The sequence below is a fragment of the Pinus tabuliformis genome, chromosome 2_1, assembly GCF_031772625.1.
Source record: "Pinus tabuliformis cultivar Carrire ecotype Pingquan chromosome 2_1, CPIR1, whole genome shotgun sequence".
NCBI lineage: Eukaryota > Viridiplantae > Streptophyta > Pinopsida > Pinales > Pinaceae > Pinus > Pinus tabuliformis.
Window position 1 is genome coordinate 611474848 of NC_142299.1, and position 144179 is coordinate 611619026.

A 144179-nucleotide genomic window follows, 5' to 3' on the forward strand; every position below is an offset into this window, starting at 1 on the left:
GATAGGGATGTAAAATTTACATCCGCATTCTGGAAGACCCTTTTCTCTGGATTGGGCACACATATCTAATTCGATACTGGTTATCATCCTTAGACAAATGATCAGACTGAATGGGTTAATCAAGTTTTAGAGGATATGTTAAGAATGTTTGTGATGCAGCAACCACATAAGTGGGAAGATTACCTCCACTTAGTAGAGTTTTCTTATAATAACAAACACCACGAGTCATTGGGAATGAGTCTCTTCGAAGCATTGTATGGAAGAAGGTGTAGAGTACCCATAGATTGGAACAGTCTTGTCAATAAATTAACATTGGGTCCTGATATGCTAGCCGAAATGGAACAAAAGATTAAAAGGTTTCATCACAACTTAAAGGTCGCTCAAGGTAGACAGAAAGATTATGGGGACAAAAAGAGGACCTATATAGAATTCCAGGTAGGAGATCATGTGTATTTATGGTTCAAGCTGAAGAAGAGTACCTTGCAGTGGAGAGGGTGTGCTAAATTAGCACCCCAATATTGTGGTCCTTTTCAAGTATTGGAACGAATTGAACATGTAGCATATCAGCTTGCATTACCAAGCCATATCCGGGTTCATAATGTTTTCCATTTGTCCTTGTTAAAAAAATATGTGTATAATCCTCATCATATAATTAACTGGGAAAATATGCAAGTCGAACCGAAAGGAGAATTTTTGGCAGAACCTCTTCGTATTCTAGAATGGAGTGAAACAACCTTGTGGAAACGAGACATCACCTAGGCTAAAGTGCAGTGGAAGCACTTTAGCCCAGAAGAAGTCACCCGAGAAGAAGAGGATTTCATGCAGAAAGCTTATTGGAGAGAGGAAATTATACATTGGGGCTAATGGAAAAATGCTGCCAAGAGAAACTCTTTGAGCTGGGTGAGATAAACTAGTGGGAGACCCGACAAGGGTATGTGACTTGAGGTTGGACTATTAGTCTTGATGTCTCAAGATGCCCCAAATTGAACACAGGGTTCATAAATACTACTTGGAGGGGAAGAGCTTGGGGGAGAGTCTGGACGTCATTTCCAGACTCAAGGTCAGGTGGAGAGATCTTTCAATAACAACACAAGATTGCATGAGGAAAAAAAGAGGCTAACAAAGCTAAAAAACAACACAGATAAGTCTCTTATGCACTCAGATGAAAACTCCTTGTTTTCTTTCTGTATAGAATTAACTACAGAAAAAATGAAAAGAATTGAATGGCACTGTAGTAAAGAACTATATATTTCATTCAAAGAGTAACATTTTATTTTTATTCTGTATAAACCTGAGCACATTAACTTTGAATAAAACAAACCTGAGTATTACAGTAAAAGGAAAAAAAATAACTATAGCGTTATACAACTGTTTACTCAAGAAATTAACTTAAGGAAGATACAAAAAAACAATTCTATATGTTATACCTAATAAACATTAAAATAAATAATGATATCTGTCACACTAGAATCCATGCTCAAATATATATATTTAGTTATGAAAACATCTCACAACATATACAATGAATCTGGAAAATCTAAAGGTGTGAATCACATTGAAACGACAACATCTACTTTAAATAAAATTTATAGACATAGAAACTGGAGGAAATGACAACATTTCTCTTTGAATAAGTTGAATAGTTAACTACAACGAAAATGCGTAGTAAAGTTGAGACCGAGCGCAACCCACATCCAAATCACAGGTCTCAAGAAAATAATAATAATATCCAACCATTTTCAAAGCAAAATTCATAAACAGTTCTATACACATCACAAACATAACAATCATGGTTTGATTCTGAACCTCATAAAATCAAAAGAAGCCGAAAATTAAACAATGATAACAAATCCATAATAGGTTCAAAGGGGAATTTAATCCTAAAATCAAATAGTACAATTCAACTATCGTTTGGGATTTTACAGGAGGACAAAACCCTATAGGAAAAGAACTTGTAGAGCGACCTATTCGAATGCAACCAGACTGAGGAAAGACTCGAGCAACAAGAGTGGACCAACTTGTCATCAAAGCACAAAATTGAGTATTAGGATCACCCTAACGTCAAGTTTGCGAAGAGAATCAATGAAATTTCTTCGTTTACATATGGAGAAATAACATTGAGGGTTAGACAAGCTCGAAAGATAAACCTCCCTCTTCAGGTGGATTGCGACAGAAGTAATGAAGAAAATTAAAAAGGATTGAAGTACTGAAATGTATTTTAAAATAGAAGTCATGACAATTTTACCTTTTGTCAAAGCCTAGGCCATAGAAACCATAAGAACCTCTACTAATCAAAATAATAAGGGTAAGTGAATTTATAAAAATCGATTTTGTTTAAGAGGGTAAATCAAGCTGAGAAAAATTAAAAACAAAAGCTTAACTGTAAAAACACCTCTTTGGAGTCACCATCGAGCAACATTGTTGGTCTAAGCCTGTACAATGAAAGGGTGAAGCTTTATGTAACAAGGTTCCATCTGAAGAATGAAGCATGATAGGGAGAGGAACCAAACCCTTCTCTTGACTATAAGGATGGAAATGCAACGTTAATGGAAGCAGGGAACCCGGTTTCAGTGAGCGATTTAGCCATTTAGAACCTGCAAAACTTTAAACCTTACCTTGTCAAATTCTCAACACTACAAAGCTATCCACACAGTAACCAGTGATCAAATGTCAAGAGCATCCAGATGGGGAAGGGAAGACGATTACCTCATTAACACTAGTTTCCTCCCAACCGTTGGATCAGATTCACTAGGACCAATGATGGACAAACCTCCACCTGCAAAAGAATGATCTGGAAGGAGTACTTGGCATAAATGCATGAATTGAGCGATATATGACACCTCTGATGGAAATGAATGAGTTAAATGACCTTGTGAGGGGGGGCCATTAAACATTAAAAACCATTAACTTTAACCATTTAAATTATGTCTATGGTAAGGATATGTTATCAATCAATGTGGTAAGTGATGTGAATTATTCCACTACTATACTAAAAGGCTTTGTGAAAGAATCCTTAACAAGGATAGAAGATGTTGAAAGAAAAGTAGAACTGGGAAAACAATCTACTCAGGAATCTATTGAAGAACTACCTGAAAGATTTGATAAACTGCATGTAGCTCCTAGAGACAAACTGATTCTTGTTTATTCTCTATTCAAGATATCTCTAAATATCAAGCATCCCGTTAAGCCCATTGATAGGATTCCTTCTCTCTTTCCTAAAGAAATGGCCAAAGAAAAATCTGAGCCAATGACTATCTCATCACTATTTAAAGAACCAAAGCAACCTGAAAGCTCAGAGCCACATCTGTTCCTTATCTATGAGCCTCTCTAAAGCCAATATACCAGCTATCCAGCACCTGATCTTAGTGGAAAATGGAAACTCCCAGAAACACATAACTTCCATATTGAATCACACAAAGAATGGAATATTTACAATCTGAGTGTTGCTTAGATTCAGAAAATGATAGATCTTATGTTTACAGAGTACAAGCTTATGTGCCTAAGAGGAAAAAATGAAATAGAAGCTTGTAAATCCATAGTTCAGTGTTTCACTGGAACTTTGTTAAGATGGTGGGAAACAGAGTCGTCACCAGCATTAGTGATAAAAATGGAAAATGAGATCCTGAAGGACGAAGCGGGAGATATCATTCATAATTTTGATGGAGCTCCATAAAGCAATATGATTGGGGCACTAACTTCATTTATTTTAGAACATTGGTGTGGAGGAGAACTTGAACTTGATAATAATCATGAGATAATTCTCATGAATATTAAATGCAATAAAATGTCCCATTATGAATATTTTCATAGGGACTAGATTCAAAGAATATATGAGGTTAAAGATAGCAAAAATCTCTTGTGGAAGAAAATCTACTTAGCAGCATTGCCTTCAAAATTCATAGATTATCTAAGACAACAAGATGCTTTTCAATTGCCTTTTGAATCATTTACATGGGGGGGAGGGAATTTATAGCATCATAACAAAGGTTCTGGTAAATTTATTCACTATTATGAAAGTTAATAAATCTCTGCAGAAAATGTCAAGACTACTAGATAGTAAATCCATCTGTAGCAAGTATGGCCTCGCTATAGATGACCCCATAGTAAAAATAAGAAAAGATAAAAAGAAGGCCAAGAAAAAAAAAAGACAAGAGTACAGAGAACATCCACAGAGGAAGAGAAAAAGGGCCAAGAAAGGATACTATAAATATGTGCCAAAAACACATTATTATGAACCTAAGGATATTCATCTACAGACACAGAAGAAATATCAATGGAATCAATTTATTTGTTGGCTCTGTGGACAGCCTGGACATACCTCTAATCATTGTCCTTTAGCAGAAGATTCTAAGAGAAATAGAGGGAAGAAATCCTTTGAAGCTACAAAGAAGAAAAGAACAGTAAAAATAGAAGGTATGGTGTCAATTCTGTGCTATAAATGTGGTTCTAAAAATTGCAAATCTGAAAATTGTCCCAACATCTCATTTAAAGAACAGATACACCAATGAAAAATCTATTCAACATCTGTACCATCTGAAAGTTCTTCTTCAGAATGCTTTGATGAAGAATTAAACATGCACATGAATGAATGTGACTATACTGATTCAGACAACTGCCAATGTGAATCAAGCACTGAATCAAAAATCTCATCTGATGAAGACTTTGTGTCTGAGCCAAAGGAGAAAATCCTCATGGTACAAACCATGGATGATGCAAAAACAAAGATACTGGCCCAGATCATAACATTAGGAGAAGGGGAGATGAAAGAAAAGCTATTAGAAACTTTCCTAAAGACCATGCACAAAGATCATGGAAGCAGTGGCAACACTGCCCCTAAAACTGGACCAAAGGCATTATTCATTGATGACTCATTTGAAAGAAATACAAGATATTTTTAGAGAATCCAACATCAATGTAAGAAAAAATCCCTCACATTAGGAGAAGTCAACCAAGAGATTCATCATCTCAAAGAAGAAATTGTCTCCCTAAAAGCACAGGTATCTGAGTTAGAAAAAGGGAAGAAACTTGAGGATGCATATGATGAATACTTCACTAACCCAAATATTGAAATATTTGAAGGAAAACAGAATGATAATATAGGTTTCACTGACATGAGAGTAATGGTTATCTAGTATCAGAAACATCATGTTAGGCTAGATATTTGTATAAATGGTGAAAAGTTTTCCCTAAGAACACTTATTGACTCCAGAGCAGATGTCAATATTCTGAATTAAAAAATAATACCTGCAAAGTACTAGGTAGAATCCTTTAGACAAGTGATTGGGTTAGGAAACAAAGATTTACTTTACGAAGTCCCTCAGGCTTCTATTTGCTTTAAAGAACATTGTATCAAATTAAAATTCATTGTTGAAGACATTCACATTGACTACATTTTGGGGAATGTACTTTTGGCTGCTATAGAGCCACATGGATTAGTCAGATTGAAAAATGGCAAGGCTGGTTATTTCATATCTGTACCAAGCTTAGATGGGAAATTACAAATAATCAAGTTACCATTTGTCTTTACTCCCAGAGTGTCTACCATGGTACAAGCAATGCAGAATATCGAAAAAGCCAAGAACAAAATTGAAGAGCTCAAAGACATAAAGACCACCATAAATATAGGAGATTATCTTCAGACTCCTATAATTAAAGAGAGGATATCAAGTATGAGATCACAAATAGAGAAATAATGTTGTGCTAAAGAACCAAATGCATTTTGGCAGAGAAAACAGCACTCCGTAGAATTTCCCTACAAATATGACTATGAAGGAAAACCATGCAAGATTATAACAATCCCTATGAACAAAGAATATATAGATCTCTATCAAAAAGAGACAGAAAACCTAATGGAAAGGAGACTAATCATAGAATCTAGTAGTCCTTGGAACTGCTATGGTTTTTATGTTAATAAACATTCAGAACAATTAAGAGGAATCCCAAGATTGGTCATAAACTATAAACCTTTGAATATTGTCCTCTTAGATGATACATACCCCATTCCTCATAAAGGAAATATTGTAGCAAGAATAGCAGGGGCCAAAGTATTTTCTAAATTTGATATGAAATTAGGATTTTGGCAGGTGCAATCAATGAAGATGACAAATTTAAGACAACTTCCAGTGTCCGAATAGGACACTATGAATGTAACATCATGCCTTTCGGATTAAAGCATGCTCCCTCCAAATTATATAAGGTTATGGATAATATTTTCAAGCCATATTTTGATTGGTTACTAGTATACATTGATGATATACTTATATTTTATAAAAACATCCATGATCACTTTAAGCATATCTAGAAATTTGTACAACTTTTCAAAACCAATGTATTGGTTCTTAGTAAGAAAAAGATTGAGTTATTTCATACCAATATCAAGTTTCTTGGCCATACAATTAAAGATGGATAGATCACTCTGCAAAAACATGCTCTCAAATTTGTTGATAAATTTCCAGATATTATCACTAACAAAACTCAATTATAGAGATTCTTGGGATGTTTAAACTATGTGAGCAACTTTTACAAATATTGTGCTAAAGATAGATCATTACTCAACAAAAGACTGCAAAAACATACATAACCCTGGTCTCAGGCCCACATCAAAGTTGTCAGAAGAATTAAAATAAAGGTAAAAACTCTTCCTATTCTTCATATCGCTGATGAAGATTCTTTCAAAATTTTTGAAACATATGCCAACAACGAAGGATGGGGAGGAATCCTAAAGAAAAAGAAAGAAGGAGAAGAACAAATAGTTTAGTTTGTCTTAGGGACTTGGAGACCACCTGAGAAAAGCTATTCTACTATAGAAAAAGAGGTTAAAGCAGCATGGAATTGCATTGATAAATTTTATATCCACATGATACACAAAAAGCTTCTCTTAATAATTGATGCCTCTACACTAAAGAGAGTCCTTTGTAAAGCTATAAAGAAAGCCGAAGAATCTAAGTTAGCAAGGTGGCAGCCTCTATTTGAAAATTTCGACTTCGAAGTCAAACACATCAGAGGTGAAAAGAATTGTCTACCTAGCTTCCTAAGCAGAGAATATTTAAGTAAAAAAGACATTTCCATGGTGATAGTAACAGAATGGGACCCTTCCCAACAACAGAGACTCTGAGAATTATTTCTAAAATGCATAACTGGGAAGAATATTGTTCCAAATGGAAACCAACATGGCAGCTAAGAAACACAAAAGTGCTCGATGCAAACTTGCAACCCCATTCAGATATTCAGAACTTAGTACCTAAAAGGAAATTCTACCCCAAAGGTAGAAAATGGATACACGACATGGTGTATCAAAGGAGTATGTTGGCTGCACATTTGGCTAAAGAATCCCTAAGAAAATATTTTAGAGATATCAATATGATCTGGATAGAAGGAAGCAACCATAGGAGAATCTTCAACAAATATCTTGCCATAAATCGGACCAGATGGCCGAGATGGTATGACATGACAAAAATGTGGCCACAGGGTGATCCAAGCATTATCTTCCCGGACACCATTTACAACTTTTCAGACTACAAAAAATTGTGGTGGGACATCATGAATGTAGATGGACAAAATGAAACTCACTACACAAGAGTAAAATTCGGGGCCACATGGACCACACAAAGACAATGGCAATGTGAATGGCTTCAACAATGGTGGAATGATTTCGGCATCAATAAGACTGCTATGGACCCTCTCTTCTTCCAGCATGACTTCCAACTGGAATGCAACACTTGTGGATTCCTAACTGAATGTTGGCATTCTCCATGTAAAACTGTTGGAGATATCAATAATTATCCAGACAGTCAAATTCTTGGTTACTTTATGAAAAGACACCATGAGTGGTTAGTCATGACCAAGATTAAACACCAAATTGTCCTAAGAAAGCCTATGATTGTACGAAGAATTTATACAAAGGCTTGGGATTCTTGTAGATATTCTCAGATAAGATTTCCAGGGGCCACACCCTTGGGGAACTAATGGTTCTCGTGGGCTTGTCCTTAAAAGCTTCCACAATGTAATAATGATGTCTAGTCATAAGATTGAATGTGACAAGTTTTCTCGTGGGATTTTTTGGTTAAAAGCATCCACTATGTAAAAATTATTTAGAGTACAAAAATTTTCCGTGGGATTTGTTCAAATCATCCACAGTGTAATCTAGTACGAAGATTCTTCAGTCATGAGACTTGGAGCACTTCTCTGACTTTTGGTGAGCTTTGAGCCACATCTCTTCGACTAAGGAAAAATAGTACTAAATCTGTTGGTTCCACTGTCGGATGATTTTCCCCTCATTTTCTTATATAAGTAAGTAGTATGGCTCATTCAAGGCATTCGAAGTGTGAGTGTGATTTTGGTTATTTTTTTTATTTTTTGAGTCCGAGAATGAAGTTTTTGCTTCCATCTCCTTAGAGTCTGAACCTAAGAAGCCTGCACATCAAAGTCAAAGCTCTGGTGAGAACCTAAAGTGGTTAGATTCTTAGGATTGAAGTTTGTCATGTGTGTTTTAGAGATTGAAGTTCTGAGACAGAGTCTGTAAAAGGTTAGGAAGCCTTCAGATAGCTTCTTGCTTGTCAAGTCACAACATCTGATAAAATTCTAAGCAGTCTATCTCTCGAAAAGGGCTATAAAATCTCTCTCTGAAAATTTGTAAAAATCTTCAAAATAATATGAGTATCCATTTCTGAGTTGAATTCTCATCGGAGTACTTTCCTATTTTCGGCCTATGTTATATTGTCTGTTGAGGTAGTATCTTTGAGATAAGAGGTTCACTCAAGGTTCACCGAGGTCTGACGAACACCAGTCTGTTAAAGGCAGGAGGTCGTGTGAAGGACGCTAGGGTGTGAAAGCCCAAAGTTTCGTGTACGGGTTCGTGTAGAGGTTCGTGTATTGATCACAAAGAAGAGACTCAACAAGAGAAAGCTTCATGTTTGAAGCCACTACAACAAATTGGTATCAGAGCCAGTAACGTCTAGTTCATTACAGTTAGTACTCAAAACTCTATATAAATGGATAATTCTAGAAGATCAGTCTCTTTCAGAGAGCTTGAAGCTGAAGAACATGCTGAAGAAAACCCATTAAAAGATATGTTTGCATCATCATCTAAAAGGGTTATAAATTCTGTAGAACTTGAATATTTTGAGAGTCAGCCTACACCTAAGTGGTGTTTTCCCAGTATCTCCTCATCAGAAGTATATGTTGACCTATCTATGTTTCACCTTAAAGTTGTAACTAGAATCTCTATTAAAGAAAGTATTAGCCAAATACAAGAGAACTTTGATTCTGTACAAACAATTTCTCTTCTTGATACTAAGAAACTTCAGGTTGAAGCCAAAAGACTGGGAACCAAATATTTGCATCTAGGATGCATAAGGATAGGGATCAATCCCTTAGTCCACAGAGGACTGAATACTTTTTTTCTTGCCATAGTCAGAGATTTGACACATAACAAGTATTCAGATTCATTGATAGGAGGGATGGCTGCTCCATTATCAAATGGACCTGTATACTTTGATTGCTATCCAAACTTTTTTGTATATACATTTGATGAGCACATCAGAGATATCTTGCAGCTACAAATTCAAACAATGGGGTTTGATATGAAGAAAAAGAGAAATAATATTTCCATTCAAACTCGCGGTTGTTTCAGACAAACAAATACCCTCTATCCTCTAGTCCTCGATGCTCCTAGCAAAGAATCCAAATCCAACGTGGTTGTTCTAACAGATACCTAGAATCAAAAGTTAAAACATTAGATTATTAAATGGGAAGACTTAAGTTTCCCATAACATTGGGTTTTTGATAACTCAAAACCTCCAACAATGTAAAAGATTACTTCTGTCGATATACAAGAAGGACCATCATCTATTGTAGTGTTCTTTCCTAGAAGCTCTACAATAGACTGCAGAAGAATCAATTTTCCTTGCAAATCATCGTCTATGTATATTGATGCACAAATACTATATAGTGCCATTTCTTTTACACCATCTGCAAATTGCCTGCATATACACTAGTAGAAAATGATGAAATTAGTGACTAGGTGGCTAGAAAAGTTAGTCACCGTGATTATTTCAATTGAATTACTACTAAATTTGAGCAATTTTAAGTGACCAAACTAAAAATGACTAACTTAGACGACTAATTTCGTTTAGGGATAAAATATATGACTAGATAATAAGTGACCAAACTAAAAGCGACTAACTAAAATGACTAATTTAGTCCAAGACTAAAATATATGACTAGATAATAAGTGACAAAATTAATAATGATTAATGTAAATGACTACTATAGTCAAATAATAAAAATATGACCAAATAATAAGTACAACAAGTATATGAATTAGTAATTTATGTTCGTAATTTTTAATTGTGTCACTCCGGAAATGGAAAATTGTAATTTTGATATTGAAGTGTTTCATTTCACTACTGGGGTCTCTGAATCCATCTGTAGTGTTAAAATTTAGAGACAAAGGGGTCTTTGAATCCATTTATAGTGTTAAAATTATAAATACCCTTTTGTCTCTAAATTTTAACACTATAAATGGATTCAGATATTCTCAACATCAGTTTGACCTTCCTTCACCATCGGGGCAAGGCTCTCCTTCACCAGTTCGTCTAAGGAGGGTGAGGCCAATGAAACTTGAGATGAAGGACAAGAAAAAAAACAAATTATAGAAAGTCGTAACTTCTAAAACTTCTAAAAACCCTAAGAAAGTCATAATACATTGCATGTCTTTCTCCAATCTCTAGGATGAAAGGGAAACCAAAATCAAAGCTAGACAACCCCAAGAACAATGTTGCATCCCCTCAAAAATGGCCTCAAGCCCTGGGCTGGCCGAAACTAGAGGACTTGAAAAATGCACAATTGGAGCAGGGGTTAGGGCCTTTGAATCGCTAGAAGACTGCCCTATGAAATTATTAAATTTTCTTTCTAAAGATCTGGTAGGCCCGAAATCTGAGGCATGGTGACTTTTCTATCTAACTTCCAAATGCGAATGGATAAAATCCTTGCGCTAGCCCAAATTTGTTGAAAACCCCCTCCTCCAATGCATAATCCACCAACTCCTCCTCCTTCATGTGGGTCTGATAGTAAGAAACCAACATCTCATCTGAAAAAACATATTTGATGAGTAGTTGTGTGTCTTCAAAGGGTTTATCATGACGACGATCTTTGTACTTAAAAAATATACTTCATGTGAACAAAAATCTCATGGTTATCATTTAATATTATTTTTCATTTTAACAAGGATATCAGAGCCTGACATTGTCCAGAGCCCATTCACTCTTCATCAAAACTACGCCTCGCTCTAGTCAAAAACTCCACACCCCTTTCTTTGCTTGCAATTTTTCCATGGTCCTATAGGGTTTCTCCATAATTATTGAATTCCTCTCCCATGGTAGAGATGTTGTCATGTCCTCTTTAACATTTTGACTCTGTAATATATATATATATATATATATATATATATATATTATATATATATATTATATATATATATATATAAACCGATCTAGATCCATCTTAACTCTGGATCTACCAAGTGCCAAGAGGGAGGAATCAAATCTTTCATAAGGTGCAAAAATGAAAAATTAAAAAATTAAATAACTTGCAAATTCGCCTACCTTTCTTTTTGAAAATTATTAAAACATTTATAACATTCGATAACTTTTTAAACAGTTAAAATATTTATTATATTTGAATAATATTTTTTTTACATTATAGTAGAAATATTGGGGCTTTTCATTTGGAATTTCATTTTCCCACTCATCAAATTTAAGATTTAAGAGGGTAAGGCAAAATATTATTGGTGGGCTATGGACAAGGAAGATTGGCGAGCAAATTGGCAGATAACATTTTGTTAACAACATGCAGGACGGGAGCCTTAACACTCTCTAGATAATGCATTGGATAGTTGATAAAATTGAATCTGGGATTAGAGAAAGGCATACTGATAGTGTTTACGCAAATAAATAACTTTTGCAAATTGCCAAAGTAGTGGGAGTTTCCACTCATACATTGACTTTGAAACACAAAGATGAAGAGTTTAAAAGGGATATGGCAGATACCATATTGAGGAAAATAAAATAAGCAGAGGCTTTGCAAATGGAAGAAATCATTGGAATGCTTCGTTGTGAAGATGTGGCGTCTTCTGCAAAAGAGAGGGATAAGATATATTATGAGAAAATGATCTTTTTTGGAAGTGATTCTTTGCCTCCCTTATGATCCCACTGTAATGCGACAACATTCGATGAAGACTCTGCAATTTATTCTTCCTGTGGACTAGTAGTGGTGTCGCAGTCCAGTTAGTAATGGATATGGACTGACATAGACCAAAATGCAAATAGGGAGCCGCATCTTAGTAATGGACATGGATTGGCACAAACCAAAATCTCAACAGGAAGCCACAACTAATGCAAAGATTATCAAAGCCAATTTATTCTTCTTGTGGACTGGCAGTGGTGTCGTAGTCCAGTTAGTAATATTATGAGAAAAGGCTCCTTTTGGGAAGTCATTATTTTCCTCCCTTACAATCCTTTTACTATCCAATTTCTCAAGAGGTAATGGGAGATCCTGTTGAGATTTCTTCTTGTCAAACATTTGATAGAAGTTCTATTGAAATATGGTTTGCAGAGGGGCACACTACTTGTCCCATGACTAATAAGGTGTTAATCAGTAAAGAACTCAGATCGAACATCATGCTCCGAAGGTGTAAATAAGAGTGGAAGGATAGAAATAAAATTGTCACAATAGATTCATTGAAACCTAATTCTGGATTTTGATGAGGAGCAAAGTGTGTTGTATGCTCTTAATGAATTACTAAGGTTAAGCGAGGAGAAAGAAAAGCATAGACAATGGATAGGAGTAGAAGGTTACATTCATATTTTAGTTGGCCTTCTTGGACGAAATAAGCCATTTATTAGGAACAAATTGTTAGCATTACTTTGTAGCTTGATAAAGGACAAAAATCATAATAAGGTGAAAATAGCTAAGGTGGATCATGTTATTGATTTTATTGTTCATTCACTTTCACGTCATATTGGAGAGGGTATGAAATCTGTGGAATTTATTTTAGATATTTCAAAGGATATGGTTGTGAAGGATATGGTTGTGCGTGAAGATATTGGAAAGGTAAAAGGTTGTATCCTCCTCCTTGTTACAATGTCAAATAGATAGTTCTGATTAGGAAAAGATGATGAAGCGATGAGATTTGGTTGGGGTAAACGAACAAGAGAGGTGATGTGAGCAACTCAAGAAGACCCGAGTTTGTACTTCTCATAGCGCTATCAAGGAATGGGCACATAACCATGGAGAGGCATATAAGAAGGCAAGTGAATGGATGGAGAATGACAACAAGTTTTGAAGTTCAATCAACAAGTGAGAGCTTAAGTGAAAGGGCGAGATAAGGGTTAAGCGAATGAGTTAAGGTGAGGTGCAGATAGTTCTTAGCTGCAACACCAAGTTGGGGAGTCGGACGCATGGAGGCTCAGGTGGACAGACCACAGGTTGGAAAGGCAGCCGCATCGCAGTGGGTGGGCGAACCACAGGTTGGTGTGCGGGTGAGTTTAGGTAGGCGGGCGAGTTTGGTGGCAGGTCTGCGTATCGGTCGGTCGGTGGGATGGGCAGGTGACCCGCAAAGGGCGCCGCTACACAAAAACTGAACGACGGGTTGGGTTGTGATTGCGGTGAAGGCACATGAAGTGTTGGAGGGTTGGGTGAGATGTGGGTGGGCATCGGGCAGGGAGACACGCCGTAGGCATGAACTGAATGACACTTTTCTGAATGAGTTGCGACGGGAAGAAGAGATGGTGGGCACGGCGAGTTGATGCGGAGGGTGACCCAAGGGTGGTTGCCTCTGCTCGACGAGCTGGGAAACCCAACCCGGCAAGGGCAGGTGCTCCAAACGGTGGTTCGAGTGGACTGAACGATGCAAGCCGAGTTGCATGATATTGACCTAAATTGTAAAGAGGAAACTTGGGGTTTCCTTACAAAGACTGTAACTTGTATATTTTATGAAATATTGTTATTATCATTGTGGTCAGACTCATATTCAGGGAGTTTCCCTCCCCTTAATTATCCACTGTGCATATGTGTAAATGGTAATAATCATGAAGATGACTAATTGAATGTTTCCACTGTGTATATGAATGTAATACTTAGAAAGTGAAAAAAAAACTAAGTATGGAATGTTAGGCATAGTCCACACTTGTAAGTATTGTTAAAAAGAAAACGGGTGGTGGTGTCGCACCCCCCTTCGTGCGGTTGGAAGACTACCGCCAGGGTAGGGGCATGAAATATTGGGTTGCGATGCGATTGCACATCGCATATCGCATGACACTATAGAATCGGCCCTGACAGGTTTGGGTTGCGATGCAATATCACAATTGCAAATCACAACAGGGCAGAGTCTCGTAGACCTTTGGACCACCAGAACTCCGCCGATTGCAAGATCCTGGATGCAATAAAGTTATGAGCCGTAGTTTAATTTCCCGTTGGGTCGGCTGATATCACAATCACACATAGCCCATTTTGTTCATAGACCGTAAGCCTGATGGACTCCGCTGATTGAGAATTGTGATAAGACTCAACCGACAGATTATGGCCCACTGCGCGGTGAAATTTTCGCCCATTTAGTGCATTTTTGGGTCTAATTTGTAGGATCATGCTAGTAATGGGGCAATTTGTGGAGCAAATAGTGGGAAAACTAGGAGAAATCATAGCTTCTCCAATTTTCCACCAAATTGGATGCAAAAAGAGGCTAGATAGCCATTTTTGAGTATTCTAGAATGATGGGAGTAGGTTTCAGAAGCATTTGAGCATTACAAGCACAATATTTTACACTTTTTAGCATAATAGAGAGGCCCAAGCCATTGGAAGCTAGACCAAGGAGACGTAGCCCAGGAGGGGTGAACTCCTTCATCATGTGCTTGTTGTAATGTGTTTTTGATGATGTTCTATACATGTTTATGCTACTGTTCAGTTTTTGATTTATGTTAAATTGCTCATAAAATTAACATAAAAACTCTTCATTTTACTTGCAAAAATTGATGAATCCTTAAGCACAATGAAAGAATTTTGTTTATAATATGAGGAAGATATTAGCACTGTAAACTAATATTCTAAATTAGATGAATTTGGTATTAGAGCACTAGGTTTTTCTTTGTGAAAGAAGGATTTAATTGTTTGCAAGTTTATGTCATGTTTACAAGCTTAAAACTCAAAATAGGTGAAGGAAAGCTGGTTGGAAGCCTTGAAGTTGGATCAAGGGGAAGAAGAAAAACGTTGCCACAATCTCCAATACTAGTTCAGCCTCAAGTTGTAGTTAACACTCTAGAGATCATGTCTCATGAAGGAGAACCTACAAACATGACAGAAGATGAGAAGACATTCAGAAAGGATTTCTTTGATATGACAGAGATGGTAAAGGTCCTCAATGAAGAGAGGAATAATAGGTTGCAAGGAGAAAGTTCCAAACCTCCCAAAGAAGAAGGCTCTTCAGGAGTAGGTATTGGGAATGGAGACAAACCTCCACCGTCTCCATGATCTTCTTCATTTTCTTCTTCACACTCTTCCACTAATACAACCCTTGCTCATACTCATCATCATTCTTCAAAAGGAATTGGTAAATCACCTTTTTTAAAACTTGATGTTAAATTCGAATTGTCGATGTATAATGGTGAAGTGAATGCAGAGAAGCTTGATAATTGCATTCATTAGTTGGAGGTCTAGTGCACGATTCAAAAACTTCAAGAGGATGACATAAAGATTTGATTAGCTTCTTTGAGAATGGAGGGTGCAACACTTGTATGGTGGGAAAGACCCAAGAGGAGATTAAAAAAAATGGTAAGATCTCTATTTCTTGGAATGATTTCATTGCTTCCATTAAAAGATAATTCTACCCTCTAGCTTATGTGCAGAAAGCCATCATGAATTGGTAGACTTTTAGACAAGTTAAAGGTCAGAATGTGCAAGATTACACTAAAGAAATCAGAAAAAGCTCTCTAATGTTAGGTGTAGATTTGTAGTCATAAGACACTTTGCTGAAATACATAGGGGGTTTACACAGTTGCCTTAGGTATACTATCTTAATGTTTAATCCCAATAATCTAGATGATGTGTGTGTGTGCAAGCCACTCATCTTGAGGCAAGAGGGAAAAGCACCCCAGAAGAAGGTAGTAAAAATCCATTTAAGAGTAAGGGAAAAGAAAAGTCTTTCAAAGGGAAGGCAAAGAAAAAAGTGTCTATTAAAAATGAAGGAGAGAAAATTACATGCAAACATTGTTCCAGAGAGGGTCACGATGAAGCTCACTATTGGACACTTCATCCTGAAATGAAACCAAAAAGAAACAACAACAAGGGAAAATAGAAGACAACTGCAACCACTCAACTGGATTTGGGATCTGATTCAAGTGATGAAACTAAAATGACAACCATGGGGTTAAAAGGAAAAGAATCCATTTTCAGCACTAGTTCTTCAGACTCACAAAATGAAACTCCAAATGAAAAGAGGAGAATAGAATCGTTTCACATAAGGGTGATCTCAAAACATAACAAGATTGATACGCTATTCGACAACGGCTCTCAAGCCAATCTTATCTTTGAAAACATTATCAAGAGTTTGAATCTGGAAACTGTTCCACATCATAAACTCTATACACTTGGATGGGTATGTGAAAATGCGTAATCGCAGTTTACTAGAAAGTGTAAACTGAGATTCATTACTACTGCAAATTTCATAGATGAAGTGGAGCTTGACATTGTGCAGTTAGATATCTGTGGCATGGTTTTGTGCAGCCCATTCCTTTATGACAGAAAAATTATCTTCCATCGACATGAAAATAAATATCATTTATTCAAAAATCTAGTAGAATATATTGTGAGAGCTCACAGCAAGAAAACAAATCTTTCGCTTGTTAATGTAGGGAAATTGAAAAGACTGGTGAATTCGACCAATAATTTCATGCTTCTCATGATCAAACCCAAAAATGATGTTGATAATGAAGCTTTTAAAGGTTGTGATTCGAATTTGAAATATGATTTAGTTGACGTAGTTAACCAATATGATGAAATTTTTCAGGAACCAAAGGAATTACCTCCCAAGAGAGGGATCCAACACGAGATACAGTTGCAACATAACATTGGCATGTATAGGATGTCAGTGATGGAAAGCACAAAAATCAAGATGCAAATCCAAGAGTTTTTGAATAAAGGGATCATCAGACCATCTTCCTCACCTTGTGGTTCACCTATTGTCTTGGTGCCAAAGAAGGATGGAACATGGTGCATGTGCATGGACTTCCGAGCATTGAATAAAATTATGGTAAAGAACTATTACCCACTGCCCAGAATAGATGATTCATTGGATCAATTGAAAGATGAAAAATATTTTACTAAAACTAGACTTAAGAAGTGGCTACCATCAAATTAGAATAGCTGAAGGAGACATTTGGAAGATAACGTTCAAAACAAAATAGTGTTTGTTTGAATGGCTAGTTATGCAGTTTGGTTTATGTAATGCTCCTGCTACATTCATGCATGTGATGAATGGTGTGTTGAGGCCATTTCTTGATTATTTTTTCATAGTCTACTTAGATGACATCTTAATTTTCAGTAAATCCTGTGCTAAACATGTCATACATGTAAGAAAAGTACTTGACGTCTTGAAAAAAGAATAGTTGTATCTGAAGATGTCAAAGTTCGAGTTTGGAAAGACTTATTTAGTTTACTTGGGCCATATTGTTGGAGGAGGTGAGTTGAAAATAGATCCCTCCAAGGTTGATGTCATTGTGAATTGGCCAAGGCCCAAGCTAGTTACAGAGGTAAGACATTTTCTGGGAGTAGCCCAATATTGGAGGAAATTCATTTCTAATTTTTCTTATATATCATCTCCTTTGCATGTGTTGACTAGAATGAAAAAAGGTTTTTCAGTGGGGAGGAAAACAGAAAAAGGCCTTTGATGCGTTGAAACAAAAGATTAGTACAACTCCCGTACTCTCACTTCCAGACTTGAGACAATTATTTGAGATTCAGACAAATGCTAGTGACTACGCTATGGGTGCAGTCCTCGTGCAACATGGTAAGCCTATCTGTTTTCATTCAGAAACTTTTAATGGTGCAGTGATTAACTATCCTACATATGACAAGGAATTGTATGCATTGGTGCAAAGCGTGAAAAAATTGAAACACTACCTTATGGGTAAGGAAACAATCATTCACATTGATCGTCAACCATCGCAATACTTGCAATATCAATCAAAGTTGCAAAAATGAAGTCACTTCCGATGGATGGGTTTCCTTAAGCAATTCCACTTGGTAATCAGATAAGAGAAATGTATCTACAATAAAGTTGCTGATATGATTTCTAGGTTGATTGTTAGTGCAACTACTTTACTCAAGCATAATTTTGTTTTACATGAAAGTTATATTGAGCAATATGCATCAGATGATGACTTTCAATATGTTTATGCAAGCTTGAGTCAAGGTAACCAAGTAGAGGAATTAGATTATCATTTGCATGATAACTTGCTATACCATCTTGGCAATCTTTGTATTCCACATGGAGAAAGATTTAACATCATAAGGGAGGCACATACCTCTCTTATTGTTGGTCATTTCGGTGTAAGTAAGACAGTGGCACATCTATAGGGGTATTTTTATTGGCCTCGTATGCTTGAAAGTGTGTCTCATTTTATTAAATTATGTTCATTATGTGTAATCAGTAAGCCTAGCAATAGGAATTTAGGATTGTACACACCACTTCCGATTCCTTCACGACCATGGGAGAGTGTTTCTATGGATTTTGTAGGAGTTCTTCCATTGTCAAAAATAGGTCATGATTTTTTGTATGTAGTTGTGGATAGGTTCGACAAAATGTCTATTTTGATGCCATGTAAAAAGCAAGTTACCACTGAACAAACTACTAAGTTATTCTTTCAGAATGTTTGGGTGCATTTTGGATTGCCTACATCCATTATTAGTGATCGAGATTCTTGCTTCGTGGGGAATTTTTGGTCAAACTTGTGGGGATTCATAGACACCAAACTAAAAAAGAGTACTACTTTTCATCCACAAACAGATGGTCAAACAGAGGTAGTGAACAAAACAATGATACATCTTCTGCGTGGGTATTGAAACAAGCATCCTTAGTTGTGGGATGAATAGTTGCACTATATTCAACATGCTTACAACTGAGCCAAGCACTCTTCCACTCAAACTTCAACATTTGAGGCATGCATGGGATACTTGCTTAAATACCCTTTGGATTTTATTTTTAGTAAAGATGTTTCTATTGAAGGTCATATAGACATAGACAAAGCAATAAAGTTCATTGAACATATCCAATTAGTACACCAAAAGGTTCAAGAACAACTTGAGAAAAGCCAAGGAAAGTACAAAGCAAGGCACAACAAGCATCATCAAGATCACAAGTTCCAAGTTGGTGATGAAGTTTGGCTTCACATTAACAAATAGAGGCTCCAAGGAGAAGGTAAAAAGCTCAAACCAATTAGATATGGTCCATTCAGAAATTTGGAAAAGATTGGTAACAATGCCTTCAGGTTGGATTTGCCTTCATATATGCAAATTTATGTTGTTGTTAATGTTGAGAATTTAAGGTTGTATGAGCCTCCTTTGGTTGAAGATCAAGGAGAGAATGTTCAAAGACTATCAATTGAAAACTTTTCTCCAGAATTACTTGATGTGCTTTAGCAAGACACTATAATTTACAAAAGATCAAGGACATAAAAAAGGGGAAGTATTGATTATCTTCGAGTGAGGCTCAAAGGTACAATTCCTTCAAAATCCAAATGGATAGAAGTTGGAAAGGTGAGGAAACTGTACCCTCACCTGTTGAACAATTGAAATTTATCCTTTCGGGGTCCAAAATGCTTCTAGTGGGGAGGAGTGATCAGGAGGTCAAAATTAGGCTAAAAAATCATAGTGTCAGAATCTTGATAAACTTAGCTTCAGATCGAAGAGCTCAACATTCTAAATCCAACGGTGTGAACGACACTGAAATCCGAGCTCATATGTAGAATTAGTAATTCAAAGTTTAGGTTTGAATTTTTCACATGGAAGGCCCTTCAGCAAATGAGGAGGCGCCAAGTGGTAGGTTTCCATTAGCCCATGCATATCGCAAGTCATAGGTGGATCGTGTTAAAGAATTGGCCCCCAAGCAGGGAAGGGATGTAATGTGATAAATCACAATCACACTTTGCAAAAGATAGGCAAAAAGGTGTTAAAGAATTGACCCAACAGGCACTGGGTTGCGATGCAATCGCACATCGCATATCGCATATCGCATATCGCACAGAACTCTAGAATCAGCCCCAACAGGTTTAGGCTGTGATGCGATATTACAGTCACAAATCGCAACCAGGCAGAGTCCCGCAGACATTTGGATCACCGGAACTCCACCGATTGCGATATCCCAGATGTGTATGAGCCACAGTTTAATTTCCCATCGGGTCCACCGATATCGCAATCGCGCATCGCTCGTTTTGTTCACAAATCGTAAGCCCGATGGACTCTGCCGATTGCGATATGTGATAAGACTTGACTAATAGATTATGACCCACCTCGAGGTGAAATTTTCACCCTGTTATAACATTTTTGGGGCTAATTTGTAGGATCATGCTCGTAATGGGGCAATTTGTGGAGTGAATAGTGGGAAAACTAGGAGAAGTTATAACTTCTTTAGTTCTCCACCAAATTGGATGCAAAAAGAGGCTAGATAGCCATTTTTGAGTATTTTGGACTGATGGGAGTAGGTTTCAGAAGCATTTGAGCATTGCAAACACAAACTTTTACACTTTTGAGCATAATAGAGAGACCCAAGCCATTGGAAGCTAGACCAAGGAGACGTAGCCTAGGAAGGGTGAACTCCTTTATCATGTGCTTGTTGTAATGTGTTTTTGATGATGTTTTGTACATGTTTATGCTGCTATTCAACTTCTGATTTATGTTAAATTTCTCATAAAATTACCATAAAAACTCTTCATTTTACTTGCGAAAATTGATGAATCCTTAAGCATAATGAAAGAATTTTGTTTATAATATGAGGAATATCTTAGCACTACAAACTAATATTCTAAATCAAATCATAGAGGGACCCAAAAAATTGCAAATAACCCCGATAATCACTACAACACTAGGTGGACAAGACCTAAGAAAAATGTTGAGACACCAACAAGTGACAACGAGAAATGTAAAACTCACTGCCCAATTTACGAACTTCAAGAAGAGGGAAAAACCCATACCAAGTCTTCCTATACACACACCTTGGCCTCAAGGATGCCTTGCTTGTGTTACTCCACCACTCTACAGGGGAGGCAAAGGTCTTAACTTTGAACAAAATGCCTCAGTACTCACTGCAACACCATGTAGGCACGACCCAAGAAAAACGCTGAGGCACCAACCAGTTAAGACTACAATTGTAAACCTCACCTCCTAGTCTATGAGTGACAACAAAAGGACTACACCCAGACCCAATCCCCCTATACACACACCCATGCCTCGAGGGCATCTTGCTTGTGTTTCTCCACCACCTTATAGGAAAACCATTGACACTAACTTTGAACATAAACCAAGAGAGCAGGTATACCTCTTTACAGACAATAACATTCGTGGGCAGAGACCAACAATTGGAGAGTAATCCGAGTACACCATCAACGACTTCAGAATTGATAAAGAATCATAGAATTTGACACAATTGTACCCTAAGATCCTAGATAAACACCTGGATTTTTCGCTTTCCCACCTCTACCCAAGTTTGCCCACCTTCTTCCACTACACGAAACTTGTTTGGTTCACTAGTGGAGCCCTCCTGGCAGACCGAGTGAAAGCTACCATCCAAGACCCTACTATTCATTTCTCGACTAGTTATTCCACTTCCTACCATCATCGCTTGCAGAATAAAACTGTCGCTTCCTCCAAAAAATTCATCATCCAACCTCTGCTTATTTATTCATAACTGCCACGTGGAAGAGTATGGGAGCCCCAAGACAACACATGTTCCCTTCATTCACCCTAACAAAGAAAAACATTTAGAAAATTGAAATAGGAATTTTGAAAATTTCTTATAATTAAATTAATTTGTTAATTTCTTTTAATAAAAACTCCAATAATTAAAACATTTCTCATTAAATAATAATAAAATAATTTAGAAAAATTAAATAAACTTTTTATAATTTATTTAAAAAAAATTAATAAAAAATTTAGAAAAAATAAATAAACGTTTTACAATTTATTTAAAAAAATTAATTAAAAAATTTAGAAAAATTAAATAAATTTTTTACAATTCATTTAAAAAAATTAAAAACTTCAGAAAAATTTAACAAACATTTTACAAATAATTTAAAACTTTGGTATAATTAAAATGATCTCTTAAAACAAAAGAACAAAAATAATGAATATATTTTTTATCACACTAATTTCATTTTTCTTTTATATATATATAATTTCAAATTTTCATATGGTTTTTGAATATTTTATTATTAATAAATTTTAATAATATAATTAATATTTATATGGGTAAGACTATTCATTTTATCAATCTAGATTCATTTTAATTTTAGATCTACCAAGCACCAAGAAGTATAAAATCTGCTGAGGTGTCTCAATAGATTTGATCTCTCTTGGTGCTTAATAGATCCAGAATTATAATGGATCTAGGCTAATAGTGTATATATATACCAAGCAACAAGAGGGATGAAATCTATTAAAGTGTACCAATATATATCTATATCTATATCTATATCTATATCTATATCTATATATATATATATATATATATATATATATATATATAGATATATATATATATATATATATATATATATATATATATATATATATATATATATATAACAACCTAGATCCATCTTAACTTTGGATCTACCAAGCGCCAAGAGAGATCAAATCTATTGTTGCACTTCAATAGATTTGATCCCTTTTGGAACTTGGTAGAACCAAAGTTAAGATGGATCTAGGCTGGTTTAGCGAGTAGTCTCACTCATATATAGATATATATAAGAATACCATGGACAAAACCATAGATTGTCAAAACTTATAGCCAAGAAACCACCAAAAGTAAACTGATTATTTTATCTCAATTTTATTTTAATTATAAATTTTATTATTATTATTATTATTTTTTAATGTAATTAGTCAAAATATTTACAAGACACGACATTATAACATATCTACCATACTGGGCTGGAGAACACCTCTTGGGGCAATCATTAGTATGAAATGACATAATTCATGATTTGGATGCTCTAACTACACATGTTTCAATCACTCGACGTAATGTATCAATGTCTTTGAATTCCTTAAACTTTTGAAGATGAACATGGATAATGATTATTTAGTGTCAAACATGATGGTGGAAAAGGCTTAAAGAAGCTTGGGAAGAACAAGTGTGTACATTTTTTGCCTTTGGGGTAGTGGAATCGGGAAAACATTTCATTTTGGAATGTGATGTGTTCAAAGACATCAGAGAAAGTTATGAGAATATGTTAGCATCAGTTTCTTGACATTGTCTTTTCAGCGAGGGGATTGTTAGAAGGTTATACCAACTCATCATCAATTTGAACAAGAAAATGATTGAATTGCAAAAGACGAAAAGATAGGGAACTCGTAGTCCCATAGACAATTTTTAGTCTCGTGGATGTTAAAATATCATTTCATTTCATTTGATTATCTAATAACAAGAGAAAATAATTTTTACTCTTCAAAGTAACATTGACATAGATCCATCTTAACTCCAAATCTACCAAGCATCGAGAGGGATCAAATCTCTTTTCACTCTAAAAGATTTGATCCTTCTCAGTGCTTGGTAGATATGAGGTTAAGATGGATCTATGTTGGTTTAATAAATATTTTATATTTCACATGAATACCATAGATCAATACCACAAGTTCTCATAAACCTAGAGCTCAAAAACCACAATAACTGAACCAAATCAAATTTCTCTACTAAATAAAAATGTTTAAAATAAAACTATTTTTATTTTTATTAATAAATATAATTATTAATTATATTATTTTATTTTATTTTATTTCACCAAATAAATTGTTTACATAATATAATAAAACAAAACTACATCTCTTGTATATTGTATATTAGATTGAATAAAAATTTCATTCCAGTTATAAAAAAAATTATTATTATTATTAAAAAATTATATATATATATATATATATATATATATATATAATTTAAAATAATTTTTAATTAAAAATAAATAATAAAAAAATTAATTTATAATTAAATATATATATTTAACTTTTTCATTACTTAATGATTATTTATGAAACAAATGTATGGCACAAGTAAGATAGCCATGGCTACTCCAATTACAAATTTAATTTATATGTAAATATATATTTCTAACTTTTCATTTCCTTCCTCATCATCTCAATCATCTCATTAAAACACATTTAGTAGTCAAAAATATATGAACACTTGAATTAAAGCTTAAGGTTCAATCCTCATTTGTCATTCTTCATAATGGTGTGTGATTTTTATGAAAGTGTCATGTAGAGTAGTTTTTATAATGATTTGTTATTTCTTTTTTCATGCGCTACATTAAATAATATTTATTGACTTCTGTCCACGACACTAAATGTCTTCTAACATTAATTCATGCCATGGCATCAAAACTAGGAAGAAATGATCTATGCAATTCAATAAAGATAATGGAAGAAATGATCAATACACTTCAATATAGTTGAAGTTGGTTATCAATAAGTACTAAGCTAAGTAATAATAATGGGATCTAATTTAGCCTCCAATTTTATTTTATGATAAAATTAGGGATAAATATTTGAGGGGGCACATAATTTTTTTAAGTATGATATGTTTATGTGTATTTAATAATTATTTTTTTTTGGATATTTTTGTTGGCTATGTTATATTTTTTACATGATTATCTTTATTCATTGTAAAATGATTTCATTGTAAAATGATTGAGCCATAGCAAGGGGTCATATGGGTAGGGGCTAATAACACATGCAAATTTTTTTGGGTAATTTATTTATTTATTTTTGGCGGTTTTTTGCACACAATTTTTGTTAAAAGCAATTTGGTGGGACATTTTTGTCCATAGTTTTGTAGTTTTGGTTAAGGTAGAAAAGTTATATTCTAATCTAGGGTAAATGAATTGTTGGTTCATGGATGTCGCAGGATATATATTGCATTGTAATAATGTACAAAATAAATAAATATTGAAAATATCTTGTTGATTTTCATGGTTTTGGTTTCTAGGATAAAATATCTGTGTTAATGTATGTGTTTTCCATTTCATTTTTTTTGTTTTGCTAAGAATATGTTTGCAACAATTAATTATATATGGTTAAATCATAAATTTGGTATTAGAGCAGTTTTGGCTTCAAAGGAACGCCTTTGTGGCTAAGGGGTTTGGCTTAAGCCTGTGGTAGACTCTAATATAATGGGAGCTCTATAGAAGTGGTTCTTGTGGAGAAAGGAAATGGCAAGTACCTCAAAGATAGAGATCGAGAAATTTAATGGGCATAGTTTTGAGTTGTGGAAGCTCAAAATGAAGATTTGTTGGTGGACAGAGATCAGTGAATCTTTGTGAATCTGGGTATTGTACCAACAGGAATGTTAAGAGAACGCTGGACCAAGTTGGATCGAAAAGCAAAGAGCATAATATGATTGTGTCTCTCAGATTCAATATTAGTAAATGTTTCAAGGGAAGCTACAAATAAAGGCTTTATGGGACAATTTAGGGGGTTTGTATTAGTCAAAGTCCCCGAGAAACAAATTGTTCTTGTGGTAGAAACTATATAACCTGAGCATGAAGGATGGAGACTCAGTGACAGTGCATCTGAATGCCTTCAATTATGTGGTAAGTTAACTATTATCTGTTGATATTAATATTTAAGATGAATATAAGTGCATTAGTTTGTTATATTCTCTACCATATGGTGGGCCTCCCAAATAGCTGAAACATAAGGCCCATCTAACCAATCCTAGGCACATAAATTCTACATTAAACTTACGTTTTTTCAATTAGTGACACTTTCCTAGATTAAAGAGTTCTTAGGAGAGTCAATGAGATTTTTCATACTTTATGTGCATAACATGACTATTGTGCAGGATTTCGAAGGGATTTTGCACAAATTTCACGGAGATCTAGCTAGAGATATTCGTGGGGCTTGCTCCCTACTATAAAAGAATCTCAACTTGACTAGTTGACGACAACAAATGCTCCTTCTTGTTGCTGCCTGGTGACTTAGGAAACAAGATCCCATTTTCTAGGGATTTTTGGAGGGAAAGCAATCCTCCCCTTAAGGAGGCGTCCCCCTATCCAATTGTATAAATAAGAGGCTCGAGTAGCCCAATAGAGAAATAGAGGAGAACTATAGAGAACTATGTGAAGAATAAGAGAAGTTTAGATTAATGTTTTTTAAGCAAGTTTTGTAACTCTGCCATGTATAAGCAACTAGTTAGTTAATGGAAGATATATTTGATTTCAACTCCTAGTATAGATTTATTTTAAGGGTTCTCAGCTTCCTTGGGTTAGGGCCCACTCCAGGTGCTCAAGATCCCTCTTTTATCATTTCTGTTCTTTCATTTGTTTATTTTTGCAAAGTATTTCTGAAATTTATTTTCTTGCAAGTTATTTTAGCATTTGGTTGTGATAGTTACAATGGTTAAATTAGTTAAATGAAGTTCTAACTTTTCATTTAGTTCACTTCCTTTTCCATTGTATATTCGTTTTTCATTATTCACTGTTTGTTGTTTCCTATACTTTAATCTGTTTTGCAGCTGCATGAAACCCTATAGCCTTGCATTTTGGTAGGTTAACCATACAAAAAGTTGTTATGATGGATTAGACAAGAGTAATTTGTCATTTCCCAACTTATACTTGGTTTCATTTCCCTCCATTCTCTAATTTAGCATGTTCACCTACTTGTTGCACTATCTCCTATAGCAAAGCAAGGTCTCCTGCAGCAATTTGCAACCTACCTTCTAAACTCGCTCATATTTGCACTAAACTCATGATTTCTATTCCTTAATGTATTACAATGATCCTAGAATCCTAAGAATGGAACTTGGAGGTAGAGATACCTTGTAGATGCCTTTATTTGGTTTGTTGTAGAATTTGCTTCTTTTCTGCAAAATTAGGGTTTACTATTTGTAAGCTTTCATTTCAATAATGAGTTTGCTTTATTTGTAAGATAGAATACGTGTGCTTTCATTCCACTGTAGATATTGTGGTGTGCCTTCCTTTATTGAAACTAGCCTAGGTTTGTGTGCTATATTTATTTCAACAATTTATTTCCTGCAATTTTAGTTTTCTTGTAGCATAGATTAGTCAACTTGGTCACTGTACATCTAGATTTATTTTCAGTATTTCCACCTACATAAAATTCAACAAAGGGAAGAGATAGTGCCTTCTAAACATATAGTGCTGACCCCTCTTAAGTTTGTACAAACACTGGGTTGACAATTAAATCTAAGATCCTCAGGAGTTGCAACATATTTGTTGTAATACTAAATTCCATCACTTTTTGGAACCATGTTGGAAAGGTGTCAAAGTATGTATCATATTTTTCTTTAGTTTATCTACGCTTTCTTTCATTTCATCTCCTACAAAAAGAAAAAAAAACACATTAACATCTTCCTTTCACAAACAAAAAAGAAAAAAAGAAAAAATATATATTATTTTCTTTTATGCCTCTAAGAATTAGGGACAAAATAGGAAAATTCTTATTAAAAACCCCCACTTCTACTAGTATCCAGCCTCTTTCAGCTGATTGTGAGCCTCTTCCCTTACCCACAGGGACCTTTGAGGCCCTTTTGGGTGAGAAAGCGAGGATTTGTGAGGAGCTTATAGAAGGAGAAATAACTTCACACCCCACCAACACTATGGCTAAATATAAACAACTAGAAGTGTTACTATTTCCCATTAGAGAATCCAATGGAGGGGCTTAAAAAAAAAAACCATCTGTTCTCCCACACTTCTATGGTTTGATTACAGAGGATCCTGCCACTTTCATGTTTGAGTTTGTTGTAGTATGTAAGACTCATGACTATACAATTGATGAGAAAAAGATAAAAATTTCCCTTCCTCTCTTAAGGATGCAACCCTTTAATGGTTCATGAACCTAGAAGGAGACAACATCACCACAGGGTGTTATAGACATTTTTGGGCACTGCAACCCAAATCATAAATTTCCATAAACTAAGGGCTCCTAAGTCCCTAAAGGTGTTGTTCCAACCCCTAAAAGAACAAGGTCAACTAATTACAGCATCTCCCAAAAGTTCTCCATGAAAAACTACTTAGAACTGGTCAAAACTGGACCATTTCACTTGCTCCATGGTCAAACTGCGATGCATCCCACCTAATGCACATAGGAAGTGCAATGCATGTTGAAAATACCTTCTATGGGGAGTGATGGATGAGAAAAGACAAGTGGCGGAGACAGTTTACGAGGTGGATGATCATGGAATCTTCCAGAAACTTATCCTGTGACACTTGCCTCTCAGAATCGCCCAAGCATGAGTAAGAGATCAATGAGATCTCCAAGTGGAATCAAGAATTATCAGAGAGAAGACACTAATCAAAAACCTAGCGCTGACCCACACCTCTGTAAATATCTATATATAGATCTCTCAACCCAGAGATCCGAGGGTTAGAGGCTGGAATTTTGTATATTGTAAGGAAGTGTTGTTGGTTTCTTGGTGCAATATCATAGTGTTGGGTGATCTAAGCTTTTCATGAGGTGAAGAAAGGCTTTCTTGCTGAGAGGATGATGCTGGGTCAGAACAATTGGTTGTAGTCCTCTTTTCTCTTTCTTGATTACCAATAAAGCTATTCAAGTTTTCCTCCACATTCTTGTATGATTGATGATTTATGCATTTGTGTGGTCAATATACATCTGGTCCTATATTTTTTATGATAATAGATCTATGTTCTTGGATAGTGTTATGTTGCTTTGATTCTACAGGTACTCTTTGAAGCTAGGTAGACAAGGAAGCAAGTGTCAAAGACCTATCAGAAGAGAGAGGAATCTAGCAAGGAACGAAGCGCAAGAAAGAGGTTGGCCTCATTCTTCCCTTATCTATTTCTCATAAAGGAAAACGAAAGTAGTTTTTAGTTTGTTTTTTTCTAAGGTAGCTACTAGCCTTAGTGGGACTAGCAGCTCTGCATAGACACTAGTTTTCCCGATAACAAAATGGCGACTCCACTGGGGAACGAATAGATTGTTTGTTTATCTACATTTGTTTACTTTATAAACTTACAGACGCAGCATGAAGTCAAGCCACCTAGCCTTCGAACTGCATTTGCTATGCAAGTGCAAAGTAGATCAATGGTGCTTCAGTCTATCTCCGGGTTTTGTTTATGAATTAAAAAATTGATTTACAAGTTCTCTAATTGTCCTCGTGGTGGCTCTAGTAACCTCCTTAGATCTACCCCTATGATTGATTTACTGATTACCACTTGCTTGGCCTAAATCCCTGAACTGAACTGCAAACTGTGACCCGGAACCCAGTCAAAGTCTCGTCCCTGGTCCAGCGCACTGTCTGTTCTGTGAACTCCACATGCATCGCACTTCTCGAGTGTATTAGGTGCATTGCATTTCAGTTTCACTGTGTTACAGGTGCGCTGATCAGACAAGGCCTTGTTCCTAAATTTTGGTTTCTGTGTTCATGCTTTTCATCTCTATTCAGGAGTTTTGCTTCCTGTAGTCAGTACACCTCTGTTTGAAACCCCTTTCCTTGTTATTATTCCACCTCCATTGTGCAAAGAACTGTAAATGTTTTTATGTATTTTTGAGTCATTTTCAGTTCTCCTTTACAATGAAGTAGCATAATTATACTGTCATTTCTTGACTTTAAAGTGTCGCAAGTGTTGTTTCAGTCATAGAAGAGAATCTGATTATTCTTGATAGTCGATTACACTGTTGCTCTTGTATTTGATTTGAGTTAGTAGTTTTTCAAGTGTCAAAAGCAAGTTTTCAATTCCAAATAACAAAGTGTCGTCATTGTCCTCATTTTGTTTTTAAAAGAAGCTTGTTAGTAATTGTTGCTTTGAAAAATAATTCAGATTTGCGCTTAGCTTTCTTTTTATCATTCACACATTAAGAAGGCTGAAAACAAATACATGCATGTGCATTTGCATTTATACTGTTTGCTGGTTTGATTTAGGACAGTACATATAGTGTGTGCTCTCTGCTCTTTGTTGAAAGAAAATCATCTCTCTTTCCTTAGTAGCTAGGATTTTCATTGCAAAAAGAAGATTAAACGACAGTTTATCATCTTAGGTTGCATTTTAGGAATTGTACATCTACATCATGCGGTGAACCTGAAAGGCAAATTTCTTAAGCAAGATCAACCATAAAATAAATTTAATGAATCTAAAAACGCTTTGGAACCTAACGCACAACATCTAGAAGTCTAGGCTAGAGACGTATTCCGGTGTCGTAAAGCCTGGTAACTGTTGTTTTCACTGTTGGTTGGGTGATTCCTCCACTTTGAGACGATAAGTGCCAATACGGACTTGTGCTCCCACGTACCGTCGAGTATATTTTGGGAGACCACAATAGGATTAATCCTTTATCCATAGGAAGCTGTGTCTGCCGCCCTATTGATCGCAATGCACTGAACACAGCGTTCGAGAAGATTGACTGCCGTACCATAAAAAGTATTCTGCAGTTTTGCGATTGGTTTGGTAATCCCTCTTTCTAGATTTCCAGAGCAGTCCCTTTCGTTCCTTTTCAGACTCCTTAACGGAAAAGGTCCATCTGAGCACTTGTCACTTCAAGCTCATTAAAAATCGAAGGCGACTAGAGTCATCTTTTGTTTTTTCTCGACTATTAAAAATTGAAAAAAAAAGTTGTGTCAAAGCATCTAAAATTTATTTTAAACGGAATAAACATCACCTTTCCTACGTTGATCTTAAGTTGAGAAAAATGGAGTCCACCAACCAAATAGTTCCCCTTGGAGGAAATCCTAGTCCCTTCTCCTCTTGGGGAGATGTTGGTGCACCCCATATGGCCACATTGTCTCTTCTAGGATTGACAATCGGCTTGCCCGTATGGCTCTTCTCAACTTCTGTCGTTCAGAACACCGTGATTCCTGAACAATCAAGTCAGCAACTAAACGATATTAGAGTTACCCCCCAACCCTCTACTTCATCCAATTCTTCCTCTCCTCCTTCCTCTTCGCTTGATGAAGATGGTAAAGCCCAAAATCAAGTAACTGAGAATAAGAAGGAGAAGAAGAAAGAGCCAAAGACGAAAAGGGGCAACCAAGCATCGTCTAGCGAAAATCCACACACTGCACCGACCAGGCCTAAATCGCCATGTGTCATTTGCAAAGGAGACCACTATCATCGAGATTGTCCTTGCATCCCTCGGATCTTAAGGGACTGGTCTCCTCGTTTGCACAATCTGGTGTCATCAACCTCTGATGATCATGTTGAGCATACACCGTCAACTAGTGAAAGTGAAGCCCCTGGACAAAAAGGAAAATATAGATTTCCTTGTAAATTTTGTGAATGCGATCACGCCGTCCAACATTTTCCCTTCTTAGAAGAAGCTAAAAGAGTTTTGGACGACCGTCCAGTTTCACCATTAAGGCTTCCTCCTGGATATAATAAACTCTTGCCGAGTTCATCACTAGTTCAAAATCTGGCTCACACGCCCTTGTGGTCGGCCGAAGCATCTATCATTGAAGATAAACCATCTGAATCCACACCAGACAAAAGTCAAAAGTTCGAGGCGGAAGTTGACCCGGTCTTGCATTCAGAAGGTCCATCTTCAGATGATACAGTCACCGAAGAGAACAAGAACAACACCGTTCAAATTCTCTTTGTAAACACAGACTCCGATGAACATGGGGCAGTCTACCCGTTCCTTTATCGCAGGAAGGAAGTTCATCAGAATCGTATCCGGCCATCTATTCGGTCCCACCTCCAAGCAACCTGGTCGTTTCCTTTGACTGGAATCTACTAGGCAGACCCCGTTTACCGGCTAGTGTACCATTTCGAATCATTGCTCAAATATATAGAATGGTCATGGCCGGTACCATCATAGATGAAGGGGCTTCTGTGAGTATCCTTTCCTCAACTGCTTGGAAAGCGCTTGGTTCGCCATCAATTTTTCCTGAGATGAGAAATCTAATAGGCTTTGACAAAGGAACCAGTCGACTGTTAGGGATCCTTCCCGATGTGCCGATAACATTGAGAAGGAAAACCGTTCGCATGAATGTAATGGTAGTCCAAGGACCCCTGGATTATAATCTACTCCTTGGATGAGACTATATTTATTGCATTGGAGTCGTCGTCTCCTCACTCTTTAGAGTAATGTGTTTTCTGCACGAAGGAAGAGTGGTCAAGTCGTAGACCAGCTTTCATTCCCCGGTTCACACATAGCAAATAGTCATATACCAACCCTAAATGGTCTTTTCACACAAGGAATGTCTCACCAATCCGCATTTTGTCCTCCTGATGAGCGTGACTGATTCGTAGGACGTGACTGAAACCCAGGGGGCATGCACCCTGGTCTGCTTCGGCAGGAAAACCTTGGGTATAGTGTAGATTTCCGCGGAGGTTATATGACTACTCTGACACACCCATCCGTTTAGGAAAATGGGATTAGGCTAGAATAAGACTCCCTCGTCAAAGTTATGTGAGTGGAGGCATCTGCGCTACTCACCTTTGTCTATTGCAGTAGACATCGCCGAGGAAGTGTTTTGTCTGTGACACGGACGGAACAATCTTTGGTAACCTGGAAATTTTTTGCTATACCTGGGGGCATGCAAACCTTTTGGCATGCAAGTGAAGAGCGACCATTTATTTTTTAAATTTACAGGTCCTCTAACCCTTTAAACTCGTAGGATTGGTCGTTTCCTAGCTTGCGTAAAGAAAGGATGCAGAGCAAAGCTTTGTAAGGTGCAAGCTTGATGAGACATCCTTATTATACGACTCGATCGAGTAGTTTTAACGTGGAATTCAAGCTCGTTAAAAAATAAACATAAGCAATGAGCAAGTGTTTCCCCCAGCATTTAAGCTCATTAAAAAATGAACCATTTTCCGGTAAATAACCATCGTGAATGTATTATCATCAGCCTTTGAAGCCTTGGTCATGTTCTCATCATCACCTCCACTATGTATTGGCTGATCATTCACCTCCACTTGATTTTTTACCCCTTTTGAGGAACAGTTGTGAAGAGTGATCCTGTTAGCCATCCTTGTGACACTGTCGTGATTGGAAAATTCCAACCCTTACCTAGAATCAACTGCTACCCGAATCTATCACTCGTTCCTCAAAGACGAGTCTCCTTTAAGCTCTTTTCAACTGACTCATAAAATATGAAAAGATTACCGAGCCATTGGCCTCTCCAGCTCGTTAAAGGGACCGAAAGTGCTATCCCTCCTTTAGATTTTAATCTTTTTGGACTTGAGGGATTATTACACAAAAAGATTGAGCGCTTGTTTTGTTCGGCTTGTTAAAGTTACCGAAAATTCATCCCTTTTGTATTATTTTATACTTTTTTCGGACTTAAGGGATTAGATGACGAAAAAGGATTTTTGGAGTTTCCTTTGTGTCCCTTTTCAGACTCTCTAAAATTGAAAAGGACCGAGTTATCTTTGTCGTTAAACTCGTTAAAACCGAATAGCGACAAACTTTTCCATAACAGACAAGAATGAGTTTCACTATCGCTAGGCTCGTTAAATCATAGCGATGGGTTTGCTTGAAGGGAAAATTATAGAACAAGCATATGTTATCCTCCTCAAGCTTGACAAAAATAAAGAGGTACTGGTCAGAAATGACTGGGGAAAAATTGGGAAGAAAACTTGAAGAAACTTTGTTGGTAGAAAGTCACTCTTGAACATGACACTTTCACTCCGCATCTGAGTCAGGTTGGGTTCTTCCATTCATTGGTCACATCACCATGGTTCCGTCACACCATCCATATTTGGGGTTAATGCTACCGATCCATCATGTCAGTGTCGCCAATATGTTCAAGAGAAGTCTTTCAGAGAATTCACCTGTGTCTCACCCACTGCAATACATTTATGCTCCATTCTTTCATGATTGCCACCCTGAACCTTATATCACCAGATCGTTTTCACCTCCATTAAAATCATTTGCTCCGTTCCGTGTCATTGATGTGGGATTCACTAAGGCCTTCCTATGATAGATCACTTCTTGTCGACATCAACTCATTATCCAAGAAGTCGATCTAGGAACAACCCTTTCAGTACTTTGAAGCTTGCATGCCTCAATGGAAATTTTCTCACTTCCGGTGATAGGTTTACATCAATGGCCTTCGATCGAAAGATTTTGCGTGGTGTTCGACGCTAAGTGTTATAGACATTTTTGGGCACTACAACCCCAAGCATGAAATTTCCATAAACTAAGGGCTCCTAAGTCCCTAAAAGTGTTGTTCTAACCCCTAAAGGAACAAGGTCAACATATTACAGCTTCTCCTAGAAGTTCTCCATGAAAAACTACTCAGAATTGGTCAAAACTGGATCATTTCAGCTGCTCCACTGGCCAAGTGCGTTGCATATCACCTAAGTACACTGTATGGGTGCGTTTCATTTCAAAAAGCCCTTCTATGGGGTGCGGTGGGCGAGAAATGACAAATGGCAATGTCATTCTGCGAGGTGGAGAGGAAATGGAAGCTTCTAGAAACTTCTCCTGTGACACTTGCCTCTCTGAATTCAACCAAGGATGAGTAAGAAATCATCAATCTCCAAGTGGAAGCAAGAACTATCAGAGAGAAGACACTAATCAAATCATAAGCTGACTCATCTCCATTACAGATATCGATATATGGATCCCTCATCCCAGAGATCCAGAGGCTGGAATTTTGCATATTGTAAGGAATTGCTATTGGTTTCTTGAGCAAACATCATATTGTTGGGTGATCTAAGCTTTGTATGAGGTGAAGAGGGGCTTCCTTGCTGAGAGGTTGATGCTGGGTCAGAACAACTGGTTGTAACTCCTCTTGGCTCTTTCTTGTTTATCAATAAAAGCTATTCAAGTTTTCCTCCATACTCTTGTATCATTGATACTGCTGCATTTGTATGGTCAATTTACATCTGATCCTAGATTGTTTATGATTATATATCCATGTCTTTGTATAGTGCTATGCTACTGTGATCTTACAGGTACTTTGTGAAGCTGGGCGTGTAAGGGAACAAGTAGCGAAAGACTATCAAGGAAGAGAGGAATCAAATCAGGAGATTAGCGCAAGACAGAGGTTGGTCTTTCTGTTCCTCTCTATCTATAATTCATAAAGGAAAAACGAAAGTAGCTTTACTCTATTTGTTTCTAAGGAAGCTGTCACACCTTAGTGGGATAAGTAGTTCTGAGTAGACACTTTTCCCTGTAACAAAATGGCGACTTCGCTGGGGAAGAATTAGTTTGTTTGTTTATCTTCCTTGTTGTCTATTTCATAAACTTACAAGTAGCATTCGAACTGCATTTGCCATAGCAAATGCAAAGTAGATAAATGCTACTTCAGTCCATCTACGGGATCTGTTTATGATTTAAACAACTGATTCACAAACTCTCTGATTGCCCTTGTGATAGCTCTTAGATCCTCCTTAGATCTACCCCTGATTGTTGAGTTACTGATTACCTTTTGCTCAGCCAAAACCCATGAATTGAACTGCAAACTGTGACCCGAAACCCAAATAGAGTCTCGTTTCTGGCCCAGCGCATGTACTGTTTAGAGAATCTGAACTTCAGTGCACTTCCCGAGTGGAGAAGGTGCGCTGCATTTCAAATTCCTTGTGTTAAAGGTGCACTGATCAGACTAGGCTTTGTGCAGTTTTGGTTTCTGTGATTCATTCTTTCCAGTTCTATTCCTGAATTTTGCTGCCTGTGATCACTATATGTCTATTTGAAACCCCTTTTCCTTGTTGTTATTCCGCCTCCTTTGTACAAAAGAACCGTAAATGTTTTTGTGTGTTTGTTAAGTCATTTTCAGTTCTCCTTTGCAAAAGTAGCATAATCGTACTGTCGTCCTTTGATTTGAAACTGTCACAAGTGTCGATTTCAATCATAGGAAAGAGTTTGATTGTTGTTGATGGTCGATTATCCTGTTACTATTGTTTTTGGTCTAAATTTGTAATTTTCTAGTGTCAAGAGCAAGTATCCATTTCAAAATCGTAAAGTGTTGTGATCGTCTCCATTTTTGATCTCGAAAAGAAACTTGTTGATATTTGTCGCTTGAAAATAAATTCAGATTTGTGCATCAACTTTCTTCTTATCATTCATATACTAAGAAAGTCGAAAACAAATACATGCATGTGCATTTGCATATAGACAGTCTTATTGGTTTGATTTAGGAAAGTGCATTTAGAGTGTGCTCTTTGCTCTTTGTGAAAAGATTATGTCTTTCTTTCCTTAGTAGCTAGGATTTTCATTGCACAAAGAAGATAAAAAGAGTGTTTATCATCTTAGATTGCATTTTAGGAATTACATCTACATCTCACGGTGAACCTAAAAGGAAAACTTCATAAACAAGATCAACTATAAAACAAAAAATTCAATGAATCTAAAAACGCTTTGGAACTTAACGCACAACATTCAGAAGTCTAGGCTAGAGACGTATTCCGGCGTCGTAAAGCCTGGTAACTGTTGTTCTCACTGATGGTTGGGTGATTCCTCCACTTTGAGACGATAAGTTCTAGTACGGACTTGTGCTCCCACGTACCGTCGAGTATATTTTGGGAGACCCCAATAGGCTTAATCCTTTATCCATAGGAAGCCGTGTCTGTAGCCCTATCGATCGCAATGCACTGAACACAGCATTCGGGAAGATTGACTGTCGTACCATAAAAAGTATTCTGCAGTTTTGCGATTGGTTTGGTAATCCCTCTACCTAGATTTCCAGAGCAGTCCCTTTCGTTCCTTTTCAGAATCTTTAACAGAAAAGGTCCATCTGAGCACTTGTCACTTCAGGCTCATTAAAAATTGAAGGAGACTAGAGTCATATTTTGTTTTTTCTCGACTCTGAAAATTTGAAAAAACAAGTTGTTTCAAAGCGTCTAAAATTCATTTAATTCGGAAACATACTTCCCCTTTATTTTTAGTTGATCGAGTAATCCACAATCGTGGAAGAAAGTCAATTGAAACCATGTCGTTCGCGGAGGCTAACGAGTCAACCGTCTTTGTCTCCAGAATCGAAGCTAGTACAGACAAAGTGAACTCGTTTAACCGGTTCCAAATCTCCTTTTAAAGTTAGAACAAGTGTTCCAACAACATCAGAGACCCCGGTTACTCCAAACATTTCTGGAATCCCCACCTCTACAGAAGAAGTTCAGCAGCCACAGAAGGACAGTAGTACTGATCCTAGTCTGAGGGTAAACACTTGTGTTATCGAACCAGTTCCATCTAAACTTGGTTCGGAGAGTCTTGCTCCTCAAACATCTGTCACTACCAATTCCATACCTTCTTCGGCACCAAAAATATTCTACAGACCTGACGGTCTACCCCTTCCACCTGGTCTGATTGCCATAGAAGAGATTGTGGAAGATCCTCCAACTAGTACTCCATCGCAATTTGAAGTCGGGATCACTCTGTATCCTTCTTCATCAGAAGTTAGTCTACCGCCAGCGGAAGCTCCTGTAGAATCGCTAGGTAATCTTTTGGATAGACTAGAAATGTCTGAACAACCGTCAACATCTAGGACTGTGTCATCTGACACAGCAACGACAGAACCCCCTGCTATCACTCCAACAATGTTTGCCGGTATACCATTTGTTCCAACTAGCTCTCAATCACTAGAAGGAGCCCACTAAGGGGCCATTTCGACGGTATGGTCTGTTCTTGTTTGCTCATCCCGAATAATATCCGGGAACTCTTATGTTGAGTCTCAACAAATTGATCGATTTAGAGGTCAATTTAGGCAGTCTGGCCCTCAAGGGAAAACCATTCCCTTGAGTTCTGGATTACCACCGTATGGGGGGTAGTATACCATTTTGTTATCCCCTCCGGGGGGACAACATACGGGAGTTCACAACAAAATTCGGGTTATGTTGGAATTACTTCTAGCGGTTGGGTACCAATACTACCTTAACAATCAAGAGTTGTATACTCGATGCAACAATGCTTACCTATGTCAAATATACCAACTTCGCCAGCTATTGTGACGATGTTGCAAGTTCAAGCGCTGCCTGTTGTATGCCAACCTCAGGTTTCTCAGGTTGTAATGCAATAGCCCCTTGACCCTGCGACTCAACCACAATCGCCGACAGGTGGAATGACACAGGTTCAGACGGGTACGATTACCCCTCATCTTGGTCAAACTGTTAGTATCGGGAAACAAAACATGGCTTCACAACCATGGCTAGTAGAATACCAACAACCGCAATTCCAACAAGTATACCAAGTTTTTGAGCAACAAATCTTTGCAAATAGTGGATAGCCGTATATTCAAAATGGTCAAAATCAACCATTTTACAATGGTCATACCCACCAACCTTACTAAAGTTACCAGCATCAAATGCATTATGCCGATATGCAAAGACCAACTGCTCAGGCAATCCCATCTTATCCTGGGTATGCTTCACCTAACCTAAATCAACAGTTACCCTTTGTGGCAACTTTAGAGTTACTTGATTTAAATCGGTTAACAAACAATCCAATTTCTTACGCCCTTTGGTGGCCGGCTATTCCGCATAAACTTCCATCAGATACTCCTAAATTTAATGGAAATCTGGGGGAAGATCCGTCGAATCATGTGATGACCTTTCATCTCTGGTGTTCATCAAACACCCTAAATGATGATTCGATAAGGCTTCACCTTTTTCAGAGGACGTTAATTGGTCTGGCGGCAAAATGGTACATCGAATTTCCTAGAGCTTCATTCAACAACTTCAGTACCTTAGCCACAACCTTTTTAACCCATTTTCAATTACCAATAAGGTGTGAAACGGGAACGAAACTCCTTACCAACCTCAAACAGACGACGACCACTCACATATCTGATCATATACATGAGTGGCGACGTCATCGTATAATTGTAAAAATGTATGTTCCCGATCAGCTCTTAGTTGAATGGTTTATCAAGTCATTACTACCTTCCATCACGGAAGATGTGGCAAAGGGGGGAGTCGTAATAGAGGAGCAAGTAATCGCTCGTGCACAATATTTGGACTTGATTTACACTCAGTCTGGCACGCTCTATGATAAAATACCTGACGCCCCTAGACCGGAATTCTCAGTTCCTCCTCCTCCTAAATCAAACAATGACTCTCATGTCGGCGATGGCGTGATTGGCGCAACAGACATGAAATTGACAAAGGCTACATCCAAAAATGCCCATAATATTTCAGGTCAAAATGCAAAAGATGAACTTCTTGCCTCGGAAGTAAATGCCGTATCGATAGATAAAGGCAAAGAAACCAATCAACCAGGGGGAAAGAAGAAAGGCAAAGGGAAGAAGAAGAAACAAGAGGAATCATCACCTGAAAAATCTTCTACAAACCCTCTGGAAACAGGAAACCAAAAAATCCATGCTTTATATGCAATGAGGATCATTGGACCACAAATTGTCCACACAGACCTGAGCTTAGAAAATTCTTCAAGAATTCAAAAACCTCTGCAGTGTTAACTGATCCGTTTCCAAATCCAGGAACAAATCTGGTTGAGAGTGGAAATGCTTCCCCGTCTCAAGTGCTAATGTTGTCGGTTTCAAAACAGCAAAATGATTCTTTGATATCGACAAGGAACAAAGATTATGGGAATCCACAGCTGTCGAACAACAAGGATAAAGATCAACCTAGTAGTTCGACAACAACTTCGACAGAAGTTGCACCGCCCATCATTCCTGAATTGACAATAAAACCACCAAAGGGAGTAGTACACAAGTCAACGTTTAATCCCCGCGCTAGAGTGGCACAACATTATAATATAGTGGAAGATTTGGCCCAATCGCCATCCGCTATGTCGACTCTTGAAGTACTACAAAATTGCCCATCCCAAAAGCAGGCTTTATTATCAGCCATTGGTGGGATAGACCCAAAGGATTCCAATCTTGTATCCTTCGATCATAAAGGATACGATCCTCAATTACCAGCTCAACTAGCTTTCCTTGTTCAAGTGAAAGCCCTCAACAAAACTGTTCATCGAATAATTATTGATGAGGGGGCATCTACATGCATTATGTCGATGAGCTGCTGGAAAACTTTAGGATCTTCAACCTTGTCGCGATCTTCGACGACATTAAAAGCATTCGACGGAAGGACATATTCCCCATATGGTATTCTAAGTAACTTGAAAGTTGAATTAGGAGGGAAAATAGTAGAAATAGATGTTGAAGTAATCGATGGAAATCTCGATTACAACATCCTACTAGGAAGACCATGGATATATGCTATGGCTGCCATTGTGTCGACCTATTTTAGGAAGATTGCATTTCCCTTCCAAGGAGGGATTACAATCGTCAATCAACAAAACTTCCTCCCCAATGGTTCTCAAGTTATAGGAAGCATCCCTATGATCCATGGAAGCCCCCATTCGCTTCAAAATATCGGAGTATGCCTACTAAAAGATCCTATATTAATGGGAACTTTCGCCTTTCCACCTCCAATCCATCTGGCGGAAGTAGCGTCGGTAGGAACCTGCAATATGATATCTTCTAAAAAGATCTCAGAAAATGATATCGACTTGGATCATGCAATGGTTTTGTCTCCAAGCCCAACAGAAATATTGTAGCAATCAATGTTCCTAGCATGGATGGCAAACCCAAATCAACGCTCATCAAGCATTTGGATAGATAGGTCTGAGGAATATGGTACCCCTTCAGATCCTTGGTCACAAGTGCATGACACCGACGAAGGAATTGTTCAACCAATGGTAATTGAAGGAGCACCATGGAATGATTCCCACCATCGTTACCTTCTTCCGGATTGTAGAGAAGATACTCCTGATAACCTATATCATCCTTCAGTTTTTGATTTTCTATCAAATACTGTAAACACGGTGGATTCCGAGCGAAACTTGTCTAACATTGAAGAGACTATCTCCATAAATATCTCGACCAAAACAGATGTTGTAGAGAATATTTATGTTGGCAAATGTTGTTCTCCTTCAGAACTTGAAACATATGACGCTCTTTTTTGCGAATTCAGAGATGTCTTTGCTTGGTCATATAGTGAAATGCCAGGCATTGACTCGAGTATCGTTGAACACGAAATTAAGATGTATCCAGATGTCAAACCAGTACGACAACGGCTATGGCAGGTGCACCCCAAGAAAGCCGCTGCCATTAAGGAAGAAGTTGAGAAACTTCTCCATGCTGGTTTCATTTACCCGGTTCCTCTAACCGATTGGGTATCAAATATTGTCCCTGTTATGAAAAAACAAGGAACAATTAGAGTGTGTGTTGGTTATAGGGATGTAAATAAAGCTTGTCCAAAAGAAAACTACCCTACACCCTTCATCGACAAGATAATTGATGAATGCGCCGGATGCGAAATATTTTCATTCATGGATGGATTCTCTGGGTATAATCAAATAAATATCCACCCACAGGACCAGTCAAAGACTACATTTATTTGTCCATGGGGCACATTCGCATATCAAAAATTACCCTTTGGTTTAAAGAACGTAGGGGCGACATTTCAGAGGGCAATGAATTATGCCTTCCATGACATCAAAAACATGATTCAACCATACCTCGACGACCTTTCGGCTCATTCGCGAAAGCGGGCTGATCACCCGCAACATTTAAGAGCGATATTTCTACGTTGCCAACACTACAAGATACGACTCAATCCACACAAATGTGTATTTTGCGTCAGTTCTGGTCATTTACTTGGCTTCGTAGTCTCAAAAGATGGGATTCATCTTGACCCATGTAAGGTTCAGGCAATCATAAATTTGTGTCCACCTTCAAATTTGCTTCAGATTCAGAAACTCCAAGGGAAAGCAAACTTTCTAAGGAGGTTCATTCCAAATTACGCCGAACTTGCTAAAGGTTATACACGTCTTTTGAAAAAGGAAGTACCCTTTGTCTGGGATTAGGTTGTGCAAGCTTCCTTTGATGCTTTAAAAGAATCCCTAATGAAAGCATCATTAATGTATGCTCCTGATTATCAAAAAGACTTTAACCTGTATCTGGCTGCAACGGATATGACCATCGCAATGGTTTTAGTTTAAGAAGACAACGGAATCGAACATCCTATATATTATTTAAGTAAGAACTTAAATGATACAGAAAGCAAATATTCTTATGTTGAAAAGCTAGTGCTCGCAGCTGTACAAGCGATACAGAGATTTCGACACTATGTCCTCTTTCGGAAAACTACCATTCTGTCAGATTACAACCCCATGACTTATATATTGTCGTGATAGTTGCTGGGGGGAAAATATTCAAAATGGATAGCAATCCTACAAGAGTTTGACCTGGAATTTGTAAAATCCAAGTCAAAGAAAGCTCTAGTTTTCGCAGAATTATTATGCGATCTCCCATCATCGTCCAACGACGAAACATCCGAAGAAACAATAGTGGATGAAAGTTTGTTTCTGATACTTCAAGCAATGAGTGGTATGGAGATATAATAATTTATCTCCAAACCCAAAAATATAGGCCAAACACCTCCCGCTCCGAACAAAAACGTATTCGATACCAAGCAAAAGACTACATGATCGTCGGTGATACACTTTACCGTCGCGGTATCGATACAGTTCTGAGAAGGTGCCTCACGCATGAGGAGGCAGAAAAAGTCTTGAATGATTGTCATTCAGGCACATGTGGGGGGCATCAATCCGGTTATGCTACAGCGCAAAAAATATTACGAGCAGGATACTTCTGGCCAACAATGTTTAAAGATTGCATAAACGCAGTCAGAAGTTGCCATGCTTGTCAAATTTTCGATAGCAAAACTAGAAGACCACCTGCACTTCTGCAGCCAATAGTTGTTGTCGGGCCATTTACCAAATGGGGCATCGATTTCAGGACATGTAACCCCACTTCGACCGGGGGGCATGGGTATATCATAGTCGCAGTTGACTATTTTACCAAATGGGCCGAGGCGATGCCTACATTAGATAATACTGGTGAAACAGCTGCCCTCTTCTTTTACAATAATGTAGTCGCCAGATTCGGCATACCACAAGCATAGTCACAGATCATGGATCACATTTTCGCAATCACATGATGGTCGAATTAGCTGCCAAACTAGGGTTGTCTCACGACAGCTCTACTCCATATTATCCGCAAGCCAACGGACAAGTTGAAGCAATCAACAAGGTCTCGAAACACATGCTGCAAAGGATGATTGGAGTTCAAAAAATAAGATGGCACCTAATCCTGTACTCAGCTTTGTGGGCTTACCGAACATCGGTAAGGAACGCAACCAGGTTTACGCCTTTCCAATTGGTATATGGCCTGGAACCAGTCTTACCAATCCAGTGCGAAATCTCGTCCCTCAAACTCGCAATTGATCTCCTCCCCGGAACTTCAGAAGAAGAAGCTCGTTTCTTGGAACTAATCCAATTGGATGAAACCTGTCGTGATGCCGCTCTGGCTAATGAAGCCCATAAGAAACGAGTCAAAGCACAGTTCGACAAAAATGCCAAACCCCGTGTCTTCTCAGAATGTGACTTGGTCTTGCTTTATGACCAAGAATCCGATAAATTGGGAGCAGGTAAATTTAAGTCTTTATGGATGGGCCCCTATATTGTTAAGCGAGTGTTGTCAAAAGGAGCCTACGAGTTAATGGATTATGACGGAATTCCACTGGCGCAACCTCGTAATGGGTTGTACCTCAAGCGTTACTATGCGTAATTCAGTATGGTAACCTGTATGCTTTTGTTACGTTTTTGTTTTCGCTAAAGTGTTTATTTTGGTCAAGTAATCCACTTTTTACATTTATTGTAGATGTCAAACCTATTGGAGTCATGTGCTGGATATGCTGACGGAGCGAGTCGTAGTTCACGGAACCTATCTTCCGCGGCCTGCGCCATTTTTGATCCAAGCGGCGAGTTAGTAAGTTTCAGAGGGCTATGTATTGTGTTATCACTAGAATCTATAGTTCATGTATATGTTAATTATCCATAAGTTTTTATAAAGTCTTGAGGTCTTGTAAATAAGTTTGTTAACTTATGTCAATTTCAAATTTTGAAATTCAAGAGTTATGAATGAAATTCGTGTAAAGGCAAGGGCATTAGTCATCTTCCATCATGGTTAGTTATGTCATGTCATGTCATTGGTACTTGCGCAGTTTCGCAGCGCGGGTATGATCTCTTAGGTACTTGCGCAGTTTCGTAGCGCGAGTGTGATTGGTCAGTTCTGCTGCTAAATAATGTTTGCGTGTTTTCGTAGCGGCCCGTTTTCCAGCGATTTCGTAGCGCATTCCTTTAAATTTGAACTGCCCGCGCTACGAAATCGGGGTTTCGGGCTGTCTAGTCTAGTTTTTTTTCTGGAATGTCTAATCCGAGAAGTGGTGAGTCACGAGTCCGGTTATGATTGTTTCCTCACACCATTTACGTGTCATGATTAGCCATTACTTTGCCATCAGGTCTGATTTCATTGAGTTAGGTGTCAGTTTGGAGGACGTTATAGGAAGTGGTCATTCCATAATGTGTTTTTCATAACATATGAATGTCTTCTGCTCTATGAAAAGCGTGAGCTTTATTCTAAACAGACTACTGCAAGCGAGCCTGATTTCTACAGCCAAAGAGTGTTATCGTGCTGCAAACCACCGTCATTTCCTTGTGTAGAATTGGGCAAAGAAACATGGAAAGAAAGGAGCACCGTTCGGGTAGATGTGTGAGAACAGAGCCGGAGGGATTAGATGTAACCCTCAGGGATGAGGAAGTAGCAAAGGCGTTCAGAGGTGCTGGTTGTTGGCGGTTCTGTGAAAAACTCAAAGGTGGACATGCAGAAGTGACCAAGGCATTTGCAATGAACTTCACGGGATTAAATTCAAAGGTGGCCATGCTGGAGTTTCCGGTTTCCCCTGAAGTCATTTCTACAGTCACAGAAATCCCAAGAGGTGGCCAAGAATGGTTCAAGAATTTCAAGTTTGATATGGGTCCATGTAAGGAGTTCTTAAAGGCACCATATGTAGACGAAGATCTTGCTAAAGCTGTCCCAAGGAGCTATCTTAAGGAGAATTATGCTACATTATTGACATGCATCCAGAGGTACTTGACATGTGAAGGTCGGTACAACAAAGTCTACTCATATCATTTCAGGTTGCTACTACACTTCACTGGTAAGAGCTCAATAGACATCCCTTTTTACTTATTCAGGAGTATTTCTAAGATGTGTGACAAGATTTAGTTGAAAAAGGAAGCTTATGAAACATCTCTTTTTCATCATGGTCTGGTTAAATTATTGGTGTTGGATAGCCTACATAAAATTGGTAAAGACTGGGATTCGTTTGTATTCATGGCCGGTTTCCCTAGTAAAACGGGCCTCACTCCATTACCTGTAAGAGAAAGGGAAGATAGGAGTGAGGATACTACTTTGGCTGAGATTAGGAAAGAAATAACAGACCATAAGAAGCCCAAAGCTAAAACAAAGAAGCCAGAGAGGTCTGTAACAGTCAAAGAAACACCTGAAGCATCAACAAAGAAGACTCCTAAGTTAGCAGTTAAAGAAACTCCTGAAGCATCAGTAGTCAAAACTTCAAAATCATCTAAAGTATCTGAAAAAGAAGCTTCTAAGTTGCCTCTTAAAGAAACACCAGAATCATCTAAACAGAAGACTCACAAAAGAAAAGATGAAATTAAGTCTAGTGAAGTTGAAAGAGTTTCCAGAGTAAGAACTAGAGGCCAGCTGAACAAAGAAAAAGGAAAATCAGCTCATGTGGAAGAGAGTCCTGTTTCTAAGGGTAGTTTAAATGATTTGTTGGAAGCCATTGAATTAGAACAAGAACATCCAATTCAAGTTGAACCACTTGAAATAGAACCAGATCAATTGGTGTCACCTATGCATATTGATCTAACACAATCTTCACCTGAGAGTTCTAAGAAGTCAAAGGCATCCAAAAGGTTAAAGTTTGAAGAACCAGGTGAAGAGTATGCCTTTAAACCTCGCAGACCAATGACTAGGAGGTAAATGAAGGAAGCAGAAAAGGCTCAAAAAGAGAAAGTCCCTTCAGACATGCCTAGGACAGAGGCACTTGAAATCTTCTCTGGAATAGTCCAAGCAGTTAAAAACAAGAATAAGGACAATAAGGTGGTTATTAGTCAAAGTGGAAATGTGGATGCCATTAAAAAACAAGCTGGAGCAAGTAAGGAGATACCTCAGGTTCATAATATTTTTAAAGAGAAGGCAGTGAGATATACTAGTTATAAGAAAGCTGTGATGAAAGGTAAAACAAGTTTGATCAGTCAAGCTAGTTCGGTATCTGACGCCTATGTATGGACAGTACCAGCTCTAAAACAGGCAAAAACTATGAAACAAATGAATGCAAGTCTAAGAGCACAGAACAAGAAGTTGAAGGAGGAAGTCATCAGCCTGAAAGAAAAGCTAGACAAGCTAGCTAAATGATTCAAGGAGGAATGTGTTTTCTCAAATTTTGATATATTTTGGGCCATTGTCTTTTTAAAAGTTTTTGAGACTTTTTTGTGTCTTCACACCTGTATGGAAAGACTAAAGGAATCATAGATTTGAAATATTGCTGTTTTGAGGTTCATATATTTAATTTTGATGACCTACAGCAGTTTCGTAGCGCGCTACGAAACTGCTGTAGATGACTGGTTAGGTTTAAAGCTTGAGTTGGAATGCTGAGATCAGCATATATTTAAAGAGATGGTTTAATATCAGCATGTAGACTATAGAAGATCAGTCAGATATTTTGAAAAGGAGGCCAGGTGTAAATATTCAAAGAAAAAGCCGAAGTTTTGTCTTTTGCCTAAAAGTCACTTTATCTCCGAAATTTTAGGGTTTGGATAGAGCTGCTGAGGTGTTAAATGATACACTTGTCCAGTTGTGGGATGGCTGGGTTATGAGTTCTCTTCAGTCACACGGGACTATCCAAGGTTTAAATGGCTTAAAGATGGATCATTAATATATGAACACCGAGGGGAGGCAGCAACCAAGAATATAGGCTTCATTTTCTTTTCGGTTGTTGAGTCATCTATGCATCAAGTATCCGGAGCTGTATGTACATTGAATCTGTTTTAAGCTTGGATATGGTTATTATTGCAGTACTACAGGTGGCAAGCTCTAAGGACACAGCAGGGTATACAAGGAAGAAGACTTAAAGTGCCAATATGATGGAATCCTCTGTTTTCGTAGCATCATATCTCTTGTAATAAATTAGTTTGTTTATGTTATTGTTAAGGTCATTTATGTCAAAGGCCCGAGCTCCCTTCATGCTTGATGAGGAGTCTCGTACAGCAGTGTTTTGATAGGCTATATATAGGAATAACTTAGATGTAAAAAAGGTTGGATACTTAATAGAAAAAGTGTGTTGTTTTGGGCCACTGTAAGTTCCTTTTTGACAGTAATAGTTAAACAGAGTTATTCTCTTCTCAAGATTCTCGAAGGATTGTCATGGTCAAATGAAGTGATGATGTGTTATACCTTATGTTATTTTATGGTTTTGTTGTATGCAATCACTCAGAATTCATACTTATATGCTCTGACTTCCTGTGTATACAGCAAGCTATGTGTGGTGGAATATGTTTGACTTGTAATGCTAAGAGCCTTGATTTCTATGAGTTCACTGTGTTTTTCTTGTTTACTTGATATTATAGACTCCATAGCCCAATGAGATATCTTTTGGTGTGTTTCCAACCAGTTATGCTTTCATTAAATCTATTGTACAAGAGTTAGCCCTCTTATCAACATTCAAAATCAATAACCTTTTCTTGAGAGAGCCCTCTCAGGCTAGGGAGGCTAATCCTTAGTCAAAAGCTTGGTCTGAAATAGTTACACAGAGTCTACCTGATCAGCAGCCCTTCAGTGCTTGATTTTGTGATAACATTTTGGTGCGTCTGCCGGGAGCTTAAGATTGAATTTCTGAAGGTAGCAGGAGTTCAAATGATTTTCGAGGCTGCATTCTACCTTGGTGACTCCATTTGTTATTTTAAAGTTTAAAGGTGGCTTCGAAAGGAAGGTACACAAGGAGTAACCCTGATCCAAATCCACCTAGTCCTGTGGAAAATTCGAATATCATCTCAAGGAGTAAACAAAGATTCTCTGACATACCAGGTACTTCAAGTATTTCAAAGTCATTATTTACTGAGTTTTCTAGAAGTCTTGAGAACAAACTTGTGGATGATAAGGTTCAAGAGGTCATATTAAGGTCTGAAAATGAAGAAGAAGTAATAGGCATTATCTTGGATTTACAGAAGAGAGGTATTGATACCTCTTCTTTAATTTCACAAAAAGATAAAGAGGAGTTTTGGGAAATTGTTTCTTCTGAGCTTTTGTTAGAAAAAGAAGATTTAAAACAGCTCAAGGAGCTTGATCCTTTTGAAATTCTGCTTAACTCAAACCTTGGGTTACCTCTCCCAAATTGGAGCTCTTTTGTTGGTGGGTTACAAAGTCCTAATAGTCCTTTTCGTACTCATATTTTGTCCTCAGCTTCTGCAAGTCCAAACAGTCCTCAACTCACATCTCATACTAGTCCTGGTCATAGCATACCTATTGTTGCTGTTCCTCCTTTCATCATGGCTGTACCTGCAAGGTATGCGCCTTTGGCCCTCCCTGCTGTTTTGCATGACTTACCAAATAAATATGCTTCTAAGATTCCAACCTGGGGAGGGGATGAAGACATTACAGCTGAAGAGCATGTAGATAGATTCAATGACTTTATTGATAGGTATGAAGTAGATGATGAAGATGTCAAATTGAGATTATTTGCTCAGTCCTTTATTGGGGAAGTTAGGAAATGGTTCAAAGCCTTGGGAGCTGGTAGTATTCACAGTTGGATTGAGTTTGAAGATAGTTTTTTGAGAAAATGGGGAAATAGAACTAATCCAGTACAGGCCCTCACTGAATATAATAATTTGAGAAGAGCCCCAGATGAGACTATTCAAAACTTTTCTAAGAGGTTCAATAAGATTTACAATTCCATTCCAGCTCACTTAAAACCTCCTGGAGCCCTGGCCCAACTAAGATATGCTGAGTCCTTTGAATCTGATTTTTCTCTCTTACTCAGAGAAAGAGAGTCTGCTACATTGGCTGATATGCAAAATGATGCTATCAAAGTTGAAGTAAATATACTTGCTGCTAAAAAGTCTAAGATGGCTAAGACCAAAATTAAGGAAGAGGAGAGGCCCTCTACTTCAGCTCAAGATGAAAGATTTGAAACCATGATGAAGACTATGGAAAAGTTAATGGACCAATTAGCGCTTGGGAATAATGCTGCTCCTCAAGCACAACAAGAACCTCGGTTCAGAAATCCCCAGTTTAGAAGGCCACAAAATCAACAAAGGCCAAGGGAAAATAGAAATCAGCCAGCTGATCCTCCTGTAAGACCTCCATTTCAGCAAAATATGGTAGATGGTGAGGAAGAGACTGAGGAACCAGAAGAAGCTATTCATTGTCTTGGTGAAGAAGATTCAGAAATCTTTTTAACAAAAGAAGAACATGATGAGTCTAGTCAACAAAAAGTTGAAGAAGAACCTTCAGATTTCCTAAAGGGTTATCAGCATGCCATATTTGAAATTCAGAAGCAATATAACCTCAGAAATCGAGATGTCCCCATTACAGCAAATAAGGGTCAGCCTAAGAAGAATATTCCAAAAGCAGTGGAAGACAAAAAAGAAAAGCCAAAACAAGCTGAAGAAAAAGGTGATGCTCCTATTGAAAAGAAAGAGAATCAAGCTCTTGTTCTTCCTAAGGAAGTTGAGAAGTCTACTCCAGGATTCAATATAGAAAATGAGATTTCTAAAATTAAAATATCAGTCCCATTTAATGAACTTTTGAAAGTAAACAAGTATAGAAGCAAGATTGTGGAAATGCTTAATTCTCCCCCGGGAGGAGCTGATATTTTAAATTTGCAAGAAGACAATCCTATCATTTGTTTGGGCCCAAGGCTGGAAGATGAGCAGAATTCCATGGCAAATTCTCTTGCTGTAGCAGCTAGTCTTTTTGTCATTCCGAAACATGCTTCTGACAGTTATGCAGTCAAAGTCCGCCATAGGCCAGTGATCCCTGACAATATCCTAAATTGGCAAGTATTTGAAGATGACCAGCAGGTGAAAAGTTTCTTAGAGTTGAAAGGAGAATTTGAGAATTGTCAAATTGATCAGCAAAACATGTTAGTGGAAACAAAAGAAAAGTCTGAGGTGTTGCAGCTGCAAAATAACCTTATTCCTAAGGGTCTGATTCCACTTGAGAAACTTTTTGATCAGAATGATGTTTTTAAGGCGCCAAGATTGCAGGCAAATGAAGAAGAGATAGAAAACTGCAATCTAGGTGATTTAGTAGCGCCTAAATTGATCAAAATTTCAAAATTTTTATCAGCTGATCTAAAGGTTAAGTACATTGATCTGATGAAGAAGTTTATTGATGTGTTTGCTTGGAATTATACTGATCTCAAACAATATGATTCCTCAGTTATACAACATACAATCCCCATCAAGCCAAATGAGAAACCTTTTAAGCAAAAATTGAGAAGAATAAATCCTCTGCTGATGCCATTAATTGAGAAAGAGGTTAAGAAGTTGTATGATGCGAAGATTATTGTTCCTATCAGATTTTCAAATTGGTTAGCCAACTTGGTTCCAGTGAGGAAAAAGAACAGAGAAATAAGGATTTGCATAGACTTTAGGAATTTGAACAAGGCTTCACTCAAGGACAATTATCCTCTTCCTAAAATGGATCTCATGTTGCAGAATATTGTAGGTTCTCAAAGAATGTCAATGTTAGATGGCTTTTCAGGATACAATCAAATCCTTGTTCATCCAGAGGATCAGGAGAAGACAGCCTTTACTACACCATGGGGCACATTTATGTATGCCAAGATGCCCTTTGGCCTCATGAATGCAGGGGCGACTTTCCAAAGGGCTATGGACATTGCTTTTGCAGAGGAGAGAGATAAATCAGTTGTGGTATACCTTGATGATATCACAGTATTTTCAAAGAGAGAGGAAGATCATTTAAAGCATCTAGAAAAGATATTATTGAAGTGTAGAAGGTTCGGCATTTCTTTGAATCCAACTAAAAGTATCTTTGCTTTGACTTCTGGTAAGTTGCTTGGGCATATCATTTCTCAAGAAGGCATTAAAATAGATCCAAATAGAGTTAGTGCTATTTCAAGGCTGGATTTGCCAAGGAGTAAGAAAGAAGTTCAGTCTTTTCTTGGTAAAGTCAATTTTGTTAGGAGGTTCATTCCTAACTTTGCAGAGGTGGTTAAGCACATCACAAAAATGCTAAAGAAGGGAGCAGACTTTAGGTGGACAGCTGAGGCAAGAAAGTCATTTGAAGAAATTAAAAAAGCACTCACTCAAGCACCGGTGCTTATTAGTCCTGATTTCTCCAAGGAATTTTTAATATTCACTTATGCCTCTGAAGATACAATCGCTGGAGTTCTTTTGCAGAAAGGGGATCAAGGTACTGAGCAGCCTATTTCATTCTTTAGTAAAACATTGGCAAATGCTGAATTAAAGTATAACATTTTAGAAAAGCAAGCATATGCTTTGGTTAAGGCAATCAAAGATTTTAGAATCTATGTGCTTCATTCTCATATTATTGCATTTGTGCCAAGTGCTGTTATTAAAGAAATTCTCACACAAGCAGACCCGGATGGTAAAAGAGGGAAATGGATAGCCAAATTGTTGGAATATGATATTGAAATTAGGCCAACTAAATTGGTGAAAGGCCAAGGGTTAGCAGAGTTGCTAACTCACTCAAATCTAGACTGCAGTGATATTAATTTTAATGCAGAAATATCAGAAATTTTTGAAGAAGAGGAAGAGTTGGTTCAAATCAATGAAAAATTTCTGATATCTGAATGGTATAAGGATGTCTCATTTGTACTACAGCACAACAGAGCCCCTGACAATCTTCCCAAGTCTAGAGCCCGTTTCATCAAGCTGAAATCTCTTAAATATTTTGTTTATGAACAGAATTTGTTTTGGAAGGATGCTGGAGGGATTCTACTAAGTTGCTTAATTGAAGAGGAGGCTGATAGAGTGATTGAAGAATTTCACAAAGGAGACTGTGGAGGTCACCATTATTGGAAGGCTACTGCTAACAAAATATTGAGAGCTGGGTATTTTTGGCCCACCATGTTCAAAGATATTTATAAAAAGGTTGCAGCTTGTCATGAATGTCAGTTGTTTGAAGGTAAAAGAAAGCTCATGCCTATGCCTCTAGTTCCTATTTATGTAGAAGCGCCTTTTCAGCAGTGGGGGCTAGATTTTATAGGTGAGATACATCCCTCTTCATCAGGCCAACATTGGTGGATACTTACAGCCACAGATTATTTCACAAAGTGGATAGAGGCAGTGCCAACTAGACAAGCTAATGATGCAGTCATTATTTCTTTCTTAGAGAACAATATTTTATCAAGGTTTGGATGTCCACTCAAGCTTATCACAGATAATGCTCAAGCATTTAAGTCTAAGAGAATGATAAACTTTTGCCACCAATATCATATTACTCTTGGTCACTCAACAGCTTATTATCCACAAGGCAATGGTCTAGCTGAAAGTTCAAATAAGAGTCTTGTGAGGATTATCAAGAAATTGCTGGAGGAAAACAAGAAAACTTGGCATTTGAAACTGAAGTATGCATTATGGGCTGATCGCATTTGCACTAAAAGATCTATTGGAACCTCTCCTTATGAACTTGTGTACGGAGCAGAAGCTATTTTTCCAACGTCTCTTGGTGTCCCAGTTATGAAATTAATTCAAGGACTTGAAGAAGAGCCCAATGCCATACAGAGGAGGATTAATCAATTGATTGCATTACAAGAAAAAAGGAATGAAGTGGTTGAAGATTATCAACAAAATCAAGCACTGAAGGGCTGCTGATCAGGTAGACTCTGTGTAACTATTTCAGACCAAGCTTTTGACTAAGGATTAGCCTCCCTAGCCTGAGAGGGCTCTCTCAAGAAAAGGTTATTGATTTTGAATGTTGATAAGAGGGCTAACTCTTGTACAATAGATTTAATGAAAGCATAACTGGTTGGAAACACACCAAAAGATATCTCATTGGGCTATGGAGTCTATAATATCAAGTAAACAAGAAAAACACAGTGAACTCATAGAAATCAAGGCTCTTAGCATTACAAGTCAAACATATTCCACCACACATAGCTTGTTGTATACACAGGAAGTCAGAGCATATAAGTATGAATTCTGAGTGATTGCATACAACAAAACCATAAAATAACATAAGGTATAACACATCATCACTTCATTTGACCATGACAATCCTTCGAGAATCTTGAGAAGAGAATAACTCTGTTTAACTATTACTGTCAAAAAGGAACTTACAGTGGCCCAAAACAACACACTTTTTCTATTAAGTATCCAACCTTTTTTACATCTAAGTTATTCCTATATATAGCCTATCAAAACACTGCTGTACGAGACTCCTCATCAAGCATGAAGGGAGCTCGGGCCTTTGACATAAATGACCTTAACAATAACATAAACAAACTAATTTATTACAAGAGATATGATGCTACGAAAACAGAGGATTCCATCATATTGGCACTTTAAGTCTTCTTCCTTGTATACCCTGCTGTGTCCTTAGAGCTTGCCACCTGTAGTACTGCAATAATAACCATATCCAAGCTTAAAACAGATTCAATGTACATACAGCTCCGGATACTTGATGCATAGATGACTCAACAACCGAAAAGAAAATGAAGCCTATATTCTTGGTTGCTGCCTCCCCTCGGTGTTCATATATTAATGATCCATCTTTAAGCCATTTAAACCTTGGATAGTCCCGTGTGACTGAAGAGAACTCATAACCCAGCCATCCCACAACTGGACAAGTGTATCATTTAACACCTCAGCAGCTCTATCCAAACCCTAAAATTTCGGAGATAAAGTGACTTTTAGGCAAAAGACAAAACTTCGGCTTTTTCTTTGAATATTTACACCTGGACTCCTTTTCAAAATATCTGACTGATCTTCTATAGTCTACATGCTGATATTAAACCATCTCTTTAAATATATGCTGATCTCAGCATTCCAACTCAAGCTTTAAAACTAACCAGTCATCTACAGCAGTTTCGTAGCGCGCTACGAAACTGCTGTAGGTCATCAAAATTAAATATATGAACCTCAAAACAGCAATATTTCAAATCTATGATTCCTTTAGTCTTTCCATACAGGTGTGAAGACACAAAAAAGTCTCAAAAACTTTTAAAAAGAAAATGGCCCAAAATATATCAAAATTTGAGAAAACACATTCCTCCTTGAATCATTTAGCTAGCTTGTCTAGCTTTTCTTTCAGGCTGATGACTTCCTCCTTCAACTTCTTGTTCTGTGCTCTTAGACTTGCATTCATTTGTTTCATAGTTTTTGCCTGTTTTAGAGCTGGTACTGTCCATACATAGGCGTCAGATACCGAACTAGCTTGACTGATCAAACTTGTTTTACCTTTCATCACAGCTTTCTTATAACTAGTATATCTCACTGCCTTCTCTTTAAAAATATTATGAACCTGAGGTATCTCCTTACTTGCTCCAGCTTGTTTTTTAATGGCAACCACATTTCCACTTTGACTAATAACCACCTTATTGTCCTTATTCTTGTTTTTAACTGCTTGGACTATTCCAGAGAAGATTTCAAGTGCCTCTGTCCTAGGCATGTCTGAAGGGACTTTCTCTTTTTGAGCCTTTTCTGCTTCCTTCATTTGCCTCCTAGTCATTGGTCTGCGAGGTTTAAAGGCATACTCTTCACCTGGTTCTTCAAACTTTAACCTTTTGGAAGCCTTTGACTTCTTAGAACTCTCAGGTGAAGATTGTGTTAGATCAATATGCATAGGTGACACCAATTGATCTGGTTCTATTTCAAGTGGTTCAACTTGAATTGGATGTTCTTGTTCTAATTCAATGGCTTCCAACAAATCATTTAGACTACCCTTAGAAACAGGACTCTCTTCCACATGAGCTGATTTTCCTTTTTCTTTGTTCAGCTGGCCTCTAGTTCTTACTCTGGAAACTCTTTCAACTTCACTAGACTTAATTTCATCTTTTCTTTTGTGAGTCTTCTGTTTAGATGATTCTGGTGTTTCTTTAAGAGGCAACTTAGAAGCTTCTTTTTCAGATACTTTAGATGATTTTGAAGTTTTGACTACTGATGCTTCAGGAGTTTCTTTAACTGCTAACTTAGGAGTCTTCTTTGTTGATGCTTCAGGTGTTTCTTTGACTGTTACAGACCTCTCTGGCTTCTTTGTTTTAGCTTTGGGCTTCTTATGGTCTGTTATTTCTTTCCTAATCTCAGCCAAAGTAGTATCCTCACTCCTATCTTCCCTTTCTCTTACAGGTAATGGAGTGAGGCCCGTTTTACTAGGGAAACCGGCCATGAATACAAACGAATCCCAGTCTTTACCAATTTTATGTAGGCTATCCAACACCAATAATTTAACCAGACCATGATGAAAAAGAGATGTTTCATAAGCTTCCTTTTTCAACTGAATCTTGTCACACATCTTAGAAATACTCCTGAATAAGTAAAAAGGGATGTCTATTGAGCTCTTACCAGTGAAGTGTAGTAGTAGCCTGAAATGATATGAGTAGACTTTGTTGTACCGACCTTCACATGTCAAGTACCTCTGGATGCATGTCAATAATGTAGCATAATTCTCCTTAAGATAGCTCCTTGGGACAGCTTTAGCAAGATCTTCGTCTACATATGGTGCCTTTAAGAACTCCTTACACGGACCCATATCAAACTTGAAATTCTTGAACCATTCTTGGCCACCTCTTGGGATTTCTGTGACTGTAGAAATGACTTCAGGGGAAACCGGAAACTCCAGCATGGCCACCTTTGAATTTAATCCCGTGAAGTTCACTGCAAATGCCTTGGTCACTTCTGCATGTCCACCTTTGAGTTTTTCACAGAACCGCCAACAACCAGCACCTCTGAATGCCTTTGCTACTTCCTCATCCCTGAGGGTTACATCTAATCCCTCCGGCTCTGTTCTCACACATCTACCCGAACGGTGCTCCTTTCTTTCCATGTTTCTTTGCCCAATTCTACACAAGGAAATGACGGTGGTTTGCAGCATGATAACACTCTTTGGCTGTAGAAATCAGGCTCGCTTGCAGTAGTCTGTTTAGAATAAAGCTCACGCTTTTCATAGAGCAGAAGACATTCATATGTTATGAAAAACACATTATGGAATGACCACTTCCTATAACGTCCTCCAAACTGACACCTAACTCAATGAAATCAGACCTGATGGCAAAGTAATGGCTAATCATGACACGTAAATGGTGTGAGGAAACAATCATAACCGGACTCGTGACTCACCACTTCTCGGATTAGACATTCCAGGAAAAAAAACTAGACAACAGCCCGAAACCCCGATTTCGTAGCGCGGGCAGTTCAAATTTAAAGGAATGCGCTACGAAATCGCTGGCAAACGGGCCGCTACGAAAACACGCAAACATTATTTAGCAGCAGAACTGACCAATCACACTCGCGCTACGAAACTGCGCAAGTACCTAAGAGATCATACCCGCGCTGCGAAACTGCGCAAGTACCAATGACATGACATGACATAACTAACCATGATGGAAGATGACTAATGCCCTTGCCTTTACACGAATTTCATTCATAACTCTTGAATTTCAAAATTTGAAATTGACATAAGTTAACAAACTTATTTACAAGACCTCAAGACTTTATAAAAACTTATGGATAATTAACATATACATGAACTATAGATTCTAGTGATAACATATTGGTCGATCAACGAATAACATCGCTGAATATAGTGCGTTGATAGAACTTCTCTTTGATGCCATAACACATGGTATACACCAACTGATTTTTAGGCTAGACTCACAACTCGTCATACTACAACTCACTGGTATCTACTCTGTCCGAAATCCAGCTATTTATCGCATGTTCCTAAAGGTTAAGATTTTGGAAAGACAATTTGATTTTATTCAATATCAACATATTTCCAGAAACTTAAACACATTAACTGACTCATTGGCAAATTATGTGTTATATAGACATTTGCAACATTTATAAAAAGAAGCATACCATCAATGTTTGCATTTGGATCATGTAACTTAACCAAAATAAAACTCCGAAAATCAAAAATATATATAATTGTTTATGGTTTACACATAATGTTCTGTAACCAAGACAAAATTGGTCAAATGACCAAAAAACTCAAAATGCTAGGGGGCACCTTAGTCTAATGATGCTCGTGATAGCAAGTCACAGCCTGTGCGATCATGCGTAAGAGACGAGTCCATCGTCTTGGCACACCAGTAGTATGTCGCTGCAACCTCAAGGGTAGCTCGTCAGTCCTCACATCTGAAATACCAAGAGTGAGGCCCTCAACTTGCTCCTGTAATGCTGTGAGAGTATCGACCACATCGAGGTTGCGAAGGATAGCCCTCCTGACAGCCCCTCCTGCTGGGGCGGCAGCTGGCACTCTCAGGCGTGCTATTGGCCGAACAGGACCAACATCTGCATGAACACATGAGTTTGATTAAGTCTTGATAGAATAAAACACAAGGACATTATAAATTGAAAATATAATACAATCTTTGAAAGAACAAAGCTATTTATGGTAAAGTAAAAAAGAAACCATTTAATCGAGCAGTTTTAGCGCATAGTTCAAGCTCGTTAAAAAATAAACATAAGCCATGAGCGAATGTTTCCCCCCGCATTTAAGCTCATTAAAAAATGAAATATTCCCCGGTAAATAACCATCGTTAATGTAGTACTTCAGCCATTAAAGCCTTGGTCGTGTTTGCACCGTCCCCTCCACTTTTTCATTGGCCGATCATTCACCTCCATTTGATTGTTTACCCATTTTGAGGAATAGCTGCGAAGAGTGATCTCATTAGCCATCCTTGTAACATTGTCGTGATTGGAAAATTCCAAACCTTACCTGGAATCAGTTGCTACCCATTTTATCACTCGTTCCTCAAAAGACGAGTCTCCTTTAAGCTCTTTTCAACTGACTCGTAAAATATGAGCCATTGGCCTCTGCAGCTTGTTAAAGGGACCGGAAGTGATATCCCTCCTCTAAATTTTAATCTTTTTGGACCTGAGAGATTATTACACAAAAAGATCGAGCGCTTGTTTTGTTCGCCTCGTTAAAAGTATCGAAAATTCATCCCTTCTATATTGTTTTATACTTTTTCAGACTTAAGGGATTAGATGAAGAAAAATGAATTTTGGAGTTTCCTTTACGTTCCTTTTCAGACTCTCTAAAATTGAAAAGGACCGAGTTATCTTTGTTGTTAAACTCGTTAAAATTTTAATAGCAACAAACTTGTCTATAGACGAGAACGAGTTTCACTATCACTAGGCTCGTTAAAACATAGCGATGGGTTTGCCCGAAGGGAAAATTATAGAACATGCATATGTTATCCTCCTCAAGATTGATAAAAATAAAGAGGTACTAGTCAGCAATGACTGGGGAAAAATTGGGAGAAAACTTGAAGAAACTTTGTTGGTAGCAAGTCGCTCTTGAACATGACACTTTCACTCCGCATCCAAGTCGAGTTGGGTTGTTTCATTCACCGGTCACATCACCATGGTCCCATCATACCATCCACATTTGGGGTGAATGCTACCAATCCATCATGTCAGTGTCGCCAACATGTTCAAGAGAAGTCATTCAAAGAATTCACCTGTGTCTCACCCACTACAATACATTTATACTCCATTCTTTCATGACTGCCACCTTGAACCTTATATCACCAGACCGTTTTCACCTCCATTAAAATCATTTTCTCCGTTCCGTGTCATTGATGTGGGATTCATTAAGGCCCTCCTGTGACGGATCACTTCTTGTCGACATCAGCTCATTATCCAAGAAGTTGATCTAGGAACACCCCGTTCAGCACTTTGAAGCTTGGATGCCTCAATGGCAAGTTTCTCACTTCCGGCAACAGGTTTACATCAATGACCTTCGACCGAAAGATTTTGCGTGGTGTTCGATGCCAAGTCCTTTATTCACACCACGTGAATTGTACTGTAGTACCTTGAGGGTCATTATCATTATCGGTGATATCTCTCGCGCTTGTTAACAGCTTATATCATTGGCTGGTAATCAAGCGATGTCTTTCCATGTTCGACTTCAGAACATTTCTCACATGGATAGACTTGTACTTTGAGTGAAGATCGAACGAGATTAAAGACCCTGGATCTAGTTTCATCCATCCGGGCTACGATATATATTCAGAAAAATAAAAACATCAAATGTACATCATTGCTACACAGATAATCATCCAATCAAAGGGATGATGGCTCTATCAGAATCATCATTCTACACTCAGACGATTGTCTGTCTTATGTACATGAAAATGAATTTATAAAGCTGAGCATGGGGATGCCCGAATCAGCTAGATCATGAAAATATTATGAAGATAATGTATTGTATTGTATCTTATTATAGGTCTCCTCCCAGCTTAAAAGAACTTCGGATCCTCATAATAAAGCATTTCACCCGACATCAAAAGATTAACGACCTCATGCTTTAGGGGGCAACTATTATAGACATTTTTGGGCACTACAACCCCAAGCATGAAATGTCCATAAACTAAGGGCTCCCAAGTCCCTAAAAGTGTTGTTCTAACCGCTAAAGGAACAAGGTCAACAGATTACAGCTTCTCCCAGAAGTTCTCCATGAAAAACTGCTCAGAATTGGTCAAAACAGGATCATTTCGGCTACTCCACTAGCCAAGTGCATTGCATCTCACCTAAGTACACTATATGGGTGCGTTGCATTTCAAAAAGCCCTTCTATGGGGTGCGATGGGCGAGAAATGACAAATGGCAGTGTCATTTCGCGAGGTGGAGAGGCAATGGAAGCTTCCCGAAACTTCTCCTGTGACACTTGCCTCTCTGAATTCGACCAAGGATGAGTAAGAGATCATCAATCTCCAAGTGGAAGCAAGAACTATCAGAGAGAAGACACTAATCAAATCATAAGCTGACTCATCTCCATTACAGATATCTATATATGGATCCCTCATCCCAGAGATCCAGAGGCTGGAATTTTGGATATTGTAAGGAATTGTTGTTGGTTTCTTGAGACAAACATCAGATTGTTGGGTGATCTAAGCTTTGTCTAAGGTGAAGAGGGGCTTCCTTGCTGAGAGGTTGATGCTGGGTCAGAACAACTGGTTGTAACTCCTCTTGGCTCTTTCTTGTTTATCAATAAAAGCTATTCAAGTTTTCCTCCATACTCTTGTATCATTGATATCTGCTGCATTTGTATGGTCAATTTACATCTGATCCTAGATTTTTTATGATTATAGATCCATGTCTTTGTATAGTTCTATGCTACTGTGATCTTACAGGTACTTTGTGAAGCTGGGCGTGCAAGGGAACAAGTAGCGAAAGACTATCAAGGAAGAGAGGAATCAAATCAGGAGATTAGCGCAAGAGAGAGGTTGGTCTTTCTGTTCCTCTCTATCTATAATTCATAAAGGAAAAACGAAAATAGCTTTACTCTGTTTGTTTCTAAGGCAGCTGTCACACCTTAGTGGGATAAGCAGTTCTGAGTAGACACTTTTCCCTGTAACACTAAGTCCCTTATTCACACCACGTGAATTGTACTGTAGTACCTTGAGGGTCATCATCATTATCGGTGATTCCTCTCGCGCCTGTTAACGGCTTACATCATTGGTTGGTAATCAGGCGATGTCTTTCCATGTTCGACTCCAGAACATCTCTCACATGGATCGACTTGTACTTTGAGTGAAGATCGAACGAGAGTGAAGACCCCGGATCTAGTCTCATCCATCTGGGCTGTGATATATATTCAGAAAAATAAAGACATCGAATGTACATCATTACCACACAGATAATCATCCAATCCAAGGGATGATGGCTCTACCAGAATCATCACTCTACACTCAGATGATTGCCTGTCTCATGTACATGAAAATGAATGTATGAAGTTGAGCATGGGAATGCCCGCCTCAGCTAGATCATGAAAATATTATGAAGATAATGTATTGTATTGTATCTTATTACAGGTCGCCTTCCATCTCGAAAAAACTTCAGTTCCTCATAATAAAGCATTTCACCCGACATCAAAAGATTAACGACCTCATGCTTTAGGGGGAAACTGCTATAGACATTTTTGGGCACTGCAACCCCAATCATAAATGTCCATAAACCAAGGGCTCCTAAGTCCCTAAAGGTGTTGTTCCAACCCCTAAAAAACAAGGTCAACTGATTATAGCATCTCCCAGAAGTTCTCCATGAAAAACTACTCATAACTGGTCAAAACTGGACCATTTCACCTGCTCCATGGTCAAAGTGCGATGCATCCCACCTAATGCACACGGGAAGTGCGATGCATGTTGAAAAGCCCTTATATGGGGTGCGATGGAGGAGAAAAGACAAGTGGCGGAGACAGTTTGCGAGGTGGATGATTATGGAATCTTCTAGAAACTTCTCTTGTGACACTTGCCTCTCAGAATTTCCCAAGGATGAGTAAGAGATCAATGAGATCTCCAAGTGGAATCAAGAACTATCGGAGAGAAGACACTAATAAAAAACCTAGAGCTGACTCACACCTCTGCAAATATCTATATATAGATCTCTCATCCCAGAGATCCGGGGGTAAGAGACTGGAATTTTGTATCTTGTAAGGAAGTGCTATTGGTTTCTTGGTGCAATATCATAGTGTTGGGTGATCTAAGATTTTCATGAGGTGAAGAAGGGCTTTCTTGCTGACAGGATGATGCTGGGTTAGAAAAATTGGTTGTAATCCTCTTTGCTCTTTCTTGATTATCAATAAAGTTATTCAAGTTTTCCTCCACATTCTTGTATGATTGATGATTTATGCATTTGTGTGGTCAATATACATCTGGTCCTATATTGTTTATGATAATATATCTATGTTCTTGGATAGTGTTATGCTGCTTTAATTCTACACGTACTCTTTGAAGCTGGGTAGACAAGGAAGCGAGTGGCGAAGACCTATCAGAAGAGAGAGGAATCTAGTAAGGAACCAAGCGCAAGATAGAGGTTGGTCTCCTCATTCTTCTCTTATCTATTTCTCATAAAGGAAAATGAAATTAGTTTTTAGTTTGTTTGTTTCTAAGGTAGCTACCAGCCTTAGTGGGACTAGCAGCTCTGCATAGACACTAGTTTTCCTGATAACACAAGGGAACAACACAACAAGCCTTCAACAACAAGTACTGAGATTATTGTCGAGCAAGGGATACCAGAGTTGAGATATTCAAAATGATCCAAGGAGAAAATGAGTCTTTGGAAGATTTTGAGGAAATATTCCAGTTAAGTTATAGAAGGATGCATAATTACACCTTGGATCTAGACAGCTTAAAGTTAGTCCTACTATGAGGAGTCAAGGAAGAACTTATGGAAACACTTAAATTACTAGTCAATGGAGATTAGCTCTACAATCCGTCCTCCTCACTAATGACTAAAAAAGAGATAGGAGCTATGCTAGAGGACACGAGGACGAAAATATTACATACATTTTCCTTGCAGATGGACACTCATAGATTAAGAGAAAACAAGAGGAAGAAAAAAAGGCATTAGCTATATTCTGCCTTCGATGCACTAAAATACATCTTAGGAATGAATGTCCTTTAAATATCATAAAGATATACTGTGTATGTGAGGATAATCATTCCAATGATAAATGCTCATCTTTTCTAGGTTTAAAGGCTATGTACTAGGGAGTAGAAGGGAGCATGGAGCATATATGCTTTGTCAACCGAAATAGGCCACAAGCCCCTAGGTATTTCCAACAAGGTATGCACTTCCCCTTTCTTTTCAATGCTAATTATAATGCTCATTATCAACCTTGGTACCCTCCTAACCCTTCACCCTATCCTATGCCTACTCCTTGGTTGTATGCTCCTCAAAATGTTACTCCTCCCTTCTAGCCATACCGTACTCAAACTCCTCAATTGCAAATCCATCATAAGAATGGAGGCCTCAAGTGGCCCAACCACTTGCCTTGATGCCTCCCACTTAACAACCTTAAACACCTCAAATCATTCCTCCAAAGTAACCACAAATTCTTTCCCAACCAAATCCAAGTCCCAACAATAAGGCTCAATCAGTTTATAGTGGAGAAACTGCCCACTAAACTTATGCTGTAGAAATCTAAGAAATCAACCTTAGGTTTGGGAATGTCCTTTTAGAGGTTCATCCACCTCCTCCAACAAAAAATATCAAGGAGGATCATGTACCTCAAGTGACCCAACCAAAACCTCCCTATCCTGAAAGGTAGTTAACCCACAAAGCACACACCCAATAAGAAGTTGAATTTATGGGAGAACTGAATAATTTGTGTGCTAAAATCCCTTTCCTTCTAGCCATCAAATATATTTCTATCTATAACAAGTTGATTAAACAGGAATGTCTCAAAAGGCTTGAGAGAAAGAAAATGAATGCCACTACTATTAACGTCACATGGAAGCTAGATGATTTGTAATCATCCCAAAGTAGTTAGACCTCAGGAGCCTAGAACCAAATGTGCACGTCAATAACATTGTAGTTCCAAACACTCTCATTTATTTGGGAGCTGCAAACAATGCCATGATGTTATGAAACCAGCGCACAAAAGGATAGAAAAGATAGATCAATGCCTTAGAATTCAGCCTCTTCAAGGGGGAAACCTCCTTTACATTACATAAATGAACAATTCTTGGATGATAAAAATGAAGAGACCTCCTTTCTATTTATAGGAGTCTAAGGGGTCATAATATAATCAGAGAAAACATAACAATAATCATGTAAGGGCACAATAATAACAATAGTGGGCTTCTATGGGGCACAATAGCAACAATATGGGGACTACATGGGTACAACAATATAATAAGGGGGTTGTACTAATAAAAATAAGGGGTTACACTAGTAGTATAGGGGCCTAACATGCCCCTCTCCTCCAAGAAGTGTTGTCCTCAATGCTTGAGTAGTTCTTGATTCTTATGTATAAAATTCTTGTCCTCCCATGTGGAATATTCAGCGGGTAAATTCTTCCACTTGATGAGATACTTTGAAATTGATCGATTTCGCAGCTGGCGGGTTCTTGTTTCTGTGATTGCTCCAGGTTCCAATATGATTTTTCCTTCCTCTTTAAGTTCTGGCAATATTGTTTGAATTGGGATCTTCTGCAACTTTTGAATGAGTGGCCATACTTCTTCGTCCTTCTTCCATTCATCCCTTGCTTTGTTTATCCAATCTGGTTGGATAATAGAAATAGCACAAAACAATGCTTCCACATCCTCATCCTTTCTTGAGAGTGCATCTGTAACAAAATTTTGCTTCCATTTTCTATAGATGATGTCAAAGTCATAACCCAACATATTTGTGACCCATTTTTTCTATTCTTCTAAAGATAATAGTTGTTCTAGAAAGTATTTAAGACTATCATGATCCATTTTGACCTTGATGTGTCTTCCCATTCGGTAAGGTGGCCATTTTTAAGTGTATGTAGTATTGCCAGCATTTCCTTCTCATAAATATCTTGCTTGAGATGTAGTAGTAAAAATACCCAATTACCTACATCAAAACATTTTTCACTACGACATTGGTCTACCTGGTGTTTCATTCGCTTTTGCACCAAAGTGGTGCTATCCTTTAAAATTTGGAGAACTTGTTGTTCATGCTCAATGTGATCTTTCATTGCTTGAACCTTTTTCTTCTTGATATGTCCTTCTATCTTGAGAGTTTGAAGGGTGGTAATTTATTCCAATGCTTTACAAGATATGGTAAGATTCATTTCTTGATGCTCAATGTGATCTTTCATTTCTTGAACATTTTTTTCCTTGATATGTCCTTCTATCTGGATAGTTTGAGTAGTGCTAATTCCAGCCAATGCATTACAAGATATGGTTGGATTCATTTCTTCTTTCTTGATGTGATCTTTCACTTCTTGAACATTTTTCTTCTTGATATGTCCTTTTATCTTGAGAGTTTGAGGAGTGTTAATTCTTGCCAATGCTTTACAAGATATGGTCGGATTCATTTCTTCTTTCTTTGGGGTTGGGTCCTGGCGTATATCCTCTTCTTTTGATGTTTCTTGATCCGTTTCTTCCTCCTCTTCATACTCTATGTAAAATAATTTCTTCTTGGCACACTTATGACCTTTAGTGCATTTGCTATCACAATTGTAACAAAGCCCTTTTTCTCTTTTTTCTTCCAATTGTTGTGGTGTAACCCTTGTAGGTTGTGGAAGGCTAGGAGAAACAACACTTCCATTATTGTAGTTGTGAGGGGTAGACTTCCTTGTTGCCATAATTTTACTTTCCACTATGTAACAAAGCCCTTTTACTATTTCCAATTGTTGTTGTGTTGCTCTAAAGAAGGTGTTTCTCTTTGTATCCTCATAATGTGCTGTCATTTCCTCCGTGAAAATTGACCACGTAACAAGTTGTTTATGAGAACAAAGCCCTTTATACCATAAAAATTGATCTAGTTCTAAATATGAAGATGCAATATGTACCTTTTGTAACAGTGGTACACCATGTAAATCAAAATATTGCTCCATCTGAAGTATCCAATTTACCGGATCCTTGCCATCAAACTTCCTCATATCTCCTTTTCTTGTTTTTAGGAGCTCGATATTGAAATGACTATAACTCTGTAATTTCAGTTCTTATAGTTCTAAAATTGTGACCTGCAGTAACCCTCTACATCCTCTTTCCAATGTCACCAGTCTGATCAAATTTAGATTCTCCAAGAAAGAGTTATGAACAATCTCCCAAGATGACTTGATTATATACCTTTTCAGAAGAGTGAACTTGTATAGAGTGCCACGTGTCACTGTTTTAACCTTAGGATCTAAAAAATATATACAAGAAACTACAATCTCTTCTCTTTTTGTAACTTTTTATGAAATTTCAATCTGATGCTCAAAACATAAGTTATAACGATTTTCCCCAGGTCACCTATTTGGAATGTAATTCGGGAGTCTGCAAAAAATTCCAACTTCCGCAGATCGTATCTTCTCACATATAGTGCAAAAAGATCTAAATTTTGGACCTGATCTTTAGAATGATTTCAACTCAAATGGGTTTTCATTTTAGCATCTGAAACGTCACAGAAAAAAAAGTTATAGCGAAAATGCCACGATGACCTGTTTGGAGCAGCGAAATCGTAGAATCCAAAGCTTTGATACCAAATGTTATGAAACCAGCTCACAAAAAGATAGAAAAGATAGATCAAGGCCTTAGAATTTAGTCTCTTCGAGGGGGAAACCTCCTTTACATTACATAAATGAACAATTCTTGGATGATACAAATGAAAAGACCTCCTTTCTATATATAGGAGTCTATGGGGTCATAATATAATCAGAGCTGACATACCAATAATCATGTAAGGGCATAATAATAACAATATTGGGCTTCTATGGGGCACAATAGTAAAAATATGGGGACTACATGGGTACAACAATATAATAAGGGGGTTGTACTGATAAAAATAAGGGGTTACACTAGTAGTATAGGGGCCTAACACATGACCAAGGAACCATGCTCATATTTAACCTCCAAGGATCTCTAAGAAATACCTCTACTATGATACAACTTGCTAATAGATCTACAATAGAACTTGAAGGTATTATAGAAGATGTAATGGTTTCTATTGATTTTTGGGAGTATCCCACCGACTTCCTTGCCCTTCAGCTCAAGGCCAAGTTTAATGGCTATCCACTCATCTTAGGAAAACCCTGGTTAGCCATTGTTGATGCATACATTAGCTGTAGGGCTAGGAACATGACCATCACCAATAGGCATTTAAGAAAAAAAATTATATTATACCCACTAACTCAACCTCATGTTGAGATTAACTTTCCAACATCGGTAGGGGAAGAAGGAGAAGAAGAGGAGTCTTGCCTCTTATCGTCCTATCTTGTGTGAAAGCTAGAAACCACCATTAGTAGTAGGAAAATCAATGAAGCTAATCTAATTGATAAATTTCCACTAAACCAATATCCTGATGCCATGAATATTGATGGCTTAAAAGAGGAATCATCTATAGGGTAGCCTAGGTTTTCTCAAGATAGTTCATGGGATGGTTTTTTCACTATTGGTTCTGAACAAAATAATGTAAAAAAAATAGAAATTAGCCCTTCTAAAATACTGAAAATCAACCTCTTTCTCTCAGTTGATCAAGAAAACCAACTACTCACTATCTTAAAACAACATATTGATGCATTTGCATGGGACTACAAGGGGATGAAAGGATTACATCCTTCTATGTGCACTCACTATATATATATATATATATATATATATATATATCAAGGAGGATTACAAATTTGTTCACCAACCACAAAGGCGAATGAACCCTGCTATTGTGAAAGAGTAATTGCAAAAAATATTGGATGTAGGATTCATCTATCTGATATTGGATGGTGAAGGGTGTCTCCCATATTCATTCTCCCTAAGAAAAATGACAAGTGGACAATCTATATTGGTGTGATGGCCTTAGTAAAAATCTATGTAAAATTTAATAAAGGCAAAAATAAGGCCATGGTCATGGGATATGTATTCCAAGCTAAATGTTGGGCAAAACATCCTAGTAGGTGTTATTCAGTTATTATGGCTAAAGAAAATTGGCAAAGGCAATGGAAAAGGCTTTGGAAAGGCATGAGACATTAATTGACATTTTATTTATGAAAATAATGGAAATTAGGATAAAATGAAGGTGAAAGGTTACATATTTGCATGAAGAGGAAAATGAAGGAAAAATAATGGAAATTGAAAAAAATAGAGACCTTATTAATAAAAAGGCTTCTGAGGATAAGTTTGTTGCCAGTTCAGTTTTGGAGCTCTCTCTCTATTCTCTCTCTCTCACACTCTTGGACACTAAGAATTTTCTTGAAGCACTCTAGCATTGGATCAAGAAGAGAAAATAAGACAAGAGGAAGCAAAGATCAAGCAAATAAGATAGGTTCAAGTAGCTACAACAAGATTATTTGTAGGTATTGAATTGCATGTGTGATTTCCTTACTAGTTTTTGGCATGCATGTTATGCATGTGTGTTGTTGGTTCTCTTGCTATCATGGGCAAGGGTTTTTCTTGGTGTGACAATGTTTTTTAGCCTAGCCTTGCCATTTATGGATAGCCATGGTGTGATGGGTTCTCATGTTTTTAGTTGATATGGATTGCCAAATGGATTCGAAGCTGAGTGAGGTGGATCTCTGAAAGGAAAAACACATGGCCTAGTGATCCATGAACCAAAATGTGGATTGCGGTAAAGCCACAACCTAGTGACCCATGAACTAGACCTTGGGTTATGGTAAAGCTGGATTTTTTGTTGACTCGGTGGGCCTAGTAATCCTTGACTAGTGAATGGCAGCATATAAGTTAAATCCTAGAGGCGGGTGCTCTTCATCAGGGCTAGGAATCCGAGGATGGGATATACAGTAAAGCCTAGAGAGTGGAGTCTCGATTAGGGCCTAATGATTTGGTGTGGATTGCGGTAAAGCCCATAGGCTGGTGTCTCAATTAGGCTTAGGAATCCTCGACCAATGAATGATAGGATATACAGTAAAGCCTAGAGACTAGGAGACATGAAAACTCCTCACACTATAGGTGGAGAAATCTGATGGCATCCATGCTTGTTTTGACCTAGTGATTTGGTGAGGATTGCAGTAAATTATGGTTCTATTGACGAAGAGGAGGTGGTGTAGCCTTGGGAAGCCTTGGTTGAGTTTTGGTTATGAGTTCCACATTCATGCTTGGAATATGGCACGAGGGTGATTGGATGAAAGAAAGATTTGGTTTAGCCAATCTATGGTTGGATGGTTCTTGGAAGTCCCATACTTAGTTGGCTTTTGCATTCATTAATAAGAGTTCCTTTCCTTGGTATTTTATGAGAAAATGTATTGATTCATATGTGGCATTTATGGTTGATGGATCCTTATTATTTCTTTTGTTTATATACTGGTTATGAGTATGTTTCATGACAGTAAGATGTATGGATTTCATCATGTTTTGAGTTGTGAATGAATGAAAATTGAATATATGACCTGATAGATGATAATGCAGCTAATGTGATAAGGCATCAATGTTTCTAAGCGATTCTCAGATAAGTATGAGATCCCTATACTCAGATATGTTGTTATGACCTGTAGATTGCATATGTGTGACATGTTTAACGAAATGCCTGTCATGGCTAGTAGGGGTCCAATAAAGTATTTGTTCAAGTATTTGCATTTGTGTCATTGTCTCAATGTTTCTTTTCATTCCTGAAGGTTTCATGGAGTTTTGGGTAGTGGCCTGAGTCCTGGTCTTGAAAAAGTGGCACAGAATCTGGGGTTGCATGCTCAGAACTAGTTGAAAAAGCCCTAGTCACTTGCGTGCCCATGTTGTGAGAATGAATGGAGGGCCCTAGTTGAATGCATGCCCATGTCATGGGAGTGACTGAGGCTCTAGGGTAGTGAAGTGTTAAGTTGTGTCAGGGGTTGATCACCTGGAAGGGTTGGTTGGCTCCTGTAGGTTATGTGACATGTGTAAAAGGTCAGATTGGTTGTGTTGTGTTGGTTCCACTTCCTTAACTATACATGGGGAGTTGAATCATATTGTAATAGCCTCTCGTCACATGTTTACCCCAGCAGATTGGTTAACTTGGGTAAATGTGGGAGGAGGGTGTTACAATTGACTACAAAGAACTCAAAGGCACTAAGAAGGATCATTTTCCTTTGCCTTTCATTAATCCAGTTCTTGATGTCCTTATAGGGGAAATGTTCTTTCTTTTGGGTGGATCCATGGGGTACAACCAAATATAGATTATTCCTAAGGATTATGATAAGGCTACCTTCACATGCCCTTGAAGGAATTTTTCTTATAGAGTCGAGTATATTCTTGGATCTTGTGCATGATTTGCTGGAAATCTACATGGATGACTTCACACCTTATGGGGATGATTTCTAAGAGGCTCTCTCAAACCTGAGCAAGGTCTTGCAAAGGTGTGAGGAGATGAACCTCTCCCTGAGCCATGAGAAGTGCCTATTTATGATGAATGAGGGAATTGTCTTAGGGCATTTCCTCTCTTCAAAAGGAATCCAAGTGGACCATAACAAGGTAGCCATTATAAAAAATGTTCTTGTTCCTCAAAAGTAAAAAGATGTTAGAATTTTTTTAGGCCTTGTTGGACATTACTGAAGATTCATAAAAGGTTATAGTAAAATTGCTTCTCCTCTATTTTCATTACTAACCAGAGGTGTCAAGTTTTGTTGGACAGATTTATGTCAAGAATCATTTGAGGGTATAAAAGAAAAACTAATGGAAACACGTATCCTAAAAGGTCCAAATTGGACTCTTCCTTTTCATATCCATATCTATGCATCAAACAGGGTGATTAGGGTAGTCATGTGAGAATTTGAAAGTAAACTCCCACAGGAAATTTATTTCATCAACAAAATTTTATCCAAGGCTGAATTAAAATATACTGTAACTGAAAAAGAGTTCCTTGTCATTGCATATTCTTTAAGCAAATTTAGAAATTACATCACAGGTTATCAAGTCTTCATACACATTGACCATGCAACAATCAAGTACTCAATGAATTGAACCATATGTGGATGCTCGCATAATTAGGTGTTTATTATTATTGCAACAATTTGACTTGACTATTGTTTACAAACCTATGAAGGGGAATGTTGTCGTAGATTTTCTATCAAGACTAACCTTGTCTACAAATGAAGAAGTGCTAAATGACAAGCTCCCTTATGAGCATATTTTTCCATATCACTTTTGTCTCCATGGTTCACTAACATTTCCAAAAGCCTACTTAGTGGCAAGTTCCCTCCTCACCTATCTTCAAAAGATAAAAGTAAAATTGTTAGAAAAAGCGCCTCCTACACTTGGATTGGGGGAAACCTATTCAAGTTGGGGCCTAATTAGATTCTATGAAGATGTGTGAGGGAAGATGAAGTTTATGAAATCCTCCTAACTTGCCATGATGGATCCTGTGGGGGCTATTTTGCTACAAAAAAGACAACTTACAAAATTCTACAAGCAAATACTTTTGGTCAACCCTTCACAAGGATGCCCAAAAATATGTTAGGTAAACTTGGCTCGGGGATAGAGTTAAAGTTGATAGGCCCATAGTAGTGGTTTTTGGTCCATGGTTTTTTGGTTTCTCATGGTAATTGCCCGTGGATTGGATGTGGTAGAGCTTTTAAAAAGTATTCATTATAATGTGGCTAGGGATGTGATTGGTGAAGGATCACTTGACCTACTTTACCAATGTTTTGGCCAAGAGAACTGATAAAATTTAATAAAATTTAGTTAGGCTTTCAAGATAACCACTATGTTTACTTCACTATGTTCCATGTTTGTTTCTAGTTACTTTTATTATTCTCTTAGTTACGCCGTAAGGCGTTTCCCTCTTAGATGAACTCCCCCAGATGCCTTTCTATCTTAATCGTAGTCGTCGGATCTTTTGTTAGACGATTGAAGTAAAATCAGCCGTCCAATTTAATAAGAAATATTTTAAAACATTAAAAAAACCGTTATCGAACCCGTCATGATGCGTGGATATCAACGTTTGATGTAGAGGAGGGCAGGGATGTTGAGGAGGGCGCAGGCGGAGTCACTCCAGAGGAGGGCGGGGACCTGCAGAGAAGCGTTTCGTGCAGAGTTTTATTAAGGAGAACGCTGAAGATTACTCTGAGGTTATTCTGTGCCAAGAATATGCAACGTTGCAAAAGCCCCCTGCTAATATCGATTTTCTCAGGGAAGCTATTGGGTTAGGGCTGCAAAAGCCGCGTTGTCAAGGCCTGAGAATGAAATCGCCATTGCTCTCCCAGCGAGGGAAATACCATAAGATTATCAGTCTGTAATGAGAATAACAAGTCTGTTTCTTGTCCGGTAAAGCTGTTTTAGACCCGATCCAGTGTGTGGTGTTGATGGCATTACATATTGGTGTGGGTGTTTAGATGCTCAGTGCGTCGGCGTAGAAGTGGCCGAGATCGGTTTCTGTGAAGTGGGCAATAGAGGAAGCGGCCTTTTGTCTGGGCAGCTCTTTTACTGGTACATATAGTGTGGTTAATTTTGTTAGGATTCATTGTCCTCATTGAAGTCCCTTGAATTAGTGACTGTTAGGGTTAGGGTTATTTGGGTTTCTATGATGTCTCGATCGCTATTTTGCTCTCTATTTCTTGCCTGGTAAGCTGTTTTTTACCCGATCCAGTGTGTGGTGTTGATGGCATTATATATTGGTGTGGGTGTGCAGATGCTCAGTGAGCCTTTCTCTGGGTTTGGCTGCAGTTCCTGCACTTTTCATGACAATTGGAGGGATCCTCCTTCCCGAGACTCCCAACAGTCTGATAGAACGTGGGCATCTAGAGAAAGGGCGCGCTATCTTGGAGAAGACCAGGGGCACCAAGCATGTAGATGCAGAGTATGAGGATATGCTAGATGCAAGTGCATTGGCTAACGCCATCGAACATCCATTCAGGAATATTTTGGAGAGGAGGAATCGGCCACAGCTAGTGATGGCCATCTGCCTGCCCATGTTTCAGATCTTGACTGGAATCAATTCCATATTGTTCTATGCCCCTGTTCTTTTCGGCAATTTGGGCTTTGGTTCAAATGCTTCCCTGTATTCGTCTGTTTTAACCGGAGCTGTTCTTGTACTTTCCACCCTGGTATCAATTGCAACTGTTGACAGGTTGGGCCGCAGAACCTTGTTTTTTGGTGGTGGTATTCTGATGATATCATGTCAGGTAAGAGCAAAGCTGACACACGATAGACCTTTTTTAGTTTTGTTGCATCTTGTTTTCAAGCATGTCAGCATACATCCTCGATGTATGTGGCTTTTCAGATGGTGAAACCCAGGGTTATTAGACACCCATGTTTTCACCATAGCTAGGGATGCCCCCATGAAGGAAAACTATATTTTTGGAGGATTCCTGTGTTTCAACTCTAGGAGCCAAATGCACTTGATGATTTTTAATCGAATATTAGTTTCAAAATAAGGCTTGAACTGTGGGAAGTGCATCAATCCCTTAATTTTACACCAGGGAAACAAAGCTCCCGATATTATGCTTTCTCTTTTAGGGGTTGGTTGAAAATTGGAGGGATCCTCCTTCCCGAGACTCCCAACAGTCTGATAGAACGCGGGCATCTAGAGAAAGGGCGCGCTATCCTGGAGAAGACCAGGGGCACCAAGCATGTAGATGCAGAGTATGAGGATATGCTGGATGCAAATGCATTGGCTAACGCCATCGAACATCCATTCAGGAATATTTTGGAGAGGAGGAATCGGCCACAGCTAGTGATGGCCATCTGCCTGCCCATGTTTCAGATCTTGACTGGAATCAATTCCATATTGTTCTATGCCCCTGTTCTTTTCGACAGTTTGGGTTTTGGTTCAAATGCTTCCCTGTGTCTTCTGTTTTAACCGGAGCTATTCTTGTACTTTCCACCCTGGTATCAATTGCAACTGTTGACACGTTGGGCTGCAGAACCTTGTTTTTTGGTGGTGGTATTCTGATGATATCATGTCAGGTAAGAGCAAAGCTGACACACGGCAGACCTTTTTTAATTTTGTTGCATCTTGTTTTCAAGCATGTCAACATACATCCTCGATGTATGTGGCTTTTCAGATGGTGAAACCCAGGGTTATTAGACACCCATGTTTTCACCATAGCTAGGGATGCCCCCATGAAGGAAAACTATATTTTTGGAAGATTCCTGTGTTTCAACTCTAGGAGCCAAATGCACTTGATGATTTTTAATCGAATATTAGTTCAAAATAAGGCTTGAACTGTGGGAAGTGCATCAGTCCCTTACTTTTACACCAGGGAAAAAAAGCTCTCGATATTATGCTTTCTCTTTTAGGGGTTGGTTGAAACCATTGTTGCTATCTGTGCTTGAGTGCTTTTGTGGCTTGTTCCACTTACATTTGCAGAGTTGAATCGAAATCCTGAGTTTTGCCTATATGAGCCGAGTAAGTGAGAGGAAAGCTAGAATAAATATGCTTCAATTGTATTCCTGGTTTCTTTTATTCGGCATGGAAGCCTGTATGACTTCTTAAAAGGATAGGAATTGCTGTAAGTGTTAGGGGGAAATTGGTTGTAAAATCTCTCTAATTAAATTAGTAGTTGTGACCACATCCATTAAGTAGCTTGTAAAGAGGGATTTTGTAGTGACTCCAAGTTCATATGCCATGCCATGTGTAACAGGGACATGCGAACCTATTTTCAAAGTTCCAAATTCCAAACCCCTTATTTAATCCCAACAACTGGTTGCGCTGGGAAGAAAAGCCCTCGAATTACTATTGTCTGTTTAAGAAAAGTTTAGTAGCAGCTTATGGAAAGTTTTTTTGGCCTTTATTTTTGGGTTGCTTCCTGTTGGACCCGTGAGTAACAAAATTGTCCTATATTTTGACAGGTTGCTGTTGGCATAATCTTGAGTGTAAAGTTCGGAGGAAACAAACAACTATCGAAAGGCTTCTCAGCATTGGTGGTAACAGTTATCTATTTATTTGTGGCTAGATTTGGGTGGTCATGGGGTTCTCTTGGATGGACTGTGCCAAGTGAAATTTTCCCACTAGAAACCCATTCTACTGGACAGGCCATAACTGTCTCTGTTAACTTTCTTTTCACATTTGCAATTGCACAGGCCTTCCTATCTCTTTTATGTACTTTCAAGTATGGGATTTTCCTATTCTTTGCAGGCTGGATCTGTATCATGACTGTCTTTGTATACCTCTTCTTGCTAGAAACTAAGGGTGTACCCATTGAAGAAATGATTTTTTAATGGAGAAAACATTGGTTTTGGAAGAATATAGTTCCACCCGTGGATGAGGGGGCACAGACTTTGAAGGAACTAGATCTGTGATTGATGTAAAGACTAATTTAGGTTGTATCTTTGTATACCTCTTCTTGCCAGAAACTAAGGGTGTACCCATCGAAGAAATGATTTTTCAATGGAGAAAGCATTGGTTTTGGAAGAATATAGTTCCACCCGTGGATGAGGCGGCACAGACTTTGAAGCAACCACATCTGTGATTGATGTAAAGACTAATTTAGAGGATAGGAATTGCTGTAAGTGTTAGGGGGAAATTGGTTGTAAAATCTCTCTAATTAAATTAGTAGTTGTGACCACATCCATTAAGTAGCTTGTAAAGAGGGATTTTGTAGTGACTCCAAGTTCATATGCCATGCCATGTGTAACAGGGACATGCGAACCTGTTTTCAAAGTTCCAAATTCCAAACCCCTTATTTAATCCCAACAACTGGTTGCACTGGGAAGAAAAGCCCTCGAATTACTATTGTATGTTTAAGAGAAGTTTAGTAGCAGCTTATGGAAAGTTTTTTTGGCCTTTCTTTTTGGGTTGCTTCCTGTTGGACCCGTCAATAACAATATTGTCCTATCTTTTGACAGGTTTCTGTTGGCATAATCTTGAGTCTAAAGTTCAGAGGAAACAAACAACTATCGAAAGGCTTCTCAACATTGGTGGTAACAGTTATCTGTTTATTTGTGGCTGGATTTGGGTGGTCATGCGGTTCTCTTGGATGGACTGTGCCAAGTGAAATTTCCCACTAGAAACCCGTTCTGCTGGACATACCATAATTGTCTCTGTGAACTTTCTTTTCACATTTGCAATTGCACAGGCCTTCCTATCTCTTTTATGTACTTTCAAGTATGGGATTTTCCTATTCTTTGCAGGCTGGATCTGTATGATGAATGTCTTTGTATACCTCTTCTTGCCAGAAACTAAGGGTGTACCCATTGAAGAAATGATTTTTCAATGGAGAAAACATTGGTTTTGGAAGAATATAGTTCCACCCGTGGATGAGGGGGCACAGACTTTGAAGGAACCAGATCTGTGATTGATGTAAAGACTAATTTAGGTTGTATCTTTGTATACCTCTTCTTGCCAGAAACTAAGGGTGTACCCATCGAAGAAATGATTTTTCAATGGAGAAAGCATTGGTTTTGGAAGAATATAGTTCCACCCGTGGATGAGGCGGCACAGACTTTGAAGCAACCACATCTGTGATTGATGTAAAGACTAATTTAGGTTCTGTGATTGATGTAAAGAGTAATTTAGTTTATGAGTTTGCTCCACTCTTTATTGTAACTTGCAAGTGTATGTGTATTTAAGTAGGATTTATATCCACATATATAGAAGGGTATATGTACAGTGTTTCCATACATGGATATATAATGAATCACATAGAAATTGTTTCCTCCGCACATGTAAAAAGCACTCCCATATATGTGTATGCACATATAAGTAGTTTCTCATGGATATGTAAAAAAAAACTCATGCACTTCCACTCGTATATAGAGGTGTTTGACATATATAGAAGCTTCATGTCGTTTCATATAAATGCATATGCAGAAAGTGATTTAATATAAGAATATATACAGAAGTCATACACAGAAATGTACATAGGTATGTAATTTTGTATATATAAGTTTCTATATGTATGTGGATATATGGAATTTATTTTGTATATATAGTTGTAGTCTAGTTAGTTAGTTTTCAAATTTGCCCAGAATTCTCTTCTACTAATGACTTACACTGTAAAATCTGTAAAGAGCAAACACACTAATCCTAATTTTACTGGTGCCTGCAAATTCTAATAAACAGAAGAGTGTCTCCTATATATACTAATCTCACAATCAACCCACGTACCATTTACTTTTACAAATGATCCTTTACATTGGCTAAAGGGTCGTAACAGTTGATCAATGTTTACTCATTCAAGACTTTAACAAACGATAGCACTGAACTACCATTATACATTGTGCATTCTAATTAGTGTATACATTTCAAGGTGTTGCTTTAGACTCCCTTGACCTGCTATATAGAAAAACACCTATGCTACAAACTGTGTTTAACTACCATGGATCTGCTATATAGATGATATTTGGATTCAATATGTTTGGATTATATTGAATTTCTAGGTTATGTTGGACTTTAATTGTAATTTAGTGGCTCAAATTTTCTCAACAGTCACATGTGAACCATATGGATTGTTATTATTACAAAATTTTGAATGATTGATTGGATTTTATTATATAAATAATTTAGAGAAACGAAGAATAATAATTTGTATAATTTTGATTAAAGATTTATTTTATTTTGGGTTGTTTTTCTACAAACGTGTAGATAATCCTTGTATTTCTCTCCAATATCCGCCAATAAATTTACACACCAGAAAAAAAAAATGGAAGCTATAAAATCCAAGGTGAGTTGTTCTTAGTTGGAGGTCTACCAAACAACATAAGCAAGAGACATTCATCAATCCTTCTCCAGACAAGTATCTATGTGTACAAAAAATAGAGCATCTGAGAGTATATTCTTAATTAGTATTGGGTTTGGTTTCTTGGTTGATTTTAACAGGAAAGGATATCATTTGTATTAAAAAATGGCTGTGGCCAAGCCATACAGTAAGATAACAAAACAAAAATAATGGTATGACAATTGTCTTTCAAAAAGACTCAAAATTTAAAAATCGTCGTCTATTCTTACCTTACTGGAGGTATAGATGTAAAGCCAACAGGTACAATGTCTAGCATACTGAAGTGGTAAGAAAACTACTTTGCAATAAATAATAAAAACCTGAACTTAAATGAAATCATGTCTGCCAAGGGCTTCTTGCTTGATGGCTACCGGAAGATTGAATTCCAGAGCTGTATTTCTGATCTCCATGTCACTGAGAAGTTTGCTGAACAGTTCCCTCATCTTTCACTACAATACAAACCAAGCCAATGGATGCCTTTTGAGGGATGACCCTAGAATGTGAAGTGTCTTCATTTAAGTGTGAGCTTCTGGCTAGGCCTAGAGCCAGCTCATAGAGTGTCATACAGTTTTCTTCCACCTTCTGTATTTGCTTACTTTGACATGTCAATTTCCCAAAAATCTCTGCATCACTTTTCTATCTGAAAATTGAAGAATAGCCAGTCTGTTGTTGAAGTATGAAAGGGCTACTTGTGTATCTCAACTTGGTGATCATTTATTATCTGGGCTCTTCACAGGTCTGAGGACTCACAAAGAATACACCGACCCAAATGATCGTGTCCCACCTTTCTTTTCTAGATCTCCCCAGTAGATATTGTGCCACCTGCTGAGAAGAGAACCTTCACTTAAATCAATTCAATTTTCCACAGGACAGCTTACCTGTTGAATTTTGGTAGTTCTCTTAACTCGATAATTGTTTGTTATGATTTTACACTCAGGTTGATATTTTCTTTTATTTATTATGCAACATAAAACAATTATACAGAGAAGTACAACAGAAAAACATGAAGAGACAGCCACACAAGAAGTTACACGGGAAATCCCCACTCCAAGGGGAGAAACCCAGCAATCCTTTCATTATGGAATCAAGTCAACCAGACATCAAGTCATATACAAACCAACTAGTAATGTAGCTAAGATAACCAACCTCCAAGTGCCAAGTTAACCCTCGAGCATACCAAGACAAAATGCTTCCAAATCTGTCCACAAAAGAGGTCTGCTTCAGTTCTCCAAAAGCCGAATTTTGCCTTCTGCCTCAGCCTCAGATTATGCCACAGAGCTTAGCACTATATTTCAAAATAAAAGCCTCCAACTTCACATGGTTCCACTTCTCATTATTTCACAGAGTAATATGCCTCAGACTTCACACTTACTTCCATAGGAACGAGCCACAAAACCCCAGAGAATTATGCCTTAGGCTTTGTCTTCTACTTGACCTTCCAAGTCTCCTTGAGCAAGGGCAGATCAGAGATATGTTTTACTTCTGTTTTCGGCCTCTGAGATCAGAAATATGTGTGTGAGATGTATCAAATGAGGAATGCGAGAGGGCTATATGTATAGTCTCCAAGCCATGCGAAAGGGTGCCACTTAAGCTGAGCCGACATGAGGGTTAGGAGGGTCGACTTGGAAACTTGGTAGGGTAAATGACACTTAACAAAATTCAAGTTTCTTCCTTTGAAAGGGTCACGATGAACATGCCCTTCTATATTTTTCTTTTGACCAATACAAAGCATGAAGAACATGCTTGTCAATAATAATTTTAATTATTCAAAAGTAACATCAATAAAATAATATTATACATTCTGCAACATTACCCAATCCAACTTTGGACTGCAAAATCTGAAAACAAAGAGCAAATGATACTTAAAAGCAACCATATCCTACCACAGACGAAGGAACCAAATACCAGAGAAACCCAAAACCATGCCACAAAGAACACATGGATACAAGGTCCAGTTGATCATTGACTAGTGATCGACTTCTCCAGAGATTGAGAATCCCACCCTCAGCCTTCCAATCCATCACTCGGAATTGATAAACTTCACCATGCGTCAGAGTAAATGACAGGTTACCAGATACTGGGAGGGATTTAGTGCCCATTCTTTCACCATAATGATTCTCCTCCACTTCTCTTGAATATGCGTGTTTCCTTCATTCTTATGATATATTATGTATTTTGAATGTTAACGGAAGACGTGAAATAGTTGGAGCCCGCCCATTTATGCATAACTTTCCATTGTCCATCAAAGTTACTTCATTTTCCTGAAGGTCTAAACTTGGTAGAATTCTATTTTTTTGAAGCTCCTTGCTGGCACTTGAATACTACGAACGAGTCTACCTAGACACATATCTCAAGGGCTTGGTTGGTTTTGAATATGCTGAACTATAACCGTAGATTCCCCAAGTACTTTAAGTCAATTTATTTCTCTCGGCTTGGGAATTTTCAACCCTTGAAATAATGGCACGCCTCTGCCTGATGTTTGGTGGATTCTCCTAAACCCCTTTCTTAAACTTAGTTCTTGATTTCCTTTGGGATCAAGGAGGATCCCTACTACACCTGCCACCTCAGAGTTTGGTTTCTTCCTCAGAGTTTGGTTTCTTAGTTTTAGTTTATATTTTTACTTAATTTGTTTTTTAAGTTTAGCCTTTATTCCTTTAGCTTCTATATTTGTTTTCTATGGAAAACTTCTCATGATTGCCCCCCCTTCCCTAGAATATCAAAATAGAGGGCAGCTCAACTGCCAGCCACCACAGCTGGTAACCCTGAGGGACCCTACTGTATTTGACCATATGACTTATGGCTTATCCTATCTACAACAATACTTGGGCAGGTGGTTCAAATGATTGAGCTGACCCTTGGGGCTCTTTTTAGGTGTTCAGATTTTTGGTTCAACTGATTGAGCAATCCCCTAGCACTGCTCTAACTTTTAATTGTTTCTTGTTGTTTAGGTGTTAAATTTTTTTAGCTTCTTGTTTCTCATTTTCTTCCTTCCTTTAAGCTTGTTTAGCTTGACTTTTTATCTTTGGTGTTGGTTTGGGTTTTCTTTCATTTTAGCCAACATAGTTTTCTCCACTGTATTTGTAAGTGGGCCCTTGATTGGTGGTGTGAAACGTCAACTCAGTTGGTAAAAACGCAAATATTCCAGAATTCTCTTCTACTAATGACTTGCACTGTAAAATCTGTAAAGAGAAAACACACTAATCCTAATTTTACTGGCGCCTGCAAATTCTAATAAATAGGAGAGTGTCTCCTATATATGCTAATCTCACAATCAACCCATGTACCATTTACTTCCACAAATGATCCTTTACATTGGCTAAAGGGTCGTAACAGTTGATTTTAACAGGAAAGGATATCATTTGTATTAAAAAATGGCTGTGGCCAAGCCATACAGTAAGATAACAAAACAAAAATAATGGTATGACAATTGTCTTTCAAAAAGATTCAAAATTTAAAATTCGCTGTCTATTCTTACCTTTCTGGAGGTATAGATGTAAAGCCAACAGGTACAATGTCTAGCATACTGAACTGGTAAAAAAACTACTTTGCAATAAATAATAAAAACCTGAACCTAAATGAAATCATGTCTGCCAAGGGTTTCTTGCTTGATGGCTGCCGGAAGATTGAATTCCAGAGCTGTATTTCTGATCTCCGTGTCACAAGAAGTTTGCTGAACAGTTCCCTCATTTTTCACTACAATACAAAACAAGCCAATGGATGCCTTTTGAGGGATGACCCTAGAATGTGTAGTGTCTTCATTTAAGTGTGAGCTTCTGGCTAGGCCTAGAGCCAGCTCATAGAGTATCATACAGTTTGCTTCCACCTTCTGTATTTGCTTACTTTGACATGTCAATTTCCCAGAAATCTCTGCGTGACTTTTCTATCTGCACATAGAAGAATAGCCAGTCTGCTGTTGAAGTATGAAAGGGCTACTTGCGTATCTCAACTTGGTGATTATTTATTATCTGGGCTCTTCAAAGGTCTGAGGACTCGCAAAGAATACACCGACCCAAATGATCCTGTCCCACCTTTCTTTTCTAGATCTCCCCAACAGATATTGTGTTACCTGCTCAGAAGAGGACCTTCACTTAAATCAATTCAATTTGCCACAGGACAACTTAGCTATTGAATTTTTTGTAGTTCTCTTAACTCGATAATTGTTTGTTATGATTTTATACTCAGGTTGATATTTTCTCTTATTTATTATGCAACATAAAACAATTATACAGAGAAGTACAACAGAAAAACATGAAGAGACAGCCACACAAGAAATTACACGGGAAAACACCACTCCAAGGGGAGAAACCCAGCAATCCTTTCATTATGGAATCAAGTCAACAAGACATCAAGTCATATACAAACCAACCAGTAATGTAGCTAAGATAACCAACCTCCAAGTGCCAACTCAACCCTCGAGCATACCAAGAGAAAATGCTTCCAAATCTGTCCATAAAGGAGGTCTGCTTCAGTTCTCCAAAAGCCGAATTTTTCCTTCTGCCTCAGCCTCAGATTATGCCACAGACCTTAGCACTATATTTCAAAATAAAAGCCTCAAACTTCACATGGTTCCACTTCTCATTATTTCACTCAGACTTCACACTTACTTCCATAAGAAGGAGCCACAATACCCCAGAGAATTATGCCTCAGGCTTTGTCTTCTACTTGACCTTGCAAGTCTCCTTGAGCAAGGGCAGATGAGAGATATGTTTTACTTCTGATTTCAGCCTCCGAGATCAGAAATATATGTGTGTGAGATGTATCAAATGAGGAATGTGAGAGGGCTATATGTATAGTCTCCAAGCCATGCGAAAGGGTGCCACTTAAGCTGAGCCGACATGAGGGTTAGGAGGGCCTATGTGGCCACTTGGCAGGGTAAATGACACTTAACAAAATTCAATTTTATTCCTTTGAAAGGGTCACGATGAACATGCCTTTCTATATTTTTCTTTTGACCAATACAAAGCATGAAGAACATGCTTGTCAATAATAATTTTAATTATTCAAAAGTAACATCAAAAAAATAATATTATGAATACTGAACATAGCTACATTCTCCAACATTACTCAATCCAACTTTGGACTGCAAAATCTGAAAACACAGAGCCAAATGATACTTAAGAGCAACCATGTCCCGCCACAGACGGAGGAACCAAATACCAGAGAAACCCAAACCATGCCACAAAGAACACATGGATACAAGGTCAGTTGATCATTGACTAGTGATCGACTTCTCCAGAGATTGAGAATCCCACCCTCGGCCTTTAATCCATCACTTGGAATTGATAAACTTCACCATGCGTTAGAGTAAATCACAGGTTACCAGACACTGGGAGGGCTTTAGTGCCCATTCTTTCACCATAATGATTCTCCTCCACTTCTCTTGAATATGCGTGTTTCCTTCATTCTTATGATATATTGTGTATTTTGGATGTTAAAGGAAGATGTGAAATAGTTGGAGCCTGCCCATTTATGCATAACTTTCCATTGTCCATCAAAGTTACTTCATTTTCCTGAAGGTCTAAACTTGGTAGAATTCTATTTTTTTGAAGCTCCTTGCTGGCATTTGAGCACTACGAATGAGTCTACCTAGACACATATCTCGAGGGCTTGATTGGTTTTGTGTATGCTGAACTATAACCGTAGAGTCCCCAAGTACTGTAAGTCAATTTATTTCTTTTGGCTTGGGAATTTTCAGCCCTTGAAACATTGGCATGGGAATTTTCAACCCTTGAAACAATGGCACACCTCTGCTTGATGTTTGGTGGATTCTCCTAAACCCCTTTCTTAAACTTAGTTCTTGATTTCCTCTGGGATCAAGGACGATCCCTACTACACCTGCCACCTTAGAGTTTGGTTTCTTAGTTTTAGTTTATATTTTTACTTAATTTTTTTTTTAAGTTTAGCCTTTATTCCTTTAGCTTCTATATTTGTTTTCTATGGAAAACTTCTCATGATTCCCCCCTCTTCCCTAGAATATCAAAATAGAGGGCAACTCAACTGTCAGCCACCACAGCTGGTAACCCTGAGGGACTCTACTGTATTTGATCATGTGACTTATGGCTTATCCTATCTGCAACAATACTTGGGCAGGTGGTTCAAATGATTGAGCTGACCCTTGGGGCTCTTTTTAGGTGTTCAGATTTTTGGTTCAATTGATTGAGAAATCCCCTAGCGCTGCTCTAACTTTTAATTGTTTCTTGTTGCTTAGGTGTTAAATTTTTTTAGCTTCTTGTTTATCATTTTCTTCCTTCCTTTATGCTTATTTAGCTTGACTTTTTATCTTTGGTGTTGGTTTAGGTTTTCTTTCATTTTAGCCAAAACAGTTTTCTCCACTGTATTTGTAAGTGGGCCCTTGATTGGTAGTGTGAAACATCAATTCAGTTGGTAAAAACGCAAATATTCCAGAGTTCTCTTCTACTAATGACTTACACTGTAAAATCTGTAAAGAGCAAACACACTAATCTTAATTTTACTGGCGCCTGCAAATTCTAAAATACAGAAGAGTGTCTCCTATATATACTAATCTCACAATCAATCCACGTACCATTTACTTCCACAAATGATCCTTTACATTGGCTAAAGGGTCGTAACAGTTGATCAATGTTTACTCATTCAAGACTTTAACAAATGATAGCATTGAACTACCATTATACATTGTGCATTCTAATTAGTGTATACATTTCAAGGTGTTTCTTAGACTCCCTTGACCTGCTATATAGAAAAACACCTATGCTACAAAGTGCGTTTAACTGCCATGGAACTGCTATATAGATGATATTTGGATTCAATATGTTTGGATTATATTGAATTTGTAGGTTATGTTGGACTTAAATTGTAATTTAGTGGCTCAAATTTTCTCAACAGTCACATGTGAACCATATGGATTGTTATTATTACAAAATTTTGAATGATTGATTGGATCTTATTATATAAATAATTGAGAGAAACGAAGAATAATAATTTGTATAATTTGATTAAGGATTTATTTTATTTTGGGAAATTTATTGACTACGTTTAGTTTGAATGATTAAATTATTATAATATTTATTATTTTGAACCAAAATACAATTCTTTCAATGTAACATTTCTATCGGCTTCTCTTGGCACCTTTTGGGGCAATTGCTAGTTTATCTCCAGATGTAGGAATCACGTGCACAAGCACTTTCGCAGTTTTCACCACAAATTTGTTCTATGTGGGTGTATTCAAAACTTGACAGGAGAACTAATTTATGATGCAGTGGTTGATTTTAAGGTTGCTTGGCTGCCTTGCGTGCTTGTCGAGTCTTGCTTTCAGTAGAATTTGAATTAGGTGAAACAGTAATAGGTTTTTTAATTTTATCACAGTCTGGCCGTTTCAATTACAAGTTTGATAAGAGGAAGGTTGGATCTACACATGTGGACTCAATCTCACTTCAATATCTTTCTTTAAAATCTACAACAGCCACTGCAGAGATATGTGAGTGCAGTGTGAGATATTGTCTATTCTGGATTATGCTATTGATTGGATCTTTGAGGTCTAGAGATAACGGGTCTACAGCATTGGTGTGGCCTTATATGCCCTGGAAGATCACATGCCCAGAGTGGATGATTCAGAGAAGGATCTGAAGTGGCAGGGTTTGTAGAAGTCTTACTCGAGTATGTGGCTGGTTCAGAGTGGATAATTTCTCTAGCACTCTGGTCGCTAGAATGGCAATAAGAGATTATATGTGGACAATAATATAACTCAATTTTCTTCCAATAAGTTTCAAACCCGAAGAGAAATGATAAGAAAATGAGTTTTAGCTTATTGTACAAATCAGCTAGACTTTGAATGAAATTTACAGTTTATTTATATAAATTTTGTGCATCATCATCCAATTCATATATATTATGTATTATGAGTTATGTACCATTTTCATTTGAAGCTGAGATAAATGAATCAAAAGAATTAACAAACATCTGAGAGAATGTGAATATACTATAATGCCTCTAACGCATATCTATCTGCAACAAAAGATGAAAACAAGACAAAATAAAAGAGTCCAGAAATCCTGGGCATTACATAACACTAATCTAACCCTAACATACTTCTATAGGTTTATAATGATCTGGAGTTTTCCAATAATTGTGGGCTTTTCAATAATTTTTATTTAAATTGCTCTATATTAATCAAAAACATTTTTATTTCCTCATTATAGAGGAGCTTTCTATCATAACTTTTTGATTGGTATGAACCATATTTTATCTAGATGCTCCGTTATCTACAGTTATTACAACTTAGCAGCAAGCTATTATATTAGGACTTTATTATGTTTGTGCTTATGATGGTCTAACTGTTTCCTTACATATTAGGTGCTCAGTTCTGGTTTGGGTTCATTGATTTGGTCAGATACCAAGTTATTGTTAGTCTTTGCTGGGCTAATAGATTACAAGAATTTACAATTAGTTTAATAGGAGCTCAGTTGGAGTTTAGAGTAAGACTAAAATCATTATGTTCGTTTTTGAAAATTTCGATTGTTATTTTGTTTGTCTGCAATTTGGGTTTGTTTTGATACATTGAACTTACCTATTTGTTTCTTAAAGAACATATCATTAGCTAAGTGTTAATGCATTTAAAAGATTGTATTGCAATTCTGTGAAATTTCTTTTATGTTTTCTCCTTTTTCTTTTTCTAGTTTCAATTTCCAGCTTTTAAAGTTGAAATGAGCTCTAGCCTACAATGTTATGTATTCATAAACATGTTTATTTACGATAAGACCTTTATCTCTGACAAAGCTTTTTCTAAATGAATAGATTGCTAGCATTTGTTATCTATAATTCTCACAACAAAATTTGTGAGCATTAAGTTTTCTGTAAATTTCAAACATCAACCAGAAGAACCAAGAATTGAAGTTTTGGTAAATCTCAAGACTTCCAATGCTGAAGCTGCAGCCAAAAATCTTAAGGTATAGGGAGTGTGCCTATAAATATTGGTACACATTTAAGAATATTTCTATAATTCTGGTTGTTTACAACATTTAGAAAAAGTGAATAGATATATTGATATTTAGGTCATTGACGGATAATGAATTTCCGCATTTTAGCCCTAAGACGTTTCCTTTGCAACATCTGGTGCAAATGCTAATAAATATGTTTTTCTGTCATTAAGTTTTCTACTCTACATCTGGTATCAGCCAAGTATTTGCTTTATGGGGATTGCCCGTGTTGCGAAAGATTAATATGGCCCGATGAATAAAGCGTCGCGTTGGTTCAACGTTACTAGTTTAGTTTATTGCAGAGTGGTCTGTTGTTGTGAACTATGATGACAAGATCGTGCCAATGGAGTTGGGCTTCGGAGCTGGTTCCGACAACGGCCAGGCCGCTTAAAGAAGCCCAAAGGAAAGGCGAATCTGGTTCAAGAGTTTTTTCAAAATATGGAAGGCGATAAAGAACATGCTGCCATGCCGATGAGGGGAGACAATGAGATCTGATGTCCCTGTTGTGATAGATTCGTGGAAATGATCATAGGATCATGCAGACCAGTGAGGGTTGCCCCTCGATTTTTAGATTTGTCATGATCGGTAGCATTGTTCAGGCTGAGGAGAATCTTCAGGCTATGGAACCAGAGCCTGAATAGTGTGAGGCTGAGGAGAATATTTCATTGCTTCGATGGTAACGATGATGGGCAGATCTCTGTCAATGAGCTCGGGCATGGAGAGGATCGACTTGCCCATACCACTGCCCGATCTAGAACCAACGATTTGTGGCTCCATGGAGGACCTGCTCAACGGGCTGGACTTCGGTGGGTTTGTTGCCCTAGACTGGTCGTTGGGGCACCAACTCTCCAACTACGGTGCCCCAGAGACACACAACATAGTCGGGGAAAAGCAAAATGAGGAATTGAAGAAGGCGTTAAAGTGGAGGAAGTTTGCGTTTTCGATCTGAGGAGGAAGACCATGGCCGAAAGTAGAGAAGGGCAGCTCCACCAGGCAAATATTCATGTCGACACCAAAGTAATCGAACGCATGACTGGATGACATGACGATGACGATAATAAGAAGAAATACTACATAATATACATGGATACGGTGAGGAGGACTCGAGGTCGAAGCCGTGAAAATTGTATTTCCTAGTTATGGCAATGGCTAAAGTTATGAACAGCTGTGGTGGAAGGCACAAGAGGGTTCAATATGTGGCAGGCGATGCCAAGGTCGAGGATGGTTTTAATGGCAACTTGATATTTCCTTTTACTCGGAAGCGTTCCTGTAATATCCAGCCCCATCCCTATAGTGCTGGGTGAAGGTCTATTAAATCATAGGCGGCATGAAGGTCGTTTGTCCTGTCGAACGAGATTTTAATATAAATTTTAATATGGGCTTGTGCATATCATGGGACTTTGATGCATAGCGTGGGAGCATAAAAAATGGTTTGACAAAAAGTAAGAAGAATAAAGAAAAGAGTGTGTTTAGGCGAGAGGATGGCAACATAAATTCCAGAGCAACCATTAAAAATAAATTATTACAGTGGAGTCAATTATTATATTAATACAACCTTTAAATTCTGTTAAATTTTTGTGACACAGTAACATGAGTTAAACCTATCACTGAATGGAATCCATATCATTGTTATTTAGTTGGTATTGAATCTGCCATCGGTGATAGTTTCGTAGACTAAACTATAAGTCATGACTATCAACAACAAAGCAACTTGTTTTCCAGGCTATTTTAATGCTTTATAACTTGGATGGGTTGCTCAGTCAGTGCTAAGTTGGATTCTCTTATAATATCAGCTCTACAACGGCTCACTCTATAGCTTGTCTTTCTAGTGGCTTTTTACTCTCAAACTGAAGGAACTGGAAGATCTCCATTATATCTTGAATCAAATATCTTGATCTAAGTGAGATGGATCTTCCCGAGTTGATTGGGGAACTTTTGATATTTGGACTAAAGGAATTTCCCAAAGATTAATTGAAATTTCATAAAAATTAATTGAAGATAAAAAAAAAAAAAAACCATTGACTTGAGGTTCAGAGGAAGAGGACAGACCTTCTTGATACAATATTTTTGTATATATTTATTGATGATGGGTTATTAACCCCATTTCTTCTAGTTCACACAAGTTGGCTGTTGACCAGAGGAGGATTCTTTTGAGAAGTTTTTTCCCTGAGGTTGCCTAGGTCTAGGAGCGTTTGGACTATACTTGCTATTATCTGATATCAAGCACCCATGTTGACATTGGATCTTTGCTTTCAACCAACTGTTTTTGTTGTTGTTCTACAATGGGTTATCAAGGCAATTTGTAAACTTTTGCGATACAAAAATAAAAAACTGCAAGAAGCGACAACTACACCAAAACACAATGTAAAGTTAGATTAGTTTTTTTCTTGGGCTGAACCTGGAACCTCTGGGGACTTAGCACCCCATTTATCAAAGCGATCACTGATCAAGTTGCCCTCGCGCAAAGATAGATTAGATTAATTTAAGTTTTAACACGTATTTTTTTTTTTTTCCATGGTATAGATGAATTTTGTCTTTTTTGGTTCGATGGGCCCGGTACTTTGAACTCCAACTCTACATTTTCTTAGACCCGCTTGAAGATGGAGCTTCGTCCAACTCAACCATAACACACATTGTCCTAATGTTCTATGCCTATTAAGGTTTGAACCTAACTCTACATTTTCTTAGACCCACTTGAACATGGAGCTTCGTCCAACTCAACCATAACACACATTGTTCTAAGGTTCTATGCCTATTAAGGTTTGAACCCAACTCTACATTTTCTTAGACCCTCTTGAACATGGAGCTTCGTCCAACTCAACCAGAACACACATTGTCCTAGGGTTCTACGCCTGTTAAGGTTTGAACATGGGTTACTTGGATGGAAATGCCCCTGTTAAGGTTTGAACATGGGTTACTTGGATGGAAATGCCCCTCTCAACAACTAGACCATAGCTCAATGAACATAATTTATTTCATTGTACTAATCTTCTGTGTTTTCCTTTTTTTTAAAGAAAGAAAAATGCCAGTGAGACAAGTAACCTTATTTAGAGTTGTAGTGAATCGATTCATTTGGGTTTGTACATGGAAGAAGGCTTGCAACTTTATTTTGGTATTTGCTTGAATTGCACAACTGATATCTATTAATTCCCTTATGTGCATGCACTGAAAACCTGAACATGCAATTTTAGAAGCAAATTATAGGCCACGCTCTTTTTATTTATTTATATTTTCCAGAAGAGTTTGTTTTTACTCCTAAATCACGTATGTTACATTGCCATTAAGATATATAAGATGCAGGCCTTGCAGAGTTCTCAAGAAACAACGATTGCATAAAGAATCACGTATGTTACAATGCCATTAAGATATATAAGATGCAGGCCTTGCAGAGTTCTCAAGAAACAACGATTGCATAAAGAATATTTTACAATCTTTTATAGGTATGGAGGAATATTTCTTTTCCTCTACTTTCATTTCCACTTATGGTATTGGCAGTTATGGTATTGGCAGTTTTTTTTTAGTTTTACTTAAATAAATTTGAACCTTGAATCTTATTGTTTACATAATACTTCATATTACTAATTGAACTACATTCATAAACATACTTATAATATTACTATACTTCATATTACTAATTGAACTACATTCATAAACATACTTATAATACTACTGTTAAGCTAAATCATCATGCCTTTAAAAGTTTTCCAACTTTTATTTTTTTCTCTTTCCATTGTAATTTATATAAAGTTTTCGAACTTTTGTTTTTCCCTCTTTCAATTGTCATTTATATCTCTGATAATTTAAGAGCATTTTAACTCTAAGATCGTTTTGAAGACTCCAACTGTTTGGTTACCACTGACCATATTCTCTAGTGCCATTGACCTATTACACGGTGATTTGTGAACATTTTCCAACTCAAATGAGATAGAAGAGTTTGTCTGCAGACCAAACATAAGCAATTCAAAGACCCAAATAATAACGTAACATATATTTTCCATATTGTTGTTTTTTTTTTCATCAGTCTCACCTCAGGTATTTTGATATGGAAATTCATCCTCCACGTTCAGGAGCAGCCATAGTTGGAGACGGGCAGCCATAGTTGGTCTCCACTGTTGCCTCTCCATATTTTCTGGCTTTCCAACACAATACTGGCGAGGGTATTTTGATATGGAAATTCATCCTTCCACTCTCAAGCATAGCTATAATTGATTGGTCTTCAATGTTGTGTCTCTTCTCAATCATGTTTCGTGCCAAACCGCCGAACTATGGAAGGAAGAGTGTTTTCTCCGATCAAATGCAGCAACAGGAAAATATGGGATGCACAAAATAAAATTATTTTGCTAGCCATTTAACTATCTGCATTGCCCTGCTATGATTCCACTCAAGGAAATCTCCCACTGCAATGGTTGTCAATTTTCAAGAATCCAACACCTAATTTCATGGATCCACTGCACACTCTAACTTTTTAGCCTCGAGTTTAGGGAAAGAGCTAACCAGTCATATATTGGGTATTTAATGTCTTTAGAGCAGCACAACCAGCACGCGACTTAACGCGATAACACGGGAGCGGGCAAATTCTGCATTAAATAATATTTGCCCGCTCCAGTGTTATCGGGCTAAGTTGTGAGCTACTCTGAGGGCATTAAATACCCAATATATGGCTGCTTAGCTCCAGCCTCGAGTTTAGGCATACCATAATTGAAATTATAGCACGTGGATGCAATAGAACAGAGACCCAAATTGTTATGATCGTAGATTTTCAGGTCACTGAAACACAAAAATAAAAATAAAAAGACGTGGACCTAAGATATTTTGCAACCATAAAATAATTGCATTAAGATTTAAGATGTACACTAGAGATCAAAATTCCTTAGAGTTTGGGAATGTATGCACAATAAAGTTACAAATTTAGCATTCCTACTCATAAAATTTAGCATATTTGCTAATGCATGACATCATTAATTTTGAAACAAAACTCAGGATGCCTCTCCCAAACTTTTCATGAGGCTATTTTGCAATGTAGTCTCTCCAACAAACAATGTGCTTCAAAGAAATCATCTTCATGCCTCTCTGCAAAGCAAGGACAAAATTGTACCCGGGAAAAAGAAAGAAAAAGAAGTGAACATGATCCAGTGATTATGTCGTCAATGATCCCACAAGTAGTGTAATGCCTCCCGAAAATAGTTTCCAAAAAAATTTCGAAGACTGCAATGAACAAAAACTATTGCCATAGCAGTACCTCTAAGAATCCAAGAATAATGTCTTAGAAATGATATCCCCTTCTTATATTGCTTGATAGAGAAAACAATTGGACAACTTATTTGTAGCTCTACGTCAGTTTTATCTCTCGACCAAAATAGTGCGTGAAACCCTTGAATGCAATGAATTTAGTTGAAATTGAACATATTGTTGTCAATATCGTGATATTAATTAACTGCGTATGCTTAGTTTTATATCACCGAGCTTGCTCGATCATCACGTGTGAATAAACTTCTTTGGTAAAAAAATAAGACTAAACAATTGCTTGGCTTAAAATTTTATTTTGGCTTCAACAAATTGCCATCTATATCGTAATATAAATTTACTGCATATGCTTAGTTTTATATTGACAAGTTTGCCTCATTGCCACGTACAAAGGAGCTTCTATGAATTAAAACATAAGACTAGACATGTTAGGATTATGCTTGTGTAAGTTCTTAGCTAAGAGTGCACTGCAGCAAATGCCAAAAATCAAGAAGATCAAACATTATTGAGGCCTGCAAAAGACACAAAAGAGGTGCCCCAATTGAAGACAGTAGGAATAACAGACCATATTATGAAGAATGGGTAGCCCTCTCCACCAGCTAAATACTCATAAAAGAAATCAATTTAGGGAAAGCAAGATTCCTTTTCAGCAGTCAGCACTAAGATATGATTATAATATTTTCTTTAGATAATAGTTCTACGTAAAAGAACTATGAAATTATGAATATAATTAACATTTAGTAATATTAAATGAACACTTTAAAAACCCAAGGGATGTGATATAATATGTACTAAGTGCATATATCAGCTGTACAAACTGGACAAACAAATAGGGTGACATTCTCGCTGAAGAACTAACTCTTCCTAAGGACCTTCACTCACTAAAGTTTTCAATTTGAATCAAGGCTCCATTTTTTTATTCACAATTTAAGCCCGAACTCATAGCCAATCTTTCTACCATGATTGTTTCTTTCAAGATATTTGATTAGCTACTCTACCTCTTGTAAGCTAGCGAAAGAGGAAGAAAAATTTACAGTTAGTGTGCTTTGATGACCATATCTTCCGCATACTACCTTTGATTTTCTACCAATAAATCGAAGTAAACCCAAGTTTTGCAAGCAGTGACCAACAAAAAGAATCTTACAAACAAATATTATTAATCCCTCAATATAGTACTGAATCTTTCGCGGACCATAGCTTACCAAGATAATTTAAGACAAATAACAAAAATGTTAAATATCTAAACATTTATAAAATAAACAATAGAATTGAAGTATCAGTTTAGATACACAAGCTTCAGCCATCTAAAACAAAATGTTAAGAATACCATGTTAAGTTGCTTGCAATGAGTTAAACATAACCAGGCCTATATAGATCTATTGAGGCTTAAAATCCCAAAGAAAAAATACCCTTCCACTACAATGCCGACACTGAACTTCATTTGAATTTTTATTGACAAACATTCAAACTTTACATTTTCTTGTTGTCTAGAGGAAAAAAGGTAAAGGCAACGATCAAATAGTAAACTCAGATCAACATTCAAATCTTAAGTTTTCTAGCTTTGTTTAGAGGAAAAAAGGCAATGATCAAATAATAAACAATCTGAGTTGCAAGGTGAGGAATTGAGGGGCATTTTGGCATGGGATATCATCCTTTATAACATAGTAAGACTCTCCCTTACTCTTCCCTTCCATAGCCTATGTCCATTTTCAATGCACAACCCAAATGATCACACTGCACAGTAGAGCAACAACATGCATTTCAAGATTGAAGGAACATACATTTTTTGGAACCATAAAGACATAGGTTGAAGAACTCCGTAGACATTTGAAGAGGGTCATCGCATATGCCAGAGCAAGAATGGAGGGTTCAATGATGAGTCTACATATTCAACATAGCTCAAGGGCCTTAAGGCCATTAAAACCCAGATTTTGTTGATACATTCTCAAAGTATGGGCATTTAATGATGACCTGGTCTTATAAGCTTCATTTTAAGGGTATAATTAATAATTTTTCTTTAATGCTATTTCCATGGTGCATATATCATCTTTGACTAAACCAATATCTTATGGATAAATCAATTTTCAAGCAATAATGGCTTAGGAGAAGGATGGCTTACCAATCAACATCACAACATAATGTTTGTCTGAAGAGGTAAAATAATCCTTCATAGAGGATGCTCAATTCAACATCACCACTAAAAATAGGGGAAAACCCTAAACAACTCTAAAGAATTGGCACTCAATGAAAAGATGGTGGATGGATTCCTCTTGGCTAAGACAAAGTAGACATGAGCATGGGCAACAAATTCTATGTTTGTTTAAATTTTTATGAAACAAGAATTTTGTAATGAGCCAAATATCATAAAAAAATGTTTATCTAGGGACACTATTCGAGGTGCACACATTTGAATATATAAAAGGTTTGGGAGGAACACCTTGATGAAAATGAGAAGACAAGTAAATCTCTTTGACAAAATATTTTGCAATCTTCCAACCACAAGCATCCTCTGTTGAAAATTTGGCAGCTTAGGGATGAATTTCTAGAAATAAAAAGTCTAAATATAGGAAGTCTAAAAGTAGAATTTCTAAAAATAGAAAGTCTAAAAATATAAACTCTAAAAATATAATTTCTAAAAATAGAAAGTCTCAAGTATGATTTTCCAAAAATAGTAAATCACATTGCATCAATTGGTAATCAAATATTGTTGATGGAAAATCCCTTCTAATCATCAATGAATCCTAATAGTTCAATTTCGACTTAATCATCATCATTATTATTATTCTTATGATACTATTTATTATTATTAAAAAGAAATTCGAGTCACTCAATCATGGGTCTCAATAATGTTCTTTTACACTCTCATTGTTGGAATGACATATTCCTCTTACGCTCTCATTAATGCTCATACAATCTCTTACACTCATTAAAGCACGTCATAAAAGATTCTTTTACACTCTCACACTTAATAAAAACATTTTATAAAAGGTTGCTCTTGCACACTCTTTAATGCATATGTTACACTCTCTCTTAAAAACATAAGTTATAAAGGCATGCGTACCTCCTTAATGGCATGAGTTACAATTCCTAAATGGGCATGAGTTAAATTTCCTAAATGGGCATGAGTTACACTCCTTTTGGCATGCAGGTTACTCCTACTTAATAGCATGGATTCGTTGCACCTCCTATATATATGTGCCTCACTCTTTCTCCCCTCACTACTTGTGCATTGTGAAAGAAGAATTCAAATTTGACAAAGAGTTAAGAGAGAGTTGAAGAATATTGTGAGAGAGAGACTTGGAGAGTAAGAGCAGAACTTCGTGAGACAATGTTGATTTAGTGCTTCAATGTTTTAGTCTTGATTCAGTTGAAGGGAAGGTTGATTCAGTGTGTGCATCTGCTACTGCTACCAGTGATCTTCATGCTACAAGTTGTTCAGATTTGGGTGAACTTATTCATTCTCTTGATTTCTCATTGTACTCTGTATCTTTTTTGATCAATTGATTTCTAATAAAAGAAGAATCTAGTTGAATTTTCCCCTTATGGGTTTTTCCCTGGTCATTGGACCTAAATTCTCAGTGTCTCATTTTATTCCTTGTTGTCTTCTATTGCGCATTTGATTTATGTTTTATCTACAATTTCTTATCTAATATTGCATCATAAATAAGTTTTGTAATAAGTGATTGTTATAGCATAGAGCATCAAAATTTCAACATCCTCCTCTTCTTTGTGACTAGGGGCACAACCAAGTAAATGATTTTCAATGAAGTCGGAGAATCTCCTTAAGTTCATTGGTGTAGCTTGGATATCCCAAGAAATCCAACGACCATCATTTTCCCAGAGAAAAATATCCTATAGAGAGTGTTTGCCTTGAGCTACTAGATATTCCCAAAGAGGGAGAAGGGATGCATTGTGATCCAAAGGTGGGATCCCCAAGATTCCACAAGTCCAAAGATCAATTTGTTTTCCATTATCTAGGATTGAAGTTATATGTTCCTTAATAAGGGAAACAACTACTGATAAAAGCTTCTAGCTAGGTGAGCCATCCTAAAGACATGATGGAAAATCCAAACAACTTAATCAATCTCTAGAGAAGTATTTAAGTTGGCTTACACTTTTCCACCATTCGTCTTCTCGAGAGATCAAATGTGATACCAACTTCATGCCAATGGTGAGATTCATTAAGGACGGATCTCTTATGCCCAATCTTCAATGAATTTTTGGAATGTGAATGGGGTCCCACTTAACTAGATGGAATTTTCTAGAATTGGATTTTCCTCCATGCCACAAAAAAAATTAAATTTCTTTTTCCCTCTGCATTTGAATCATTGAAGGAGTAAGAAATGTCGATAACTGGTACAAAGGAAGAGCATAAAATAAAATTTAATAAGAATTACTCTATCGTATGTATTTAACCAATGGGCAACCCATTGATCAAATTTCAATCAAAATTTGGATATAATTGGAGCCCAAGGCGGGAGGGAATGATACCTCAATTGATTTGAGTTCCCAAGTATTTAAATTCCTTCTAGGAATCCACAATATTGAATCTTAGAGTGCATAGTAGTTGTCCTTGGATTTGTTTGCTAACATTCCAAGTGTAAATATTACTTTTCCCTATATTAATCGTTCCTCCAAAGGCCTACATAATTTTTATTAGGATAGTTTGGAATCTTGCTACAATAATATTTGTGGAACCTACCAAGAGGAAAGTTTCATCAACAAATTGAGAGTGATTTATATTTTCTTTTCCTCTCACAAATTTAATTCTTGGAAGAAATTCTCTTTTTGGTTCAAAATCTAATCTTGCGCTAAGATGATCTACCATTAAACATAAAGAATGGGAGATAATGGGTAACCCTGCCTCAATCCCCTCATATATTTGAGAAACTTTGTCTATCACACATTAACCAAAAGGGAAACCCAAGGGTAGGAGATATAAGAGGAGATCCAATGAATCACTTTTTCCCCAAAACCAAATTTCCCTATGACGTCAAAAAGAAACTCGTGGAAAACACTATCATAGGCATTGGCCATGTCTAGTTTCATGATCATTCCTTTCTCCCCTCTATCTTTACTAAAGTGAATCACCTCTTGAACAAGAATGATGTTATCTACAATCTACCCATGAATCACAAACTTTCCTTGATTTTCAAAGATTGGTTTATGGAGCAAAGGTCTGATTTTGAGGGAAATAATTTTCAATAACAACTTATAAGACATATTACATAGATATATTGTTCTGAATCTAGCAATGGAATAATGATTCACCTCTTTTAGAACCAGCACTATAAAGGAGGAATTGACCCCCCCCCCCCCTCTAATATAATTGTGTTTAAAAGCATAATCAATCATTTTGCAGAGATCAACTTTGACATTGTTGATAAAAATGTGTCGAAAATCCATCTAGACCAGTGCCCTTGTTTGGATTAAAGGAATTTAACAATTTCTAGATTTCATCCTTCGATATGGGGTGGAGAATAGAATCATTATTTTCCTGAGTTACCAAATGACTTATTTGCTCCAATATATATCACATGGCTTCCTCATCATGATTTCCTAGGTCATTGTAAATATCATTTCTTTCCATCCTCCATTTATCCTTTTCTCAATGTTATAATTCTAGTTGAACTTGTCATGCATATCGATTCCGACATATTTGTATGAATGAACTTCCTCCAAGTTTTTGTTGTCATACAGGAGAGTATCATATGTAATATTTATAGGTTTAATTATCATGAATTTTGTTTTTTCAGTATTAAAATCCATAAGAGAGACCATATTAAATGGTTTCATGACCTGTGCACACGACGGTGGATCAAAGCCCACCCCAATGTCCTCCTTTAAAAAAATAGAGTAGCTATGTCATCCATATATGCATATATCTTCATCACACTATTAAAACATCACATCATTTGTAACAAATCAAAATATTTAGTAAACAATCTCCTTTTGATTTTTTGGTTAATATGGAAGAATTAGTAACTAAAAATCTATGTTGTGCGGTAAATTGTGATCAAGGAAAGAACCGAAGAAATCGTAGCCGCCTCACTAATGGTTTCAAGTTCTAGAGGGCTTGACCCACCGCTTGATATTGATGCTTTCAATGCACTTGTTACTAGTGGTCTAAGGTTCCAACACTCCAAGTTGCCCTGGTTTGCGAATAAATTGGATGATGTCCTTAAAATTGCAGTTCATGCAAATCAATCCCACACAATGGCTCTTAGATTAGCAAAGAGATGCGTAATCGAATAGTTTATGGGCTTATGTCTCTCTCTGCGCTCTTTGAATCTCTAAGTGAATAAAAATTGTAGACCCATAATTGAAATACATGTTTTTGTTTCCTTCTCTCGGAAGGGTATTTTTCTCTTTCCTATTCGAAAATAAAGCATATCAAGATATAATTTTTTGAAGTGGGCCATATTTTATAGGGGCTCAATGTTTATATATAAATCAATGGATTCCAAATTTCAACCTAGAAAATGATGTTCCTTTTGTTGTTCTTGTTTGGATTAAATTATCATATTTTTCCCTTCACTGTTGGAATGAGGACAACTTTATGAACAATGAAAATGCTATGGGTCACTATATCAATTGGTTAGAGCCATGAAAAGGTATGCAATATTATACAAGGATTTGTGTAGAAGTGGATCTTGATAAGGGACTCTCGATGGCAATAAATATCCAACTAGATAATTAGACTCATTATCAAGAAGTGGATTATGATCAACTACCATTTGAATGTAAGAATTATCATGAACATGGGAAATTTTTCTCAAAACTGCTCAAAAGTGGAAGAAATCTAGAAAAATAATGAAAAATGAGAATAATGGCAACAACCAAAAAGAAGAAAGCCCCCCAGTAAAATACAACCACAAGAACATAAGAAGGAAATGGAATGGGACCTAGAGGCCCTCCCTCTCCAATGAAATAAACTACCAAATTTGAAAAAATCTCCTCTATAAAGAACAAGTGTTTGGAAGGGAACAAATTTGAGACTCTCAATTAGGTAGATAAAGAAGGGGAAATCCCTGATCCACTGCATTAAGAGATCTGGTAGGTCAACTCCCAATGCATGAGATGTGAGGGTCAAAATGACATGCTTCTCCTCAAAGATGTTCCAACTCAAGAAAATTAAGTCACATAAGAAGAGATTACATCAAAAGAGGAAGGGGTATTTCATCCCCTATAAGCACTAAGAATTATCAGGGATCTTTAGTTTTTGGGTTTGCAAATGAAAAATCAGAGATTGAAAAGGAAATTCATGAAAATCCACATAATAAAGTAGGTTTCCACACTAATAGAGATGTTAGAAGTGCACATGCACAAAAGGATAAAGAGCTAGGATCTCAAAGGTAATTGGAACAGGCATTTCAAAAATTCCGTAAATAAATCCAAAACATGGACCCGAGCATAGAAAATGAAGCCATGCCTACAAAAAGTAGAAAAAGAAGAAAGGTGATATTGCATCTACAAAAAAAGTTGAAGATGATAATGCTTCCTCCTATCCATCCTTTTCATAAGTTTTAAAGAGAAAATTAGGTCCCTCCCCTCCTTTGACAAGAGGTAGGAAAGACCATAGCAAAATAAATTCCAATCCCCAAAATCTCCAAGATTATATGATTTACTGGGAGTGTCTTTTTCTCATTCTTGATCATGCTCCATTTTTGTGTCAATTTGTGTAAAGGATCTGAGGATGTAATCCCACCTCCTATTAGTTAGTATGTGTTGTAAATTTTATCAATTTTTTCATGTCTTTTGGTGTATTTATGCATATAGGAATAATGGTTTAGATGTCAGAGAAATTAGACTTTTTGTCCACTGGGCATCCCAAGCAGTCATGTGTGTAAGCTAGATAACTAGAATAGCCTTGTTTTGTTGTAATTGTTGCATCCACAATGAATAATTTTATAGATATAATATTCTCATTTTGGTTTGAAAAAAAAATTATTTAACAATCATACCCATCTTCAAGAAAAAATGTCTAAGGATTCTCCATTGTTGCCAAGATCATAATCACTCCTTGCCAAAATAAAAAAATATCATCAACATATAGGAGAATAATTATGACTATATCAATGAGTGTGAGACCGACACAACCTGCATCTGCCAAACACTCTTCTATCTTATCAATATATATGCCCGAAAGGGAAGGGGATAAGGGACACCTTTTCTTGACTCCAATATTGCAGTTAATTTCTTCCAATCAACCCTAAATGGTACTAAACTTGGAAATAACATTATCATACAACCTTATCATTACAATCCTCAACTCAAGAGGAACCATTATCTTTTCCAACCTTTTACATGGGTCTATCCTGAGAATGGTGTCAAAATATTTTCTAAAGTCAATAAAACAACATAAGAAATCAATTTTATTATTGTGAAACTCCTCTATAATAATCCCGAGAGTAACAAGGTGGTCTACTATTGTTTGATATCTCCTAAATCCAACTTGAATTTTAGGTTTTTTATCATGGCTTTCTAGCTATAAGCTAATTTTCTTTTCCCAAATAATTCCATATAGCTTAGCTAAAGTGTGGCTAATTATAATAGTCCTATAGTTAGAGGGAACACTTTAATCCAAAATTTTAAAGAGAAGTACAATGAGGCTTTGTGTTCAAGGCTTATGGAAGCCTTACTTCACGACCAAATTGAAGAGATTTTGTATGTGAGTGATGAGGTTGGTTCCTCCTATTTCAAAAATTTGAGCATGGTAGCATTAAATATCCTTATCTTTCCCAACTACGAGCTATTTAACCTAAAACTCAATGTCTAATACAAAAAAAGATTTCATCTTCTACAAGGGAATTCAAAATGGTGTCCATGGCATTGGGTGATTCATATAGAGTTTTAATGTAAGAATTCTAGTTCTTCAAGGGATTCAAATTATTTTCTTTAATTTTGCAAATTTGAAATTTCCTCCAAACTTCCTAGGATTACGTTAATATAACTGCAACAAATATCTTTGATTTGTTGTTAGGTCCCTATAATACTAGTGATTCTCCCATTACTGTTGTCATTGTAGCTCTTATTGTTATTTTTGTGCCTCTATTTTCCCCATGTTATTATTATTGTGCCCCATAAAATCCCGCTATTATTGTTGTTGTGCCCTTATATTCTTATTGTTATGTCAGCTTTGATAATATTGTGACACCTTAGACTCCTATATATAGAAAGGAGGTTTTGTCATTTGTATCATCCAATAATTGTTCATTTTTGTAATGTAAGGAGGTTGCCCCCTCTAAGAGGCTGATTTTGAAGTCGTTGATCTATCTTTTCTATCTTTTTGTGAGTTGGTTTCTTAACATTTGGTATCAGAGCTTTGGATTCTAGGGTTTCACTCCTCCAAATAGGTCATCGCAGAATTTTCATTATAAATTTTTCTACGACGTTTCAGAAGCTAAAATCAAAATCCATTTGAGCCACAATCTGGATGAACCTCGAGTCCAAATTTCAAATCTTTTCTCCCTATATTTTGGGAGATATGATCTAAGGGAGTTAGGGTTTTTGCAGGATCCCGAATTACATCCCAAATAGGTGATCTTGGGAAAATCATCATAAATTTCTCTATGAACATCAGATTGAAATTTTGTAAGAAGTTCCAGAACAAGGACATGCTTTAGTTTTCTGTGTATCTTTTTCAAATCTGAAGGTCGAAACAGTGACACGTGGCACCTCGTACAAGTTCGCTCTACTGAAAAAGTATATAATCAGTTCATCTTGGGAGATTGGGTATAACTCTTTCTTGGAGAATCCAATTTCAATCATACTGGTGGCATTGAAAAGAGGACTTAGAGGGCTACCGTAGGAGGAAAGTTTAGACCTTGGAGATCGGTAATTACAGAGATACAATAGATTCAAGATCGAGCTCCTATAAAGTGAAAAAAGGTAATCTAAGATGGAATAAGTTGGGGTTGAAAAATTAGTTTGAAGTGATTCAAAGGGCATAGTGAAGCATAATTATCATTAATTGATGCCTTGAAGAAATAAAATGGAAACACATAGTAATCTAAGATGGAATAAATGAAACATGATATATCAAAATTAGGGGACCAAGTGAAACAAATTTCACTCTCACAAAAGGCAACATAAGCTAAGATGGATGGTTTAAATAAAGTCGTGGAATAAGATGAATGGCATGGAAGTTAATATGGATGGAGTGGAAGCTAATATGGATGGCATGGAAGCTAAGATGAATGGCGTGGACGATAAGATGGATGGTATAGAAGAAAAACTAAAAGGAAACATGGAAGATTTGAAGACAGATTTGACAAAGTTGCTACAAGAACTGATTACTAATGGCGAAAGGGTACTAAAGGAAACTCATGATGAGAACAAAAGAAATGTTAATCATGATTTCATATACTCTAACCTTGGATTGAAGACCCACCACGTTCCAAAGATTGATATGAGGAATCTTGATGGCAAGGATCCTGTAACATGGATACTATAGATGGAGCAATATTTCGATCTCCATAATGTGCAAAACACACAAAAGGTACGCACTGCAACTTTATATTGGGAACCGAATTAGTTTGTATGGTATCAATGTCTTTTCTCTCATAAACAAATTGTCACTTGGGAAATTTTTATGGAAGAAATGATAACACATTATGAGGATACAAAAAGAAACACCTTTTTTAGCCAATTGATAAATCTTAAACAAAAGGGTTCAATGATTGAGCACATTGAGGACTTCCAAAAATTAAATATAAGGGTAAAAGATATTCTAGAGGAGCATAGGATTGATGTGTTCATAGGGATTTTAAAGGATAACATCCAACATTAGGTTCGCCTTTGGGAACCCGATTCATTGGAGAAGGCATTCAGGTTGGCAAGAAAAATGGAAAGAAAAATTATGGCAACAAGGAAGCCTACCACTCACAACTATAACGATGGAAGTGTTGTTTCCCCTAGACTTCCACAACCTACAAGGTTGACACCACAAAAATTGGAAGAAAAAAGAGAAAAAGGGCTTTGTTACAGTTATATTAGCAAATACACTAAAGGTCATAAGTGTGATGAGAAGAAATTATTTTATATAGATTGTGAAGAGGAGGAAGAAAAGGAACAAGAAACATCAAAAGAAGAGGATATACACCAGGAAAAAACCCTAGAGAAAGAAGAAATGAATCCGACCATATCTTGTAATGCATTGGCCAGAATTACCACTCCTCAAACTATCAAGATAGAAGGACATGTCAAGAAGAAAAAGGTAATAATGTTGATTCATTCAGGCAGTACCCATAATTTTATTCATTGTAAGATATCCAAGGAATTGAATTGCTTCCCATATCCAACATCAGAGTGTCAAGTGATGGTTGAAAGTGGAGGAACCATAAATTTCTCTAGAAAGTGCCATAATATCAAGCTATCCATGGGAGAATATGTAGTGAATAACCCAATTCTTTCCATTCCAATGGGCGTCGCTGATGTTGTACTGGGAGACCAACAGCTACAATATTTGGGTACGATAAATTTTAATTTTAAAGAACTTTTCTTGAATTTTTTTTTCAGAAGGAAAGGAAGTTGAATTAAGGGGCATCGCAGGGAAACCAGGAAAGATAATCAACTCTAATGGAATGATAAAGATTCTAAAGAAAGAACAACGAGGCATAATTGCACAATTATGTTTGCTAGAGGTTCCCACATCAAATTCATTTATTTCTCCAGATCTACAAAAAGCCTTGGAAAATCATTCCAAGGTATTTGAGACTCCCAAAGGCCTCCCACCTATTCATGATCATGATCATGTTATTCATTTGGTTCTAGGAAGTGTTCCTCCAAACATGAGGCCTTATAGATATCCCTATGCCCAAAAGAGTGAAATTGAACGTACGGTTGCAAAATTGCTAGAGGTTGGTATAATTCAACCTAGTCAAAGTTCTTTCTCTAATCCGGTAGTATTGGTGCACAAGAAGGATGGATCATGGAGCATGTGTATGGATTATTGGGAGCTGAACAAGCTCACTATTAAAGATAAATTTCCCATTCCTGTCATTGATGAATTATTGGATGAATTGCATGGATCAATTTACTTCACCAAGTTGGATCTTCGTTTAGGATATCATCAAATCAAAATGAGGACTGAAGACATTGTGAAAACAACATTTAAACTCATGAGGGTCATTATCAATTTTTGGTCATGCCTTTTGGCCTTACTAATGCACCTTCTACATTTCAAGGTTTGATGAATTCCATTTTCAAACTCTTCCTTAGAAAATTTGTGTTAGTATTTTTTGTTGATATACTAATCTACAACAAGTCTTGGAAGGATCATGTTCAATATGTTGACAGGGTGCTCAAACTATTGGAGGAGAAACAATTATATGCAAAAAGCTCCAAATGTTTCTTTCGAGTACAAGAGGTGGAATATCCGGGTCATATTGTATCTCATGAATGTGTTAAGGTAGACCCTAGAAAATGTAGGAATTTACAGGGTAAGTTCCTCAGACAGAACACCAAAGGACACCGCTCACAAACAGATCACAGATCAATACACTAGTATTTTGACGTGGTTAAAACCCTCAAAGAGGGAAACAGTCCACAGCCTGAGCCAACGCGGCCACTTCATGAAATTTATTAATAAAAGAATGAAAATTTACATAAGCTTCTCTCATGGACAGTTAACCTACAAATGACCCTCCATGCTCTTTAAATAAAGATCATGGACCAATCGGGTGTTAAGCCATGGATCAAGTGTCGATAATACCGAGGAGAGAATGAACCGTCGGATCACTACATATCGTGACCATCAGATTGTAAGTTATAAAATGTACATAGTAAAGAAACACACTTTACCTAACTCTATACTAGACCAAGTTATACTTAACTATTTCCTATGTGTCGGAATATCCTAACACCCCCCCTTAAGAACAACTTGGGATAGGATTGAAGGATTTACAAATATGACACAATAGGAGAAGGAAGGAGGCACTAGAGCCTATCCCCCCTTAGTGACAACTTCCTTAACTCCAACCATAAATCAAATTTTAGTGAACTTCGCCTCTATGAGAGCCTTTGTAAAGATGTCTGCAACTTGATCATCTGTTGAACAATATTGCACTTCAAGAACATGGTCATGAATGATCTTTCTAATGAAGTGCATGTGTAGTTCAATGTGTTTGCTGCACTGATGTTGGACTGGATCTTTGCATAGTTGAATGGCACTTTGATTGTCACACCAAAGTGTAGTCGGATGCTGCTGTTGAAAGCCAAACTCTGACAGGATCTGTCGAGGCCACAAGGCTTCCTTACTGGCTTCTACATCACCACGATACTCTGCTTCTGCTGAAGAAAGAAAAATGGAACCTTGTTTCTTGCAAGCCCATGTAATAGGTCCTGAACCAAGAGTGAACACATAACCTGCAGTAGACTTCCGATCATCAGGGTCACCAGCCCAATCGGAATCAGTGAAACCAACCAATAGAGGGGATGCTTTCGGCACTGTAATGAATCCCAAACTGAACTATTCCTCAAACATAATGAAGTATTCTTTTAGCTGCTTTCCAATGACTTTCACGTGGGTTTTGCATAAACCGAGAAACAAGGCCAACAGTAAAGGAAAGGTCAGGACGAGTATGGGTTAGATACAAAAGTTTTCCTACAAGTTGACGGTATAAGGTAGCATCAACTTCAGGAGAAGTACAAATGACTGAACGTTTGACTCTAGAATGAAAGGGAGAAGGGGCTGGCTTACAGTCTTCCATGTGAAAATGGCGTAGAATATCACATGCATACTTGGACTGGGAAAGGGAAATTCCTTCCTTGAATTGCAAGACTTGAAGACCAAGAAAATAATGTAAGTGTCCTAAGTCTGTCATTTCAAACTTCCTTTTAAGGCTAGACTTCACATGGTTTATAAGGTTTGGATCACTACCAGTTAGGATAAGATCATCAACATAAAGAACAAGAATGATAAGAGACTTTCCCACTTTCTTGGTGTAGACAGTATTGTCAGAATGACACCTAGAAAAGCCATTTTCTAAAAGAAAGTTATCCATTTTGGCATACCAAGCTCGAGGAGCTTGCTTGAGATCATAAAGGGATTTCTTAAGCCAACACACAAGGCTGGAGTCTGTTTGTATAAAGCCAATAGGTTGTTCCATATAGATTTCTTCATGCAAGTCCCCATTCAAGAAGGCAGATTTAACATCCATCTCATGGACTTCCCATTTGAAAGAGGCAGCAAGGGAAAGAACAAGGTGGATAGAGTTCATTTTGGCAATAGGGGAGAAGGTTTCAGTGTAGTAAATGCCTTCAACTTGTGAAAAACCCTTAGCAACAAGACGAGCTTTATTTTTATCAACATTCCCATCTGGTCCATACTTGGTTCTGTAAACCCATTTGCATCTAACAAGTTTTCATCCCTTTGGTAGAGGAACAAGATCCCATGTATCATTTGCCAATAATGAATGATATTCTTCATTCATAGCTGCTTCCCAATCTGGATAGCCTGAAGCTTCTGCAAAGGTGTCAGGATCATAATTCACTGAAGCTTGAGCCAGTAAAGAAGAGGCTCTATCAAACTGAGAACATGTACGTCACTGATCTGTAGGATCACCGGCAAGATCACCTGCTACATCCCGAGTAGCACTGACCCATTTTGGAAGCTGAGGAGCTGAAGGAGGATCCTAAGAAGGTGGGGGAGGATTTTCATCCTCGCTTTCATCATCTGAAGAAGAAATATTTTCAAAAGTAGAAGAGATAGGGAGAGGTGGCACATTCGCTGAACTAGGCTCGTATGCCGATATATTTTCAGCAAACTTTACATCTCTTCTAATGATAACATTTTTGGACTTAAGTGGAATAAGTCTATATCCTTTGACATCTTCAGAATATCCAAAAAAAATACATTTTCACTCTTAGGTTCTAAAGCTTTATGTTTCTAATCTGGAATATGGACCCATGCTTCACTTCCAAAAACACGAAAGTGACTTACATCTGGTTTAATTGAGCTCCATGCTTCTTCTGGGGTGATATTCTTTAAAACCTTAGTAGGAGTGCGATTTATTATGTAATTTGCACAGTTAATTGCTTCTGCCCAATAATTAAGACTAAGTCCTTTAGATTGAAGCATACAATTAGCCATTTCCTTTAAGATGCGATTCTTCCTTTCAGCTACACCATTTTGTTGTGGAGTATATGGAATAGTATGTTGCATTTGAATTCCATTCTCAGTGCAAAATTTGATGAATTTGTTGTTAACATATTCTCCACCATTATCAAATCTTAGCTTAAGAATTTGATTTCCAGATTGTTTTTCAACAAAGGCCTTAAAGGCCAAGAACATGTTAAATACTTCACTCTTGAGTTTTAAGAAGTATACCCAAGTGTGTCTGGAGAAATCATCAATGAAAGTTAAGAAATACTTGTAGCCAGAGAATGAAACAACTGGAAGTGGACCACATAAATCACTATGCACAAGCTGTAAAGGGGATGAGGCGTGCCAAGTGGCATGTTTTTCAAAACTGTCCCGATGATGTTTTCTGAGTACACATCCAGAACAAACACCATCTCTGCAAGATACCATTGGAAGACCTGTCACTATATTTTCTTTACATAGATTCTGAAGGGAGCGATAGTTTAAGTGACCAAATCGCTCATGCCAAAGTTTGCTCACTTCATCGTTATGAGCAACAAACACTGAGGGAAGATTTCATGACCCAAAGTTGTGAAACTTATACAACCTTGTAGAATCATCAGCAATGCCAGTAGCTAAAATCTGTCTAGGATCTCTTAGGTCCTTAATTACAACATCGTGAGGTGAAAATTCAACGACTTTACCTTCACCTGAATGAGTTATCTGATATACATATAGAAGGTTGCAGGATAAGGTTGGAACACATAATACATCATTAAACTGACCATTGTCTATATGAACAGTTCCAGTCCCTACAACACTAAGAGATCTATCATCACCAACATATATATTTTTGGTGTTACAATCATTTAAAGAAGAAAACATGGCTTTGTTTTTGGCCATGTGATAAGAAGCTCCAGAATCAATGATCCACTCATGAGAATGAGAAGAATAAGATACATTTAGTTCATAGCCAGACCGAGATGCTTGACAACCACATGCAGAAAGTGCCATTCCTGAAGATCAAGTTGAAGTTGAAGAGTGCTCCAAATGGATGTTATGCTTCTTCATTGCTGCTTCCAAGACTTCCATCTTCTTAAAGCATTTGGATTCTAAGTGGCCATCTCGATTACAAAAGTGGCAATGTCTATCAGCCTTCTTCCCTTTGTTTTTATTTGTCTTATCATTTTGTTGAAATGATTTTTCATTTTGAGGCTGAGATTGCTTAGGACCCTTGTTTGCTTTAGGACCATTCCTTTTAGGATACAACTTCTTAGGATTCTTTGGATTTGGTTGCTGCTGGGCGACTAACGCTTTCTTGGAAGAGTTTCCAAGATTAAGAAGACCAAGGCGTAAGAGTTTTTCTTGTTCTCTTATTAAAGAATCACAAAAAGAATCAAAGGAAGGGGACTTGTAGTCTTGTCCTTGAGAAATGAAGGCTTCTCTTGTAGAATGGAAAGTGGAAACAAACACAGAGTAGGCTGGTCCCAACTTAGTAAGAATGGAATAGATAAGGTTAATATCTTATTTCTTAACCTTAACACCTTCCAAGAGAAGTCTAAGGGTCTTGAACTTGGACAAAAAATCTTCAATGCAAGAAAAATTATTGGGGTCCAATGTAAGCAACTCATTTTCAAGTTGATGGGCTCTAAGTTCATTTTCGATTCCAAAAACTTTAGTAATCTGTTTCAATGCTTCATTAGGAGTATCAAGTTCTGCAATATGGAATCAAAGATCTAGAGAAATAGAAATCCCTATCAACCCACGTGCTTGATCTTGCCTATTTTCCCATTTAGCTGCCTTATCTTCATCCTTCGGTTTGGTTTCTTGGCTTGAGGCTATTCTGTAGAGACCTTTACTTCTAAGTAAATCCATAATGTGGGACCACCATTGGAAGTAGTTGGTGCTGTCAAGAATAACTTGGCATGGACTTTCCATTTTAATAGAAACTAAAGCTATAAATGCTGAAACTAAGTGTTCCAATGGAAAGATCTCGAAAAATTAGGCTGTTTCAAAAAAACGGTTCTGAAAACGGCTTCCGGATGAAGAAGTTATGGCTTTTTGAAGAAAATTTGATGAAGATGCCAACGAAGTGCGGGAATGTGCAGAAATGAAAAATCCGCCCCCACAAAAAGGATACTTGAACTCAAGACCTCTACTCTCATAAATTAGCTTTGGACCAAGTAAGCTATACAAAAAATTTGAGAGAGAGAGGGGGGGTGAAGCTTTGGGTTGCGTGCTTGCTTTGAGAAAGCTCTTTTTCCCTACAAAACAAAAAACAAAAAACCCAACAAAAAAAACGAACCTTGCGGCTCGAAGTTAGCTTTAGCCAGAAACTAAATATTTTCCGCAATGTTTCTGATTTTCCGAGATCACACTAAGGTGCAACAGAAAAGAGCATACGCATGAGAAAAATCCTTCCTTTCTGTTTTTGATTTGCCTAGATCGCATAGAGTCGCGGGGCAAAGAGCATACGCAGAAATGAAAGGTATAGATCTGGTAATAAAATAGGCTAAATAAACCGAAACCGAAATAAACAGAGAGAAAATAATTGTAAACTGCAAATAAACATTGTATACCTCCAGATCTAAAAATGATGTAGCTAGGGCTACCAGAAACCTTTGCGCGTGAAACAAAAGAGGTTCCTCACTGAAACAGATGCTCCTAACACAATAGAGAAATACTCTCGGCCCGAAATAGTCATAAATAGTAGATCTAGGAAACGACAGTCGGATGCAGTTCTATCGGCTTCATATTTGGATCACCAACAGATGCAGCCCTCAAATAGCTCTGATACCATGTAGGAATTTACAAGGTAAGTTCCTCAGACAGAACACCAAAGGACACCGCTCACAAACAGATCACAGATCAATACACCAGTATTTTGATGTGGTTAAAACCCTTAAAGAGGGAAACAGTCCACGGCCTGAGCCAACACAGCCACTTCAAGCAATTTATTAATAAAAGAATGAAAATTTACATAAGCTTCTCTCATGGACGGTTAACCTAAAAATGACCCTGCATGCTCTTTAAATAGATATCATGGACCAATGGGGTGTTAAGCCATGGATCAAGTGTCGGTAATACCGAGGAGAGAATGAACCGTCAGATCACTACATATCGTGACCGTCAGATTGTAAATTACAAAATGTACATAGTAAAGAAACACACTTTACCTAACTCTATACTAGACCAAGTTATACTTAACTATTTCCTATGTGTCAGAATATCCTAACAAGCAAAATTAAAGCCATTAAAGAATGGAAAATCCTCACATCCATAAAGCATCTGTGAGTATTTCTCGGGTTGACAAGATATTATCGCAAGTTTGTTAAGAATTATGGGAGAATAGCAGCACCTCTAACAACATTATTAAACAAAGATGCATTTTCATGGACTCCAGAAGCAACGAAGGCCTTTGAACATCTTAAGAGGCAATGCGCCAAGAACTAGTCTTAGCTACGCTGGACTTCACAAAAACATTTATTGTGGAATGTGATGCCTCAAGAAATGGAATTGGTGTTGTTTTAATGCAAGAAGAAATACCCATTGCTTTTGAAAGACGACCAATCAAAGGGAAGTATTTACAAAAAGCTATTTATGAGAAGGAAATGTTGGAAATACTACATGCACTTAAGAAATGGTGACCCTACCTAATGGGAAGACACTTCAAGGTAAAAATGGATCATGATAGTATTAAATACTTTTTAGAAAAAATATTATCTTTAGAAGAGAAGCAAAAATGGGTCACAAAGATGTTGGGTTATTACTTTGAAATCATCTACAAAAAAGGGAAGAAAATGTTGTGGTAGATGCACTCTCAAGAAAGGATGAGGATGTGGAAGCATTGCTTTGTGCCATTTATATTATCCAACTAGATTGGATAAATGAAGCAAGGGATGAATGGAAGAATGATGGAGAAGTGTGGGCACTCATTAAAAAGTTACAACAAGATCCTAGTACATCTGATACATTTAGCTGGAAAAATGATTCACTATGGTACAAATATCACTTATACCTATGTAAGAATCGCCAACTCAAACAAAAAATTCTTATGGAATTGCACACCTGTCCCTTAGGAGGGCACTCAAGATTTTTAAAAACTTACCACAGGGTTAAGAAGGATTTTTTAGGATGGCCTTAAATTTGATATTCAAAAGATTGCGGCAGAATGTTTGGTTTGCCAACAAAATAAAGTTGAAACAATTAAGACCCCAGGTTTATTACAATGTTTATCCATTCCAAGTCAACGTTGGGAGGAGGTTTCAATGGATTTTATCACAAGTTTACCCAAGTCTGAAGGAAAAAGTGTCATCATGGTGGTAGTTGATAGACTTACCAAGTATGCACACTTTTGTGCATTATCTCATCCATTTAAAGTCAATACAGTTCCTACTACATTTATGGAAACAATTAAAAAGCTACATGGAAACCCAAATATTATTGTAAGTGACAGAGATCCCATTTTCACTGGAAATTTTTGGACAAAATTGTTTTGTTGTCTTGTTGCTCAGTTAGCTCATAGCTCATCTTATCATCCTCAATCTGATGGTAAAACTGAGATAGTAAACAAATGTTTGGAAGGAAACCTTATTTTCTTTGTATATGATAAACATACACAATGGTTCAAATGGTTGCCTCTGGTTGAATGGTGGTATAACACTTCCTTCCATACTGCAACAAAAATGACCCCATTTATGACACTTTATGGATATCATCCACCATCCATCACATCATACTTAAGAGTAAGGTTCAATCAGTGGAAGATCACATCGAGTATCAACAACAATTTCTCCAACTCTTAAAGGATAACCTCACTTTGGCACATAATAGAATGAAACAACAAGCATATCAACATCGCAGCGAAAGACGTTATTATGTAGGTGACCAGGTATTTCTATGGCTAAAACCATATAAATAAATGTCTCTCAAGCAAGCTAAGAAGGATAATAAATTATCACCAAATTATTATGTTCCGTACAAGGTGTTGCAAAAAATTGGTACTATGGCATACAAATTGGAGCTTCTTGTAGCTTCTTGAGTGCACCCAGTTTTCCATGTTTCATGCTTAAAGAAGGTTATAGGTGACAAGCTCCCAGTTCAAACAATATTGCCAGAACTTGACGAGGAAGGAAAAATCATATTGGAACCTGAAGCGGTTACAGAAACAAGAACTCGACAACTACAAAATCGGTTAATTTCATAGTATCTCATCAAGTGGAAGAACTTAATTGCTAAAGATTCTAGATGGGAGGATGAGAATTTTATAGAGAAGCATCTAGAACTACTCAAGCGTTGAGGAAAACACCTTTTTGAAGGAGAGGGGCATGTTAGGTCCCTATAATACTAGTGATTCCCCCATTACTATTGTCATTGTAGCCCTTATTGTTATTGTTGTGCCCCTATTATCCCCATATTGTTATTATTGTGCCCCATAAAAGCCCACTATTGTTATTGTTGTGCCCTTATATTAGTATTGTTATGTCATCTTTGATTATATTGTGACACCTTAGACTCCTATATATAGAAAAGTGGTTTTGTCATTTGTGTCACCAATAATTGTTCATTTGTGTAATGTAAAGGAGGTTGCCCCCTCGAAGAGGTTGATTTTGAAGTCATTGATCTACCTTTCCTATCTTTTTGTGAGCTAGTTTCTTAACATTTGTATTTATATAATACATTTCCCTCATTTAATAAGAGTTTTGTATGTATTTATCTTATCAAGCTTTAACGATTCATTACAAGAATCCATAATTTTTTTCTAGCCATTTTACAACCATTATCATAAAAAGGGTTAGTATTTATATTATTATAATAAGTTTGTCTTACGGATTTATCACATGGTGTAGAATTGGTCAACGTTTCAAATCAACTAATGTGTTTCATCCTTAGGAAAAATGGTGAGAAAATCAGCCTTAACAAAGGTTTAAATAGCATATTATTCTTTTTACATGACACCACAATAAATAATTTGTTAATGGGAGCATAGATGGTTGTATTAAAATTATGATAGAGGTTTTTGATATTATCATTACAAGTTAAGAGGTGTAAATCCATATTTAAATCCTTTAAGTGATCAATTTTACTTTTGTCAAAAAGCATGTGCCTTTGTTCCTCACAATTATGTTGCATAGGGATTTTATGTATGGCAAAGTTTAGAGTTAAGGTTAAAGAGCTCTCATTAGAATTAAGCTCATGTTCAATTGAGAGATCAACAATTACTATTTTGTTGGAAATAGGGATATCAAATATCAGATAATCCACAACATTACTATTGAGGCCATGACTACAAAGCATGTGGTTAGAGTTTGGCCACTTGATTACCCCATTGAAAATTATTAGGCCTTGAGAACTACAAGGCTTTACCATTTTAGTACCAAAACAATTCTTGCTCATGTATTCATAATTTCCCTTGTATTGACTAGCTAAAGCAAGGTCCTCATCTAGCCATAAAGGATTTGAATTGGAATCATTACTTAGAAGAATAGCTTGGTTAGTTGTAGTTCTAACATTAAAATTTTTTTAATAAGAGGTTACCTTAATTCCTCAGACTGTGAGTATCTTGTTCCAGGGTATTATGAGGGAATTTTTTATGTAGATTGTCTTTTTATAGAAGGAAGAGTTGATAGGTGCAAAATAATAAATTGTAACATGAATTCTCTTAGCGTTAATGTCAAATATTTCAATCCAAATATATTTACTCAAAGGCTCTATCTTATGAAACCGAATGTGAGGAGAAACGATTTTCTTATATAACAATATATTCCTCCAATCCTTTTGCCAGAGGATTTCTTGTTCCATGTTTACCACAAGATGAATCCATATATGTGAGGGACTTAGACTCATCATGCTCCAATGTTTCAACATAGGACCTTTATGCCATGGAAAGCCATTTTAATTCCAAAAAACATCAAGAGTGCTCCAAATTCCTATTTATTGTTCTCATTTTGGTCTCTATCTCTAATAATAACTTTCTCATTGCTAATTATATCCCATTTGCATTCCTTTCTATCTTCCACTACCTTTTGAACCTCCTTCCTTAACTAAACTTGATTTTTTGGAATGAGGTCTTTGTTTATAAATATTCTTGTCCATTTTAAGCTTGGATATTTATTGATATGCCAAGTTTATGATCAATACAATTAACTATAACACAGATGAATTAATCTTTATGCTCAAGTATCCGTCCCAACCTTTTTCTTCTATGATATTAATTGTTTCAATTTGTGATTGATTTTTTACTTCTTTTACCATTGTTAGCGTGTTCTTGTCTTTCTTATCTTTTATATCAAGAATTATAAGATTCAAGGCTCTTTTCTTCCACTTGTGATATAGCTCAATTAGCTCATTCATTTCCTCTTTGATGGGTTTGATGTCTATTTAATTTTCCATACTACTTAGGGCCAAATTGTTATTTACTTTTTATTTTAATCTTTAATCTCATTTCTCAAGGTGCAATTTTCTTCAATTGTTGATTGTAACCTAGCTTCCATTTTTGCAATTGAGTTTCAAACCTCGAAAACTTTATTATATAGTTTCTTTGCTAAAACAACTTGAATTTCTTATAGAGCATATCCTCTAACTCTATTTTATGACCCACTTCTATTTCTTCTCTCTTTTTGTCTAATGAATCTATATGATTCATATAGACTCTCTAGGGTGACTTTGTTAGGAATGCCCTTGCTAGATTAAGGTTTTGGCATATGTGGTGAAGTGATCATATTTAAAAATGAGTAAGAAGAAAGGAAATATAAAAGGAACTTATGCACTTAGATTATGAATGACTAAGTACCACCCTTTATTCAATCACAAAATCAGACCACTAGATATATTTGCCTAGGTACATCTACAAGGTTAGATATTTTTTATATCATATCAAAGTGATGAAGAAGTTGACACAATCCCCCCACAAAGAATTAATCAATGAGATTTAAAACTATTGAGATTCAAATATGCTCCCACATTGGTTTGCTTATATTCCACTACATGGCCATGGTAGTTGATCTATGGTTCCTAATTTTCACCCAAATTTAATGTGATTTGTGTCGAGGAGACTAACCATAGAGTTTAATTGATTACCTTAGAGAGAAATATTAGAGTTTGTTGACGGTGTTGGACCTGCCAACATGTCAAGGGGATCTCCCGATAAGAAGTCCCAATTAGACCTTAGACCATTTGGTGTATGAGTCCTAGCAGTGGGTCGTAAGGTAATGCCTTGACTGTGATGTCGCATAGAGGCAAGTAAGATGACTCTGTCAGTAGCAAGGGTGTGACTAATGGAGTGAGTCAAGGATGGTGTATGAGATGTTGTAACACTTCGAAGGAAGAAGAAGGTGAAAGTGAGTTCCAGGTTGAAAGGGATTAGTCCCAACTCGGATAGGAACACACAACACAAAGGACATGCACAACTTCCAGCGGAGTAGTCCACTCAGATGCGAGAGTCACATTATACAAGGTAAGATAGCAGGAACATCACTCATGGATCAGTCCGAGACGAGTGTGACGATTTTTATAGCAAGGTTCATGTGAAAGGTCTGTCTGATGTCCGGTAGGAGTAGTTGACACAGATGGTGACAAGATTAACAACATATGCAACACATTAACAACAAGATTCAGATAATTGCATACAAATCAGTTCATACAAAAGTATGTAAGTTAAGAAACATATATCATTAAGGAAATTAGAGCAGTCCAACTACAATAACAACATATGCATGAAAATGTTTTGCCTCTTATTATATAAAGAAGTGTAAGTCTCAATCATACAATTCATCCATGTAAACCTGATAGCCCCAACAGTGGAACATTACAGCCACATCCGCCTACTCCTCCAAAGAGATGTACTAGTTCCGTGTAGTGGAGAAGCCAAGGCACGTTACAATACTATCCAAGCCTTCTTCAAGATAGTCTTAGTAGAAGCTTGGCTGACCAAAAGCCTCTACAATGAGTTATGAGGGACTACTTATAGAAAAGGGTGGGGTGACCCTTGACATTCCCCTTTGTGACAGTTAAACTACCCTCATGAATATTCACCTACTCTATGTCTGTTACATCCAACCATTGACACTTGACTTACAATTGACATGACTCAACATTACAATGCACATGTACTCATGTGAGACAACATGGCTTGAGCAAGCCTTGGAAGACATCACTGACACTCGGTCCACTGTGATGAGACCAACTCTTTGACATGCTTGTGATGGTAAAGGTGGTGAGTTGATGCTAAGCTTGGTTGTCCGTGATGGTGTGCATGCACCTCATGGTGACATCTTGCTGAAGCGAACTCTTGCCTCTGTTACAACCAATGCATTAGTTCGACCCCTTCATCCAACTCATCTGCTAACATGCGCATGGTCTTCTTGGGCACGGTTGAACCAGCAACACACTGATGCATAGTGTCTGTGCTGATCTTCAAGTGTGTGCTGGTGGTCATGCACATCAACTTGTCTAAGTACATGTTCAACCCCAGTTGGACTTGCTTCTTCTCTTTGCCTTGGTGAGTGTGTTGAATGGGTTGGATTGCATGCGTGTGGTCAATGACATGCATGCTATTGAATCCCTTGTATGTGATCAACAACAATTCTCACCATGTCTTATCTATATTAGCTGCTAAGATGGATCCTTAACTTATACAGGTGTAGTTTCATATATGAGTGCATGTTGCACCCACTGCTATTCCTGTTCCTGTTGCAACTCATCCGTCTGTCTATGCAGCTTCATGTTTTTCCTGAGTTGCTGCTTCATCACATGCAACTCCTTCTTTGTTCCATCTTCTGCCTTCGCGTCATATTCATGTCACACTTTCACTTCATAGCCGGATTCTGAAGCGAACAAAGTTCCTTCTAAAAATTAATTACTCCAAAATACTTGGAATATACAGATATCCATGAGGATACAAATATTATATATTAAATGTGTGAATAAGAATAAGATGAATGATTTACAATGAGAACAAGAGGCTTGCTTATATACAAAGCAAGTGTCTCTTCATGAAGAGTCATGTCTCAATTAGACATGCCTCTTCAACCTAATTACTACTTAACTAATAATTAATTATGATTATTATCTTTTACATTATATTTATATTATTTATATATTTTATTCGTTACATAGCCTCCTTCCTCAAAAAGCTTTGTCCTCAAAGCTTGTTGATGACAAAAGGCTTGATCTCTTTTTCGGCTTCAAGCGTCTTTCTATCTTGGAACAATCATCTTCGTCGATACAAGCTGATATGATCTTCTTAGAGACAAACAGAATTGTCGCACTGAGAAGGGATCAGACCATCCTAGATTAATCTTCTGTGTAATATTCTGATCACTGGAATTTTGTAACGACTTGTTAGCATAAGACGGGATTGAGGTTACATCACTATTATCTAGAACATCAATTTGTTGTTTCTGGTCTGAATGGTCCTGATATGTAGCATGGTTGAGTTGTCTACTCTCATGATTCGGATGTCGATATAAAGTTTTTAGATTTTCTTCTGGCGAAGATGTTGTTGAATTGGTTATGGAACATTCACTTGGGATGTCTATTATCTGAACTGCAACATCTACGTGTGTCGTTTCTTCAACTAAGTTGTCTTCTTGAGTTGTCATATTCACGGGGTCGATATTCGATCCCTTATTTTCAACTTGAACGGTTGCAACTGGAGATTCTGATACTTCTACTTGAGTGACTTGTTCCAACTTATCTTTTAATGCTTTCTTAACCTCCTTAAGTTTCTTAGTTTGATTGAGCAAACTTTGATTATGGTTTCTCAAATGTAAAATTTCTTTGGTTTTTGATTCATCAACTTTATTTCGAGTGTTTTGAATTTTAAGTTTTTCATCTTTTAGATCTCTGATTTGTTCTAATAAAGTTTTATTAATGTTCTTTAAATTCAAATTTTCCTCTTCTTGTTCTGATAAATGCTGCTTGAGTTCTTTCTTTGAGACTTTAGTCTTCTTCACTTGTGCCAGTAATTTTTCGACGTGGTTCTTGAGACGAGAAATTTCTTCATCCTTTTCCATTATTTCTTTGTAATGTATATCCACAAGATTTTTATGTTCTCAATCTAACACTTCCTTACTTTTTTGAATTTTGGCTATTTTGTCATCCTCTTGATATTTTAGTTGCACTTTCTCGGTACACTGGATAACATCATTCTGTGGAAGTGATGATGGATATAGAGAATCGATGAAGGAATTCATTCTCTTTCTCTCCTCAGCTCGTCGCTCCATTCTTGTAGTTAATTGTTCTATATGTCTTGTGATTGATTGTTTTGTTCCCAACTCAGGTATTCCACATTTTTTTTTCTTTTTTCTTTTTTAAATTTACTTCTCTCTTTTAAAAATCTAATATATATATATATTTCAAATATTCTCTTCTTCTTTTTTCACTCTTTTAATAAAATTTTTATATAATAATAATTTTTTTTAATATATATAATTATAAATTATATATATTATATAATTTTAATTCAAATATATTATAAAATTATAATTATATAAAATTCATATATACTTTTTCAAAACCCACTTTTCCTTTTATATGTAACAATATAAGGCTTATATAGTATCCTTTTTTATAATTATAATAATCTTTTTTTTCTCAGAAAATTTGGATGAGACGTGACTCTTGGTACGGTCACAATCTTTAGATTTGAACGATTAAAATTATTTAGATCACACCTTTTTTCTCCAATGTTATCAAAATATCTTTTACTTTTAAAATACCATGGGCTATTACCATGGGTTGTTTTTAAAACCTCTTGTAAAAAGTAATATTTACCTTTCACGTAAGAGGTTTTGTATCCTTGTTTTTTCTTTAACTTTTAAAATACCATGGGCTATTACCATGGGTTGTTTTTAAAACCTCTGTTAAAATGTTCTCCACGTAAAAAGTAAAACATATTCCTTTTGTTTTCTGTTTTTTGCTTCTTTTTTTTTTCTTTTAACTTTTTAAAATACCATGGGCAATGACCATGGGTTGTTTTTAAAACCAGGGGCTTCTCCACGTAAAAAGTTTTAAATATACTTGGTATGAGATTTTGTATCCATTTTGTTTTCTCTTTTACTTTTTTTCTTCTTCTTTTTTTAATTTATTTACTTATATATATTGTTTCTTTTTTGGTTAATTAATTAATTTATTTATTTTATGGCCAAAGGCCTAGAAAAATGGAGAAAATGAGAAACTCCCAAATATTGAGCAAAATGATTCAATTATTACGACAACAAGGTTGACGAATTTTGATAGTCAAAGACTTGGATCGGAGAACGAGCTTTGTGCACGGGTCAAACAACCTAGAGGACTGAACTCCTCTGATACCAAATGTAGTGAACAATGTTCCTTCCACAAATTAATTACTCCAAAATACTTGGAATATACAAATATCCATGAGGTTACAAATATTATATATTAAATGTGTGAATAAGAATAAGGTGAATGATTTACAATGAGAACGAGAGGCTTGCTTATATACAAAGCAAGTGTCTCTTCATGAAGAGTCATGTCTCAATTAGACATGCCTCTTCAACCTAATTGCTACTTAGCTAATAATTAATTATGATTATTATCTTTTACATTATATTTATATTATTTATATATTTTATTCCTTACAGAGTCTCCAAATTTTCTTTCATCATCAATGGACCTGCTTGAGCTTGCAACCTTGTTCCGCCTCTGTGTTGTCAACAAACCTCCTCTTGCATTCATTTCATTTGGTATGCTTTCTTCATCTGCTATTCATGATGCTGCTCACTGTAATGTTGCTACTGTCATATCTTGATGCCCTTGTCTACGAACAACTTGATGTCTTCGTGGGTAGGCAAGTCCATGGACACTTGATCGAATACATCCCTAAGTGTGCTCTAAACAGTGTCTTCGTCTCTGCTCTCTTGGAAACCATTGTACCTGTACTGCTGATAGGCAAATAAACAGTTGGGATACCTAGAGACATGGAAACACTCATGGAAATCAATATGTCAGTCGAAAACCAAAATGAACATGAGAACTAACTTGAAACATACTTGGGTGCATGATCATGAAGGTTGCGCAATTTCGGTTGGGAGGTCGGGAGGTCGGGAGACTGACTGCCAAGACTGCACAAGGCACAATCTAGGCTATTGGGAGACTGGCTGACTACTGGAACTACACAATGTATAGTCCAGTCCGACTGCTAACTGCTGGGATTGCGGAATGCACAATTCTAGCTGGGAAGGAATGTTGGCCTATGGACAAATTTGTGCAATTTCTTGGGCCAAGCAGCCACTGTCCTCCAAAAATGCGTAGAACAGTCCTGGAGGCTAGTGCTGGTCAGGAATGCGCAAATCTGGAGAGGAAGGTGAGCCTTCCTTCCCAGATTGTGCAATGCAGCATTGGTGAAGGTAGAGTTCGGGCCAAGGTTGGCCTGACTCACTGACGGGCAACTGAAAGCAACTAAGATAGTAAATAAATGGCGACACTAAGTGATAGCATAAGTGATTGACAATGCATGCAAAACATGAATGAAAGATTTAGCAAACATATCAACATGCATGTGGGTGAGGAAGTTCGTCGTTTGGGCGAACATCCATGCAAAATAGTTTCATGCATGCGATGGCAGTGAGATAGCAACGAAAACTAAAACAAAGTTATGACAAGCTAGTATATATGTAAACAACAACAAGCGTTCAAAGAAATCAAGAAAATAACACTCCCACAAGTGAAAACACAAAAAGCGAAAAAAAAATGCAGCACAAGGCATGGGAAGCGGGCTTACCCCAAAACAACTGAGCTGAATGTGCTCTGTAGCATCCGGTTTACGAGTTTTGATAACATCCAGGTTGTGACGCGCATGCCACGAATCTATGGGAAGCGACACTTGGTGGGAGGTTTCAGAATTGTTCCTTGCATGTAACCTCCAACGGCTAATCATAGATCCCTGAAACAAGGGATGCCTTTACATGTTGACTTGGGAGAAGCAACCCATGCATGCAATTCTATTTTTCCCACTCTAGGAGGGAACTGGTCAACTCAACTGCACATGCAAGAGACTGCTCGACTGCTAAATAAAAATGTGCATTTTTGGCTAGAAGCTGGGTTGGCTACCCAGGAGATTTGTACAATTTCTAGGCAGAGCAGCTGATTTCTGCCCAGATTTGCACAAATTTTGGGCTGGGCAACCTTGCTGGGGAAATTTACGCATATCCCGCTGGGAGTGTTGGCAGGCATGATTGCACAATCTTGGAGCCCAGCAGGTTTCCAGAGAGGATTGCACAATTTCTGGAGGGAAGGCTAGTTTCCCTCCAGAAGTGCACAATTTTCAAGGGGAAGCTGCTCAGCCTGCAGCTGGACCAAGTCCGGGTGAACAACCTGTGAGGGGAAAGGATCAAGCTATGATCGATAGGATCCCTATGTGTAGGAAATACACTGAAGCTTGTGAACTTGACGAAGCAAGGCAAGCTTCTATGAGGGTTGGAAGGGAGGCTCCAAAATGAAGGTAAGGAAAAATTTTGGAGGGTGGTCGTAGCCGCTACAAAACTTGGCAATGCACTGGTAGAACTCCAGCTCTCTGAATGGATCTTTTTCGTGAAAATCAAGTCTAACATCTCCAAAAGTATTGTTCAACTCTCATCTCCTCTTGGTTTCACACTTACTTTATTGAAATATGTAGCGTCTGCCAAACCCTTGGTCGATTGACACACATTCCAAGCCAAGGCAACACAATTGTTTTGATTGGGGTTAAGGGGTGTATAGGTGCACAAGCAGTATAATCGTCAGAGTCTTAGTTTCATCTCTAGTAATTCTCCACTGCTAGTAGGCCTAGGTAGTACCCTGGTGGAGTCACATAAGAACACAACCATGGCTCCGCTACTAGCGAGTCTGGTCAATACCCCGACAGAGTTTCTTGCATCACCTCCCCATGCTGGAAGCCTTTCTCTTATTTCACCTTATTCATTTTTCATTTGGAATTTTTTGAATTTTCATTTTTTTTCATTGTGCATAACACTTATTCATTTCAGAGGCAAAAGAGGGATCTCGACTTATTGAGAGCATAAGAGGTTGTTCCAATAGAGAAGTAGTTTATTGTATCTCTGACGTTCCTATTAAGGTTTTCCCCCTCACTTTACTCTACTTGACTGAGCTGACAAGGGTTAACCCAAAAACAACTGACTAGAGAAGGTGACACTAGTTACCGCACAAGTGTTGTGTTTTCACCAAGGTTCACTTCGAACATTATGTATTTTCCTTTGACGTATCATGGATTGAGAGTAACAAGCTCATCATACAAAGGCAAGACGACAGATAACCAAGTAGTGATAGTTGTACAAAACCTCTTGTACTTTACCCAACTTGCTTCAAGAGTACATGGTTTCATGCAAACTAACCTACGAACGAGACAAGCAGACTAATAAACAACAAAGCAAAGCAAGAGCAGAAGCAAAAGTGAAAGCAAAGCAAGTAAGAAAACACGCAGGAAAACAAACCAACAAACAAAACATGTAAGCAAACAAGCATGCAAGAAAACAACTGAGAGAAAACACTACTCCTATTCCTACACTAACGGTGCATGGGCCTGATCATGTGAAGTGATACTTCCAATGCAGCCACCGGTGCATTGATAGACCCATGTTGGTGAAGGCTTGGTCCACGAGCAACCTAATTGTGCGAACCAACAAGCAAGAAAGATATAACAATGAAGAAAACCACACTTCGTGTTTCAAAGTGCCCATGGGACATAGGTGAGTACAAGTGCATGACGGGAAGTCCGTGGACTTATCATGGTGCTGTGTGACACTATGTGCAACTTTGAAGCATAAGCACACTATTAACTATGACATGCAAGACAATGAAAGAAACAAAGATAACTTGCGTCGTGCATGAGTTCTTGCAATGTAAAACTCCTCCAATGCATGAGCAATGGGATCGTGTAGTTTGAGTGGAGGAAGTGTGATCTGCATGTGATATGGATCTTCCATGCATACATATGAGTGATGAGGAACCTTGAGTGTTTGAGCAATTTCCTGATCAGAAGTGGAACCAAACTTAGGACAACGAGGGTCTGACATAACCATCAGCTGGGGCTAAAGGGCCTCGACAGTTTATGGGGTTTCAACTTCGTTGACAGATGGATCTTTGTAGACTAGTGGCTTAGATGGATTAACAAAGAGTGAATCAACATTGTGATCAGATGATGAGGTGAGGAGATCATGACAACCCAGATCAGAAAATTCAGGATGTCAGCATCCTCATGATTTGATGAATCACACAGAGGGGTAGATGAGAAGGAAGGATGTTCACCCTTTGTGTTACCAGAAAGAGCAGATGAAAGATCAAGTGGATTTTCAAAGAATGATTGGTCCTCTCCATTGTTGGATGATGGGCTAATATACGATGTGTTCTGTGGAAGATCAACAATGGGTGCATCCGTGGATGAAGACACACATGAAAAATCATGGATGGAAGGTTCACCAACGATGTTAAGAAAGAACGAAGGGGGCTGGGATGGAAGGGAGTCATCCTTCACCTAGTGTTGATGCTCAATCTCCCACTCATACTCTTCATGAATGATAGCACATGCTGGTTGTGCAACACCAACTCTGTCAGTGGGTTGTTCCTCATTCACAATAAGTGAAGATTCTGGAATGGATGAACACAAGACAACATCATCCAGAGGAACACCCGGGTGTGAAGACGGAGGTCGTAGAAAAGAATGCATATGAGGACTCGAAGGACTCACAACCAAATCTGCACGAAAATTGAGTGAAGTGATGTTGGGAGGGTGTGAAGGATGAACAAGTGTGTAAGCATGATCCTTAACATCACTAGGCAATGGTGGAGCTATTGAATAAGAGGAAGGCAGACAGTTAGTTGAGACAGTGCCCGCTTCAACATGAGATTGTGCAACTCCATCAAAGAAGAATGTTGAGAGAGGATTGATCTCAAACTTTCTATTGGGATGGGTAGATTTATTAAGGTAGTACTTGAACCGGTTCCAAAGATGAGAAAACTTCATCTGGCTCCTCGGAGATTGAAACTGCAAGTCATGGAAGCACTGCCAAAAATCAATAACGGATTCATGCGGAGCCCTCCATTGCTGTAACAGTTTCCAGTTAAGATGGTCTAGACCAAAATGATAGAATGTGTCTTCAATGAGATCAAAAAAGTGCTCAAATGAGTGCACGGTGTCAGCTGGTACGCTGAGCACCCAATGAAATGGAGATTCACAAAGTGTGTATGCAAACAGAAAACCAACCTGTACGTCAGAAAACTCATCTTCCTCATGAATCATGGAAAGAAAGTCATGTAAGTGCTCAGGCCAGGCCACTTCATCTTCATCATCATACGTGTGAGTGGACAAGAGATCGAAAAACTTCCCCGAGATCGAGACATCTTCAAGATTCGAAAAACACCTCGGGGGAAGAAGAGTGCATGACTCCAAGAAAGATATGCAAAGGTTCAAAACTCGATGAGAGGACACTGCTTGTCATCAAGCCCTCCTTCTAGCACCAGAAATGTTAACGATGTTGGACCCGCCAACATGTCAAGGGGATCTCCCAGGTAAGAAGTCCCAATTAGACCTCAAACCGTTTGGTGTAGGAGTCCCAGTAGTGGGTCATAAGGTAATACCTTGATTGTGATGTCGCACAGAGGCAAGTAAGATGACTCTATTATTAGCAAGGTGTGACTGATGCAGTGAGTCAAGGAGGGTGTATGAGAGGTTTTAAGACTTCGAAGGGAGAAGAAGGTGAAGGTGAGTTCCAGGTTGAAAGGGATCAGTCCCAACTCGGCTAGGAACACACAACACAAAGGACATGCACAACTTCTGGCGGAGCAGTCCACTCGGATGTGACAGTCACATCATACAAGGTAAGATAACACAAACACCACTCATGGATCAATCCAAGATGAGTGTGATGGTTGTTATAACAAGGTTCATGTGAAAGGTCTGTCTGATGTTTGGCAAGAGCAGTCGACACAGACAGTGACAATATTAACAACATATGAAACACATTAACAACAAGATTCATATAATTTCATACAAATCAGTTCATACACAAGTACGTAAGTTAAATAACATATATCATTAAGGCAATCAGAGCAGTCCAACTACAATAACAACATATGCATGAAAATGTGTTGGCTCTTATTATATAAAGAAGTGTAAGTATCAATCATACAATACATCCATGTAAACTTGCTAGCCCCAACAGTGGAATGTTATAGCCACATCCGCTTGCTCCTCCAAAGAGATGAACTAGCTCCGTGCAGTGGAGAAGCCAGGGCGCATTACAATACTATCCAAGCCTTCTTCAAGATAGTCTTAGTAGAAGCTTGGCTGACCAAAATCCTCTACAATGATTTTTATGAAGGACTATTTATAGCAAATGGTGGGGTCACCCTTGACATTTCCCTTTGTGATAGTTCAACTACCCTCATGACTCTTCACCTACTCTATGATTGTTACATCCAACCATTGACACTTGACTTACACTTGACATGAGTCAACATTACAATGCACATGTACTCATGTGAGACAACATGACTTAAGCAAGCCTTGCAAGACATCACTGACACTCTTTCCACTTTGATGAGACCAAATCTTTGACATGCTTTTGACGGTGAAGGTGGTGAGCTGATGCCAAGCTTGGTTGTCAGTGAGGGTGTGCATGCACCTCATGATGACATCTTGTTGAAGCAAACTGTTGCCTCCATTACAATCGGTGCATTGGTTTGGCCCCTTCATCCAACTCGTCTGCTAACATGCACTTGGTCTTCTTAGGTACGGTTGAGCCGAAAACACTGATGCATAGTGTCTATGTTGATCTTCAAGTGTGTGCTAGTGGTCATGAACATCAACTTTCTGAAGTACATGTTCAGCCCCAGTTGGACTTGCTTCTTGTCTTCGCCTTGGTGAGTGTGTTGAATGGGTTGGATTGGATATGTGTGCTCAATGACATGCATGCTGCTAAATCCCTTACATGCGATCAACAACACTACTCACCATGTCTGCTTTGTGTTAGTTGCTAGGATGGATCCTTACTTGTACGAGCACAGTTTCATCCATGAGTGAATGTTGTGCCCAGTGCTGCTTCTGTTCCTGTTGCAACTCATCCATCTGTCTATGCAGCTTCATGTTCTTCCTCAGTTGGTGCTTTAGCACATGTAACTCCTTCTTTATTCCATCTTCTTCATTCACATGATCTTCATGTCACGCCATCACTTCATAGCCAGAGTCTCCAAAGTTTCTTTCATCGCCAATGGTCCTGCTTGAGCTTGCAACCTTATTCCATCTCCGTGTTGTCAACAACCCTCCTCTTGCATTCGTTGCATTTGGTATGCTGTCTTCAGCTGTTGTTCATGATGCTTCTCGCTGTGATGCTACTGTCGTCATATCTTGATGTCCTTGTCTATGAAAAACTTGATGTCTTCGTGGGTAGGCACGTCCATGGACACTTGATCGAATGCATCCCTAAGTGTGCTCTAAATGGTGTCTTCGTCTTTGCTCTCCTGGAAACCATTGTACCTATACTGCTAAGAGGCAGATGAACACCTGGGATACCTAGAGACATGGAAATGCTCATGGAAAGAAATCTGTTAGTCGAAAACCAAAATGAACATGAGAACTAACTTGTAACATACCTGGGTGCATGATCATGAAGATTGCATAATTTCGGCCAGGAGGTTGGGAGACCGACTACCGAGACTACACAAAGCACAGTCTGGGTTTTTGGGAAACTGGCTAACTGTTGGAACTACGCAATGTAGAGTCCAGTCTGGCTACTGACTGCTGGGATTGCACAATGCACAATTCTAGTGTGGAAGGACTACTAGCTTAGGGACATATTTACACAATTTCTTGGGCCAAGCAGCCACTTTCCTCTAGAAATGTGCATAACAGTCCTGGAGGCTAGTGCTAGGTAGGAATGTGAAAATCTGGAGAGGAAGGTGAGCCTTCCATCACTAGATTGCATAATGTAGCCTTGGTGAAGGTAGATTCCGGGCCATGGTTGGGCCTACTCGCGAAGGGAAACTGAAAGAAACTAAGACAGTAAATTCATGACAACACTAAGTGATAGAAGAAGTGATTGACAGTGCATTAGAAACATGAATAAAATATTCAGCAAGTAGATTAACATGCATGTGCGTGAGGCAGTTCACTGGTTGGGCGAACGCTCATGCAAAACAGTTTCATGCATGCGACAATAGTGAGATAGAAACAAAAACTAAAATAGAGCTAGGAAAAGCTAGTATATATGTAAATGATAACAAGTGTTCAAAGAAATCAAGCAAACAATACTCCCACAAGTGAAAACACAAAAAGCGACAGAAATACAACACAAGGCATGAGAAGCAGGCTTACACCAAAACAATTGAGTTGAATGTGCCGATTTCTCCTAGATGTGATGTGGGATGTCAGAGCTACAAGGTTGATGTGAGGAATGAGCTCTGCAGCATCCGGTTGACGATTTTTGATAAAATTGAGGTTGTGATGTGCATGCCACGAATCTAGGGGAAGCGACACTTGGTGGGATGTTTCAGAATTGCTCCTTGCATGTAACCTCCACCTGCTAATCATAGATCCCTAAAACAAGGGATTTCTTTACATGCTACCTTGGGAGAAGCAACCCATGCATGCAAATCTATTTTTCTCAGTCCCAGCGGGAACTGGTCAACTTAGCTGCACATGCATGAGACTGCTCGACTGCTGGAGAAAAATGTGCATTTTTGACTGGGAGCTGGGCTGGCTGCCCAAGAGATTTGCACAATTTTTGGGTAGAGCAACTAAATGTTGCCTAGATTTGCATAAAGTCTAGGCTAAGCATCCTTTATGGGGAAATTTGGGCAAATCCTGCTGGTAGTGGTGGCAAGTATGATTGCACAATCCTAGAGCCTAGCAGGCTGCAAGAGAGGATTACATAATTTCTAGAGGGAAGCCTGGTTTTCTTCCATAAATGCACAATTTTCAAGGGGAAGCTGCTCATCCTGCAACTGGACCAAGTTTGGCTGAACAAATTGTGAGGGGAATGGATCAAGTTGTGACCGACAGGCTGCCTTTGTGCAGGAAAGACACTGAAGCTTGTGAACTTGACGAAGCAAGGCAAGCTGCTGTGAGGTTTGGAAGTAAGGCTCCAAAATGAAGCTAAGGAAAAAGTTTGGAGGGTGGTTGTAGCCGCTACAACATAGTTCAGTACGTAGGCCATAGAGTTCAATATTTTAGAACTTTATGGTAATGAAAAGTACCATAAAAGCCACAAAGCTCAAAACCATAGATTTGAATGCCAACAAGTGTTAAATAATAATAATAATCTAATTTTAATGTCACAATCAACCTTGACACCAAATTGTTTATAACATACCCTTGTTTGTTGGATAGGGGACACTTCCATATAAATATTTGATTGCTAAAGTCTAAAATGTTATACATACACTATTCCCCTATGGCTTTGATCCTATGACCTCTTATGAGGAAACACATGTTCTTAATCATCAAAGCATTAAATGAACAGAAAATTGCATAATAGTTTGATACACCATATCATTGTAACATTTTTCCTTCTTTATACAAAGGTAGGATTGGAAGGCATTAGTCTTTTTGAAAAAACTATTAGTAAATATCCTCACATAAGCCCTTTGAAGAAAATATACCTGACAAAATATATAGGGGAAACAAGAATTACAACTTTAAGTACATATTCACCTAGTGTTGTTCTCCTTTGATTTGCTCCTAAACTAACTATCTATGCCTTCTTAAATATGAACTAGGGAGCCTATGAAACATTGCTTCTAGTGTGCAAAATAAAAGGTCAATTATGCAAATTCCTATTTCAGCACATTTTTTTCAGTGTTTAATCTAGTTATTTCTAATCCATAAGCTAAAAATATGTTGAAAATGAGGCTTATTTCTTGATTATGAACTTCCTTTTGGATTCCTTGAGGGTGCCACAATATATCCAAATTGGCCCTATGTTTCTTGACTTTGAGAATCAATTGTTGATTGCCTACACAAAGTTAGAGTTGGGTAAAGGAGGATCTCTATACCACGTTATGGTGTAATGAAAGTGTTGAAATAAGGTCTAATAATAGACAAAAGTTTTGGAGAAAGCAACTGAGTAGTCTAACCACGAGGGTAGCAATGAGAAAAATAAGCTCTCAAACATAAGAGTTCAAGCTATTAGAACCATTACAACTAGAATAAATTAAAATTTCAAGAGAGTAGGCCTCACATTTACCTGAATGGGAGAGGTGGATGTAGATAATAATAATGATATTGAGTGATCCACACATCAGGCAAGAAAAAAGTCCTAGATTCTAGCATAAAAACATAAATAATTTTATAAGGAAGCTTGGTGAGGATAACGTACATCAAATCCAAAGAACTCTACTCACCACACACAAAATTAATTTTGCCTAGGGTAATTATATTAATGGAAGAGAGTACAAATGGAGAAGTGATAACTAGGTAGAGAAAAGTAAACAACAATCAACGTTGTGGAGGAAGGAACTAATATGAATAGAGAAATGTCTTGTTGAAACAAAGGGAAGCTATTGGTTCAATTGTCAGGGAAGTCAACATATATAATGACACAATTTTATAGGTGGATTTCATCATTAAGGTTAGTTAAAGAACTCAAAACTCCATGTTCCTAAAAGATACAACCAAATTTCCCTGAGGAATATAAGATGCTGCTTTTGACAAGGGTTTAGCACATTCTTTGTGTTTCATAAGAATGCGAAAGTAGTAAAACTCTTCAAAATTCACCAACTTTTGTTAAATCCTAGCATAGTTTCTATCTAGCTCTTGTGGGTGGATGTTTGATTTGTGGTCTTGCATTGCTTTTATTATAATATTTGAGTCTCAATAGTAATGTCCCCAACCGTGTAGGAGACAAAAGACGGGGTTCCACTAGTCTAATAATGTTCCTATAGGCTAAGGTAGGGAAATTTTTAATAAGGGAACATGATTTGCCTAGGAAAAACATTATAACTACTTAAGGGGTGAAAAAGGGGACACATCCTAGGATAATGAAAAGGCAATTTCATTTTATAAAGTAAAAAGTTCCTAAAGTGAATTTATAAAAATTAAAAGGGTAAAATGGCAACAAAAATGGACACTAAATTATAAAAGGGGAAAAATGAGGAGTCTCTCATCATTCTATCACTTGCAATTTGAGAAAATAGGCATTTAGAGAGCTTTTGGAGAGGGTTAAACCCTAAACCCTAAACCCTAAACCCTAGCCACCACTACTAGCTTTGGTATTGAAACTATACACCCTAGTCGGTTTAGAGAGTAAATCACAAAGATTTTTCCATTGCACTTCAAAGAAGAAGAATATCTATTGAAGATAATCGACGTAAAATATTTTATCATTTGATTTTATCTTCTCATATGGAGTTCTCTACCTCATTTTATAGGTTGGAGATTCTCATGAAGATATCAAGCTTCCCAATTTAGTTCAAGAATCCATTATTGAAAAAAATAGTGGTTCAAGTTAGTGATAGAATAAGAGGTTGAGTTATACTATTTCTTAGGAGCACAAGTTACCAAAAGCTATCAAAAATCAATTTGTGTTTCCTAAAGGAAGGAAGAGTTTCCATTTTCTGAAGTGAAGGTTGAGTCCTCAGTTATATTGGCTGAATGAGTTGCTAGGTTTGTGGACCTTTACTTTCTGGTCAAAGGTTGAGTTTCTACTTGGAGAGAGGGCCAAGTGCTATCACTATTCTATAGCAGTATAACCAACTATTGGTGGGTCAATTTTTATTTCCTTATGGGCTGAGTTTCATTTGTGTAAAAATTCCAGAATCCCCAAATCACTATTGTAGAAAACTAATATTACTTCTCCTACTTGTTAATCCATGTAATTTATTTACTGTGTTCTACTGAAAAAATCGAAGTAAATACAACTAAAAACTTCAAAAATTTAAATAATATGCAGAAACAAGTGTTTGAGCAAGAAAGAAATAACACACACAAGTGACACCTTTAGTTTTGGACCAATGTCCTTAGAAAAATCCAATGTGGGAAAACTAGTGCAACAGTTGAGGGTTTGTATTATTAAGCAATAATTTCTGAATACAATCTTTGGATGCCTTACTGCATATCCAATATAGAGATTCTAACTAGAAAATAGATGAGTGAGAGATACCTCATACTATCACTGGAGATCCAATACTAATCCAACCAGTGAATGGCTAGCCACTAGCTGCCTTTGCGTAGTTTCTGCGTAATCACTGCACTGCTCTGCATCACAGCTTCTGGGGACTACTCCACTCCTTTGGCTGATTGATTTGCCTCTAGAACTTCAACTTTCTACCCTTTTGGTCTCACACCCCAACATCTGGCTCTACAACTCGACTCTCCAACAAATTTCAAATATCCTCTTAGGCTCTGTGCTGCCTCTTCTAGATCTCTCTCTACCTCCTCTGCAACATATCCCTGGATCAGGAAAAATTTCCAACGAAAAAAACCATCTCTACCCCTCATTGCAAGAAAGCACCTCGATCACTTCTCCGACAACTGTTGTGCTGCTCTCTTGAGAATTTGATCTCTTGATCTCTCACTCAATCCTCGTCTTCTTCTAGAAGTTTCATCCTTATTTTAATTAATACCCTTTAATTATTTTAATTTCCTAAGCTTAGACTTAGGCATCCATTAAAAATAATTAAATATTTTAATAAAACCTTCTCCGACTGGAATTTCCCAAAATAATTTTTGGGTATTCTAGAATACATGTTTCCTAGCTTCCCTGCAAAATTTGAGGCTTAGAGCATATCTGATGCTACCGGAAATAAACACTCCCTTTTAGCGAGGAATGTGCTCTAGTAATGCAACCTCCTGAAGCATCACCCTTATCTGTAGCATATCCCTCTGCAGTGATGATGTCTGAAATCACTGCCCACCAACTACTGCACAGATTCTGCATTTATGGTGCTGATGGTCCTGTCACTGCCAATGCTTTATTTGCACTACAATGCTCTCCACCTACTGCTATTGCTGCAATAACAATGGAAAAGCATACAAAATACTGAACCAAAGTTGTTCAGTGTGATGAATCTGCTACTGGAGTTATGACTACTGCTAGTCTTAGTGCTATAACTGAAGCCATTGTGTTGTTGTTGGCTCTGCTCTATGTCAACTGCAGTGTTTCCAACACTAGCTATGTGTTGCTCAGACTTTGATGCTCCTAGCCACTGCAACTGTCACTCCAAAATTTCTCTGCACAATTGACCCTAGTCCATCCTGCTACTTCTAATATGGGCTCCCGTAGCAAGGTATTGATCCAAGAGGTGGACTCGTTAAGGATCCTGCCCATCTGTAGTTCTTTCAAACTACAGTACTAGATCACCCCACCTCTCCCCTGGAGGTATCTGGGAAGTCATGGAAAAATCCTCCTCCTCAATCTTTACAGTTGTAGCCCGCGGATCATGTTTCTCGTCCTTGTCCTTCTTCTTGAGAGAACACTGTGTAGCGTAGTGAGTGAATTCACCACGCTAGAAACATTTGATCGTTGAGACATCTTTCTTCTTCTTTCTCTGCTCCTGCTACCACTTTTGTGCAAGAGTTGCATTCTCTTCCTCCTCCGTCGTCTTTGTCCCACTGCTCCTGCTGCTATCAATTTTGGACTTGTCTAAGTCTCGCCTCATCTCTTCCTGTTGAAGAGCGGCCCGCATTCCTTCCAAATCCGGCAATTTCTCTCTGCCCAAGACACTCTGGACAAAAGCTTTCCATTCCTCTGAGACTAAATTTAGGGCCAACCCCACCATCTCTGTATGCTGAGGTGTTGATCCTACAATTGCCAATTGATCTCATAATTCTTAAAGATTCGATAGGAACGAATCAATGCATTCCCATTTTTCTATCCTTGTTGATCTTAGCTTCTCCTCCAAGTACATCTTCCATTGCTCGGAAGATCCTTGATATAACGTATCCAAGGTATCGCACATCTCTTTGGCCATCCCTTTGCCAACAATGTGACATACAATGTGATCCCTTACTCCATCGAGGATCAACCGCTTGGCCTTCACGATCTCAATCTTGTACTTTTTGAGTGGATCTACATCACCGGGTACAACTATCACACTATTGACATACATCTTGAGATCATGCTCATCCAGAAGGAATTTGATCCTAGCCTTCGAGATCACATAGTTGTATGCTCCATCCAACTGATCTTGATCTCTCGGCCCATTAGCTACCATATTTGCCAACAAAATGTCGAACTTCCTTCTATCCCCTCTACATTGCTATTGGGCTCGCCTACACACTCCCTCTTGGATTTAGTAGATCTACTCATCTCTACTACTGCTCAACAAATGAGAAATCGAATTCCCTGGCTAGGAATTCCCTGAGGAAGAAATTCCCTGAAATAATGTTTCCTTCCGTCTTCTGACTTTTTTCTGCCCAAACAACTACAACAGAAAAATGCGTCTCACCAGAAAATTGCTCTGTACTGAAGCTTATGTTGTGCTTCTCCCTCTATCGCTGACAAATCTCGATCTGGAAATATTTCCTCTCTATCAACTCACTCAGAGAGAGATTCTCCTTTATAATCTTTCCCTCATGGCATGGATTGCATAATCCCTCTGGGTATTCAATATGTTTCCTATGAAACAATTCAATCTCCCTCATTCTCTTCAATGCTAGGCTCTTATGATCTGCTCTCTTGCTTCACCTGCGCTCTAATACCATGTGAAAATTCGAGAATCCCCGAATCACTATTGATGCAAACTGATATTACTTCTCCTACTTGTTAATGCATGCAAGTTATTTACTATGTTTTACTATAAATATCGAAGTAAATACAACTGCAACCTTCAAAACTTTAAATAATATGCGGAAACAAGAATATGAGCAAGAAAGAAATAACACACACAAGTGACACCATTATTTTTGGGCCAATGTCTCCAAAAAAATCCAATGTGGGAAAACCAGTGCAACAACTGAGGGTTTGTATTATTAAGCAATAATTTCTGAATACAATCTTTGGATGCCTTACTAGCTATCCAATACAGAGAATCTGACTAGCAAATAAATGAGTGAGAGATACCTCACACTATCATTAGAAATCCAATACTGATCCAACCACTGAATGGCTAGCCCCTAGCTGTCTCTGTGTATTTTCTGCGCAATCGTCGCGCTGCTATGCGTCACAACTTCTGGGGATTGTGTCACTCCTTTGGCTGATCAATTTTCCTCTGGAACTTTGAAGATCTACCCTTCTGGCCTCACACCCTAGCTTCTAGCTCTAGAAATTGACTCTCCAGAAAATTTTGAATCTCCTCTCAGGATCTGTGCTGCCTCTTATGGATGTCTCTCTGACTCCTTTGCAATGTATCTCTGAACCAGGAAAAATTTCCAACCGAAAAACTATCTTTGCTATTCACTGCAAGAAATCACCTGGGTCACTTCTTTGGAAACTTCTGTGTTTCTCTCTTTAGAAACCGATCTCTTGATCTCTCACTTGATGTATCTTCCAAATGCCCATTGAAGTCCTTCTTATAATCTTCTCGTTGAGTAATCAACGTCCCAGGTTAGATTCTATTAAATGACTCATATAATTTTGGCTTGATCCTCATCTTCTTCTAGAAGTTTCATGATCCGGATTTAGACAGGAACGCAATAGATTACAGAGATAACCATAAATACAGAGATGCAATAACCATAAACACATAGATGCAGCGGAAATAATGATTCATTTCATTAATGGAAAATACTGAATACAACCAGAAATGGAAATAAACCAGCTAGGGCGATGGTAGCTATCTCTGAGAAGAGATGTGCGGCTACATGCCTCTGAACTGTTCCGAACTGTGTTACAATGAGGCTCGAAGGCCTATTTATTGTTGAGAAACAATGGAAAACCCTTCACATCCCGAAACCTAACCCTAGAAGATGAAACGCCAAATTGTGGGCCCCGTTTGGGTAAATTGGTACATCAATTTCCCGGGGTCGTAACTTTGGCATACGATCTCCGTTTGACGCGTACCATAGCTCGTTAGAAAGATCTATCCGAGCACTACCACTTTGGGAAGGGCAACATCGGTCTATAGACCCATGTTGCCCCCAAATTCCCAAAAAAACGTCGTTTAGGGCCTCAAAACGGCTCCGGAAGTTCAGGACCCGAAAAACTGCTAAAAATAGTAAGTTGTGCTACAATTAAGGAAACTGAAAAGACTGAAAGAGACAGTTGTGGGGGGTCCAAATGGGTTGGTGGGTGGCCACCAACATCCACCTGGATCATTCCTCCCCCCTTAGGAAGCAATGGTCCCCATTGCGTTGAGTTCCTCCATCTGCTGAACTTGTCCTGCAATCTCTGATGTGTCCAGTGATGGTGGGAAGCATGGTCGACGATGGTCCACATTGAACATTTGGTGCAGGCGAAGGAATGGAGGAATTATGTGCTCCAAAGCATTGTTCCCCATAGCCTTGGTACTGCTATAAGGACCATGTCGGTGTGGTCTGAGCTTCTGATGGGTTCTGGTAAGGCGTTCTTTCTGTCGATGCAACCAGACTTTGTTGCCCACCTGAAACTTATGTGGTACCCCTGTGGGTGAGGAGAAGTTGTTCCTGTGTTCTGTCATGACCGTATCCTTTTGCTGCTGCTGCTGCATGGAGGAACCCTTTGCAGGGGTCATGGATGTAGCAACGATCTTCCCCTTACTTTGGGAGTGAACCAGACAAATGAATTTCCTGGTCTGTGATATGAGCTTGATGCCTTTCTTAGCAGTGATCAAAGATGTGGCAGTAGGTGGAGCTACCTCTGGTATCCTGTATACTGAATCACCCAAAGAAATAATGACAGCGCGAGGCCTTGACTCATACACAGCATGTCGCCTCCACAAGTATGGCTGGCCTAATAGTACATCACAAACATCCAGAGGTGTAACATCACACAATACCTCGTCTGTGAATGGTTTGATGCTGTATGGAAGGCGGCACTGCTGGCGAACTTTGAGATCTCGTCCTTCATGAAGCCACCCGATACTGTACGGCTGTGGGTGTGGTGTAGTTGGTAGGCCCAACCGCTTCACGACCTCTGCTGAAACCAGGTTCTTTTGGCTGCCACTGTCGACAATGAATTGCAGCGGCGAACCCTTCACCCACATCTGTGAGTGGAAAAGACGCTCCCCTTCCTCTGGATTTTCGGGCTCATCTTTCTGGATCTTGGCGGTGGCAACAGTGGCACTGGGATCCGCATCAATGATCTGCCTCCCTTTACCATTCCCCTTGTCGGGTTCTGGCTCAGGATCGGAACATGCATCTGATTCGGAAGCCTTCAACTCGGCCACCAGTGACTGCTTGGTCCGACACTCACTTGTGTTATGAGTGGGACTCTTGTGGAACTCACACCACTTCCCTGTGTCTTTCTTCGGCTTCATGGTGTTGTTCTTTTCTTGCGGCTTCGACGGGTTGTCTTGGGTCACCCCGCCTTGGCTTTGTCCTTTGGGCTTCGGATTTGCAGATCCAAAGTCTCGCTTCTTCTGTTTGAACTTTTGCTCGATTTTGACAGCATATCGGTACGCCGTGCCGAGCGAGGAGATGTTCAAGAACACCATCTCTTCCTGGATGTATCTGTGCAGGCAGCCGCGGTATTTGAGTACCAGATGCAGCTCAGAATCTTTGATACCCAACTGTGTGCGAAGGGTATGAAAAATGTTTGTGAACTCCGGCACATCTTGGTCTCGTCCCTGCCGCAATGTGGTCCATTTGATGTATTTGTCCTCATAGCTTCCGACAGGGTAGTACTGCTCCTTGATGGCATCCCGAAAGTCATTCCAAGTGGGTGCGGCTGAAAATAGTGAGCCTGTACTTTCATCCTTCTGCTCGCAGTAGGTTTCCCACCAGTCCTTGACGTGGGGGGCTGCTTTGAGAAGAGCGAAAACGATCTTTTCCCGACTTGAAAATTCATGAACAGAAAAATACCCATCTAGCAGATTTAACCATTTATCTACGGCATCTGCGTCTATTTGACCCTCGAATATGGGGATTTCAAAATTAACTTGTACCTTGAACGGTGTGGCGTTTCCAGAGTTGCTGCTGGAAGCCGATGCGTCACTTCTGGGTAGCCGCTGAAGGATCTGCGCAAAGCTATCCATCATCGCGTTCCTTTGCCGCTCGAGCGCTTCTTCGAGCAAGATTTTGATAGGATCTCCTGCCCCCTCGTCTTTCTTCTCATCCGCCATGGGAGGCCGTCGGGATTTGCGAGGCTGGTCTTGCAAAGGTTCGACCAGTTCAAGCCCTAACTCCTTATATCCCGACCTCGTTGGGGACATGCAAAGAAAAACAGAGAAAAAGCAGACCGCTCTGATACCACTGATCCGGATTTAGACAGGAACGCAATAGATTACAGAGATAACCATAAATACAGAGATGCAATAACCATAAACACATAGATGCAGCGGAAATAATGATTCATTTCATTAATGGAAAATACTGAATACAACCAGAAATGGAAATAAACCAGCTAGGGCGATGGTAGCTATCTCTGAGAAGAGATGTGCGGCTACATGCCTCTGAACTGTTCCGAACTGTGTTACAATGAGGCTCGAAGGCCTATTTATTGTTGAGAAACAATGGAAAACCCTTCACATCCCGAAACCTAACCCTAGAAGATGAAACGCCAAATTGTGGGCCCCGTTTGGGTAAATTGGTACATCAATTTCCCGGGGTCGTAACTTTGGCATACGATCTCCGTTTGACGCGTACCATAGCTCGTTAGAAAGATCTATCCGAGCACTACCACTTTGGGAAGGGCAACATTGGTCTATAGACCCATGTTGCCCCCAAATTCCCAAAAAAACGTCGTTTAGGGCCTCAAAACGGCTCCGGAAGTTCAGGACCCGAAAAACTGCTAAAAATAGTAAGTTGTGCTACAATTAAGGAAACTGAAAAGACTGAAAGAGACAGTTGTGGGGGGTCCAAATGGGTTGGTGGGTGGCCACCAACATCCACCTGGATCATTTCATCCTCAGTTTAATTAATATCCTTCAATTATTTTAATTTCCTAAGTTTATACTTAGGCATCCATTAAAAATAATTAATTATTTTAATAAAACCTTCTCCGGGTGGAATTTCCCAAAACGATTTCTGCTTCTTTGGAATACATGTGTCCTAGCTTCCCTACAAATTTTTAGGCTTAGAGAACATCTGATTCTATCAAAAGTAAACACATTATGGATGAGACGTGTCAGCTGTGAGGGTTTGGAGCTGAGTTAATGGCTTAAAAAAAGTCAGATTTCTTACCTGTACAAGGATCAAATCTTCTCTTATTTTTTGGTTAAGAGGACCATTTTAGTGGACAAGGTTAAGTGTTAGAGGAGGGTGAAGTTAGTTTGTTGGCTGTGCATGTATACCTTAAGCTGAGTGTATTCCTGTAGCAGAGAACGTAAGGCTGAGGAAAAAAGTGATTATTTCCTGAATGTTGGTATTGCTGAAATATATGAAGGTAAGGCATCATATTGAAGACATATCACTACGTCCAAATCAAATTACTTTATTATGTCTATTGTGATGTATTTCCTTCATAATTAATATGATTACTGTATACCATCCAGCTTGTCGATAATGCAATTTATATCAAAAATCTATGTTATTTCTAAGTATAAGGTGTTATTCTAGTTGCTGGTTGAAATTTAGTTATATATATTCTTATCACTGTATGTTGATGCACAAGATAAACAAATAAAAATTACACTTAAAAGAACGTGTCAATGAAGTGTTTGACAAAAACTCTTGCTAAAAATTTCACTAAAAAATTAGCTATTTGCTGGGAAAATTTAAGGTACTTCTATGGAGGTATATCACTATGGCATTAGAGCATGTTCTTGGACAATTGTGGGATTTGAGGGAAAATTATCAGTGATTTCATGACTTCAGAAGATAATTATTTCAACAAGGTAACCTATAGAAGGAGTTATCAAGGCATAGATCCCACTCCTATTTGGGAAGAATACGAGTCTACAGATAAGAGATAAGAGGAAGAAGAAACATCTATAAGGGGAAAGGGGTATAATAGACACTTGAAAAAGAAGATCTAGAGATGAGTGACAAGGAGACTCAACCATTCAAAAACTTTCTTAGTGCACTGAATAATTTAGCTAAGGGCCAAAAGGAGATGGTGGGTCTGATGGGTATGATAGAAAACAAAGGGACTTCCATAGAGAAGGATCCTACCAATGGCGAGGGTTCCAACAGTGTTAGGGGAAACCATGTCGTACTACCATGCAGAGTCTTTCACACTTATACAAGAGAGCACCTAGGCCCAACATGCCCCAGTTCATACATGAGAGGACATAAGACTAGACAAAGATGACGAGTTAGGGTAACCCTTAGGTAGATTATTTGGAGGAGTATAGAGCATTGTGATGTGAGTTCCAAGCTACTATGAGTTTTACAAACTTATTTCACATCTAATTAAAAATCATGCCAAAGGAAACTGATAACGATTTAAGGAAGAATCACGATTTACATAAGATATTAGGGAAGGTGACCATTCATTTATTTGATGGGTTATCTAAATGCTCAACTCGGTCATGGGTACACAAGCTAGATACAAATTTCTAGTTACATTAGATGATAAAGGAAGAGACCATCAATCTTGCCACATTGCACTTGGATGGTTAAGCCTTAAGTGGTGGTACCATGGGTTTGTGACATTGGGTCATACCATCATTACTCCATACACTGAGTTTAATTAAAGGCTCATAGAGCGATTTGACAGGAAGGATCCAAAACTTCATTTCAGAGAGCTGGCCCAACTAAGGAATATAGGTAGTTTGGAGGCCTACATTTTAGAGTTTTAGAGACTAGAAGTTATGGTCACAGACATTTTAGAGGCTAGACTGGTGATGTTATTTGTGGATGTGTTGTATGAGCCTTTATGTGGTTGGCCCAAAGGCTAACAAACTGCCAGTATTCATGATGTAGTTAATAGATCCAGTGACATGCAAGATGATGTTCCTAAGAGCATATTCCCTCTTAATCCCTCATTTCCCTAGAAAAGAAAAGAAGTCAAATATTTTCAAAAGGAGGGCAATAGGAAATCGAAGTTAGATGAGGAGACCTAGAAGGAGCTGAGAAAGAAGAAGCTCTGTTTCAGTTGTTAGGTGCCTTGGGCACCACGACACATGTGTGTAGGAAAGGAAAAAGTGGGTAAGGTCCATTATATTGAGATGTATTCAGAGCATGACAATGATGATGATGATGAGGAGAAAACACTAGAGCAGGCTCGGGATAAGGGACACTAAAAAATCGAGGGTGAGACTTCATAGGGTGGAGGCAAAGCCCCTATTATTTCTTCCATGTTAGGATTCCCCATGTATCCTACATTCAAAGTCAGAGGGGGTTCTGACAAGGCACAAGGTGATATTATTGATTGATGGTGGGGCTTACCATAACTTCATAGATGAAACCATGGTTGATTTGAAAGAGATTCCAATAGAGTAGTTCGATGGCTTCATAGTATCCATACCAGGTTGACATCAGATGGACTGCACCAGATATGCCCCTAAACTGAAGCTAACCATGGGGAATTATATAGTGATATATGATTTCTTCGTGGTGGATGTACCCAACACCAATGTTCTGCTAAGGGTTCAGTGGCTCTATTACATTGGGAGGCATACTACAGATCAACGAAGCATGGAGATGGAGTTTAAAGGTCTAATGGATGATAGGAAGGTATTTTTGAGGGCCATGGATTAATATCTACCAAAGATAGTTCCATCTAAGAACCATGGAAGCTATGTTGAGGTGGTTGAAATTGAATCGGCAGTCAAGTGGTTCATTATAGATAAAATATAGCTGAAACAACCATGACAACATCCAAATGATATTCAAGTATTTCTTTGTAAACATTAGAATGTTTTGTTTTTTGTTTTTGGTTTTTTTTGTTTTTTCTTGTTTTGTTTTTTTTGTTTTGTTTTGTTTTGTTTTTGTTTTGTTTTGTTTTTGTTTTTTTGTTTTATTTTTGTTTTTTTGTTTTGTTTTTGTTTTGTTATTGTTATTGTTACTGTTTTTTGTTTTTGTTTGTTTGTTTGTTTGTTTTTGTTTGTTTTTTTTTTGTTTTTTTTTGTTTTTTCCTGATGCTCCTCCAGGTAAACCACCAGACAGAGGCTTTGAACATGTTATAGAATTGGAGGAAGGAGTCTAGGTTGTTATTAATAGCTCCTACTGACATCCTAAGATTCACAAAGATGAAATTGAGAAGGCCATCAAGGAGTTGTTGAGGTTGGGTCACATTCGTCCTAGTTCCAGTCCTTTCACTTCATTTGTCTTGATGGCTAAGAAAATGCATGGTACCTTGTGGATGTGTATTAACTACCGGGGTCTTAACAAGAGGAATATAAAAAACCAATATCCTATCCCCAAGATAGACAAATTATGGATGGGTTAAGGGGAGCTAAATATATTTTGAAGATATATCTTTGATCAGGATATCATCCAATTCGATTTCAGGAGTAGGACATCTCGAAGACAACTTTTAGATGCCATTATGGGCTCCCAATTGGGCTAACTAATTTAGTCAGGTGTGAACCATGTGTTCAACAAATAGTTTTGGAAGTACTTGTTGATTTTCTTTGATGATATATTTGTTTACAACAAGACTTGGGAGGACCATATAGTGCACTTAGATGAGGTACTGGGGATTTTGGAAGAACAAGAACTATATGCAAAAGTGTCCAAGTGTGAATTTGACATGAAAAATATGCTCTACTTAGGGCATGTGATTGGGAATGATGGGGTTCAGGTACATCAAGAGAAGGTTAGGTAAACCATTAAGTGGCCCACCCTAGAAAATGTAACTAAAATTAAAATCTTCCTTAGCCTATGCACATATTATAGAAAGTTTGTGAAGGGTTTCTTGCAGTTAACAATGCGAAGGGTTTCTTGCAGTTAACAATGCCTCTTAGAAACCTCACCAAAAAGGGGGCTTTTAGGTGGACTACTAAAGCTCAAGAAACATTTGAGAAGATGGAGAAAGTGATGAGTTCATGCTCTGTGATTTCACTACCAAATTTCACTTAGCCATTCGTGCTAGAGTGTGATGCTCTAGGGACAGGAATAGGAGCATTTTTGATGTAGGATCACCACCCCATAGAGTTTGAAAGCCAAAAACTCAGAGATTATGAGCGAAATTATTCAATTTATCACATAGATGTTGGCCATTATGCATGCATTGGCCAAGTTTAGAAAATATCAAATGAGGAACAGGTTCAAAAGCCAAAAACTCAGAGATTATGAGCGAAATTATTCAATTTATCACATAGATGTTGGCCATTATGCATGCATTGGCCAAGTTCAGAAAATATCAAATGAGGAATAGGTTCAATATAAAAATAGATCATAATAGCCTAAGATTCCTCATGGAGTAGAAGGAGCTAAGCGAGAGGTAAAAAAAATGGATCAAAAATTTTTAGGCCTATGAATTTTAGATCGATTATGCCAAGGGGAAAAACAATGTAGTAGTAGATGCCCTTTTGAGGATGCCACCCACTCTTTGTAGAATATTCCAAAAAAAAATTCACTTGTCAGATTATGGAAGGATTGATACAAGATGATAGATAATGAGTCGTGGAAAAAATCATTTGCTAGAAGAACTAGATCTAACTGGTACCAAAATCACATCTCAAGGAGAAGATTGTGTAGAAAACTCATAGTTCACCTTTGGTAGGACACCTAGGGTACTTAAAAACCTATAGGAAAATCAGGGAGAGGTTCACTTGGAAGGGACTCAAGATAGATGTGTTGATATTTGTGAAGGAATGTAGTATCTACCACAAAATAAAGCTAAACATACTCATTTGAGAGGGTTACTACAACCACTCCTTATCCCTTAATAGAAAATGGGAGAGTGTTTCCATGGATTTTATCACTGGGTTACCTCAGGTATAGGGTAAGGACTACATATATGTAGTGGTGGACTGACTTACAAAGTTCACACACTTCTTTGCCATACCATCTAAATATTAAACAACACAGGTGGCTGATATGTTCTTAAGGGAGGACTTTTGATTGCATGGGTTGTTGAAGACCATCGTGAGCAACAAAGATAATAGATTTATGGGCACTTCCTAGTAGAATTTATTTAGAATTGTTGGGACTGAGCTAACAACAAGCACTAGTTACCACCCACATATTGATGGATAGATCGATATAGCCAGTAAGTGGCTAGAGGGCTATCTCAGAAACTATATATTTGCCCAACAAAAGGCATGGGTAAAATGGTTTCATCTTGGGGAACACTTCTACAACACCACTTTCCACATGTCTATTAGTATGGTACCCTTCAATGAAATATATGGATATGATGCCCCAACATTTGTAGATCATGTATTTGGGGATAACCATGCCCCTTTAGCTAGATATTGGATCCATGAGAGCTAGGATAGCTTACAAGTCGTCAATGAAAACTATACAGATGGCTCAAAACCAAGAAAAGGTATATGCAGGCATGCACAAGATAGATAACAAATTTGAGGTGGGAGACATGGTATGCCTTCGTCTTCAACCCCATAAGCAATCATCATTCAAAACAAAGGGGGAAAACTTAAACCCAAGTTCTATGGGCCATGTAGAATCACGAGACATGTTGGGGAAGTGGCCAATGAGCTTGAGATTCCTAAAGGATGTAAGATGCACAATGTATTCCATGTTTCATTACAAAAAAAGGCCTTGAGGAATAATGTAGTCACTTCCACTAAAATCCTACCATTGGAAAAGGAAGGAGAACTAATTTTGGTTCTAGAGAATATTGTGGAGACTAGGGAGTGTAAGTTGAGGAATAGGATTGTGAAGGAGTACCTGGTGAAGTGGAAGTATTTACTTGTTGAGGATGCCTCATGGGAGGGTGAATAGGTGATCAAACATGCAAAGTTAAATTTGCTTGAGGGAAATTCATCTCGGGAGGGGAGGACTGTAATTTCCCCAACAACTTAGGAGAGATAAGACAATGTTTCTCTAGCCTAATAAGGTTCCCGTAAGCCAAGGCAGGGAAAATTTTAATAATGGAACTTGATTCACGTAGGAAAAATATTATAACTAATTAAGTGGTGAAAAGGGGGACATATCCTAGGCTAATGAAAAGCCACTTTCATTTTATAAAGTAGAAAGTTCTTAAGTGAATTTATAAAAATTAAAAGGGTAAAATGGTAGCAAAAGTGGCCACTAAATTATAAAATGGGAAAAGTGAGGAATCTCTCCTCATTCCATCACTTGCAATTCGAGAAAAGAAGCCTTTAGAGAGTTTTTGAAGTGAAGATTAGGGTTTGGGAAACCCTGGCCACCACTTCTATATTTGGTGTTGAAACTATACAACCTAATTGGTTTAGAGAGCAAAATCACTCAAAATTTTCCATTACACTTCAAAGAAGAAGAAGATATGCTGAAGATAATGGAGGTAAAATATTTTATCAATTGATTTTATATTCTCATATGGAGTTCTCTATATCATTTTATAGTTTGGAGATTCTCATGAAGATATCAAGCTTCCTAGCTTAGTTCAAGAACCCATCTCTGCAAAAATCAATGGTTCAAGTTAGTGAAGGAAGAAGGGGCTCAATTCTACTTTTTTTTAGGAGAATGAGTTACCAAGCACTGCCAAAAACTAGTTCAT

General features: G+C 37.7%; 1 pseudogene; it reads left to right on the forward strand.

The window, feature by feature from the left end:
- Positions 1 to 18030: 18030 nt before the first annotated feature.
- Positions 18031 to 75084, forward strand: LOC149201997 (sugar carrier protein A-like; annotated as a pseudogene).
- Positions 75085 to 144179: the final 69095 nt, after the last annotated feature.